Genomic DNA, 142,500 nt, shown 5'->3' with positions numbered 1-142,500 from the left:
GTATATAAATAGTTAAAAAAAAAAAAAAGAAGGTTTTTGAAAGAATTAATTTGTTTATTTCTTGTCTAACTAAGATTTAGGGTGATTTTCTATGAGAATATGCAAAAATATTATAATATAAGTACCTGAATTTCAAATAATTCCACTTATTCATATAGGCAACCAGTTACTTCGAGTCGATTTGATTACTGTTTACATTTGTGCTTGATAAAAAGCAAACTACGGAAGACCAAAAAGCCAAAAAAAAACAACTTATTTTTCAGTGACGAAAATTTCAATGTATTAACGCTGAGGCTGGCCAGTACCAGATGGGTGACCATTTGTATGAGTTTGGTTTTTAATGTGTATGTGTGTGGGGACCAGGCTCTCCAAAATGGGGAGGGGGCAATTTAAAGCAGAATAAAAAAAATTATTTCAGCGCGTTTGGTCCACCGTAGTCGAAAGGTGGCAAACGTTTCCAAATTTGATCGAAAAAATAATGATATTTTTAACACAAAGGGCACAATATTTATCGATTTTTTTTTGTATCGATTCTTCAAAGGATGCCCTGTTTTCGGCTCGCTAAAAAGAAATTGTTAATTTATTTATCAAAGATTTTAAAATGGCTTTTTTCGTATAAATATTAAAAAAAATTTTTTTGTTTTGCTTAACTTAAATTAATTATTTTACTTAACATAGTCACCGAATTTCACACTTCAAAATTCAAAAGCGGGATAATTAAACACAATCGAAGTTTTGATATTCAGACATTAAAATAAGGTATGCAAACAAGTTTTTTTTTTTTTATCTATAATATCGTTTATGAAAAATAAGTGCACTGTTATAAAGTTCATTCTTCTCTTAATAATCGCTGAAAATTTCGTATTGATTGGATAATTACCTGATTTTTGGTAGATTTTTAAAAAGACAGTCCGTCAAAAAGTACTTACCTGCCCCCCCCCCCCCAGTTTTGGCGGTGCCTATACTAATGAATGTTTATTATTAAGCATGTTCCCATTTCTTTATGGGTGTCGGGAGAGATAAATTTTCAAAGAAAGAAATTATCCTCCCACTTCGTCTTTAATATCAGTAATAAAAAATAAAAGTCGATGGAATTAAATATTAAAATAGTTAGAAATACACTTTTATTACGAACACCGACCGATATTTACCATAAACTATTGATAAAACAGAATTAAGTATGTATATTTTTATTAAAAAACAAAAAAAAAAAAAAAAAAAAAAACAGCTATTAATCACAAAGATTCGAAAAACGAAGTGACTAGACATGTCGTATCTGTGATCTATGCGGTGATCAAACCGTTAAAACCACTTTCAGTTATTCCGATACCATGCTCATCCTCCGAAAAAGAGGTGTTATTTTTGAAATATCAGAATGAATGTCGTGACTCAGAGTCTTTCTTTATTGTCCTTCGTCTTTCCCTTTCTTTAGAGGGAACAACTTGTGACCCTTCACCGCTAACAGCGGGGCTTGCCTTTTTCCCTTTCAAAAATAACACCTCTTTTTTGGAGGATGAGCATAGAATTCTCGACGGAGAAGTAAGCCTTCCACTCTCCAACCTCATCGAATGTGATGAAATACCAGACGACAGAGCTAACATTCCTACCTCTGAGACAGCCTTTCATCACCCACATCTAAAACGAATAGCCCATCTCATCCCTTCCTTGAAACCAGACTCCAATAATGCTACTATAAGGACGCAACATCATAAGGGTGCACAAGGTTCGTAAGCAAATCAACGGCCCCCACGATGCACCTTATGCACAGAAATTGGACCTCGGTTGGGTCGTAGTGGGTAACGTCTGTTTAGTAAGGACTCAGAAACCTCCCACAATAAGCACCCTTCACACCTTCATCAGCGAAGGAGGACGACCCACACCTTTCGATCCCTGCCCAAGCACACTTCAAGTTAAGTAAGTCTATAAAGAAGGACACTTGTGTCACAATGTTTTCCAATGGACCAAGGATGACGAAAAGGTAGCCCCTTCCGTCGAGGATACTGCCTTTCTCAACATCATGGAACAGCAAGTCGAAAGGGACAGCAACAATTGGGTTGCTCCATTGCCTTTCAAGACCCCAAGATGTCAATCTCCATAGAACAGGACACTAACTGAAAGACGGCTCACTATGCTGATCTGCAACCTCAGAAAGGAACTTGATTCAGACACCGAAATTCGGCCACCGGTGTTCATGCTTACGACTTCTTTCACAAAAACGCAACTCGGATCCCAGCATTTTAGAGGGTTCTCTACCTGGTTATCTCTAACTAGAGCTATAGCTAACCTCATCCACATTGTCCATACCTTCCATCGAGTGTGAGACACAACAGAAGATAGGTGCACCAAGTGACACCATTGCCAACAAGCACGCACCGTTACAGAGCAGGAAAAGAATGTGGTAATCCGAGCCGTCCAAGAGGACGTTTTTACTGAGGACCTAGCACGAATAAGAAACAATAGATAACATTTCATCCATAGACATAAAAAAAAAAAAAAAAAAAACTTGAATTTGGGCCAAGAAATATCATAAAATGTCAGTGGAAATACATCCAACACCTGACAGAGACATTCTGCATAGCTTCACTCCAAACACGGACAAAATGGACTTCAAACGAATGTAATCTCAAGGAAGGGGACATAGTGCTGTTAAAAGACAATCAGACAGAAATAGGTTCATGGCGATTAGGGCTTGTCACTCGTGTTTTCCCTAGTGCAGATAGGCTCATCAGGAAGGTGGGGGTAAAGGTGTCCAGGAAAGACGACACTAGGAACCTACTGAGACCCATTACAGAAATTGTCCTTCTCATACCCCAACATTTTTTTTTTTTTTTACACAATGATCACCACAATGATCAAGGCCCGCAAGCCACTCAGGGATAAGGGTTATTGCAAATACATTACGTTAGTGTGGAGATTTGATGAAGTGTTTACTTAAGGGGGCAGTTCATTAGGAATTTGTTAACGTTGGACTTGAAGACATCCAATGTAATGTCCAGTGGGAAGCAGGCAGACGGAACAGAGTTCCACAGGCGTGCAGTTCTAAGAAAGAAGCTTTGTTCATGGAATTCGCGTTTTGATTTAGGCACAGATATAGAGTGGGGGAAATTTTTCACAGTGGATTCAGCTAGACGGGTGTTTTTCGTGAAAGATTGGCGAGGGGGGACCAGAGATTGGAGTTCAGACGAGCACCTGCCATGGAAATAACGATAAAACAAGGATAGGCTCGCAACGTCTCTTCTGTGGGAGAGAGGTTGCAGGGTAGAGAAAAGGGCATCCCCCACTAAGCCACGAAGTCTATTTTGTACTCTGTCAAGGCAGGATAGGCTGTTTTTAGCAGCTCCTGCCCAGATATGGCAACAGTATTCCATCCTTGGACGTACTTGGCTTTTATATAGATAGAGAATTGCATCAGTAGTGAGATATCTTCTGGAGCGGTAGAAGGATCCCACCATCTTTCCAGCGACTTTGGCAACAGACTTGATGTACGTGTTCCATTTCAGATCAGGAGTAAAGGTCAAACCCAGAAGCTTGTCAAAACACGGGGTCTCACCCAGACGAGAGCCATCCATCACAATTGATGCCAGATGGGGATCAGAGCGTTGATGATGTAAGGATAGGAGTTTGGTTTTGGATGCATTAAAGGTAACCAGCCACATCTTCCCCCACTGAACTACGCGCTTGAGATCAGAGGAGAGAGAATCAGAGAGAACTTTGTCATTTACAGCCTTTGATGTGTTGCCGTAGATGGTCGTGTCATCAGCATAGATGTCAACGAATGATTTAAGTATGTGTTTAGGGAGGTCATTGATGTAGATCAGGAAGAGAGTTGGGCCCAGGATTGACCCCTGAGGGACTCCAGCATTTATATTGCAGACCTCCGATTTTTGTCCATCTACCACTACTCTTATGAGCCTATCGAAGAGAAATGATTTAATGATTGAGAAAACATTTCCAGTTATACCGTTGCTGGAAATCTTGTGAAGTAGACCCTTATGCCATACCTTGTCGAAGGCCTTTGATATGTCAAGAGCAATTGCCCTGGAAAGGAAGCCTTTGTCAAGAGATAAGAGATTTACTAATCCTGTGGGATATAACCGTCAGCACATCTGCAGTAGATCTTGCAGAGCGGAAACTATATTGTGTGTCACTAAGAAGGTTATTCCTGCTGAGGTGGTTGACTATTTCTCTATTTAATATGGATTCCAGCAACTTACTCATAACACACAGGAGACTTATTGGTCTGTACTGAGAGGAAGATGACTTATCACCTGAATTCTTAAATACAGGGCAAACTGATGAGGTCTTCCAGGGGTCGGAAAGCACTTCTCCTTAAGACAGCGCTTAAATAGTTTCGTAAGTATGGGAGCAAGTTCTGGTTGAAGCTTTTTTAACACTATAATTGGGATGCCATCAGGGCCCGTTGCTTTACTGGAATCTAGGTTCTTGATTAGCTTGGCGACCTCATGCACGGATATTTGTATGTTACCTAGCTTGTTCTGTGTTATAGGAAGAAATATGGGGAGTTGATGGCCTTCGTTGCATAGGGTAGAATTAGCTGCAAAGTTCTTTGCAAATAGTTTTGCCTTGTCTGACGCTGACGAGATGACCTCTGGTCCATTGATAATGGTTGGGATAGAACGCACACTTCGGTTCTGGATCCTATTTGTTATTTGCCAAAATTGGTGGGAACCAAGCCGCTGATCAGCTACCTTGGATTTAACAGACTGGGCATATAGCTCTCTTGCATTTTTTATTACTCTTTTACAGTGGTTGCTGGCAATCCTGAAAGCAGCTTTAGTCTCAGTGCATCTATTACGTTGGTAGCTATGGAAAAAGTGATTTCTGTGCGCGATAGCAGCAGCACATCCTGGGGAGAACCATGGCTGGCTGTTAGGTTTTTGTTGGAATATTTTAGATGGTATGAATTGGTCTATGCATACAATTAACCATTCGGTCAGATCTGATACTATGGAGGATACTTCCTTTTTAAACATGGAGTGCAGAGGTAAATCAGATATGAATGTACGGAAGCTATCCCAGTCAGCACTAGAGTATCGATAAACATTGATCACAGTCGGACCCGTACCACTATGGGCCTTCCTAATCACAGCTTCAGTGACGTGTCGAATGTCAGGTGGGGAGTGTCATGACTCACAGTATTTCTTTTGTTGCCCCTCGTCTTTCCTTTTCTTTGGAGGGGACAACTTGCGACCCTTCACCACTAACACTGGGGCTTGCCTTTTTTGCTTTCCATGGGTTGACCGCCACAAAGGTTTAGCTGCTACCACCTCCATCTTCCTCTCCTTGACATCAGATCTTTGCTTTTTTACCTTCTTCATTTTCAATAAACCTGTTGATTTAACGACAAACTATCTTCAAAGTTTTGATTTTGGAGAAGTGTTTATACTTTCCGTCGTAAGAAAAATGAAAATGGAGCACGTGGTCTTTACGGGACGGAACAATGAACGTGTATAAAAAAGTTCTAATAAAAGTAATAATTAAATACCACAGGTAACGAACTATCATCTTTGATTTTGTTATTATTCCTTTCACTGTGTCATTCTATGCCCTTTTTTTGTTTGTATTTCATACGCACATCTGGTATTAGAATCATGTGAACAGTTTGAAGAGTTATTTTTACACTGATGATACAGCAAGGATGAAACGTATATATAGACGACAATTCAATATTTATTATTAAATGATTATTTGTAGTCCCCTTTCGGTTGGGCTCTTTAATGAGAAATAATATAAGTCGACTAATGTATAATATACACGCAAGTTACCTTCTGTTGAACACTGTTGTGACGACTGACTATGGTTGTCACAGATTGCTTAACACAAATAGGATTTGTTTCTCATCACGCCGTGTTATCGTTGGACTTATTTTCAGTGTTCGGATTTGCGCTAAAGTTGATTCTTGTTCGTGGGTTCGAATGGTGCAGTCGGTTTGAAGATAGACAATGATTTGCAATGATACAAGGATGATTCTGCAAGGATAAAACATATATGTATATAGATAATAATTAAATATTTATTATTAAATATCTAATTATATATATATATATATATATATATATATATATATATATATATATATTTACTTGTATAATGTTTTATTGTGTCTTACACGTATTTCGTTGCATGGTGGAAAACACCAAACAACTCATCAGACACAATTTCTATGTTCCTCGAAAAAAAAAATAAATAAATAAAACAGTGGGAGAGTTTTCCATTGGATTAAAGAGAATAAAAGTTGTTGAAAAGGATTTCCATGTCTTTTTAACAACTTTTATAACAGTTAGAGATTTTCCTCCTTAGACTAAAATCCAAGGAGGGAAAATCCATAACTATTTGTTGGAGTGCGTATTTCTGCACAGGAATTAATATTCCTATTTCCTATTCATATTACCAAGAAAACAAATGACGTTTGTAAGGAAAAGGAATGTGTAAATGAGTAAATGACCATCCATGAATACGTCTATAATGCGCTGACAGACCCACAAATATGTCAGCATAGCTTTATATATATATATATATATATATATATATATATATATATATATATATATATATATATATATATATTATGTCGGACTATATATATATGTGTGTGTGTGTGTGTGTGTGTGTGTGTGTGTGTGTGTGTGACAACATGTTCACATCTATCTATGTTTCTTCTCATATTATCAACATCTATATATTTATGTCGGACTATATATATATATATATATATATATATATATATATATATATATATATATATATATATCCATGTGGCTAGCTATGTCTCTCGCTGTTATGCACACATGGGCCAAAGAGAACACTCCTTTCATTGTATCAACAAAAAAGTATCAATAACTAAAATCCAGATAACATTACGAGTCCAAGAATTTAAATTCAAGAAAGTCAACAGAAAGGTGATGACCCTTAGCAGCAGAAATAGTAAATAGATAGTTTCTTGGTGACCACGTATCATCGATTTTTTTTTTTCATGAGCTGTAGCATCAGCCCCTAGAGCTACTACTACTACTACTACTACTACTACTACTACTACTACTACAAATCCTTTTTTCCTTCAAGTAGAACAAGTGAGATTCACATGTTTAGTTCAAGGAAGTCGAATCAATATTCAGTTCTGTTTAACAAACGCTAAATATAGATAAGATGGTAGAGGTGGGGGTGAATAGAAAGAGAAAGAGAGAGAGAGATAGAGAGGGAGAGAGAGAGAGAGAGAGAGAGAGAGAGAGAGAGAGAGAGAGAGAGAGAGGGAGAGAGGGGATAAAGAGATGGGGAAGAAAAGGAATAATAGTGTGAAGTGAGCGAAGTGGAGATAGATAGAGAGAGAGATAGAGAGAGAGAGAGAGAGAGAGAGAGAGAGAGAGAGAGAGAGAGAGGGGGGATAAAGAGATGGGGAAGAAAAGGAATAATAGTGTGAAGTGAGCGAAGTGGAGATAGATAGATAGATAGATAGATAGATAGATAGATAGATAGATAAATTTAAAAAAAATGCTAATTCGTAAAAAGTGCCGAGAGAGAAAGAGAGAAAGAGAGAGAGAGAGAGAGAGAGAGAGAGAGAGAGAAAAGAAAAGTATATATAATGAAATAGGTATACATGAAAAAGGAAAACAGAAAAAGAAAAAAGAATGTAAAAAGAAAGGAATGAAGAATTAAAGGAAGGAAGAAAGAAGGGATTTATAAAAGAGGAAGAGACTGCATAAAAATAAGATGAATCGAAAGAAAAAAAAGGGCAGCAAAATACATTGTTTATACATTTTTTAAATTGTCGAAAAGACAGACGGGAAAACAGTAAAGAATTAGTGAATGAAAAAGAAAAGGACAAAAAGAAAGAAAACAAAGAAAAGAATGAATAAACTAAATAATGGATAATAGTCAAGTTGATCCACAAGAAATAAAGAGTGTAATTTGTTCTTAAAGATTAGGGAACCTAATTTTAATTATAATGCGGCATTCTAGTTGTGCATTGAAGCGTTGCCATGACAATAGAATACTCAATACTGAACTTGACCTTTTAAAGTCAATGGCATCGTTTTCAAGGTGACTTCTATCTCCTCGTTATATCCAGCAACAAAAATATTTTGATATTTCGTGAATCATTCAGATATTAAAATAAATAAATAAATAAATAAATAATAATAATAATAACAACAACAACAACAACAACAACAACAACGTCTTTTGAAGAGAATGAATATAATTAACAATCTTTCTTTTTTAATATAATTTAGAGTACTGTTCTTATCTTTTTAAATATTTTTCACGTTTCTCTTTCGTGATGGAGTAGATGTGTTTCTATTTACAATGCCTCCCCACGGGACAGAGTTAGACACCAGGGTCATTTTTTAATGTGGAGAAAAGGGACAAAAAACATTGTTTCAGTTGTGAGAGATTTTTTTCTCCACTGAGAGAAAACAAGAAATTGAAGTGCAGCATCTGAAAAACAGATACTACACTTTGATCCCGGCCCGAAGCGTGTAGAAGTGTTAATCAAGGTTTTTTCTTTTTATCGTCTGTAGTTAGAATTAATGGCTTTATTACATCAGAAGATCCACCTGATACTCAACGAGTCCAGATAAGAAAAAAATAAAAATAAAAAATAAGATCAAAATACATGAATATTGGAGAAGTATTCCAACGAAATTTTTGGTAAATATTGTAATTACAGAGATTTTAAAGGAAACGCACGGGGGGGGGCATTTTACTCTGCTTTACATACTCACTTGTAGCCTATTTGCGTTTTAGAATATGTAATATTTAACAGAATGTTTCAGTCAATTTACTTTAACGTAAATAGTAATTTCACTAAGTACATGATCAGTACGGAAAGACCGAAAATGCCGAAACCAAATATTTGACTCGTACTTGATCCCGCCTCGATTATCTACTTAGTCAATGTCTATTTACGCTAAAGTAAACTGCCTTAAAACTTCTTTTAAATGTTAAATATTCAAAAAAATATGTTAACGCAAACAGATCACTAGATCACAGATTAGTAGGTGAAACAAGATAAATTGTTGAGGGGGGGGGGCTAATTTACAAATCATATTTCATTTAAAATAATTTATGTCGATAATAAAAATGATCAATACATATTTTTACATCAATACATACTTTTAACAGGGCTAATTACAAAATTATTTTTTTAAAAAAGTTGTTTTTTTTTTCTGTTTCTACGTATCTCAATAAATCTTCGTGGGTCGGGCTGTTTCGTTTAAGTTTGAAATGTTGGAATTTTTTTTGTACCAATAATAGTGCATCCCCCCTCCTTTTACATTATTATTTTTTATCTGGTTCTTGTATTTGATTTTTGTATTTCGTATCCTTTATGATTCTTAGTTTCGTATATTTTGGGTTTGTACGAAACTTCCTTTAATTTGAAAAATGCTAACTCCTTGATGACGTCACAAGCCCAGCGCGAATTTCGGGCTCTTCTTTTGGTTCCAGCGGCGTAGAGAGTGGATGTAGATTCATTGCCCGGCGCAGACAAGGAATTTTGGAGCCTCCTCCAAAGGAGAAAACCCGGCAAGAATACCCGGGCATGCGACGAGGCATGCTTCTGAAAGCTATCTACGTGGCTACGGTCTGCACGTATTTGGAAGGAGTGTAATTTTTAAAAAAATCTTTATTTTGTGTGGCTATGGTTTGCACGTAAATGGAAGGAGAGAAATTTCTAAAAGGACTTTAAACGAAAAAAAAAAAAAGAAAAAGGCCCGTACCTGACTGGCTCTCAATTTCCTAAAATTTATTACATAAGAGAGTGTGATTAGGGACTACTATTTTGAATCTTATTATTGTATTTGTTCATGGATACGACATCTTCACTATAAGAACCAGTGTTATTTTTTTCATTATATGTTGTTACCTTGGCGTTCTTTGAATTTAATGCCCGCAAAGAGAAAAATTTGCAACTAATTTTATTGTAAAATCTCTTCTTCATTTTGAAACAAGACCTTTATATTTTATTCTTTAACCCCCTCCCCCTTTTTATTTCATGCTGTTATGTTTTTCCAGGCCGTTACTTTCGCATCGAATTTATCTGGAAACAAGATAAATTTCTGGCAGAAATGGCATTTTCATCACTATACGTGCAGTGCAGGATACAATATATTCTAGGTGCACGTAACGTGCACCTAGAATATATTGTATCCTCTAGTGGTAAAAAAAAGAAAAGAAAAAAAACGAACTCTTGGTGAGGAGATTAGACCGAAGGTCATATGGTGTTTTAAAAATTCAGCACGTTAGAGGAAGTGTTCAGGGAATGCGTGTTTGTTGCACCCCTGTAAATGTAACTAGGAGTCGAAAACTTAGCACAGAACAACAAATCATAACCTCGTTTATAAACAACAAGGAAAAGATGAAAATGTTAAAAAAAAAAACATTTTGACGAGTGAAAATAAATAAATAAATAAATAAATAAAAAAAAAACAAAAAAAAAAAAAACAAAGTTGAAAGTTCTTTGGGTGTCGCGTCTTCAATGCTTGCCAGGTCCTCTCTCCTGACCAACCGTGATTTCCAAAAAAGTTCCTTAGGGTACAGACGGAATCAATGCCCTCCATATGCTGATTGGTCAGTGTGTGTCTGAATTGTTCAGCGGGACATTGATTTGGAAGAGAAAATAAATCTTTAATTTTATTTGTGACTGTTACAAGTGAATTCTGACCTACAAAGAATGCCCAACTTACATGATGGGTTGAGCCGGCTCCAATGGTGTTAACTGCATCCTGCATCAAAGCCATCCACCCTCGTCGGTTGGCAGCAGAGTCGATGGCATGATCCAGCCATTCACAGTTCCAGCGATGGACAGCAAAAACACGAGGATTAGACACGATCTCCATATCTGCGTTGATTGTTGAGAGCCAAGTTCCAATCAGTGAGTGCATTGGGTTCCACCAATTGATGGACGAACTCAGCTGGTGCAGCATGCGACTAAACCACTGGAGTCTTCTTTTCAGCAGAGTTTCCTCCAGGCCAAGGATGTTACATCTAGCGCATATTGTCGAGTTAGAGAGAGAGAGGTGAACGCGCAAGATATGGCAAAGGCAGTAGTGATCGAAGACTTCAAGTTTATGAAAATCCTCTCTGTGCAGTGGTCAAGTCTCACATCCATAGAGAAGAATTGTTCTGACCATGGCCTCGTAGATCCGCAACTTCGTGGAACGTCTTATCTTCTGATGAGACTACAGTCATTTTTGAAGACGGACGAAGGCTGTTCTAGCCAGGTTGATATTCACTTGACAGGTGGTTGTAAAATTGACGCCAAAGTATTTGAAGCTTTCAACCTCTTCTACAGCTTCAACATCGAGAATTATAGCCACTTGGTCAGTTGGGAGGAAATTACCAGAGAAAAGTTTTATCCTAGAAGCATTGATTCTCATTCCAACCATTTTGGCCATGTGACTGACCTCGTCGAGTGCATGCTAGACCTCCATGTAGGACCCGCCAAGAATCGCAGCGTCGTAGTCAAAGTCGAGATCACTGATGAAACAGTCGTGGCCTACTCTGACTCCAGCGAAGCCAGCCAAGCTCCAAAGAATACCCAAGCATGTGTATGTAGACATTTCCCAGAACAAGAAGAAGGTCTCAGGCGATTAGCAATAAAATAATTTCTTTTCAATGAAAGAACGTAAAAGCTGGGAGGGTGGACTTGACACGGTTGAACAGCAACATACCCCAGCTCGACAAAAGTCGCAAGTAATATGCAAGTCTGTTTCTATTACGAAGATATTATTAATATCTAAATACTATTTATCAATTATGTTTTAATAACAAATGTAATAATGCACTAATATCAGTGATTAGTATTGGTGGCGATAACAAAGATGATGGCCATTATAATACACATTTACTACTAATGAAAAATAGCTTTGTACAGAAAAAATAGTGCGATCAGATACACTCATTTTCATTCTTTTTCTTTCTTAATAACATGGACCGATGTTAAAGAAAATAAAATGACTATGTAGAATTAAACATTTATATTCTATCACAGAAGAAATATATGTGTGGTGTATACGTGTACACACACACACACACACACACACACACACACACACACACACACACACACACACACACACACACAATACATTAATTTATTAGAAGGTAAACGGTTACATTTGGTTGCATCTGTTTCAGTCAATGAGATTCCATTAGGCAACCCTGAACCATCTGACGCCAAAAAAAAAAAAAAGTAAGCTCTTCAAAAAAGATGGCTGTTTGTAGCGACCAAATGTAACTGTTTACCTTCTAATGAATAAAAAGTATTTTGCTCTTGTTATCGGGCACTATCTAACAATCTTGTTGAGTTCATTAGTTCCTACTTCTGAGTATCTCAAGCCTATATATATATATATATATATATATATATATATGTATATATATATATATATATATATATATATATATATATATATATATATATAAGTGAATTTAGTTTACAAACAAATGGCTACACATAAGCATACATGTTTCAGCGTCCTTGGCCTGACGAAGCGATTCCCTTATTGGGTTTTCGCTGAAACATGTATACTTATGTGTAGCCATTTGTTTGTAAACTAAATTCACTTATTTTGGCTCTATATAAACATTGAGCACTCTTTTGGGTGACACACTTATATATTTTGTTTTAAACAAACAAATAATTACTACCAATACAATATATATATATATGATGAAAATAATGGAAATAGTATTCCGACAAAATAGAGAAAATAAAAAAGGAACAAACGGTGTTATGTGTTCACCAACGTTTCGTCTTTATTTCTTTATTATTCACCCAGAGGAAGTCTCGAAATAAAGACGAAACGTTGGTGAACACATAACACGGTTTGTTCCTTTTTTATTTTCTCTCTCTCTCTCTCTCTCTCTCTCTCTCTCTCTCTCTCTATATATATATATATATATATATATATATATATATATATATATATATATATGAGTGTGTGTGTGTGTGTGTGTGTGTGTGTGTGTGTGAAATTGTGTGTCTGTCTGTGTGTATTTGTGTGTGTACATTTCCAACCAAAGTGCTCTGTCAATTTTCAGTCTACAGACTCGAAATTTAACTTAAAAGGGTATTGAGATTTGGAAAAATCTTTTTAATCGGTTTTCGGCCAGAAATGTTAAAGTTCAACGATTTGACCCTTGACTCCTCTGCCAATTTTTGGTCTAAACACTTGAAATTTTAGATGTAGACTACTTGGACATGGATCATACTTTTTAATTTGATTTGAGCCCAAAACAATAAATGTTAAATGATCAAAATTGGGGTCAAAGTTAAAAAAATTGACCTCTGTGGTCTCTACCAAATTATTCAGCCAGTATTTGGTCTAAACATTTGAAATTTTATATAAAGTGTATTCAGACATAAGGCAAGCTTTTTAATCAGCTTTTGGCCAAAATTTTGATTGGCAACGGGTCAAAATTCATAAAAGATTTGACCTTTGTGGTCTCTAGCAAAATATTCAGCAAATTTTGGGTCTAAATATTTTAAATTTTACATAAAGAGTAATCAGATATGCAGTAAGCTTTTTAGTCACTTTTGGGGTGAAAATTTGGCTGCCAAGAGGTCAAAGTTGAAAGATAAATCTACCAAACTCCTCCACCAATTTTGGGTCTAAACACTTGAAATTTTAGATGTAGATTACCTGGATATGAGTCAAACCTTTTAATATATATTTTTTAATATATATATATATATATATATATATATATATATATATATATATATATATATATATACATATGCACATAAAGTTCCGAGCAAAACCAGGCTAAACTGCTAGTATATATATATACTAGCAGTTCAGCCTGGCTTTGCCCGGGCCCTATGTACTCTTAATAACTTTGTATGCATATGTATATATATATATATAAAGAAGTTTGTACTTATGTACAGGTAACCTACATTTAAAATTTCTAGTGTTTGGACCAAAAATTGGCGGAGAAGTTTATGCTCTTTTATGCTCTTACGACCACCGCCAAACAAATTTTTTTAAATTAAGGCTAGACAATCTAAAGGAGAGGATAACTTTAAAAAATATCGGCAAAAAAGTGACCCCCCACCCCCTGTAGAAAAGTGCCAAGTTGAAGGGGAAGATATTAATGTTTTTAACCAATTTTTTGATATTTGTCGTATGAAAGGTCGAACTTTAAAACGATACTGATCTTGGTAAAATCCGTCGCCTCTATTGAAAGTTTAAGGCAGACATGCAAACAGGCATACATACATTTATATATTGGTAACTAAAAATTTTCGACCCAAACTGATGAAAAAGCTTGCCCTATCTCTGAATACCCTTTATGTAAAACTGTTATTACAAATATGTTCCAAATCAACTTCTATTTTCTCATTGTTTATACGGTCCCAGGCAACGCCGGGTAGCCTCGCTAGTTTTACATAAAGGGTATTCAGAGATAGGGCAACCATGCAGATGGGATAGAGGAATTTTTAATGTCTATGTATCATTAGCTTTTTCGAGCAAACGAATATTTTACCTACCCTAGGACGGGTATTACACGTATCAAATAATTGTACATTATCTAGGATAAGTAATTTATACCATATATATGAAATAATGTTTCCTTTGCGGGGATGGGTAATATACAACACATATTTAAAATAATTTTACCTACCCTCGGACGGGTAATTAAAATACATACATGAAACAATTTCACATACTATCGACAGGTATTGTACAACATGTTAAATAATTTCTCTTACCACCAAGGCTACCATAATTTTAAGAAAACTGAAACAATTTTTAGAAAGTAACTCGGGACCGTATAAACAATGAGAAAATTGAATTTGATTTTGAATATATTTGTAATTCTTAGGAGTATGAAATTTTTAATGTCTATATATCATTTGTTATTTCGAGCAAAAGAATATTTACCTACCTAGGACGGGTATTAGACGTATGATATAATTGTATCTTACCTAGGGTAGATAATTTACAGCATGTATAGGAAATAATTTTACCTTTGCAAGGACGGTGAATATACAACACATATTTAAAATAATTTTACCTACACTAAGACGGGTAATGCAAATAGATATATTAAACAATTTCACAAACTTTTTTTTTTTACCCCAAAACGGACATTACTTTCTCCAACTTAACCCACAAAAGAAAACTCAAGAGCACGTTTAAAATTAACATAATCATGCTTCTTTCTACCCACTACTACAGCCATCACATCATTCCCGTATGAATACATAAAACATTTTAACAAATATAGGTCACTCCCTATAGAAACTCGCCAAGGAAACTTTCATAGAAAACCAACAATATATATGTATTAATCTAATTGTGAGATCATTAACTGTTTAAGCCATATCTGGAATCGACTTCACAAATGAAGTAATTTTGAGATAGAAAATTGTTGAAGCCATTTCCGGTACAAACTTTATATTTTACCACCTTTATTTAATCCAGGGCGATGCTGATTATTCTGCTGATATATATTTTCCCCATATCATTCAATCCCGGGCAACGCCAGGAATTTTGCTAATATATATTTCCATCAATCTCCTTCAATCCCGGGCAACGCCGGGGATATTGCAAATAAATTATCTCACGTATCTCATGCAAGTTTGAGTAATGCCGGATATTCTGCTTTTGTATAAGTGCAGCTATCTATTACAATCCCAGGCGACGCCAAGTATTCGTCTATTCTGTATTTGTACCTATATCATTTAATCCCAGGTGATGCCAGGTATTCTGTTAGTATCTGCACCTGCATTATTAAATCCTATATATTTCCACCTATCTCATTCAATACGGGGCGATGCAGGGTAGTCTGCTAATATATATTTCCACCTATCTCATCCAGACCCAAGCCACGCCAGTTATTTTGCTAATATATATTCTAACCTATTTCATTCGATCCCGGGCAACGCCAGATGTTCTGCTAGTATATATCTCAATCAATCCAATGAAATCCTGGGCGACGCAAGGTATTCTGTTAGTATATATTTCAACCAATCTAATTCAATCCAAGGCAACGCCAGGTATTCTGCTAATATATATTTGCATCTATCTCATTGGATCCCAGGCACCCGTGTATTCTGCTTGCATATATTTGCATGTATCTCATTCAATCCCGGAGGATTCCGGGTAATCTGTAAGTATATATGTGGATGTATGTCATTGAATCCCATAATTCTTGGATATGTTACAAATTTCCACAATCATTTTTCATAATTAAACCCACATATCTTCCCACTCTTACTAAAATAATAACTTTGATACATTTCATATGTAATCATTTTTCATAATTCTTGGATATGTTACTAATTTTTAAAATTATTTTCCCGATTGAATTCACATAATAACCCCTTGTACTAAAGTAATAACTTTGATACATTGTCTGGGCTGTTTATTTTATTACAAACAAACCAATAAAATAAATCACATTTCAGCATTTTTCATATTCTTCGATATGTTACTAATTTCGACAATCATTTTTAATGATTTAACCAACATAATCGCGCCTCTCTTACTAAAATATCAACCTTGAGACATTGTCTGGCTGGTGATTTCATTACAAACACACCAATCAAATAACTCACATTTCAACACTTTTCATAATTCTTGGATATGTTACTAATGTCGACAGTAATTTTTCATAAAATAACCCACATAATCCGCCTCCTCTTACTAAATTAATAACTTTGAGACATTGTCTGGCTGGTTATTTCATTACACACACACCAATCAAATAACTCATATTTCATCATTTTCTTGGATACGTTACTAATTTCAACAATAATTTTTCTTGATTTAACCCAAAGTATAGCCCCGCTCTTACTAAAATAATAACTTTGATACATAATCTGGGATGTCATTACGAACACACCAATCAAATAACACAAATTTCATAATTTTTCGTAATTCTTGGATATTTTACTAATTTCGACAATCATTTTTATGATTTAACCCACATAATACACCCCCTCTTTCTAGAATAATAAAGTTGAGACTTTATCTGGACTGTTTGTTTCATTATAACACACAAATCAAAAAACTTTTATTTCATCACTTTTCATAATTCTTGAATATGTTACTAATTTCGACAATCATTTTTCATTATTTAACCCACAAAATCCCCTTCCACTTACAAAAAAAAATAACTTTCAGACGTTATCTGGCTGGTTATTTCATTCCATATACACCAATCTAATAACTCATATTTCAACGTTTTTATAATTCTTGGATATGTTACTAATTTCGACAATCATTTTTCTTGATTTACCCCAAATAATTTCCTCCCTCTTACAAAAATCATAACTTTGAGACATTGTGTGGCTGGTTGTTTCATTACAAACACACCAATCAAATAACTCACATTTCATCATTTTTCATAATTCTTGGATATGTCACTAATTTCGACAATTATTTTTCCTGATTTAACCCACATAATCCGCCTCCTCTTACTAAACTAATAACTTTGAGACACTGTCTTGGCTGGTTATTTCATTACAAACACACCAATAAAATAAATTACATTACATCATTTTTCATAATTCTTGGATATGTTAATAATTCGACCATCATTTTTCATGATTTAACCCACATAATCCCCTTCCTCTTTCTAAATTAATAACTTTGCTACATCGATCTACATAAAGCATTTTGTATTCCCAAGTAGTCACCCATTTGATAATGACCAGACTCCATGTTGGTTAACTTTGGTGATCTACATAAAGACTTTTGTATTCCCAAGAAGTCACCCATCTGATAATGACCAGATGCCTTATTGCTTAATTCTAGTGATCTGCATAAATAATTTGGTAATCCCAAGTCGTCACCCATCATAGAATGACCAACCTCATTGTTGCTTAACTTTGGTGATCTACATAAAGACATTTGTATTCCCAAGAAGTCACCCATCTGATAATAGCCAGACCACATGTTGCTTAACTTTAGTGATCTGCATAAATCATTTGGTAATCCCAAGTAGTGACCCATCTTAGAATGACCAACCTAATTGTTGCTTAACTTTGGTTATCTACATAAAGCATTTTGTATTCCCAAGTAGCCACCCATTTGTTAATAACAAAGACAATGTTGCTTAACTTTGTTGATTTACATAAAGCATTTTGCATTTTCAAGTAGTTACCCATCTGATTATGACCAGATTCCATGTTGCTTAACTTTGTTGATCTACATAAAGCATTTGATATTCCCAAGTAGTCACCCATCCGATAATGACCAAGACAATGTTGCTTAACTTTGATGAACTACATAAAGCATTTGATGTTTCCAAGTAGACACCAATTCGATCATGACCAGTCTACATTTTGCTTAACTTTGTTGATCTGCATAAAGCATTTGGTATTCCCAAGTTGTCATTCCTATGATAATGACCAGACTCTTTGTTGCTTAACTTTAGTGATACACATAATTATTCTTTATTCCCAAGTAGTCACCCATCTGAAATGACCAAGACAATGTTGCTTAACTTTGGTGATCTACAAAAAGCATTTGGTATTCCCAAGTAGTCACCCATCCGATAATGACAAAGACAATATTGCTGAACTTTGATGAACTACATAAAGCATTTGGTATTTCCAAATAGTCACCCACCTGATAATGACCAAGGCAATGTTGCTTTACTTTGGTTATCTACATAAAGCATTTGGTATTTTCAAGTAGTCACCCATTTGTTAATGACCAAGACAATGTTGCTTAACTTTAGAGATCTATACAAACCATTTAGTATTCCCAAGTAGTCACCCATTTGATAATGACCTAGACAATGTTGCTTAACTTTGGTGATCTACATGAAGCATTTAGTATTCCCAAGTAGTAACCCATCTTCAAAATTGTCAAATTGGACCTGTAGTGCAGAAGCACCTTTAAAATTGTCAAGTCCGATCCATACTGCACAAGACCTTCAAAATCGTCAAATCGGACCTATACTGCACAAGCATCTTCAAAATTGTCGAATCCAGCCTATACAGCAGAAGCACCTTCAAAATTTTTCAAATCAGACCTATATTGCACGAGCACCTTCAAAATTGTGCAAATCCGACCTATATTGCACAAGCACCTTCAAAATTGTCAAACCGGACCTATACTGCACAAGCGCCTTCAAAAATAATAATAGGACGTATACTGCACAATGACCTTGAAAATTGTCACATCGAACCTATACTGCACAAGCACCTTCAAAATTTTGTAAATCGGACCTATACTGCACAAGCACCTTCAAAATTTTGCAAATCCGACATATACTGCACAAGCACCTTTAAAATTGTCAAATCCAACCTATACTACACAAGCACCTTCCCAATTTTTAAAATAGGACCTATACTGCACAAGCACCTTCAAAATTTTGCAAATCCGACCTATACTGCACAAGCACCTTAAAATTTTTCAAATCGGACCTATACTGCAAAAACACCTTCAAAATTGTCAAATCGGACCTATACTGCACAAGCACCTTCAAAATTGTCAAATCGGACCTATACTGCACAATGACCTTCAAAAGTGTAAAATCGGACCTATAATGCACAAGCGGTATCAAAATTTTGCAAATCCGACTTATACGGCACAAGCACCTTTAAAATTGTCAAATCCAACCTATACTGCACAAGCACCTTCCCAATTTTTAAAATCGGACCTATGCTGCACAAGCACCTTCAAAATTTTTCAAATCGGACCTATACTGCACAAGCATCTCACAATTTTTTAAGCCGGAACTATACTGCACACGGACCTTCAAAATTATCAAATAGGACCTACATTGCACAATAACCTTCAGAATTGTCAAATCGGACTTATACTGTACAAGTACCTTCAAAATTTTCCAAATCGGACCTATACTGCACAAGCACCTTCAAAATTGTAAAATCAGACCTATACTGCACAAGCACCTAAAAATTTTTCAAATCGGACATATACTGCACAAGCACCTTAAAAATATACACCAATTTTATCTAATTCTGGGCTACGTCGAGTATTCTGCTAGTACAACTATTTAATACAATTCCGGGCGATGCCGGATATTGGGCTAGTATATATATCAAACAATCTTATCCAATCCCAGGCAACGCTGGGTATTCTGCTAGGAAACATTCAATGTATTTCCACCAACGTCGGGTAACTGCTAGTACATAATACTTTTATATGAATTCAGTAAAACTCTTCCTCCTAAACTGAAGATGACCTCCCTTGCTTTCTGAATAATAATATTTTTATTTAAGAATTTGAAATCAGCAGTTTAGCGATGTGTGATGTCTGGAATAAATACATAATAATACGCATCATTTTTTTACTTAGTCTTTTGGCTAAGATCAAAGTGTTATCGGTTGAAGGTCACAGAGATAATCCAACAGGCATTATTGGGGGTGGTTACGGGGAATAAGCGGTGGGTTAGTCTCAAGGCTAAGATTAGACGCTTCTTGGTCCAGTACAGCCAATACCTCGCACTAGATAAGGCTAAGGCCAAGAAGCGTATAGAGAATAGGCTGACCCAGGCGGTGGAGGGGGGGGGGGTCCTAGAGATAGCGCTAGCAAAACAAGACCTCAACCGCTTGGCTAGCGAGCGGTACGAGGGCCAGATAGTTAGGGCTAGGCTAATGAAAGTCTCGAACGAAGCTGTTAATGTAGACGCTGTTGAGCGTAAGGCTGCTCTAAGGCACGGCTCGGATGGGTACATTCGAAAAGTAAATAACCTGGAAGGGCACGCCCTCGTGTCGACGCGGGAGATTTGCGAGGGGTTTCGAAAGCATCTATCGGAGCGCTTCACCCAACTACCCAGACTCAGGGTTGAAGAGTTTGGCAGCTATTTGGTCGACTCGCCCCGCCTCATGGCAGCTCGAGCGGCTAGCTGTGATGGTCTTGTCGCGGAACATGAGATCATTACTGCGTTGAAGCAGGTCGGTTGCAACAAGCTTGATGGTCTACCCTACGAATTCTACTTGAGGCTGTCGCCCATGTTGGTCCCTATTCTGAAGGATATGTTCAACCATTGGTTTGTTCAGGGCTCCATTCCTGGGCAGGTGAAAAGGGTGTGATTACATTGTTGAGGAAAGGTCAACGGCATGGTGGGGAGGAAGATTTAGACGATTTCAGGCCCTTGACTCTGCTAAACACAGAGTTAAAGATTTTGGCCAAGTTCTTGCGAATCGGTTGCAGGTTGTCATCACTGACTTGATCGAACCAGACCAGAGCTATGCTGTGAAGGGGAGATCGATTCAGGACAATCTTCATCTGATACGCACGATCAGAGAGGGGACAGAAGACAACGCAGAGGCCGTGTTGATCAGTTTGGATCAGTCCAAAGCTTTCAATAGGGTGGACCATGGGTTCCTGGGATCTGTGCTGGAGGCCGCCGGATTTAATCCGGACTTCCACAAGTGGATCTCTGTACTGTATGACAGGCTGACAGTAGCGGTGCAGATCAATGGTAAGCTGTCGGAGTCTTTCGCCGTCTCCCGGTCGGTGCGACAAGGTTGTCCGATGTCGCCTCTCTTGTACGTCCTAGCGTTGGAACCCCTCCTTCGCAAGTTAAGGGACGAGGCGACTACACCAGTCCTGCGCAGGATAGCTCTTCCTGGAGGCACACGAGCCAGGGTTTCCGTGTTCGCCGATGACGTCACCGTGTTTGTGTCTTTCCCCACGGACATTCAAGTGGTCACCGAGGCGCTCGCTCGATATAAAGAAGTTACGGGGGCCGTCTTCAATCGCAGTAAGTTCGTGGGTCTGCGGTTGGGTGCCTGGACCGGAGTAAATTCACTTCCAGGCATCTTCAGTTGGACCGACGGCCCGGTCCAGATCCTTGGTGTGTGGTTCCAACCGGGTCTCCAGCTGAAGAAAAACTGGTCGGAAGTAGAGGCCAAGGTCGAATCCTCTGTTAAGACTTGGGTTCGAAGGAAATTGTCCTTGAAGGGTCGGGTGGAGGCGTGTGCTACATACGTTTTTCCGCTCATCCTTTACCGCCTGTCTGTACTTCCCCTCCCTGCAAAACGATGAATCAGCTTACAGGAGCAGCTCGACACACTCTCGTGGAACGAGGGTAAGCATTATGTTTGCAGAGAGGTCTGCGTTCGAAATCCGAGTGAGGGAGGCTTAGGACTGCCCGATCTCCTGTGTCACAAGCACGCAGAGAGGTTGGCCTTCCTGAGCCGTTCGTTGTACGTAGACGTTCCATAGGTCACTGCGGTTGAAAGCTCGTTTTCCAATCTCAAACCTGCTTCGACCGAGGGGGGAACAAACATTCTACGCCAAATGCCGGTCCGCACTTAGAGCGTTGCCGGGGACCAGTGTCCTCGAACAGTCTAGGAACAGGCTTTATCAGGAGCTAGTGGGGCGTAGCAAAAAGGAACCGCCAGTGAAACAGATGGGGATGTCGCTGGAGGAGGTCCGCTCCCAGTGGAGTTGGGCGCCGGGACGGGATTTTCTTACAAATTCGGAATTTTCCCTTACCTGGCGACTTGTTCGGAACGCACTGCCCCTCTTTGAGGAACTCAACCATTACAATGAAGACACCCGGGTCTACTGCCTGCGCTGCGATGAAGACAAGAAACGGCCAGTCATGCCTTTTTCCGCTGCAGCAGGCTCAAGACCCTCCTAGGGTACATCAACGAGGTAACGGCTTGCATCGATGCCAAGCACTGGCTTGAACCTGACAAATCATATTTTGTGGAAAACATTGATCCGCTGCTGCCTAGGGAGAAAAGAATGGTTTTTCTAGCGATACTAGCAGTAGCGAGGATGGTCATATGGATCACACGCCTCAAGCGAGTCTGCAAAGGGATATCTGTTCGGGATAGGGATCTGATCGTCTACTTTAAACATCTGCTTAAAGTAAAGATCAGATGCGATTGGAAGAGGTTGCCTCGAGTGGCCTTTGACAAGAGGTGGGTGCATGACGCTAGTTTGTGCATCTGACGAGGTGCCAAGTTTGAATTCGTGTTACCACCATAGGCATGGCACGTGCAGTACTGGGTCCTACGGAGCCCATCCCGCTAGGTTAGATAAATAAAAAGTAAAGAGACTCTTGACTGGTTGTACAAATGAGATCCTGTCCCACAATTGTTTGTTTTTTGGCACTAGAGAACCTTCCGAGGCTACCCTACCACTACCCCCCCCTCTACCTTTTTGTTTTTATCACCCCTGGTCAACCCCTACTCGAATGTCGCCACCTAATATATTCCCCTTTTTTGTTTTTAACAATTTATTTATTTTACTCCCTACACCCGATATGAATTCTTCCCAATCCCCATTAGGGATCTCCCCGCTTGTTTTCGGTGCCCCGGAAAACAGTAGACGATCTAACTACTTAGATTAGCTCAGGGAGGGACCTTACTAACAATGCACTAGGCAATTTTATTTTTTGTATATTTCTTCTAGATTTCCCACTCCCCAACATAAACTGTTTTTCTTCCAAATTCAAGAACTTTTTATTTTCCAAAGAATTGAACTTTTTTCACGCACACGCACATTTTATCTAAAAAAAGAAGAAAAAATGCACACACACACACACACACACACACACACACACACACACACACACACATACAGAAATTGCATAGATATCTTTTTTGCAAAAACGCTGGGGTTTTCATTAGTTAGTTTAGAGTCCACAGAGTGAATGATGTATTGTGGTAAATGTTACCAGTCAAGAGTAAAGTCACCAAAGACTCCAATTTTTATTTTAGTTACAAAGACCCTGCAACACTCCCCTCCCCAGATCTTATAGAGCCTTGTGCCTAAATTTGTTTTGTCTTTTGGAGATTTTACACGTCACTCGAAAATAAGGATGGTCTTCGAAATAATAATGTTTTAGTTCAGATATGATTTTTGGAATATGACATCTTGTCTCAATGTAGTAATCGATAAATATAAATTATGCATCTTTTTTATAATAGAACATAATGCTCGGTAGAAAATTAAGCTGTATAAGACGGTTACTTGGTCTTTTGACTAAGATCAAAGTGTAGTATCTGTTCTTCAGCTGCGAAACTTCTGCTCTTGCCCTAATTGTCTGCGAAGGGATCTGCCACCGGCCCATTTGGCTAGGTTCAAGGCGCTTTTTCACCTTTGTTTAACACTTTTGTTGTTGTTAAATGTTTTTTCTTCATTTCTCCCTCACTCTCGAGGGGGGGGATGGTCTAGTCTCACCACTTAATTGCGAAGCAACACTCAGACCTGCCTAGCCCAACTTTCGTCTGTCTTTCTCTGCTCTCCTCCTCACGGGGGATCGAGACTGTACTAATCATCCGCTTTCTCTCTTCCATTGTTACTAAATTCCTTCGTCTCTACCTCTCTCTGGTAGGATGGTCTAGTTCTCCCCCCTTAATTGCGGAGCAGCGCCCTGTCTACCGAGCCCATACTGTCTTCCCTGCTCTCCCCCTCACGGGGGATTGAGCTGCTAATCCCGCCCTTCTCGTAAGCCTCGAGTGATAAGGGGGGGGTCACCAAAACTTTCTCTCTTCCACTGTTAACACCCCCTCCCCCTCTCCCGCTCTCCACGCTATCCCCCCTCCCCCTTCCCTCTTCCTGCCGCACTTGGCGCTACTTTCTCAGCGTCTATTCGGCCATAACCCTAGACGCTGTCTCCACGTCGGTTTGTGCTGCATTTGAAGCCTACCATGCGGGGATCGGCTATGAGGAGAGGAGAGAAAGCAAAAGCGGAGAAGACTCCGAAGCCCGTGGATCCCCAGTCAAAGGAGCAGGTATCCACCGTTCTACCAACTGGAGAAGAGGCGACTGCGAATGGAGAGAAGGTACCACAGCCCGTAGCAACTGGAGCCCCTCGGTCCCCTACATCAATGGAGAAAACATCCACCGCTGTTGCTCCCCAAGAGGGGAGCAGAACACTCAGAAAAAGAGGGAAGGAGCCAGAGAGTGAGGCCAAAGTCACCAGAAAAGACAGCCCTCAACCGGTTACGGCACATGCCCCTCGGGCCCTACCATTGTCACCGCCCAAGAACGCTAGCCCTGCTCCCCAAAGGTCAACTCCACCCAAGGAGAGAAGAACCAAGAAAATGATTCCTCGGAGAGAACCATGGACATCATAAACTCCACCATTGAGTCCATTAAGGTCCTCTTCGGGGAACTCGATAACGATCCCCGGACAGCTCCCCAGGAGGGGAGCCGCCCTAACTCATCAGCTCCTGCCACGACTACCATTGAAGCTGCCTCGTCAGGAACAATGTCCCCAGCCAAGAACAAGAAAGGAGAAGCCCGGGAAACAGAGCCAAGCCCACTGACCAACAAGGAATGGCCATCTCTGACTCCCCAGCGCCAACAGGCTACTCCCAAGCAGCCGCAGTCGCAGAAGCAAGAGAGCAAAGAGGCGACTGCATCCTCTAGTCAAGCAGAGTGGCCATCTTGGGGTCCACAATCCCAGCTGACACCAAACGAATGCAGGGAGCTATTCGAATCGACATACAAGGAGTTTACGGACGGGAACACCATCCAACCCCTTCCGGGCTCCATCGAGGACATGAAGAAAAGAATAGTCTCCCTGATAACCTCCAACATCAGGCCGAAAAGCCTGGCGGGTATCGGAAAAGATACCATGGTGGATGTACTACTGGAACTGAACATCCCAGTTAGGTACATCTGCAGGAAAAACTTTGCCAGATATGATATCCTGCTCCCGACCCAGCAAGAGGCAGAAAGTATCGCCAAGAGGTCGCAACTCTGCTCCAAGAACATTAAGCTCCAGGCGGAGTATATGAGTCAGAGGAAAACAACAGTCTCTGTTCTCAACGTCCCCTGCTTCCTAGAGCCTAAACACCTAGGAGCAGTTTTCAGCCAGTACGGGGACGTGGAGTCGGTGGTTCCGGTTAAGGGGAAGAGAAACATCCTTACCGGAGAGTACAAGCTGGAGATGCGCCTCAACAGGAAAAATTTTTACAAAATTCTGGCGACACTGAAATGCGAGGAGGGGACGCTGTCCATCATAGTGGAGGGCAGGAAGCCGATTTGCTGGCAGTGTCAGCAGCAGGGCCATATGGCGAAGGATTGCCCCAGAAAGGTCCAAGCCAAGGTCCCAGCAAGAACTGCTGCTGACAAGACAGGAGCCACAACCACAACAGCAAGGCCAGCAATGCCAGCAATGCCAGGAACCAGCGACGGATGAACCACAGTCATGAAGAAGGGGAAAACCAGGATGGTCAGTTCCTCCCCCAGCCAACCATCAGCCGAGGTGCCGACAGTAGTGGCGAACAAGACTGTCGAAGCATCACAGACTGCCGTCGCAGTACAGCAAAGCATAGAGAAAGTCGAAGCTTCGAGTGCAGGCAAAAGGAAGCTGCAAGAGTCTGAAGAGGAGACGGTGCCGGAGGAAGAGGCAGCAGTAAGCACCTCTGAACGCAAAGACAGGAGGGAGCAGAAGGCGAAAAAGAAGAAAGCCAGGGGAAGCTCACTCAGTCCTCTGCGCGGGAGCACCTCCATCATCAACAAGGGTGAGGGGCCAGAAGTTAAATTAGCCGATGACCCTCTGCCTCCCACCCCATGCAGGCCGAGACGAGCTCCCCTGCCTCAAACGATAACTGCTCCCCGGTCCGCGACATCCAAGAAGCGGACGGCCAAGCCGAAGAGAAGGAGGAGGAAGCGCCTGGCAAATACGAACACCCCAACACCAAATCCTTGCCCCCCTGTGCATACAGAACGGTCACGCAAACTACCGTTCCTGCCGGGAGACAGGATCTGCAAGCCTGACACGCTGCAACTCTTCCCAGACCTCAAAGGCAACCAGAGGTCGAAGCTGGTGAGGCTGAACCAATGTGAAGTCATCCACGGGAAAAAAGTAGCAGATCCCAGGAACTTTGCTGACGCCCCACGACTGACGACCTTTGTCAGAACAGACAAAGGTAAGATGACCAAGGCCCTGTGGAAGATGGTGAGAGCAGCTAAGGAAGCGTTTCCAGAGGTGCGGCTGGTGGAAGAAGATCATCCCTCCCTGAAGCAGCTGGCAGCAAAGAGTGAAGGTAGGATCCCTCTTTATGTTCACCCTTCTTTTTACAGGGCACTAAAGTTAACCTTTCCCTTGGACGTGGGGAGTGTGGTGAGAGGCAGACAAGTTACGTCCGAACTGCTCATGGGTAGCCTCGGCTAAGCCTGCCACGTCCTAACTCCTGAGGACTTTAGCCCCGTTTGTGACACTGTCTAAGTGTATTAATCTTGTCTTTGAACCTAGCTACATTGAATGTGAAGGGTATGAGATGTCGAAGCAAAGCCTCGCGTGTGCTGAGAGATCTAGTGTCCCTTAAGGTAGATATCGCAGCTATTCAGGAGACCCACTTTGTTTGTGACGGGGATTGTCAGGTGCTAGCAGGAGAATTTAATGTCTACTCAGCATATGGCAATACTCATAGTCGTGAAATCTCCTTGTTAGTAAATCGCACCCTGACAGCGTCGGTGAATGTTATTCACGCGGACGAGGACGGGCGGGCGGTCGTTGTTGATGTTGCCGTTAATTGCAGTGTTTTTCGGATTGTCGCTGTTTATGCTCCCAATTCTGCTGTAGAGAGGGTATCCTTTTTTCGACGGTTGGAGGGCTTCCTAGTGGATCCGGAGCGGGTAGTTTTAATGGGTGATTGGAATGCAATCCTTGATCCCAATATAGATAAGGTCAGTGTGGTGTGACAGCAGTCTGTCTGACCTGATGGCCTCATGCGATCTCGTTGACAGATTCCGTCTGGAGCATCCGGGGCGGGAGATGTGGACGTGGCATTCTGTAGTGCCTTCCCATCCGAGTACTTACTTGGATCAGGTGTTAGTTAGAAGAGGTGACGTAGATTTTCTATCGTGCCCCACATTCCACTTGTTAGGACACTCGGACCATAAACTTGTTATGGCCCATTTGAACTTAAGTGCTAGGCCCAAACTTGCCGGATACTGGAATTTACCAATTTAATCCAGTGAGCTTTAGTGGGGGCGGTTACAGGGAGTAAGTGATGGGTTAGCCTTAAGGCCAAAATTAGACGCTTCTTGGTGCAGTACAGCCAACGCTCCCGTTAAATAAGGCTAAGGCCAAGAAGGATAAGCTAACCCGGGTGATAGAGAGGGGGAGACTCCCTAGAGATAGCAGTAGCAAAACAGGACCTCAGCCGCTTGACTAGCGAGCGGTAGGAAGGTCAGGTACTTAGGGCTAAGTTAATGAAAGTCTCTAACGAAGCTGTGAACGTTGACGCTGTTGAGTGTAAGGCTGCTCTACAGTGCCGTTCGGACGGGTACATTCGGAAAGTACATAACCTGGAAGGACACGCCCTAGTATCAACTCGGGAGATCTGCGAGGGGTTTTGGGAGTATCTATTGGAGCGCTTCATCCAACTACCCAGACTCAGGGTTGAAGAGTTTGGCAGCTATTTGGCTGACTCGCCCCACCTCATGGCGGCTCGAGCGGCTAGCTGTGATGGTTTGATTACAGAACATGAGGTCATTACTGCATTGAAGCAGGTCGGCTACAGCAAGTCCCCGGGGCTCAATGGTTTACCCTATGAGTTCTACTTGAAGCTGTCGCCCATGTTGGTCCCTCTTCTGAAGGATGTGTTCAACCATTGGTTTGCCCAGGGATCTATCCCTGGATCTATCCCTGGACAGGTTTCCAAAGGAGTGATCACATTGCTGAGGAAAGGTCAACGGCATGGTGGGGTGGAAACTTTTGATGATTTTAGGCCCTTGACTCTAATAAACACAGAGTTAAAGATTTTGGCAAAGATTCTAGTGAATTGCTTGCAGGTTGTCATCATTGACTTGGTCGAACCGGATCCGAGCTATGCTGTGAAGGGGAGATCGATTCAAGACAATCTTCATCTGATTCGCTCGATCATAGAGGGAATACAAGACGACATGGAAGCCGTGCTGATCAGTTTGGATCAGTCCAAGGCGTTCGATAGGGTCGACCATCGGTTCCTGGGATCTGTTCTGGAGGCCACCGGATTTAATCCGGACTTCCGCAAGTGGATCTTTGTCCTGTATGACAGGCCGACGGTAGCGGTGCAGATCAACGGTAACCTGTTGGAGTCATTCGCTGTCTCCTGGTCGGTGCATCAGGGTTGTCCGCTGATTCCTCTTTTGTATGTCCTGGTGTTGGAACCCCTCCTTCGCAAGTTAAGGGACGAGACGGCTACACCAGTTCTTGCGCGGAATCGCTTTACCTGGAGGCACACAAGCCAGGGTTTCCGCGTTCGCCAATGACGTCACCATGTTCGTGTCTTGCCTCACGGACGTTCAAGCGGTGGTCGAGGTGCTCGCTCGATACGAAGAAGTCACAGGGGCCATCTTCAACCGCAGCAAGTCTGTCGGCCTGCTGTTGGGGGCCTGGACCGGGGTAAACTCGCTTCCAGGAATCTTCGGCTGGACCGATGGACCGGTCCGTATTCTCGGTGTCTGGTTTGGACCAGGACTTCAGCTGGAGAAAATTTGTCGGAAGTACATGTCAAGGTCAAATCGTCGGTTTAGACTTGGATTAGAAGGAAATTGTTCTTGAAGGGTCGGGCGGAGGCGTGTGCTACATACGTTTTTCCGCTCATCCTTTACCGATTGTCTGTACTTCCTTTCCCTGCAGAACGCCTAACCCACTTACAAAAGCACCTCGACTCACTTCTGTGGGATGAGGGTAAGCACTATGTCTGCAGAGAGGTCTGTGTCCAGAATCCGAGCGAGGGAGGCCTGGGGCAGCTCAGTCTCCTGTGTCACAGAAACACAGAGAGATTGGCTTTCCTGGGTCGTTCGCTAGAGGAGGACGCTCCTTGGGTCCCTGCGGTTGAGAACTTGTTTCCCAATCTCAAACCCAAACCCGACCCTTCGGTAGAAGGTCATCGTAGACCGAGGGGGGAGTGCAAGTTCTTTGCTGAATGCTGGACTGCTTTTAGAGCTTTGCCGGGGACTAGTGTCCTTGATCAGCCTAGAAAGAAGCTTTATCAGGAACTAGTGGTGGGTACCGCGAAGGATCCTCTTTTTAGGTGATTAGGTTGGTCGATGGAGGTTATTCGTTCTCAGTGGAGTTGGGCGCCGAAGGGATTTTCTGACTAACTCGGAATTTTCACTGACCTGGCGACTGGTCCGAAAGGCACTGCCCGTCTCCGACGAATTCTGCCTGTACAAAGAACAAACAAGGGCCTGGTACCTGCGCTGTGGCGAACACAAGCTCGAAACAGTCGAGTATGCGTTTTTCCGCTGCAGCTGAATCCAGGCCCTATTGGAATACGTCAAAGGGGTGACAGCTTGCATCGATGGCGAGTGGCCGCTCGATCTCGACGAAGGTTATTTTGTGTACAACATGGAGCCGCCGTTCCCCAGGGAGGAAAGAATGGTTTTCCTGGCGATCCTAGCAGTAGCGCGCATGGTGATTTGGATCACGCGCCTCAAGTTAGTCCGCGAAGGGATATCTGTTCCAGATCGGGATCTGATCGTTTACTTTAAACATCTGCTTAAAGTAAAGATCAGATGCGATTGGAGAAGGTTGCACAACACTAGTTTGTGCATCCGTTGAGGAGCCAAGTTTGAATACGTGTTCCCTCCTTGAGCATGGCACGGGCGGTGCTGGGTCCTTCGGAACCCATCCCGCTTAGATCTTAGCATAGTCAAATTAGGAACACCCTTAACTGGTAGTAAAATGAGATCCTTTTCCTGATTGTTTATTTTTTGGCACTAGAGAACGTCTGAGTCTGCCCACCGCCTATACGCCACACTTTTGTTTTTTGAACATCCCCGGTCACTCCCCTACTCAGAGGTCACCTTCCAACCCCTCCACCCGTTGCTGTATTTTTGCCCACTTGCCCTAAGGCTTCTCCCCAACCCACAATAGAGATCTCCCGACTTGTTTTCGATTCCCCGGAAAAGTGGGAGGAGGGGTCTAGTCACTTAGAATAATACAGGGGGGTCTTACTAACAACCCAGTAGGTTTTATATTTTATTTTTGAAATGAACTTTTTGACTAGTTTTCCCCACTCCCTGAACTTTTTTACCCGTAATTCAAAAACTTTTTTCTAATGAAATTGAACTTTATCTTCTCACACATGCACATACAAAAAAAAAAAAAAAAAAAAATGCATACACAACATACATACACCTTTATTCTTTTTTCTTTTATAATTGTAAATATGTCAACACTGGGGTTTTATTAGTTAGATTAGGATCCACAGAGTGAATGAGGTATTGTGGTAAATGTTGCCAGTCAAGAGTAAGACTCCAAAGTCTTCATTATTCACTTTTTGTCACTTTAGTCACAAAGACCCTGTACCCTCCCCCTCCCCATTTCTTATAGGGCCTTGTGCCTAATTTTGTTATTGATAATTTTTGTGTATTGCAGTTGCAAAATTGTATGCCCAAATTTTTTAGAATAATAAAATATATAAATAAGATCAAAGTGTAGTATCTGTTCTTAGAATTCAAGCGGTCTCAAGTGTAAGTAAACAAACGCTGATTAACTCATTATTATCCCGCCCACCTTCCTCCCTCTAAATAGAATCAGGTCATAGTGTAACTAATATAAAAAAGAAAATGGCCGTTTTTTTTTTTTGTTTTTTGTGCAAAAACAAACAGGCATAAGTTATTTGGACGAAAATAAGGAGGCGGTCATGCCTGGCATGTGTAGCTTTTTGTGTAATCCCAAATAGTCACCCATCTTAGAATGACCAGACTACATATGGCTCAACGTTAAAAATGGCTTTTTATTGAAATTTAAAAATCGGAGGGTACCCGGGTGTTTTTGGGTGTGTGTGGTCGGTCGGGGGTGAGGGTGTTAATGAAAACCTAAGAATAAGCGAAGTAAAAAAAAAAAAAAAAAAAAAAACAGAAAAACGAGTGTTACGTGAAAAATGGCTTAAATAACCCTGCTTCAATATTTAAATTTAAAAAATCGAAAAAAAAAAAGAAGACATCTCACACCACGATTCGAACCCAAAACTGCTATATAATGACCCAACGCTCTAACCATCTGAGTTAACACGACGTACATGAAATTTAGTCAGTTCTTCAACTATTTAAACTAAATCAGGTCATAACGTCATCTGACGCATGCGTAGACCCGATCTCGTCATGAGAGGACGGTTTTTGTTGCCCCCCCCCCTGTAGAAAATTGTTGATTTCGGGGTGAAAAAATGAACGTTTCTGGTCAATTTTTCGATATTTTTCGAGCGAAGTTTGTCAATTTTTGTTCTGTCTGTCGAAAGATTTCAGCGGACACACAACTACACATACATACATACATTTTCGCTTTTATATATATATATTACAAATATTTAGACCAGAAATTGTCTAATTTGGAAGAGACCGCAGAGGAGGTCAATTTTTTTTAAACTTTGACCCCTATTATGACCCTGAAAATTTATTGTTTTGGGCTCAAATCAAGTTATTAAGTTAGATCCATGTCCAGGGAACCTATATCTAAAATTTCAAGTGCTTAGACCCAAAATTGTCGGAGGAGTTTGGTAGAGTTCTCAAAGGTCAAATCGTTGAACTTGGACCCCTTAATCGCCAAATTTCTGGCCAAAAACCGATCACATCTATTTTCCCAAATCTCAGTACCCTGTATATCAAATTTCGAGTCTGTAGACTAAAAATTGACAGAGTTATTGCGTAGGGAAATGTACACACACACAAACACTTTCACTTATATATATATATATATATATATATATATATATATATATATATATATATATATATATATATATATATATATATAGAGAGAGAGAGAGAGAGAGAGAGAGGGAGGGAGGGAGAGAGAGGGAGAGAGAGAAACGTTTAATCAAGACTAAAACATCTTCAGACATTAGTTTCACTCGGAGATCAACTAATACGCGCGCACGCACATACAGAGCGAGCGAGAGCGAGCGAGCGAGAGAGAGAGAGAGAGAGAGATAGAGAGAGAGAGAGATGGACAGACAGATTTTATGTATCAAGAGATTAGTGCACATACACAAAATATGTTTGTCTTTTATTGTACCTCATTTATCTTTTTCTGTCCGTTTCTTTCTTTTTTCTTTTCTTTTTAATTTCCTATTTTGGCAAATCTTGAATCGAAAACGAAAAATCGTTTTTTTATTATGACAAGAATTATTTTTCATGTATTTCTGTCCATTTTCTTGCTTTTTTTTTTTTTTTTTTTAAATATGATTCATATATTACTTTTTTATTGGTAACATCTTTTATTTGCTTAATCAGGAAGATATTAGAAAATGTGTGATAAGAATTAGGGAGCACAAACTCAAGTTGGGTCTTCGGGCTAAGCTCAATTTGCTCTGTTTCAGAGATTTATCCTCCCATGCATTGCCTTAATTTTCGTTAAGGATTCATTGTCTATCGCCGCGAGGGAATGCAGACGAGACTCTGCAGTTTATTCATGTTTTCATCCAGAGGGTCTCTTTTGGATTTTCGCTTTCATTAAAAAAACAACTTTATTGGGAAATAAGTAAATAGAGACAAAGGAAGAAAAGAGGTAAATGTAAGACATTTAAAGACAAAGAAGAAGAACAACAAGGTAGAGTAAGAGGATGATCGGGGAGGGGGGGGGAAGAAGTGGCTAGCAGAAAGAGGAGGTACAGGAAATTAGAGAGGCAAACGTAAATAGGCAAAAGAGAGGATGCTATATGTAGATTGAATACAAAGAGAAAATTCTAAAAAAAAAAGGAAATAAATAAAAGGAGTGTCGCAAAGCAGTGAAAGAAAAGAAAGAAAAAGAAATGATCGATTGGTTTCCAGGCAAAGACGTGCTCAAAAAATGTACCGTTACTCGAATACTATATTGCTATGCGGTATATTTGACTAAAATCAATATTCCTACATGACATGCCTTTGTCCCTTCTCATACGTGTGTGTATGTGTGTGAAAATGTTTACATGAAAGACTAACTGGTGCTGTACACACACACACACACACACACACACACACACACACACACACACACACACACACACACACACACATGTTTAGTTATGCTACTAAAAATAACAGAATCTTAAAACTTAATCATACCTTTTATCTTTCATTTTTTCTAACGATCAAAGATGCGTTAAAATCAAATACTTATTATTGTGTGTGTTCCATTTGCATCACGAACGTCTTTGATTCTTCGTCGAATCATCTTGATGTAATAAAAGCAAATGAACAAAAAAGCTGGAAAAAAAGAAGAGAATTTTAGGTTTCTGATGAGTAGCTTGTAATTCCTTTTGATTGTAGCATTTTGAACGTTCTGTCATTGCAAAATGAATATTATTAACTGAATTTTGGTGATTGGAATTTATAATCTCTCTCTCTCTCTCTCTCTCTCTCTCTCTCTCTCTTTCTCTTTCTCTCTCTCTCTCTCTCTCTCTCTCTCTATATCTATATATATATATATATATATATATATATATATATATATGATTGGGATTTAATTAACTAACTATATTTATACATATAAACAACCATGGGGTTGTTAATACGGTAATTGAGAAGGTTATGCCTAACAAACCACTCTCTGTCAACTTTCCCTTTGCATACAAAAGCCACACTTAATGGTCTGGAAACCACCCCTTCTCATGTTTGTGATATCATAAAAAACCTAGACACCCTGAAGCCAACCATCGCTGATCTCACCCCTGCTATACTCTTAAAAATGCTCCCCTGAGGTTGCCCCAGTTCTCTCCAAACTCTTCAAAAAATTCTATACCGACTTTTGCTTCTCTGACTGCTGAAAAATTTGTTTTGTGGTATCAGTTTTCAATAATTCTGGTAAAAGAACTAACCTGCTCAATTATCGTCTCAGATACCTCCTTCCTCTTCGCCAAAATCTTTGAGTCCTTAATCAATCAAGCACTAGTCCCTCACTTCATAGATACTAAACTTCTTTTCGACTGACAGTATTGATTTAGGCAAGCTATTTCTACTGCAGATATCTTAAATATAATCTCTCAACGTATATAGCACGCACTGAATAAGACAAGGCAGATAAGGACAGTAGCCCTAGATATATCTAAGGCCTTTGTCAGGATCTGATATGTAGGTCTTCTTATAAAGATTAAATCACAAGAGAAAAATCCAGGTTATCCTCGATGATCGTATGATAAAATTATCTTCGAGATGGGTATATTTGTTAATAGAACCCACACTATCAACCAAATTTCAAACCCTGTCGCATCACCAAAATGTATAACTGTGTCTGTTTTACAAGATATTCTATAAATGTTAATTTTAATGGGATCTGTTCCGACGAACTCGAAGCACTTGCAGCCCCCTCGACGTAAATACCCTCAACTATGCTGACAAGCAGCAAAATCCCACCCTATGCACTGCAGAAACCCCTAAATGCCGGGAAACCTTCTATTCTAATAATTGTTTTCCTTCAAACTGCTAGACTTGGGAATTTCCTCACAGATCCCTGCTTCCCTGACTGTAATGAACTGCAGAAGTCCCAGAGTGTTCAATACCAAATTAGGGCAAGATATATTTTTTTATTTGTTTTACATAAACATTAATATGTCGCTACACATTCATGAGCATGTTTCAGTCAGTCAGTTATAAGTAATTAGATACCTCTTTGGGCGATATTGTTTATACAAAAATTTAGCCTATAATCTTTACGAAGTTACGATTACAGCTGGTCAGATGATTGGAACCTGGCCAGGAAGACATCTCTGATTCCATTTGCAAGCAACAAACCTCACGGCCAATGTTAACCGCGATAAATACAGTTGAAATTAACATTTATATAAGCGTAAATTTTCTAGACGGCTAGAGTTATCTTATGATTCTGACATCATGATCTGCGCATGTGATTAAAAAATAATATCCTTTTTAGAACGAGGGGTGAATAATTTTTTTTTTTTTTTTTTTTTTTATTTATTTATTTATTTTTTTTTTTTTACTAAAAATCAAAGTCGCCAATAGAGTCAGTAGTATAATATTAAATAACACCTTATTTACTGTTTAATTTCAATTTCCTAATTCGGTAATGTAATGGTGCGCATTGATGTTGTTGGGAATGGATAAAGGATCAGGTGAAGGTAGCAATATCTTGCAGCGAATCCTACTTGATGGCAGCGAGAAGAAAACTGAATTTCATCTTGTAGTTCTCTCGATGGATCATTAACGTCGATGACAGCATCAGGTCATATTTAATCTTTTTCTTTAGTAAAAAAGTGAAAGGATGATATACGTTTCGAAGTTAGGTTCTGGAGGTGCGATCAGTAGCGCTTTTTTGCTGTCTCAGACATCATGTCACTAGTCACTTAAAAAGATTTTAGGAGTGAGTTCTGTATTTTCGGCATAACGATATTAAAAGGATGTTGACTCGATAAAACATGGAAAGGGAAACAATCTCCATTCATGTCAGTATCATTTACTTGATTAAATTTAGGGGGTGCTATTCATTTAGTTTAGCTTGCTAACCAATAAGATTTATTATTCTTCCTGCTGACGGGTTAAGTTTCCATTAGCCAAATGGCAGGGCGTCTCTTAGACAAAGTTTTACTAACTTTTACTTTGCGTGAGCCTTTTCTAGTCTCACACAAAAACACACGTTCACATTTCAAGCTATATTACTTGTCATATACATACGCGCACACAAACATACGTGCCCACGTCCACACACGTACATATATTCACGTTCGTGTACATACACTCACATTCACGTGTATACTCACACACGCGCACATGTACACACACATGGACAACGTCACTTCCTCTTTCAAAGGAAATCCACACATGCGCAAAAGACACACCGGAAACACCTATAAAAGGAAGAGACAAGCTGTTCCAACCCTCTTTTCAGACCAGCCTCCTAGCTGGACGGTCTATGGACCGACAGCGTGTCTTTTCGGCATGCGCGCATGCGCGTACCTCACACCACTTCTACCTATGTGGGACAAAAAGCTAACAGACAGTATGTACACTTTATACGCTTTCTCTCTCCATGAACTGGATTGACATTCTCACTCTATCTCCCCTTCGGTTTTGGTCCATCAACACAGACATGTACGCGACTCTCTACTGAGCTTAACCCTCTCTTTCTACAGGCCGGCTTGCCACTTTGCGTTTCTCTATTGCATTCCCCTTTCCTTCCATGCGCGTAGTCATCAACGGCCGAATGAACACGTGTACACCCAAGACTTTCATTTCTCAACAGAAAATAAACGACATGTTTATTTTATTCCAACATTTCGTTTTTTGTTCCTCTACTCCATTTCCTTTTCTTGCCACGTGCAACATGAAATGGTGACCCCTTTATTTAAAATGAAATGAAATGGATGAGTTTGAACAAAACACTCATACACACAGACTCTCTCTCTATATATATATACTACAATAAACTTTCCCTCTCACCAGCCAACAACGAGAGACGCATGCCAAATTATAGACCTTCCTTCTCCCCAGTTAACAGCGAGAGACGCACGCCAAACTAAACACGTGTAGTGCCCTTTTCTTTCATTTGTTTCTTCACGAAATAAATCCTAGTTCGTTTAATTCAATTTAACACGTACTTCGTCTCTTTCTCAATTCAATTCATTTTCCCTATTTTTCACCGCTACTACAAATTGGTGTCACCCGAACGTGAAGATGAACACGCATTTCCTTCTATACCCTACACCAGTCTACTACAGATTGGCGACACCCGAACGTGAGATGAACACACATTTCATTCTAAACCACAAGTCCCGCAACAAACCGGCGACTGATCAATGTGAAACGAACAAGCATGGTGACCCTACCTTTTTGAAATTAATTGTTTTGAGCGAGACGCGCGTTTTATTTGATAAAGAAAAAAAACGAACTTTTCAACAAAGAAAAACAAGTGAACTTCTACTGACAGGAATAACTACTACAAACAACAATGACGAAACCTCTCGTCAGACTCGGCAGAAAACAAACACGGAGCGGTCGACTTCTTACCGAATTAAAAAAAAAAATTCGAGCTCGACAAACATTTTTCACGGTTTCCTGACATTACCCTGCAACAAACGCGAGGAGCAAAATCACATAGGCCTATACACATTCTCTCCCGCACAGTAGACGCAACAACAAAGAAACAATTACAGGGCATCCCTATCAACACATAGGAAGAAGTTGAATCAAGAATACGAGTTGAGATGCATCACGCACGCTGATAAACTCACAACTTGGAAGTTTCGTTGACAGCCGGCAACCACACCTCGTTCAACAAGAACGAATACACAACTAGCGCCCGTCCAAACAATGCACACACTATCGCAGACTCACTTACGAAGATACCGTCAACTGAACACACCACGTCAAAACAAAAATTTTCCTTCCAAACGAACAATTCATTTCACTGTCCAAGCAACTCGTTGCACACGTTAGCACACAAAAAATCAACCAAACAAATATCACCCAAAAAAAAGAGTAAACGCCTTTTCCACGCGTAAGTAAATAATTTTTTTTACGAACACACTCCGTTTTTGACATTCCGTTTTTGATGTTTTGTTTTAAACAACTATACCAAAAAAAAAAAAAAACAGGACGAACAGTCATTGCCGAAAGCATTACTTACAAATATATATATATATATATATATATATATATATATATATATATATATATATATATATATATATACACACTGCATATATATTTTTTACAAGGAATGGGAGTATTGCGCGAGCCTTTTCTAGTCTCACACAAAAACGCATGTTCACATTTCAAGCTATATTACTTGTCATATACATACGCGCACACAAACATACGCACCCACGTCCACACACGTACATATATTCACGTTCGCGTACATACACTCACATTCATTCACGTGTATACTCACACACGCGCACATGTACACACACATGGACAACGCCACTTCCTCTTTCAAAGGAAATCCACACATGTGCAAAAGGCACACCGGAAACACCAACCCTCTTTTCAGACCAGCCTCCTAGCTGGACGGTATACGGACCAACAACGTGCCTTTTCGGCATGCGCGTACCTCACACCACTTGCTACTATGTGGGACAAAAAGCTAACAGACAGTATGTACACTTTATACGCTTTCTCTCTCCATGAACTGGATTGACATTCTCACTCTATCTCCTCTTCGGTTTTGGTCCATCAACACAGACATGTGCGCGACTCTCTACTGAGCTTAACCCTCTCTTTCTACAGGCCGGCTTGCCACTTTGCGTTTCTCTATTGCATTCCCCTTTACTTTCACGCGCGTAGTCGTCAACGGCCGAATGAACACGTGTACACCTAAGTTATTCATTTCTCAACAGAAAATAAACGACATGTTTATTTTATTCCAGCATTTGAATTCTTTGTTTCCTTCATTCAATTCGTTTCATTATTTTTTCTTGTAGCGAGTTAGGGTATTTATATCCTGGTCCGCAACAACTTCTTCTTTTGTTCGTACTAAGTTGTAGAAAGTGAAATAGGAAACAACTTTTTAATGACAATACATAAAAAATGAAATAAAATAATTAATAAAATTGGAAAAAAAACAAACTAATCAAATACCTAAAATAGAAATAAGAAACAACTTTTGAATAACAATACATAAAAAATGAAATAAAATAATTAATAAAATTAAAAAAAAACTAATCAAATACCTAAAATAGAAATAAAAACAACTTTTGAATAACAATACATAAAAATAAAATAAAATAATTAATAAATTAAAAAAAAACTAATCAAACACCTAAAATAGAAATAAGAAAAGTACCCGAAGCACACACGTGTTAAAACTAGGTCACTTATTAATTCGACACATTCACAGAAAAATAAATGTTGTGTAGAAAACAGAAGAAAGGAGCATAAAATAAACTTTAGCCGAACTTTTGTCTGAAGAGAGAGAGAGAGAGAGAGAGAGAGAGAGAGAGAGAGAGAGAGAGAGAGAGAGACCAAGTTAGTCCAGCAGACTGACAGAGGTAGTCGAGCTCCTTGTCGCAATGTAGCAACTTAGCCAGGCATCGGATTCTTATTATCAGCTGGAAAAATAAATGACTTCTATTTGTCATGTCTTCATTTGTCCTTTCAACCAAGGTAATGCGTTGTCTTTTGTTTATATGTGTCATCACGCTGTCCCATCGTATTGTATAAGGAACTTTGTATGTAAAACTCCTGCCAAAGATTGACTGTATCCTCCCTCTTCAATAATGTATTCCCATCGTGTGTAAAGAACAGTTCTTCACCTCTATCGCCTCTATTATAAATGTATACCCCACAATACAACACGGGCATTCACGGAAGACTCTATGTAGCTTAATTGCTATATATAATTTCATAGAGAATCATCGCTCTCAACCTCCATAGCAAATTACAAGTCACAGAGAAGTTAAAGGAATTATTTCGACCCACTACAAAATTGTCTTCGACGTCACGTGTACAAAATGTCGGCTTGGTAGTTTTAAAAAAATAATTGGTTTTCCAAAGATCAGGCGAAAATATAAGTTACCAAAGGAACAAGCGAGTTGCTATTTGTTTGGTACAAGTACTTGTTTCAACAAATAATGAACAGTTCTTTATTTTACTTGGCGCTATGTTGCACATTTGATTTCTTTTGCATGGTAATAACCCCTGGACTCTGGCACTATTTCCCATTTCACAGCCGTAGCCTTTGTTTATGCTACGCGCGAGCATAAACGAAAGCTGTTTAGCCAATGAACATGGGAAAAAATCCCCCCTCTCTCAGGTGACTAGAAAGTGGGTGTTCATTTTAAGTTAAATTTACATGAAAAAGTGATTGCCTACTTTTCGAAAAAGTAATTTCTTTATATCATAAAAACTATTTTTTTGCGACAGAAACGGTTTGCAGATTCGTTTTTAGCACATCGAAATCTTAAACAAATTTTTTGTTATATACGAACGTGAGACGCACGGACTTTATGGAAAATGTTCTCAAAAATCCGGGAGAAAATAGTTTTCAATAAAAACAGCAAATGGATTCGATAGAAAAAAATAGATGCTATTTTAAAAAAAATTTCTGTGTGTTTCTTGGCTAAAAAGATTTTTGTTTGATTTCTTTTGCATTTTGCAATTTAAACAGGTAATTTTAAAGGATTTTCCAAGAGTAGAAAGAAAGTCCCCCCAAAAAAATCGTGGCCACAAAGTGGGTGATCATTTTACGTTAAATTATTATATATATATATATATAATAATATATTACGTTAAAATATTATTATATATATATATGTATATATATATATATATATATATATATATATATATATATAATTTAAAAAATAGAGAATTTGTTTTTTACCCATCTATTAATTAGATAGTTAAATGTTGTAATTCGAAAGTCGTCAACCTGTGGTGCACGTGAAAGGCTCATTCCTACCGGAAATGAAATATGGCAGACAGTCTCGCAGTTACGAAAAATATTTTTATTTTATTTAATATATTTTTATAATTTGCGATCTTAACGATCTTAATTTATTTTAATAACATGCAAGCATTCCTTGACTTTACACATAAATTTTCTGAAAATTTCAATTAAATTGGTAATGTAGAAATATGGTTTTATGGACTTTGAACGAACCAAGAATTACATTTATATATATATATATATATATATATATATATATATATATATATATATATATATATATATATATATATATATATATATATATATATGCAAAATAAATTGAAATTTACGAATATGATTATAATATCATAAATTATTTTATTCCCGGTTAAAAATATTCAGCCAATGAATTTAACCCGGTTTATACAAGAGTGATTAATACAAAGTAGACAAGATGTACTTGTCATTTGGTTTTATTTGTTTCAAATCTTTATGTAAAAGAAATGTATATACATACGTACACACAGGCACACATATTTATATTTAAATAAACATTTTACATGATCGCTAAACTGTTTCGGACAGGTAGTTGGGGCAACCAAAGTTCTGTTCAGGTTATATAAGAAAAAAAGTCTTTAAATAAAGGTTGAAAGAACAATCCAATTTACTTAAATTATTACAAAAATTAAAAATTAGAAAAGCAGAAGATCACATCAAGGAAGATTATAGAATACTAAAAAGGAGAGGAATAAAAGAAACCTATAAAATTTTAAATAAACTGCACCATCCCTTGGTCAGAGATCATCATCATGTCAGGTTTAGTCATGATCCGTCCAGTGGTGTGGGTTGTAGGAGAGTATATATACATAGGCTATGACCATGACGTTTGACCTTAACCTTGAAAATGGTGTGCACCATCCTTGGTTGGGGGGACCATGATCATGCTCGGTTTGGCCTTGATCGGTTCAGTGGTGTAGGCTGTAGGAGAGTTGTACACACGCACATACGAACGCTACTATATATATATATATATATATATATATATATATATATATATATATATATATATATATAATTTTAGCAAAAATATTGAAATTGAGACTTGAGACAGTAGGCTTTTATAGGGATGATGAGCTTATGATGATAATGAGATGATGATGATGGGTCTGAAAAATTTTGACGGCCAAAATGCGAAAAAAAAATGTTTTTAATCAGCCTTTAGGGAATTTAAAAGGATTACACTAAAAGTAGAAATCAATTTAAACATAAAAACAGTGGATTTTCTAGATGTAACTTTTAATTTGAGTGAATGATTGTATGAACCACATAGAAAAGACAATGCAAATCCAATCTACATTAACCTACTTTCCAACCACCCAAAATCAATAATAAAACATATCTCCAAAGTCGGAGTTTATATTAAACCCCGATGCTATAAGAAGAAAACGGATAATCAGTGACTTACTCAGTGGGAAGGATTTCTGGCTGAGCCAAATAAAATATAGTTGCAAGAAGGAATGCATCACATAGGGATCAAGCATATGGCATGAATTCATTAATTTCAAAGTCACTTAAATGCGATTAACATGCATCGAATAATACAGGATTTTCTTTTGTCTCTTTTTTTTGTATATATATAGCGAGGAGTACAAAGCGTCAATCTGTCCATTGGGTAATCCACGTAGGAGATATTAATTGATATTTAGAGATCGTTCATAGGAGACATGAAACTTAATGCGTCTCCGAGCGGAGTCCATCCAACAGGGTTTCTGGCGCAAAACACAATAGGAGTCCGACTACAACGAATGTTCACTGGTCCTCGTTGGGAGTTTCATTTATTGCTTCGGAGTGCAACGAATCCATTCCTCTAAATCTGATCGTGTTAAAGATATTGTTTCATATTTTCCTCCTCCTCTCCTTCCATGGTTTCAGTACTCCTAACTGATGACCCTGTGCCATTCAGTTAGAGGAGCGACTTCTTCATGAATGCATACATGGCCGTTCTATGTTCATTTCAGCCATGTCATCCGGCTAGTGCATATTAGTATCCGTCATAACTGAAAACAATCCAAGAAGTCATCCCATGGTCTCAGTACTCCCAATTGATGACATTGTGTCATTTAATTAGGGAACCGACTTCTTCATGATTGCACACATGGCCGTTCTGCGTTTTCCGGCTGGCACGTATTAGCGTCTCGTCACAAGAAACACGATCGAAGAAGTGACAAAATCTTTTTTTCAAGTCGCCCATGGTTTTCATTGAGGGGGGCGCACGCACACATGCATGCTTCAGTTCTTTGTTTTTTTGGGGTTTTTTTTTTTGTTTTTTCTGGGGGGGGGTTGCTTACGTGACACCAGTGCTTTTTCTTATAGCGGCGAAAAACGACGTTTCTAAGTGTACCTGGTTTAGACCAGCGCCCAACTATGACAATACTCGCATGTAGAGGTAAGTGTTGTCTGTTATGCTGCTTGTCATAACAGTTTTCTCTCTCTCTCTCTCTCTCTCTCTCTCTCTCTCTCTCTCTCTCTCTCTCTCTCCTTGTACTGCTATAAGGCTGTTCTTGTCTGTTCATCGCTAAGAGGTAGCGAACGATTACGATGTGTGTGAAATCTTGATAGGAAGATCGACATGATTGCTATATATATTGCACATGCCTTTCAAGTGTTGCAAATTGAGGATTGTAAAGGCCTGTTCCATATCTTCAAGCACACCACAATTTAGGGATAACGCCTTCGTACATGTATTTAAAAATGCCCACAATGCATCACCACAAATTTCCTGTGAAAAGTTTAACTGTAAACATTCCGATGTCAAATTTGAATTGGATGAATTGAGTAGCTGAGGGCCTAGAGCTAGCAATACAATTTTGTGTACCATAATTTTCATTGTACCATTTCCAATTGTTGCATCACAAAATTTTACTCAGAATTCCGCAATATTCACCAACATGTTACTCTGGTGGTTATGAATAGCATCAGAATGAGTCGGAATCCTTGCAGGTTTTACTATGGTTCTAGCAACTTTTCAATCTGCGAAAAGATCACCATAGGAACGAACATTTGTACTCCTGAATTTAGATCAAGTATGACGTACTTTGTATTTTATCTACAAAAACAACATAATTAGATCTAGATTGTTGAACCTTCTGTTTATTTTTCGAAAAAGCGGCTTCTTGGTGTCCATCTGGAAGAACTGAATTAATTCTAGATATCGGAACATTTTCTTCATTTTCAAATTAAATTCTTCTTTACGACTTAATCTTGGCATGTGCAGTAGTTTTGTATTCTGCTGGGATATTTGGTTATCGTTTCGCCATACCTGACTAGTTTTGGTAGCTGTTGCAACTGATTTTACAGCTAAGTTTAGGGTCAATAAGCCTTATTTCCGTGATATCTGTAGCCCCATCAATATTGGCCCTTTTGAATTTAAAAATTTGCACGAACAAATCTATCCCGGAATCTTATTCCTGGTCGACAGCAATTAATCGTATTGTTGTTACTCTGAGTGGTACTCCATGCAGATTTTTATATACTTCCTTGTGCCGATCTTAGCATTGACATTTTTAACTTGGCGTATGCCTCTAGTAGTTGATGGTAACCACTGAACGATGTGGAAATCTATATATCTATAAAAGTGAACGTGTCTGTGTATCTGTCTGTGTATCTGTCTGTCTGTGTGTCTCTGTGTGTACATTTCTCTATGCAATAACTCTGTCAATCTTAAATCTACAGACTCGAAATTTGATATACAGGGTACTGAGATTTGGGGAAACGAAATAATATATATATATATATATATATATATATATATATATATATATATATATATATATATATATATATATATAAATTATTTTCGTTTTGTATCGCCATGCAGTTTTCGTGTCCTTTTTTGTTGCATATCATGCATGATTTTCCTTTTGCTGGTCACTCTCCTCAAGGATGTCTTCTGCCACAATATCCACACTGTGTTTTTTATCATTATATTCTTACGCTTATCGCTCCGTCCGTTATCATGCTGTGCATCCCTAAAAAAGGAAAGTGGAATATTCCAAATAAACCTTGAATTGAAATATAAAACAAAAATTGGTGTCGCTGTTGAAGCAAAGCTAATAAAAATTTCTTTTCTTGGCCTTTTGGGTAAGATCAAAGTGTAGTATCTGTTCTTCAGGTGCTATATTTTAATTTCTTCTCTCTCAGTGGAAGAGAAATCCTTTACGACTAAGACAATTTTAAAGACATTTTTTCTCCACATTAAAAAAACGATCCTGGTGTCTAAATCTGTCCCGTGGGGAGGCATTGTGGATAGGTACTAATGTAACAAAGGTTTAATATTAAAAAAGTAACTAGAAAAAGTTATTTCTCATTTAATTACAAAATGCCCTGGAAATGTCACTTCTGATTAATTATAAAATGCCCTGGAAAATGTCCGTTCTGATTATTTTTTTTGTTTACTTGCCTCCCCACAAGGGCGGAATTGGACATGAGGTCGGTTAAAAATTTAGGGGTAAACCAGCTCCCCAAAAGGAGCACTTTGGTCAATAACAAAAATAAAAATTGTATCAGTAATGAAGGATTTCTTCTCCATTAACAAAGACCAAAAATGGAATGCTGAAACTGATACTACACTCAGAAATGGTTGCCTAATCCCTAACTGTGTTAATGTTTTTATGTATTACTTTCGAAAAGCTGCTGAAACAGTTTTTGATTTAAACATTACTTTATTTCAAGTATATTTTAAGCAGTGGGTTACGGGATATGAAGTCAGTCCTGGAAATTATTCAAACCGTTTACGATTTAAACATTACTTTATTTTGTGTATATTTTTAACAGTGGGGTGAGGGATATTAAATCAGTCCCGAAAATGGGTGAAACCATTTATGCATTATACATTACTTTATTTAATGTATATTTTTAACATTGGGGTGGGAAATATGAAGTCGGTTCCGGAAATGGTTGCAACCATTTACGTTTTGGACATTACTTTATTTAATGTACATTTTTAACAGTAGGATGAGAGATAAGAAGTCGGTCCCAGAAATGGCTGAAAAAGTTTATGATTTATACATTACTTTATTTCATGTATATTTTCAACAGTGGGGTGGGGATATAAAGTCGGTCCCAGAAATGGCTGAAACAGTTTACTATTTAGACATTACATTATTTCATGTATTTTTAGCAGTGAGTTGGGGATATAAAGTCACTCCCGAAAATGGCTGAAACAGTTTACGATTAAAACATTACATTATTTAATGTATATTTTCAACAGTGGGGTGGCGGACATGAAGTAAGTCCCGGGATTGAATGAGATGTGCAAATATATACTATCAGAAAGCATCAGTATTGAATGACATAGGTGGAAAACTTATAGTAGCAAAATACCCAGCATCGCCCGGGATCGAATGAGGTAGGTGAACGATATATATTAGCAGAATATGTGGCGGCGCCCGAGATTGGATAAGATAGGTGAAACATATATACTATGAGAATACTCAGAATTGATTGATTTCTTTGTAATGAAATAATCAGCCCAGGCAATATATCAAAGTTATTATTTAAGTAAGAGGGAACGACATAGTGGGTTAAAGTTATGAAAATTATTGTCGAAATTAGTAACATATCCAAGAATTATGAAAAATGAGGAAATGTGAGTTACTTGATTGGTGTGTTTGTAATAATATAATAAAGCCAGACAATATATCAAATATATTATATAAGTAGGAGGGAGAGAGATAATGTGGGTTTTTAATTATAAAAATTATTGTCGAAATTAGTAACACATCCAGGATTATGAACAAAGATTTAATGTGAGTTAATCGAGTGTGTGTTTATAATAAAATAATCAGCCCAGGAAATATATCAAGGTAAATATGTTAGTAAGAGAGGGCGATAAGGATGGTTTAAATTATGAAAAATAATTGTCGAAATTAGTAACATATCCAACAATTATGAAAAATGATAATATGTTATTTAATGCATTAGTGTGTTTGCCATGAAATAATAAGACAAGACAATATATCAAAGTTATTATTTTAGTATGTGGGGCCATAATGTGGGTTAAAATGATGAAAAATGATTGTCGACATAAGTAACATATCCAAGAATTATGAAAAATGACGAAACATAAGTTAATTGATTGGTGTGTTTGAAATGAAATAAGCATCCCAAATAATATATCAAAGTTATTATTTTAGTAGTAGGGGGGGTTGATAATGTGGTTAAAAATATTAAAAATAATTGTCAAAATGAGTAACATATCCAAGAATTAAGAAAAATGATGAAGTGTGAGTTAATTGATAGTTGTGATTTTATGAAATAATTAGCCCAGACAATATGTCAAAGTAATTTTTTAGTAAGAGAGGGCGACGAGGATGGTTTAAATTATGAAAAATTATTGTCGAAATTAGTAACATATCCAAGAATTACAGAAAATGACGAAATGTGATTTAATTGATTGGTGTGTTTATAATAAAATAATTAGCCTAGGCAATATATCAAAGTTATTATATAAGTAAAGGGGAAGGAGACAAGGGGAGCTTAAATTATGAAAAAAATATTGTCAAAATTAGTAACATATCCAAGAATTACGAAAAAATGATGAAATATTAGTTAATTGATTGGTGTGTTTGTAAGGAAATAATCAGCCTAGACAATATATCAAAGTTATTATTTAGTAAAGAGGGAAGGGCGAAAATATGAGTTAAAATTATGAAAAATGATTGTCGAAATAAGTAACATAATCAAGGATTATGAAACATGATTAAATGTGATTTCATGCATTAGTGTGTTTGTAATAAGCCCGTAGAATATTTCAACGTTATTATTTTATTAAGGAGGGGGCGATAATGTATCAAAGTTATTATTTTAGTAAGGTTGGGCGACAACGTTGGTTTAAATTATAAAAAAATATTGTCGAAATTAATAATATATCCAAGAATTACGAAAAATGATGAAATGTGAGTTGATTGATGTGTGTTTATGTAATGAAATAATTAGCCTAGGCAATATATCAAAGTTATTATTTTAGTAAGGTGTCCGATATGGTGAGTTTAAATGATGAAAAATTATTGTCAAAATTAGTACCATATCCAAGAACTATTAAAAAAGACTAAATATTAGTTAATTGATAGTTGTGTTTTTATAAAATAATCAGCCGATACAATATATCAAATTTAATATTTTAGTAAAGAGAGGGGCAATAATGTGGGTTGACATTATGAACAATTATTGTCGAACATAGTAACATATTCAATAATTATGAAAAATGATAAAATGTGAGTTAATTGACCGGTGTATTTGTAATGAAATAATCAACCCAGGAAATATATCAAAGTTATTATTTTAGTAAAGGGGCAGTACAGATTTAATAAAAAACTTGAATAATATGATTGTGCCTTCATTAATGCTGAACAGAACGCTCACTGCATCCCCAGCTATAATATATTACATATGAAAAATGCTGCAGGTCCCGCTAGTTATTATTATTATTATTATTATTATTATTATTATTATTATTATTATTATTATTATTAGCCTGAATTGCATGCATACTAGAGTGCGTATAGTTTCATCTACTCTCTCTACTATGCGTAGTACTCTTGCAATAGTGAGATCATTATTTTCCTTAATCAAGGACGATTCCTGCGCTGACTAAATAAATGCCGAATGTGAAGAGATCGACTAAGGGTGTCTTCTACCATTTGGTCGTATTCGCACTGTGTGGCTATTTGTTTGGCTATTTGTTTGGCTATTTGTTGGAGCCGTTTCAAGAACGTGTGTACCGATTTATCTGAATTTTGTTTTCACTAGAGCAATCTGTGTCCACACGAAAATTCGACTTTGAGTTGGCATGTTGTCTAAAGTATTCAATGTACCTTTCTTCTTCATACCGAAAAAAAAATGTGTCATTTATTCACTGTTCTTCACATCGGTCCATAATAAAAGTTATCTGAGCTTGACGTCGTCGTCAACGTCATGTATGGAACATTAAAAATAAAACTTAATCTGCAGAATAAATCTGTCTATTGATTTGGTAAAGTTTGTGTTGAACCAATCTATTGTTCGTGGAGGTATTTGAGATGAAGCTGGCATGCTAAATCTTATTATATACTGACTAACAAAATTGCTGTACCAAATTAACTGACTGATCTAAAAAAAAATTAAATCTGACTGACGAAAACTCTATTTCAAAATTAACCCTAACTGACCTACAAAAATGCTATTTCAAACTTAAGGATGACCAATCAAATGTCTGACAGTGTCTCTTCTTAAAAAATGATTATGGTTTTATAATTATGGTTTTATATATGACCTCTAAAGAAGTATACGAAGGTCACATACAGGCAGGATCTAATTTTATCTTTGGCAAGAAATCGTTCAGTTGGTGAGGTTAATTGACATTTATGGCATAAAGCCAAATGCATTGAGCTTTAAAGACAGTTTTGTTTTTGTTCATGCAAATATTTGTGATGCGAAAGGTTTTGATACAATAGATTGTGTGACTTGGAATTATATTAAAATATTGAAAGCCAGACTGGCAACCTGCATAAATAATTTAAAGGAAGCACATTTTTGCTTTTAATTTGAAAAATAAAGCAATATGTCTGCTTATTTATCTGCTTGTTTGTCTCTTTTCTTTTCTTCAATATTTCTTCATGTTTCCTTATATTTGAATAAAGAAATGTGCACATCTTTAGAAGCATATCTGTATGAATATTTATACAAAATTGAAACCAAAATGATGCAATTTCAAAAAGAATAGAATCATTTATTATTATTGTTTTTCATAAGCTGAGACTTTTAACATATATATATATATATATATATATATATATATATATATTAATTTTATTTATACAAACATTAATGGCTACATATGTGCATACATGTTTCTGTAATCACCCACGTTGGGGTATTACGTCTTCAGGCCAAGAATTACCGTCAAAAGTCTTGGCCTGAAGACGTAATCCCCCAACGTGGGTGATTACAGAAACATGTATGCACATATGTAGCCATTAATGTTTGTATAAATAAAATTAATATACCTGCTCTGTTCACTCATTGAGCACTATTTTGGTAGACACATGTTGTTTCATTGGATGTACTTCTAGGAAACTAAACTCTACTGGCTATATATATATATATATATATATATATATATATATATATATATATATATATATAAACTGCACAGAAGGTCAGAAAAAGATTGTCTTCCTGGCTGACGAGAGCCTAATATTATTTACCATTATATTTACCATTGTATTGGACTTGAAACCGACGGTACCAATGTTTTTCTGACCTTCTATACAGTTTTAAATAAATAAATATTAAGCTCTTATATTGGAAATTTTATTCTTTATAATCGAACACTTTGCTGGAATTCTTTCTCACAAACAGTGAACATCTGAACTACGCCGCCATCTTTGTTCAAAACAATATCTCAGAACTTAAGAGGTTAACTACGCCACGGACTGCATTTGAGAGAAATTCGGGGTCGTTTGGATTCTCTGTTGGAGATTGTATGACTGTGTAGTTTTCGAATCCTTAGATATTCCAGAAATTTTACCTGCCACAATTCGAATTTAGATTCCGATCCATCAAAGAAAAGATGGTGGCTGGGCGCATAACCTGTTAAGTTCTGAGATATTGTGTTGAACAAAAATGGCGGCGTAGTTCAGATCAGTAACCAAGATGGCAGCCAAGAATTAAATGTGGTCCGTGACGTAGTAAACGGCGAACTGATTGAATCCAAAATTCGGCAATTTTTATAATAATTTTGGGACGTTTTCATTGGTTGTTTAGCACAGCCGTTGGTTATAAAAATGATTGTCGAATCCATTCATCTCATACCTCCATTAGAAGTCAAAAACATTTTACATATATGATGATTGCAACGTCTTGTCAGACAAGTGCCACTCCCTCAGACACGTAAAGTCCATGACTTTTTTTTTTTAGTCCTACTGGTGAAGTCACACACTCAAGCAGGCATGACCCTGAAGACTCGGTTCAAAATGTTGAGATCTAGCAACAAGCAAGAGCAAGATAGCCAAAAACAAGTTAAAATGCAGACCAGCTTAATGCTGGTACTGGTCTCCCGCTTTATGGTTTTTTAAATCAGAGATTTGCTTCTCCTAGAAAGTTTGTCTTCACCACGATTTACGGGAGCCCTCTCCACCCCAACACACACATGCATATACACAAATACACACGGTGCTAGTTGGCCATTACCCCGAAAAAGGATTCATTTGCCATTTGGAAGGTCTTGTTTTTAATCCTTCAGGGAGACTACCCTCCACCCTCCTCACCAAACAAGTCTTGTGGGGGAACCAGTTTAGTCGCCAGTGACCCAACCATGAGGCAGGTAGTACTGGGTTACATGGTACCGGTAGCATATGACATGACCTGACATATATATAACTACTTCATTTACTCACATAAAATTAATATACGAACGTATAAATTTATGCGTAAATTTTAAGTATTTACTTCAAAAGTGCTCAATACGTAGGTAGAGCTAGTTAGTAATTTATAAAATATATATGGCGATTAAGCTACACTGAATATTCGGCGTTTCATCCATTCTAGGATTCCTCACGCTTATGCGCGAATTCTGTGATTGTTTATCGTTTTATATGGTCCTCTTCTATTGAGGATTTAGTTAGCCAATCAGCTTTCTAGTATCCACCGTGCCCTTCCTATCAGCCAATGGGCATGCATTTTATCGAACAAAGGATCTGTTTTAAAACTAGGTTAGTTGTTTAAGGCAGACATTTTCTTTTTTTTTTTTTGTTAGTTTATATATAAATATACATATGTGTACATACATATATGCACATATATATACATATATATATACATACATATATGTGTGATCGTTTATGTATATTCATGTTTATTTGATTTATTTATTTGTTTATTTTCTATTGTTTTTGTTAGTTTTAAAACTATTTTGTATCGCTATCCTAGAGTAAATTTTATTTTGTGAACGCAGTTATTTGCTATTTCTCTTTAATAGATTTTGGGGTTCTTTAAAGTACAGGATGGCAAATTCTTCATGAAGGCATAATCTATATGGGTCGTCTAAATGCCTACACGTGGTAGCTTGTCTTATTATTTTCCATTCGACTACCGGCGAATGTCCGCTTTCTTTGAGTTCCCAGTATTTATTCGCTAGTGTTGTTTTTATACAGTGTTTTTAAAACAGATCCTTTCTTCGATAAAATGCATGCCCATTGGCTGATAGGAAGGGCACGGTGGATACTAGAAAGCTGATTGGCTAACTAAATCCTCTATAGAAGAGGACCATATAAAAACGATAAACAACCACAGAATTCGCGCATAAGCTTGAGGAATCCTAGAGTGGATGAAACGCTGAATATTCAGTGTAGCTTAATCGCCATATATATTTTATAAATTACTTACTATATATATATATATATATGTACTAGCAAACCGCCAGGCATTGCCTGGCATTGCTCGCTGTTGCCTGGTGGTAAAATACACTTAAATATGTTATTTTTTTAATGCAGATTTCGTATTTATTATTATATTATATTGGCCCGAATATATAGTAATGATTTTAAAAAGTTTTTAAAAAATGATTCGTGCGCCACCACCGAGAATCGAAACCAAAATGCTTAGCTTATGATTTACTTTTTCCTTTGACGTTAATGTCTGAGCTATGAAGACATGTTTGTTGCAAGGCTAAAAATTAAAACATGAACCAAATATTACGTTACGCATTCGACCTTCACCTGGAAAATTCCATTTCTTTAATTTTCGCCCTTTTGCACCGATTTTCCCCAGCTAAAACCCAAATATTAAATTTCACATGGGGCATACCCTATATATCAAGTTTCATGTGTGTAGACTTAAAGCTGACAAAGGAGTTTTGTAGGCAAAATTTTTTAAACAAAAAAAAATTTTTTTTATGCATACATAAATATATGTAGAAAGAGGTTTATGTTTACTATAATCTTTTTACATAAATATTACGCAACTATAAATGATGTAGAATATCTGCATGAATCTAATTACACGTAATAGTCAACTAAAGATGATCATCCCATAAGAAAACCGAAAAAACTAATAGAGAATAAATTAAAATGAATGTTTGAAATAATATGCAAATTAGCTAGATCTTTTGCAGATAAATGCAATTTCATGACCCATGTATAACAAAGTTGTATTTTCTTTTTAAATAAATAGAAAAAAGGTTTTTAATATAAATATCAATACACACACAAAAAATAAACAAATTCATAGGAGTATATATATATATACAGGGTGTCCCAAAAGAAGCTGATGGTTAAAAAAAAAATTCGTAACTTTCTTAATTTTTTATATTTTTCTTTTATTTATCTAGAGTAACCCTTCCAAGGCCAACGTGAGTTTGTGTCCCTTTTTTTTGTGTGTCCCTCCCGAGGAGCGGATATTTATTGTAGAGTCATATTTTCGGTTGAATGAGTCAATATCAGAAACTCAAAGAGAATTTCGATGAAACTTCAACAGAAGATATTCCCCTACTCCCAATGCAATAAAAGCTATGGTGGCTCGATTTCATGAGTGACCTTTATTTTGGTAGACCCCGTACGGCAAGAAGTGATGAGAGTGTGGCTGAGGATCCATCCAAATCAGTAAGAAGGAGATCGTCAAATTGGGGTCTCTCGATCAATGTGGTTCTAGCAGGACAGTGCAACGGTGCATACGGCATGAGAAACATTAAATCTGCTCCAGGACATATTCGGCAACCAAATAATTTCTCATGTCTGTGAGATAAATTGGCCACCCCACTTGCCAGATCTCACATGTGCAGATTTCTTCCTTTGGGGTTACCTCAAAGAGCGAGTATACGTGAACAAACCAGCCACAATAAATGCCACAATATAGAGGAGGAAATTAAGGCCATAAACCTCAGTGATGTACTGGACAATTCCCTGCAGAGAGCACAAGAATGTGAAAATGAAAATGGTGGACATTTGAGTAACATCGTTTTTCATAAGTAAAATTAGACATTGTGAAAAACATACCCTAGATTAAGTTGTATAAATAAAATTAGAATAAGTAGACTATAATATGTTACTATAATGCAAGAAAATCATAGAAAGGCTCATCTACATCTGAAAATTGGTAAGCATAACTTAAATATTAAGCGGGAATTTAAACTGCATTCTTTATTTTTATTTTTGCATTTTTTTATTCAAAGCTTCTTTAGACTATATATTGGGTTTTTAGATATGTATGGCTAGGTTTCCTTCTTCTTATCTATTTGCCTTTCTGGTACCTAAGGTACTTAAGCTTTTACGCAATTTTATTCTCATAGCATTTATATGCTAGTTGACATGTCGCAGAATGGATCTTGTAATCCTAAACTTACTTATTAATAGTTTTTCTTTTTCTATTTTATTATTTAATTCATCAAAAAAATTTTTTTTCATATATTAGTAAAAATAGTAACCGTATCATTTTACATTTTTGTTATTGGCGAAGTGCTATTATCCACTGGAGAGCCATGTATTAAACAGCTGTCCTGTTTTTTAAATCTCCGAAACAGCTTCATGGTAAGAAGTTGATGATCCCCATTTTCTATTTATAAAATTTTAGTTAAGGTTTTCTCTTTTCATCCTTATGTAGTTAAATTCTGTTTTAAAATTGAATACTTTTGCGAAATCAGCTTATGCAAGTGCTAAGTCTATTTCTATTTAACAATTTTAGTTAAGGCATTTTTAATTTTATTTTTCTTCCTTATATAAATGAATTCTCTTTGGTCATTATAAACATTTTAAAAGTCGGATTATGTAGGTGCTAAGTCTGCGATAGGTTAAAGTTAATTTTTTTTTTCCATCCGGGAATTTAAACTGCATTCTTTATCTTTATTTTTGCATTTTTTATTCAAAGCTTCTTTATGTATGTATGTATGTATGTATGTATGTATGTATGTATGCCTGTATGTATGTATGTATGTATATATGTATGAATGAACCCTTTTTCGGGGTCAACGGCCAACTAGCACCATGTGTGTTTGTGTGTTGGGGTGGAGAGGGCTCCCATAAGCCGTGGTGAAGGCAACCTTTCTAGGAGAAGCAAATCTCTGATTTAAAAAACCATAAAGCGGGAGACCAGTACTCGCATTAAGCTGGTCTGAAGTTTAACTTGTTGCTGGCTATCTTGCTCTTGCTTGTTGCTGGATCTCAACATTTTGAACCGAGAGAGAGACTTAGCTGTCGTACAAAGCTAAGACTCTGTAACATCACTTGTGTATAGAAATAGGCATTTGTCTATAAAAATGGTCCTGTGGCGATGGAAAAGTTATGACGCATGGAGGCTTGAAATGCTGGAAACATGTAATAATTGATCTCAATGACCGTCTGCAGTATCATGCCTGCGTGAGCGTGTGAATTCACCAGTAGGACTAAGAAAAGAAAAAAGTCATTTTTGGGCTCATGGACATTAAGTGTCTGAGGGAGTGGCACTCGTCTGACAAGACGTTTGCAATTATCATCATGTATGCCTGTATGTATGTATGTATGTATGTATGTATGCCTGTATGTATGTATATATGTATGTATGTATGTATGTATATATATGCATGTATATATGTATGTATATATATATATATATATGTATGTATGTATGTATGTATGCCTGCATGTATGTATGTATGTATGTATGTATGTATGTATATATGTATGTATGTATGTATGTATGTATGCCTGTATGTATGTATGTATGTATGTATGTATCTACTTTGGAAATACGATTTAAGAAATAGCACGGATCAGTAAGTGCACTAGCACCTTATTAATTTATATATATATATATATATATATATATATATATATATATATATATGTGTGTGTGTGTGTGTGTGTGTGTGTGTGCATACATACATGCATGTATGTATCCTGATCATTGAGGATATATGACTTTTGGAACGCTCCTTCATGTGTATTTTACATGTATGTGTATGTGTACGTGTGTGTATGCATATGTAAGTACATGCTTATATGTGTGCCTCTATGTATGTATGTTTGCATGTGTGCATACATGCATATGTATGTTTGCATGCATTCTGTGTGTATGCATGTATGTGTGCAGGCATGTGTTTATTTCCATGTGTATGTGGGGTGGAGACGGCTCCTGTAAACCGTAGTGAAGGCAACCCCTCTAGGAGAATCAAAACTCTGATTTAAAAAACCATAAAGCGGGAGACCAGTACCCGCATTAAGCTGGTCTGCAGTTTAACTTGTTGCTGACTATCTTGCTCTTGCTTGGATCTTGCTGGATTTCAACATTTTGAACCCAGAGAGAGATTTAGCTGTCGTACAAAGCTAAATCTCTGTAACATCATCTTTGTATAGATACTCCCTCAGGCATTTGTCTATAAAAAATAGTCCTATAGCAATGGAAAAGTTGTGACGCGTGTAGGCTTGAAATGCTGGAAGGATGTAATAATTGATCTGCCATCATTATATGTATCCGTGTCTGTATGTACGCATATGTGTACGTATGTTTATATATGTACATGTGTATGTATATGTAAATATATCTATGTGTATATGTATGTATATATGTATATATATTTATGTGTGTTTGTATGTATATAAGCATATATATGCTTGTGTATGTATGTATGTATGTATGTATGTATGTACGTGTTAATGGTCAAGGTCTGGTGTGGACGTGTGTTAAAAGCACACAGATGTCTTAGCGTCTTTCTGTGCTTCTCCCAGACAAATCAACCCCACGTGCACGTCGTGACCACTGCTACGCAAACGGGGCTCTGATGAACGTCGAGTGTCCTGTACTGTATAACTGGACCTCAACTGCCTTGTGGGCCAAGGTTATTTAACCAAAGGCTAAGGGTGAGGTAACCCTGACAGAAACCTCCAGAGGAGCTTAGGCCCTGTAAGCTGCGGCATATATGACCCACCAGTGTGTGGAATATGCTCTAGTGCCCAGCAACCTAAGTTCCACTCATGGATCAAATGGCATGGTGGGTGGAGAGGGCTCTGTAAGCCGTAGTGAAGGCAACCTCCCTAGGAGAATGAAAACTCTGATATAAAACCTGCGATGACTGCTGCATCTAATGATGTTGACTTGCTCTTCTTTTTGGATCAATGTGGCAGTTGTTTAGAGAGTGGGATTGTATCTTTATAGCAAAAAAGGCTGGCTGTAGCCTAAAACGGCAAAACATTCAATGAAGTTGGAAAATACGATTATAAACGTAAATGGCAATAAAGGAACTGGAATTTCCAGGGCCTGGCCCGGCAGGTGTTTCAGGGTTCCACAGCCTGGACCCGGTCGTCATCATGCTACTGCGAGGAAATATATGACAATGACCATCGGCTGTTGGAATGTGCGGATGCTGCTTGACTTGCCGTCAGCAATAACGCATCCAGAGCGTAGATCTGCTCTAGTATCTAAGGAACTTCAACGTTATGACATGGACATAGTTGCTCTGTCTGAGACTAGGCTGGCTGATGAGGGACAGTTTTCTGAGTTGGCTGGGGCCTACTCCATTTTCTGGAGTGGTAGAGCGGATGGATGTAAGAGGGAATCAGGTGTCGCTTTTGCTATAAAGGCATCAATTCTTTCTAGCCTGGAAGAACTTCCCTGTGGTGTGAGTGATCGGGTCATGACTATGAGGTTACCTCTGGTAAATGGTTGTTATACAACTTTTTTGAGTGTCTATGCACCCACTATGGATGCGACAGAAGATGAAATGGTTGCTTTCTACCTTGCTTTGTGCAGTGTAGTTAGATGCATTCCCTCTGCTAAGATTTTCATTTTTGGAGATTTTAATGCTAGAGTGGGAAGAGATTTTGAAACCTGGGACGTGCTGGGTAAACACAGAGTGGGCAAGTGTAATAGCAATGGTCTGATGTTGTTGCAGTTTTGTTCAGAGATGGGTTTTAAAATCGGTAACACCGTGTGCCAGCAGAAGGACAAATACAAGACGACCTGGATGCATCCTGGTTCCAAAAAATGGCACTTGATAGACTATGTCTTAGTCAGAAAATGTGGGGTGTGGAGTGCTGGACCGACCATCGGTTGGTCCGTGCAAAGATTAAGTGTGTTGTGAAGCCCAAGATGAGGGGAGCTAGTGTGGATATCCCAAAGCGACTTAATGTTGCCCGTCTAAAGGACAATATTATGAGAGAGAAACTAGTTAAGGAGATGGAAGAGAGTGATTGTGAAAATACTTGGCCTGCTTTTAAGGAATCTGTCTATGAGGTATGTGAGATAGTATTAGGTTATTGTGAGCGTAAACATCAGGATTGATTCAATGAAAATGATACTGAAATTCAGGCTCTTCTTGATTTAAAAGCCAGGGCATTGCACGCTTATCTCGGGGGTGGTTTGACGGATGGTAAGCAAGATCAATTGAAGGACAAGTTTAAGGCAATCAAGCACGAGGTGCAAAGGAGGTTGCGTAACATGCAGGATGAATGGTGGAGGCAGAAAGCTGAGGAAATACAGCTCGCCTCAGATTCGAACAACACCAAGGTCTTATACAGCCTACTGCGTGCGGTCTATGGACCATCCAGATCACTTATCACTCCTCTGCACTCGAAAGATGGTGGGGATCTTCTTCGAGACCCTACCGACATTCTTCATAGATGGAGGGAGCATTTTGATGACCTCGTGAACAGATCTTCTTACATTGATCAGGAGTTTGTTAGGTCGATTCCTACCAATCCGGTCAAGGATATCTTGACAGAGGTTCCTTCTCTCCAGGCGGTTGAAACAGCTATCCATAAGCCGAACAATGGAAAGTCTCCTGACCCGAATCGTTTGCATGCGGAGATCTTTAAATGTTCTGGACCCAAGATGATGCAACACTTAGCAGGATTGTTGCAGACTGCTTGGCGGGATGAGTGTATTCCGCAGGATTGGCGGGATGCATTGATGGTAGTACTATACAAGGGGAAGGGTAGCAGAGATGAATGTGGAAACTATCGAGGCATCTCTTTGCTGTAAGTAGTCGGTAAGATGCTCTGTAGGATCATGCTAGACAGAATGCTGGAGCATATTGCTGCTGATGTTTTGCCTGAGTCGCAGTGTGGTTTCAGAAGATGTCGAGGGACAGTGGATATGATTTTTACAGCCAGGCAACTGCAGGAGAAATGTATAGAAAAGCAAAAGGGACTGCATCAGGTGTTCATCGATTTAACTAAGGCCTTTGATACAGTCAATAGGGATGCTTTGTGGGAGATTTTGAAAAGGCTTGGCTGTCCTGACAAGTTTGTAACCATCTTAAAGCTCTTTCACAATGATATGAAGGCTGTGATCAACGTTGGGGGAAAGCTGGCTGATCCTATCTCAGTAGAAAATGGTGTTAAGCAGAGAGACATTCCAGCACCCACACTCTTTGCATTGTATTTCACCATGGTCTTTCAGATGGCATTTGGGAGGTGTTCTGATGGTGTCTATATTCATTACCGAACTACTGGGGGGTTGTTCAACATTAGGCGTTTCAATCCAAGTACAAAGGTACTCACCAACACGATTCGTAACTTGCTCTATGCGGATGACTGTGATCTGGTGGTTCATACGGTGACTGATATGCAGCATCTTGTGGATGCTTTTGCGGTTGCCTGCAGCGCATTGGGCCTGACCATCAATCTGAAAAAAAACTGTCTTAATGTATCAGCCTACTCCGGGCATGCCATACTATGAGCAATCAGTTTATATCTGTGGGTCAAGAATAGCGGTTGTCTCTAAGTTTGTATACTTGGGTAGCACACTGAGTATGTCTGGTGCCCTGGATGATGAGGTATCGTTACGGATCAGCAGGGCAAGTGATGCCTTCGGAAAGTTGGACGGGCATTTGTGGAGACGTCATGGGACCTTGCTGCCAACTAAGATTAAGGTTTATGCCGCATGCGTTCTCTCTACTCTTCTCTATGGTTGTGAAACTTGGACAACATACAGGGAGCATTTGAGACGTCTCGAGCGGTTTTACCAGATGTGCCTACGGCGAATCTTAGGTGTGGGTTGGCAGATGTATGTCAGTGATGTGGAGATGCTTGATCGAACCCGATGCCTTAACATTGAGGCTCACGTTATTAAGCATAGACTGAGATGGAGTGGACATGTGGTGAGGATGTTAGACAGTCGACTTCCCAAACAACTACTTTATGGCGAGCTTGCCGAGGGAAGACGTCTGGCTCAAAAGCCTAAATTGAGATTGAAGGATTGTTTAAGATCCACCTTAAAAAAATGTGAGATTGATGAAAGAACCTGGGAGAGTCTTGCTTTGGATCGCGGAGGGTGGAGAAGGACCTTGCGGGGAGGTGTGTGCAAGTTTGAGGTGGATTGAACCCAGTATGAGCGGCTGAAGTGCGATATCCGGAAAGGGAGAGTGAAAGGAGCCGTGGATGGGATGGGGAGCCAAATTGGTCTTGAGTGTGAGGTGTGCAGAAGAATATGTCTTAACAGAGCTAGACTGATGAGTCACCAGTCTACTCATCGGCACAGCCACAAAGCAGTCTTGAGTTGCCAGAGTTAACCTGTGTCAACTGCAGGCGGATGTACAAAACGACAGGTGGTTTAAAACGGCATTTGATCCTGCATAGAAAAGAACATCAAGAACGTGCTGCTAGTGGTGCACATGTCTGTACAATGTGTGCTAAGGAATGCCAGAGTTTAGCAGGGCTTAAAAGCCACATTCGTGCAGCCCATCAGTGAATGTTTTCATGTTTCTATATACCTTTTTTTCTTTTCTTTTTCTTTTGTGCTATATCGAGTGATGGCAATGTTCGAAAGCGAATTTGCTGCCATCATGTATGTGTATATATGCATATGTGTATGTTTGTGTATAAATGCATAGATATGTATGTATATGTATATGTAGTTAAATGTATGTGCATGTATATGTGCATATATGTGTACGTATTTGTATGTGTGTATGTATGTATATGTGTGTTTTTATTTGTATATGAGTGTATATATATGCATATGTATTTGTGCATGTATGTATGTGTGTATGTATATGTATTATGTATTGTGTATGCATGTATATATGTATATATGTGTGTATGTTTATGGATATATGTGTATGTATGTGTGTGTATGCGTGTACGTATACATATGTATGTATAGCAATGACCGTCTTCAGTGTCATGTCTGCTTGCGTGTGTAAATTCGCCCGTACCACTAAAAAAAAAAAAAAAAGACATGTTAGAGCTCATGTTAGAGCTGAGGGAGTGGCACTCGTCTGACAAGACGTTGCAATCATCATGTATGTATGTATATAATTCAGTATATACTCTCTCTTCCGATTTTTTCTCTTTCTCCCCAGGCGTCCACTTTATAAATACGTTAGATATTTAAAAAAGAAAAGAAAAACAGAACAAAATAGTGAGTATCGAGAAGTGACCAATGCAAAAAAAAAAAAGAAAAACATGCTTGTTCAGTGTCATTAAACCATACTAATGTTCAGAAGAGCTGGAAAAAAGTGCAAGATTCTATTAGCCTCTTAGGATTTTCTCTAAAAAGATCAGTACGACAGAAATACCTCACACATTTTAAATATATATGTTGCTAATGAACTTATATAAGTGTCAATAATGTTTTAATTTAACTCAAGGTTTACTATCTTTTTTTTGATATTCTCACAAAGCAATATGGTTTGAATTAATGCATATTGTGTTTTTATTGTGGAACGTTTCCGAATAATAGTAAGTATGTAATCGCAACACAGGGAGTCTTTCAAGTTCATTATATATTAGATATATATTAGATTAGAATGATGCTGGATTAAAAAAACTAAAAAAACGAAACCATATTACTACGGTTGCAAATTTCAGAGTCATTTAAAAGAGAGTCACTTGGAAGACATTGAAGCACTCGAACTTAGTGTTCAAGTTTTCTGTTACTCAGACTCCTACACTTTCAACTCGCAAACATGTTCTGACTTTGGATTGTGTTTTGATTTTGATTTAATGGATTGTGAACTGTTTATTTCTTGAGTAATGCATGTAAATGTATTCAAAATTGAAATGTAGGTGATGTGTTAATATGTTTGTAGTTGTTTTAGCTAAATGTTTTATTGCGTTTTGATGTTTACTGAGAGATTGTGGTTTTCCATTAAAACAGGTGTCTTTAGTATGTTGATGGCGCGATGACATGGCACCCAGCAAAGTTTTGTTACTAATTAATGGGAACTTTTTTTTATGTAGTTGAATGATTGGGTTTTGATGATATTTTGTTGGGGTAGTGAAGGTGACTTTTAGCCAACCCCCAGAATTTTGCTGAGGTGGACAATTTTGAGTTCGATGGATCTGTATTTTTTGTTGTTTGAACTTTTGTTCTGGGTGAAATGAGACTTTTGTGAAAGATTGTGTCTCGATAAAGGAATCAATTTTTTATTTGTATGTAAACGACTATGCATTTTTTGCACCATTCTTGTACAATCATTTTTTTGTTTTTGTCATCATGTATTTTCGCAGGATGGAGAAGTCAAGTGTCTGGCTTATGGGTTTATTTAAATAACTATTAATTTTTAAAATAAGAAAATGATGTCAATCAAAAAGAAAAAAGAAAAAAGAAAAGAAATAGAAAGAAAATTTAAGCGAGATAGGAAATAGAAAAAGAAAAAGACACACTATGGGATTTTTCGATGTAGAGGTCAGCAATAGGTTAAGATTTGAATAGAAGGGTTTTTGCAACAATCGTCACAATTTTTTTGTTTTCAGAGTGAGTTGCAATGATTTTGGGGGGATTATTTTCGATATTCCATCAATAACGAGTAGTGTCAATGGGGAGTGAGGGGTTCCTCACATTGGGAATCTGTGTTTTGGCATGCTGTGAGCCAAAAAAAGGGCTAGCTGCAGTTACCAGCCGGAGTATTTGATTGCTTCACACAGCGAATAAGGTAGGCTTATTCCTGTCAGCATGCGCTTCAAGGCGTATTGGAGCTGAAGGATCCCTTAACAGATTAGCAGAGGGGTATGATGGCAGTTGAAGTCTATCACGATGCAATCACTTGAGTGCGATGAGGAGGTGTATAAAAAAAGGACAGGCTGACGTTTTGACCAATTAAGTTTTTTAGCGAAGAGTATCTTGGAAATTAGAGTGCTGACCACCAGATAGGGTAGAAAGGGTTTTTCTGTTTTGCTCCCCAATATTAGTAGTATAATTGAATATTAATAATGAAGAGGTTGTTAAAGTTTTTTTTGTGTGTGTGTCATCCATGGAAGGAGGAGCTTGTCTATAAAGCCAGGGACGATAATTGTCCATGTTGATGAGACAGAGGGCCTCAATTTTTGATGTTTCAGCTGATTGCTGAGGATTTTATCAACCACATATAGTGTCAATGGAAGTAAAGGATACTCCTAAAATTGAGAATTGGGTTTATTTTCGGTGCAGGGATTAGCGCCACATGGCATTAATTGTGGATGTTATTTTATGTTATTTATATGTTATTATTTATTGGATTAAGGTATGACAGCTTTCTTTGCCAATTTAACTTATAAGTGAGACAGTGAAAATGTAATTTAAAAGTGAGACAGTGAAAATGTATCCATTCGGTATACATTTTGAAAAAAAGAAGACAAGGAATGTTATTGGTCAGTAGAAGAGAAATTATCTGTTATTTGTCTATCCATCAGTTTATCTAATTATTGGTGCATCTATCTATTTATCTGTTTAGCTGTATATCTATCTATCTATTTAACTGGAGAATTGAACAAGAGATGTGGAGCTATGTTTTGATAAGGCTATCAAAACATATCAAAACAAGTCAGACTTGGTGAACTGGTTAAGTCTGCAGTGGAAGCTCTGCTGACCAGCTGACCAGTGATTTGTCATTTGTCACATGTTCTGGCTTGCTGGACATATCGCCTGAGTTGGAATTCGGTTGTCAAACAGAGCGGATAGGTTAATGGATCGTTCTCCGCCTCCTTCCCCCCCCCCCGGGAAGGAGATGGCATGTTTCAAAATGGCTAGAGGCCAGAGATACTCACTTTCCATTCTTTCACATATCAACACCTGGGAAGTGAAATAAAATATATTTTGGTCTAACCCTGACAATCAATGAAGAGCTCAAAGTGCTCTATATAACAATATGCCATAAAACAAAACAACCAAACTAAACACTATGAATAAATATGTGAAGATATAAAGAAGTTGAAGCATAAAAACTTTTTTTTTTAATTACTGGATTTGACATTAAATAACTACAGATATATATATATATATATATATATATATATATATATATATATATATATATATATATATATATATATATATATATATATATATAGTTTGGAATGCTGAAGAATCAACAAGGAACATAATATTTTATTACACAAACCCATGACATCATATTATCTTTTGATATCTATATTATATTTTTTTTTACATTTTATGTATTCAATTTTTTGGGTGGGGACCAAGAATGTACACAACATTGATTAGGTGATTGATTAGGTGATGAGTAAGATGACATTAATTGAAATAAACTTCTGCAAATCTTTAACAATTCGGCGTTTCTTGGGTATCAATAATTCTTATGCACTTGTTATGATTTTTCTGCAAATTACTTTTCTAGTTCTCAAGGTTCGGTAGGTTAACTCCCTTCAAACTGCACTCGATACAGTCTTGTCCAATCATTTGCTTCCAAATTTTCGATGGCTGGTCAGCTTTTTTACAATTTAAATAGATTCTCTTGCCAGCAGAACCGATTTGTTGTTAGAATAACATCTATGCTAGCTAATTGTAATGCTTTCAGCAAATCCTTCCACCTAATGTGTCGAGTTTGAGCATAGTCATCTAATCTTGGAACTATCATTTTGTTGCAGTTGAGCAATGGTACTGACACAACTGCTATATAATATGTAGATTACATGATGGAAATTATTATAAGTAATATATATATTGCACTTTCTGCTAATTTTAATTTATAGATTTTTATTGTATTTGGTGAAGAGGTGCACTCTTCTGAGGGTCATTCTGGTTATTATTTTTTGTTCAATTTTAAAAAGATGTCAAAACCAATACAGAATCTTTTTGAGATTCCTGTGAATGTTGAAGTAATATAACTTTTATTTCTGCACCATATTTAACTTTTATAGTTGCTAAAATTTTTATTTTATGAGCCAGATTCGAGATATGTTTCAGATTTATAGAGTAAGAGACAGAATCTAAGTTATCATTCAGGTACCTACTAGATACTACTCATCAGGCGTTTAGTCACAACTACTAACTATTTATTCTACTTTAATTTCATCTGATTTCATTGCAAAATTAATAAACTGTGTTATATTTGTTAAGAAATTCTTCTTGCATAATTAAAAATAATAAGTATTTTTTTTATTTCTGTATCATCATTATGCATAAAAATAAAGAGATTTATTATTTTTGGCAACTAACTTTATATAAATTTGTGGTGTGTGCAGGCATACGCAGGAAAATACGATGGCAGTGCTGAAAAAAGAAAGTTACTTTTTCTCTGAATCCTTACAGGTGAGTTAAGAAATATTAGAGAGAAGTTGACAACATAGAGTGAGGGGGTGGGGAGCAAGATAGCAAAGAACGAGATTGTTGACTTGTTCAGTTAATTATAAATTACAAAATGCATGTGTTCAAACTCAACAGCCAATGCTAACAAAACAAGTGATTAGAAGGTGGTGTCAGAAATTTTGTAGTGGTAATCAACATATCACAGAAATTATTGAACAAAATCAAATGTCAAAATTGCCAGGGAACTGTTTAGGGCACTTGATGTCAGTAGTTCAACAATGTCCGACTATTCCAACTATTTGATGAAAATGCTCGATAAATGACTCTATATGCACAAAGAATAAATATTAGTTTCTGAAATTAGTCGTTATTTCCTGAAAAACCTCATATTATTAATAAATCCACTAATTCTTTATTAATTATAGAAGTTATTCATTATTATTATTATTATTATTATTATTATTATTATTGTAGTAGTAGTAGTAGTAGTAGTAGTAGTAGTAGTAGTAGTCTCAACCTTTGGATGTTTTTAGTTGGATTTTCTTTCTTAAACAGGTTAATTCAAGCTGTATAACACTATCGCCGTTCCCAACGGGTAAGCTTTATGCAAAATTGTAAAAAGAAACTGTCTTGTCAATTAGATTAAGCCATTTATGGTGGCTTTTTTGTTATGTTCCCAAGCTGTTCAATTACAATGGGAATCACCTTGACTGTCATTCAGTTCGATGTGTTGATATATTATTATTGTTTCATAACATTCTTAACTTTATGATGTTTTTTTTATTTTTTATTTTATTTTATCTTTTTTTTTTTTTTTAGGCATTCAAACTATATTGTAAAAGAAGATTGTAAAAGAAATTGTCTTGTCAATCTGATTAAGCCATTTGTGATAGCTTTTTGTTAAGGTCCCAAGCGTTCCAATCACAATGGGAATCACCTTGACTTCTTTACATTTCCAGAGTCTAATTCCCATTTTAAAGCTTGGTATTTATTTATTTTTTCTTGTTCTTTCTCTTGCACTCTGTTATCAAAAGGGCAGGCTACATCAATGATTGAGCAAGTTCTCTTGTTTTTATTTACTAAAATTATGTCAGGGCTGGAGTGTTCAAGGATCGTATTAGTCTGTATGCACATATCCCAAAGAAGTTTGATATTGTCGTTTTCCTGAACCACTTCTTTTTTATGCTCATATCACTTCTCATTGTGATCTAATGCAGTTATTCCAGTGTAGGCCCAAGCAACTTTGTTTTGTCTCCATTTTTATATTGGTGCTGAACTAGCATAGGACATTCTGATACAACATGCGCTAATGTTTCTTCCCTTTCATTACACATTCTGCACATCAGTGATTCTACAGTTTTGTTTGATGGACTTAGTAACTTGTTCCTGGACTGCAATTAATGTGCTCTCAGTAGATCTTTTAAGATCTCCCTTGACCAACCAGCTGAAGTTATCTCTAAATGCAGTATTCTTAAATAATGCACTGTGTAGTTTCTTTCTAAATAATTTTTCCCCTCTCTCTCTCTCTCTCTCTCTCTCTCTCTCTCTCTCTCTCTTGTAATCGCTGGCTGTTCTTCATCCCAGATCTTCATATTTTTCCTCTTCTCACTTCATGTAGAATAATTTCATGTCTTTCAGAAATATATTCAGTTAAGCTTTCTTCTTCTTCTTCTTCTATATTTACAACATCTTCAACACTAAGTAATCCTCAACCGCCTTCCTTTCTAGGTAGATACAATCGATCTACATCCCCTTTCTTAGCAAAGGTCCCATAAATTGTAAGCATTTTACATGTTTTTGTGTCCAAACATTTCAATTCACCCATCTTCCAGTCAAGTATGCCGCAAATATAATAATAATAATAATAATAATAATAATAATAATAATAATAATAATAATAATAATAATAATAATAATAAAATAACAATTAATGAATAATAATAATAATATAATAATAATATAATATATAATATAATATAATATAATAATAATAATAATAATAATAATAATAATAATAATAATTCTGATTTCGTTTATCAACGTCTCTCTGGAAAGGGGTGAGATTCATTTCCAGAGGATTTCCCTCAATCCCGACTCCAAACCAGGAGCTTTAAAGATCAAGGGTTTTTCTAAAGATGTTGATGGTACCTACAATAGCAGAGGCCTGAAGGCCACCTAAAACATCGGGGATTTGTAGTTTTTTCAATTGTCCTTCCAGACGACTTGATACTACTCCTAGTGTACCAACTACGACCGGGATTATTTGTGTTTTAACCCTGTGTATATGCCTTATCTCCAAGGCCAATGGAGCATAATTGCTCCACTTCTCATTCTCCTTCTCTCTCACATTCCTGTCCCAGGGTACTGAGAATCTGCAAGTTTTTTTAGACTTTGTCAATGACGACCAAATCCGGACAATTATGTTCCAATTGTTTGGTCGTTATGACACTTTTGTCCCACCATACCTCTACCTTGTCATCCTCACTTGTTCTCACTTAATCAGGCACCTCCTCAAACCATTTTCCAGCACACTTCACCCCAACCTTCTTACACACCTTCCAATATATCCGGAGTCCCATGCCATCGTGTCTTTTACTGTACTCTCTCTGGGCCAGTCCACTACACCCTGCTGCAAGGTGCGCAATTGACTTTGAGGTCTTACCACAAATCCGGCATTCTGCAGCAATTTCCTCTCTTAGAATCACTTTTTTGAACAATTAATAGTAGAAAAAGTTTTACATTATTCTGTTTTCTATATTCAGGGTTTTATCTTTCTGGAAAAAAAAAAAGTTATTCAGAAATAATGGATTTTAATAAATGTAATTTCGTTTTAAAAAACAACAACAACTTAATTTTTCGGCCATTTTTGGCGGTGCCTAGTTTTAACAAAAGGGATACAATAATATGATGGTGTTTTCACTGCATATGAAAACTGCTGCTGTGGAATTTCCACAGGTCCCACTAGTTATTATTATTATTATTATTATTATTATTATTATTATTATTATAAGTAGTAGTAGTAGTAGTAGTAGTAGTAGTAGTTCGTCAGATGACATTGCTTTTCGTTTGAAACTATCGCGTGGAAAAATTCTTCCTCTGTGGCCAGTGTTATGGGAACACTGGTTTATTACCGTTGGACTGTTAAGGCATTAAAGTTTCAGTGTGGGTAGGTTTTCTCGAATCCTTCTGTCGCCAGTGTTATGGCTCTGAATTAGTCACAATAAAAACAAAACAACGATGTAAGTCAAGACGTGTATTAATAAAAGACAAATAAACGGTTACAAAATAAAAATGCGTTTTGCATTCCACACAATGAACGTTAGGTTAACTCCGGAACTAGAGTCTTTACTGGGATCGTGAGAGTTCTAGTATATATGGACGTGGTTGAGCCCATTAAGAGAGTGGTTCCCTCACAACACCATTAAATTTAAATGAATAAATGAACAAAATGTAAAAATTATTATTTATTAATAACTATTAAATTAAAATGAATAAATGAACATAAAATTATAACATTGCTTTATATAAAATCTTAATAAACTAACATAAAACTGATTGAACAGAGGAATTTACACCGATTAGCACTATAAATAGCGCTAGTTATTATTATTATTATTATTATTAATTGTTATTAATTGTTATTATTATTAATTGTTATTATTATTAATTGTTATTATTATTAATTATTATTAATTGTTATTATTTTTAATTGTTATTATTATTAATTGTTATTATTATTAATTGTTATTATTATTAATTATTATTATTATTATTATTATTATTAATAATTATTATTAATTGTTATTATTATTAATTGTTATTATTATTAATTATTATTAATTGTTATTATTATTAATTGTTATGCCTATTTTAGGACAGCTCTCACTTTTTTATTATCTTCTCAATTTAAACTTAAAAAATAAAACAAATATATTGTTGCACAGATATTACCACTATTTATACAATATCAATGTATTGATAAAATTCTGTTCAATATTTCATCCAATAGGCTCCAAAAATGTTCCTTTAATTCTTTTTATACAATTATTTTTGAATTCATCTAATTTTATTTAAAAATGTTTTTGTTTCTGTTCTTAATCTGAAAACCTTTTCCAAAAATATATTACTCTATAGTTTAATAGATCTAGTTTTGGAAATCCGTCTTTTCAGGTCGAGAAGAAATATATATTCACTACAAATGTTAGAAATGTCATTAATTATTTTACAGTGTCCAGTTAAATCCACTTTCGTTCTTTTCATAAAATAATTAATCCTAATTTTTCCAATTTCTTTATGTAACTTATCCTTTCTTATTTTAATTAGATTTTATTTTTCACTCTTCAAATTGCAATATTGCATCCCCCTGTTTCAGTCCTGAGTGTTGCAGTTCACATGTGAGTGCAATTCTATATATGAAGTCTTATTAAATACTGTTTGGCTCAATTGAAATAATATTTCTAACCATCCGTCTTATAATTCCATTTCACCTTGAAATAATCATTCCTATTTGATAATAACATCATCTTTATAAAATTGGATTTGTGTATATATTTATATAGCTGTATGTAAAGGATTCACCCCTAACCTAATTATCTGATTGTTTTGATTTTTGAATCACAGCTTCTAAGCGTAAGAGGTTGTAATGTTGGCTATATTTAGTTTAATTTAGTGTCAAAACGGGTAAAAAAAAGTGTGGAAGCCCTTTATACAAATTCAGATTTTTGTGAAATTTTAACAACAGATATGAGACAACAATTAATATTGTCAAAATTTCAGTTTCTTTGGAATATTTTTAAAAGTTTTGAGGGGCATCATATGGACGCAATCTCTTATTTGAAAATTCAAATATTTCAGATTTGCATAAAATTAAGAAAGATTCCCTGAATTTCAAATTCTTCTTAAGACCCCTTTTTCTAGAACCAAAATCAAGGATTTAGTACAAAACTGGAATGAGGATTCTAAACATAAGATTCTGTATCATTATATCTTCATAAAAGAAATATAAAAGTGGTGAAAAAAATTTTCTGTTCATGTTATTCGTCATAAGACAGGTATTCTTCTAGTTAATCCATAATATTAAAAGAAATACAAATTTCATATTGATTGACATTCAAAATACAGTTATAATGAGTTTTTATCGTTTTATTTTGTAAAACTTTTTTAATGTTTTCCATGATAATCCTGATAATGACATTATTTTGTTGTATATTGTTGTTGTTTTTTTTGCTTTTTTGCTTTTTTTGCTTTTTATTTTTTTCTGGTTGAAGCAAATTCATTGGCAGGCCGGATTTGGCTGTAGTTTGATGACCTACGATGCAAGTAATACCCCCAAGTTGTAATTATATATTTACAAGATATGTATATCTACATTCTCTACATAAATCCGCTTATAAATTTATTTATTTGTATTCATTGGTGAGTCATTTTAGGACGAGAGGATTGAAAAAAAAATGTCCTCCATCTCCAAAAATAAATGTATAATTTTCCAATGCTTATCCGAATGAAATAAGTAAAATGTCATTTACAGCCAGAATCGAGATTGAAAATTCACCCGAAATTTGAATGCAATTTGCCACATGCAAAGACACTTTCATATGGATGTTTTTCTTCGTTTTCTTCATGCATAAAAAAAAAATTAAAAATGTGACTTTACAAGTTGGGCATAACAAAGGAACAAAAAAAAAAGAATTCTGTTAATGGATTTATCTTCTTACAGATTGTAAATTCTTAGTTATTCAACAACATATAATATGTATAAGCGTTTAGTTCACCGCAAACTGGTTTTTCTTTTCTGATTGTCTTTTTTGCATGTTGTCACCGAGGTGCTGCTGCTTCTTATTCGACCCGTCATTTCAATATAACCAGCCATAATATCCTGATTCAGTTTGGGGGAGGTTGCCAGGATCGGTGTGGTCGGAGGAGTAACCAAATGTTGAGGGATCGGGATTTGAGCCGTTCCGTGAGACCTGTTGACAAGAGGATTTGTCCTTGGCAACGGTCGTCCAATCTTCGTAGTCTCTTCTAGTTCCTTCTTAAGTTGTCTTATCATTATTTGGTATTCGAGTTTGCCCTCCAGGGAGATACTACGGCGTCGATTGAGAGAAATTTCGTCCTGATCAGACTCCCCATCAGTGTTTCTCATGTCGCCATCACTCCAGTGTCCTGAACCAAGGAAATATCTAGCTCCATGCGAATTGACAGCAACTGGAGTGAGGACTGGCGAAAAATCGTCATCTTCCGTGTGAACTGTTGAGTTTCCGAGTGAGTTGTGTCGAGTGATTTGTTTTTGGTTTGTTAACCTGAATGGATCTTGTAAGAGAAAATCAAAAGGTTTGACTTTCCGCTCAACCATAAAGACACCTTCTTTGGTTTCTTTGTCAATCCAAGACATATCTGGTGTCTCAGATGTCGGCCAAGAATTCAAATGCCGTTTCCTTTGGCAAGTGCTTGTCTGAACCTCATTTTGAAAATATGTTGTTTCGCTCACTTGTCGCATACGTCTAGTCCTGGAATAGCTTGTTTCTTTCCAATCTGTCTTCTTCCCAAGTTCAGACCATTTCCGAAAATCCTTAATGATCATGTTTAGGTCATCGGTTCCACTATTGAATTTGCGGTTCTTTTTTTTCTGTTTGGTCTGTGGCGAGATGTTGCTAAGTGAGCCAAGAAACCGATCTTTCATTGAAGTTTTCGAGAATGACTTATCTTTATGCAGTGCCAAAGATTTGGGTCTTTTTGGCAGGGCTGGAGGCGCATTCTTCGTTACTTTTTTCTTCTCTTTCACTAGCTCAGTAAGATCTTCGTAATCATTGACCTCACTCGGGAGTAGATTCTGGAGGGAGTGGCACCTTGAGAAAGAAATACTATTCCTGCGCCGAGGGATGTCCGTCTGTGGAATACACAATTCCTCTGGTTCGATATCCCAGTAAATATGGCTGCCAGAATAATCATCGGATTCTTTGTCCGACTCAGAAGATTTTGATGAAGTTTCCGTGATTGCGTGTGTCTGCAGGGTTGGCTTGCTTGTTTGAGGTATCGCTTTCTGCCTGTCTATAAACATAGATATGGCACTGTCAGCCGAATCACTCCTACCCGGTTGTTGTCGTAAATCAAAGCTACTCATTTCCGATGTGAATGAAAGAACTCCGGAATCCATTGATCCACAGTTGTTTCGCAACAATTGCTTACATCTTTGATCATCTCCTTGGAATGGTTCTGATATCAGGTTCACTGGTTCAATCTGTGAATTAAAATCGCTACTTAGCTTCCTGGCTTCTGGTTTATTTCGAAGAGTAACTTGTTCTTCAAGAGGTGACTCTTCAGATATTTGTTTAACTTCCTCCATCGGTGATGATGCGTTAGATATAGATGTTGGGACATATTTTCCAGTTCGAACAGGTTTTGGAGGAGGTACACACCTCGAAATATTGAGATGTGATGCCTCTAATAAATCATGGTTACTGTGTATTTCTGGTTCAATGGTTGACATCCGTCTGCCTGTGTCGATTGAACAACTTCTCTGAAATTCATGAAGCGATTGTGTTTCAGGGTTATGCGGTTTTGGCAAGCTGTTGTAGCGACTTAATTGTGGTGTGATGTTCTGATTGGAAATGGATCGATCCCGGGACCGTTGCCTCAAAGCAATGAAAATGTTAGTTCGAATAGTGAGCAAAATTTCTTCCGCTCTTGGAGAGACAAACATTATAAAGTTCCCATTAGTCATAAAAGACCTGAAAAAAAAAAAAAAAAGAATTGAAAGTTAGTTAGACGAGTAAAAGATCGTAATTGGACAGTCCAAACTAAGTATAAGTATAGTGGTCACCTATAATTGAGGGCGACCGACAAATTCCTGGATTATATGTCCGAAAGACTCAAGTCTTAGTGTTGAAAAATATAATGAGAAAGCGAAATAGTTTGAATGTTATTGGCTCACATCTCCAATCGAGGGGTGACCACCTCATCGTACCCAACCCCATCTGCATGCCTTTGGGTGAAAATATTTTCGTAAAATTAAAATGGCAGATTGATACTTTTATTTTTGGCCACTATGAAGACCCATCCTCACCATTCACCCTAAAACCATTTAAATAAATAAATATATATATATATATATATATATATATATATATATATATATATATATATATATATATATATATATATAACTACTTCATTTACTCACACAAATTTAATATACGAAAGTATAGATTTATGCGTAAACTTTAAGTATTTACTTCAAAAGTGCTCAATACGTAGGTAGAGCTAGTTAGTAATTTATAAAATATATATGGCGATTAAGCTACACTGAATATCTGCGTTTCATCCACTGTAGGATTCGTCAGGCTTATGTGCGAATTTTGTGGTTGCTTCTTGTTTTTATATATGTTGAGGATTTACGAGAGAATCACCACTTATCAAGGCCCGAAGGCCACTTGAGGATAAAGGTTTATGAGACAACAACAACAGTATAGTGATCGTTAGAGTTGGAAATTGGGTAGAATTTGATTATTTAAGGGGACGGTACAACAAGAACTTGTTTACATTGAACTTGAAAGTGACTATGTTGTAGTCAACTGAAAAGCAGGCCAACAGATCAGAGTGAGAAGTTCTATCATTTTTTGTGAGTGAGATTATGATCGACTCCAGCTGCAATCCTCATAATGGACAAAAATGGCACAGCCACTTGTGAGACAATTGAAGATGTCTGTGACCCAAAAAGGAAGATAAATTAACTCCTTTTTGAATAATTTTAATACATGCGTATTAAGGATTGCCCTAATTATTTCCATTTTGTTAGACCATTTGATTGCAATATATATATATATATATATATATATATATATATATATATATATATATATATATATTGGATTCCTCATAAAATTTGAATTGAAAAAAGTTCATTAATCTTGATATAGATCTTTCTTTTTAATTACATCCCAAGACAGATAGACAGACAGAGACACCATAAATATAGTATATATTTTATACAGCTTTGTACGATGTTGATGGGTTGTAAGCTGGCTGTTTTCGATTTAACAAGATTTTTAGACAATGTGGAGAAGGCAGAAATACTGGTGATGCACATGTTCCAATAGCAACCCACACTTTTTAAAAAGAGAAACTGTAATCCAAATAAATAAAATAAATAAATAACAGAGTTCAGAGATTAAGGAACAAGTCGTTGGAAAATATCAATATTTTATGTGTAAACTTACATCGCAAGATAGCAATGAAAATCGAAAAAATGTAAAATTTTTGTCTGGCTTTTTAAAGCAAACAAATTTATAAAAGGCAAATTCAAAAAAGTCAGCCTCCAAATTGTCCAAACTGGTAAATATTCATCATTATTAGTGAATCACTAAGAGTCCTTGCACAAATCATTACGCTGATAAAAATAGAAGGTATTCTCAGAAGTTGAGTGACAACAAGCCTTTCTAAATTTCCAGTACTTTTTACTTCTTTCGAACATTGCAACTCACTTACGTTCTCGCACCACCCGTTTACCATTGAAGTCTCGCTGATAACAGCTGATGGTTTTCTCTGAAATTTGAGGGACAATAAAATTCCATAAGATTTCAAGATTCCAATGGAGACCTCGGTTATGCTTTGCTTCTTCGGTTTGTACAATCTTTTTCTGATGTACTAACCGACTTTGGTTCCACCACAATTTTTTTTTGTAGGGTAGGATGGGGAGGAGGAGTAGGTGTCTAATTTGGGAATTTTGTATACATATATAATCTGCCAGCCTCAACTATTTTGGGTTCATCCCACCATTTTTTCCTATCCTTCTGGCTGCACTTACACATCACCATTCAACTTCGATCTACCTGCATTAGTCAGTATCACCTGAGTGCGTGAGTTGATTTCAGTACTCAAGGAGTTTTTGTCTATTGAAATAATCATACCAACATGTTTATTTAAAACATAACTTTTTTCATGGCGTAGTTATTGTAAATCATTCATTTCACCTGTGTTTACCAATGTGGAGACAAAGTACGAAAATAAAAATCACATTCATTTCAAGTTTACTCCACCTTTACTGACCTTCCAATTTCGACCCTTAAATTGCTTTAATAGTTTTAAGTTGTTTACCTTTGTATTGAGATAAAAATATTTTTCTTTGTGTAGAGTGATCTCCCTTGCATTTTGTTGTGGATTATTGATTGGAAAACAAATATTGGAGTTATGTGAAGAGTAAACTAACATATAGGATTTAAGTCTCATATTTTGAAATTCATAAAAGAAACATCCCCTCATAAATATATATTCATAACTTTCAAAACAGGTTTTTGTGATAACAGGGAAAATATAAGAAATCTAGTTTTGGATCACTGAATCCTTTCTGCTCAGAAATAAATTGGTAATACAAAATATGTTGCCAACGACAGACCTTTAAACTAGAACACAAAGAAAATTGCACAGAAAGTAGCTAGGAAGTTATTATGATGTCTACAACTCAACCACCATACACATTTGTGAAGCACCGAAATCTCTCACATGAAATAGCCACAAAGTACATCATGACTGCATGAAAAAAAAATAATTCTCCCTCCTTGGCCGGACAAAAATAGCCTATTTTTCTGTATCACTACATTGAACTGAGTATATCATTACTATAAGCGCCTACACAATCTACTGACAATCACATACACACACCAATGCCATGTGTTTAACACACATATACAAATAATGGCATACACACATAAATTATTCCCCTTTTTGCACATATGTACAATACTATTTTTTACACACTCCTGAAAATCTCTTCAAAGTGATCAACTATTCTGCCAAAAATTATATATATATATATATATATATATATATATATATATATATATATATATATATATATATATATATATAGTAAAGCTTAACGTCTGTGGTCCTTGATATGACCTTAAACTATATCCGATGGTGAGGTCCCAGCTTGTAGGCTTTGGGGAGTGTGGAGCCACCTTTTAATTGCCATTGCTCCTAGGTCCACTCTGACCCGGAGTGGTAGTACCTGTTAGGGTTCCAACTATGGGTTAAATAGAAACCGACTTGAAAAAAAAAGGTTTTCTATCAAAAAACTTTTCTTCAAAATAACTGTATTCGGCATTAAATAACCTGAAAAGGGTTGATATGCCGTAAAACAAAAACAACCAAACCAAACCATCAACGTCTGTGTGTTTATCTGTATACAAATAGGCTCCAACATGGTTTACTATTATACTAAACTGACACATATAATGATAGAAGAGGTATCAAGTATCTGAAATTAGTATGATAAAGTAGAGGCCAAAGTGGGGGAAGGTCAGTTATAAGGAGGAACTCTATGCATGCTCACACCCTTTCACGTAGAGCTACCAAATTTGGCAGGATAACCCACCATGAGGAAGGGGAAGTTTTGAAGGAGCTAAAAAAACAGATTTAGTCGAGTCATATAAAAGTCAAAGAAATGTTACTGGAGCAATTGAGGGAAAGGAGTGGCGCCTACTCTTACACCTCGATGTAGTAGCCAATGAAAATGAAGCCTTCAGGTCACCTTAAACTACAGTCATCCATTTATTTCTTTTTATGCATAAATATTATTATTCACTTTTCTTTGAAAAACCATGTTGTTTACGATATATATATATGTTTACGATATATATATATATATATATATATATATATATATATATATATATATATATATATATATATATATATATATTTTGGTGATGTATTTTTTTCAATTTTATTTTTCCATCTAAAACTAGGGTGAAAAATCCCCCACATCTTCGAACTGTCCCCTCAACCCGAATTCACATACACTTTCTAATGACTGGAAACTCCACTGAACACGGGAGGGAAGGGTGTCTCTATCATTGACATGAAATTAACCACCATCTCAGTCACACAGCATTAAAGCTTTTCTACTTAATACTTACTCGCCAGGTTCAATGATTAAAATATGGTTGTGTTTCGCTTCTGGGGTGATTGGTCTCAGGTAGAACGTCTTTAGAGATGAAAGTGGCCATTGAGCCCCTTGCCCATTGGCCTTTGCAATGTTGATGTTGTCGGAGGTAACAGTCATCGAATAGTCTCCAGTAAGACCCAAATAATTCGAGTAATCATTTGCACGAACCCATACATGGTATAAACCTACAAGAAAGAACACATGTGTAAGTCATGAATATCTATATGTAATAATTGGGTAATTATGTCAAATGATTTTAGAGGTTGCAAAAACCACGTGACACAATTGCACCAGTTTGGTTAATAAAGCATCATTGTTTTACTACTACTACTACTACTACTACTACTACTACTACTACTAATAATAATAATAATAATAAGAAGAAGAAGAAGAAGAAGAAGAAGAAGAAGAAGAAGAAGAAGAAGAATTTTTTCTTGAGTACAACTACACATTGGTCTTTATTATAGAGTGGTGGATGGGGATTTAATCTGTTCACAGGGGTGGAATATAAAATGATACACAAAAATAAAATGTGTGACTTACAGCTTAAATTTATCGATCGAGCAGAAGTTTCTTTTTTTTTTTTAAGAAATATTATTTTATTTACTGTATACATTTTGCTTGTATGTAACTTGTATATTATTAGTTTTATCATTTGATACTAGCGGGACGTGTAAAGTCTTGGCCAGTTGTAAAATATGCTCGAATATATTTTAATTCATGCAGATTTTTTATTTATCATTACAGAGTAATTCTTTCTTAAATATTATATAGTATTGATTTAAAAAGATTTTTAAAAAAAATGACTTAGATGCTCTCAAAACCGAAACATTTAGCGCCCTAGCTGTCGTATTGACAGATAGATAAGGAAGATTTAAAATGAAGTCACTTCAAGCTATTAATGAATTTGTGTGCGTGTAAAAGTAATAGAAATATGTATTATTATTCATCAGACTACTGTTCTCATCTTAAGTGTGATTTTTACAACGTTTCGGTTGATATAACCTCCGACCTTCTTCAGGTGTATCTTGTTGAACTCAGGAATTTGGACGGAATTTCGAGCGGAACCCTTTGTTTACTTCACGGGTTAGTATGCTCTTGTTCCGTCAACCACGACGGTCCTAAGTAATTTGCAAATGTATTTTTCGGAACCTTCAACCTTCAGGAGAATATCACTTTTCAAATTGATTTTCTTCCAGTACTCTAACCACTGTGCCACGGGTCCTTGTGGACAATTCTAGTACGAATTTTAGGAGCCTTAAACTTATTTTCATTTCTAGTTGTAAATTTACTATTTATTACTAATTATTACTATATATTAATGTATATCTATCTCTATACTCATTAATTATATATATTAATGTATTTACTTATTATTTGTATAAATTATATATTAGTAATTGTCTCTATTTTTGAGATGAGGTGTTTTCATTGATTGAGATTGTCGGACTGACTTCCTAATCTTGGTTGTTATTGTCACAACGTTTCGGCCGTTTTGCCCTCCGGCCTTCGTCAGGTGTTTTGTATCGAACTGGGGAACCGTTTGTTAGGAGTCTCGAACCCAACCCTTTATTATTATTACGGGGGTACCGTGTTCGGACTCCAGCTAGGCTTTGGGACATAGTTGCTGATTCTCTGTTTTGAATGTTACTTTTTCACTGCCTTCGTTCAGGATTGAACTCAGTACCTTTGGGTAACTGTAAACTTTGATACAACGTCTAGGACCACTCGGCCATATATCCTAGTGACAGCTCCGACTCTTCCTTCTACATCACCACCACCACCACCATCATCATCATCATGATGCAAACTTTAACGAGACAACAGAAGCAGCAGTTACTCAGTGAATCACCAGAGGACATTTCAGCCAAGATAAGCACCATCATCATCATTTTACGCTAACGACCGATCCTTTCCTATCAATTCACATAATCATGAACCTATTCCTAGCACACAACTTGTGTATGGCAACTGATTCCAGTAAAGAAATAAGTATCCTATTCTACAACAATGCAACACTTTGTTTGCAGAAACGAAATTTCCAAATGAGAGGTAATTCCAATTTTCAGCCTCTATGAGATATTACGACTGAAGCTTACAGAATCGTGCAACTTAGTCATGAATATGAAAAAAAGATAAAGAAATTCAGATAGAATCAATAATCACACACACACACACACACACACACACACACACACACACACACACACACACACACACACACACACACACACATTGATGCATTTGTCACGCACACTCACATTCTTTTTAAAATAACTGAAATACAATAAGTAAAACAGTGAGGTAGTCTACCTGTACATAAAACAACAATATTCTACGCAAGTTAATGCTGAACGTTTTCACCATTTTTCTGTGATAAACACAGGTTGTTGCACAATTTAATTCCTTGAAATAATAACATGCAATGATTTGATTTATTCATTCATTTATTGCGAGAGTATGTAAAAGGATATATTATGTTAAAATATTGCCTCCCTCTTTTTCTGAAATGGATTATCTTTTGTCTATTTGTATTAATGGCTTATATCCCCTTTTTGCTTTCTGAAAAAGTCGCATTTCATTAAACAGTTCTAATATTGACTAATCACTGGAAATTTAATTTGGCATAAAAATTGCGAAGTCCTTATTTTCACTCGTTTTTTGCAAGAAATCGTCTTATGAGAAGACATTGATAGAGAGGCGTCCATTGCCGGACGTTAAAAAATGAACTATTGAGATAGGTTGCTCTTTTTAATTTAAATTGCAGACATTGCAAGACAATTATAATTTATTTCTTTGAAATAAACACTATCCTCATATTCTGTAAACGTGTTTGTCTTTTATTATTGTGACGGTCATCACACATTTTACTTCGTTTATTTTTATTTTCTTGTTAGCGGCTTTCGTGGTGCCTTCAAATAAAGCTTTTGAAGAGTTTTACATTCAATAATTTTATAAATATCATTTAAAACAAAATTACAATATATATATATATATATATATATATATATATATATAATATATATATAATATATACATAATATATATAATATATATATATAATATATATATATATATATATATATATATATATATAGAGAGAGAGAGAGAGAGAGAGAAAGGAGGAGGAAGAGGAGGGGGAGAACTTGCTAGATGTTTAGCTAGCAAGTTAGTTAAACAGAACGATAACGAGTTAGTTTGATAGATATATAGGTATGCTGATTTAAGCCAAATGAATTAAAATAGTGAAACTAAAATTACCAATATGTGATAGATAGATAGATAGATAGATAGATATAGATATAGATAGATAGACAAAGAAAGAAAGAGAGAGAGAGAGAGAGAAGATGCATGCAATGGTCAAAGATCAAGGACTAGTTTTTTATCGAGCTTTAATCGTATTGAAGATCAAGGCTGGATGTATAAAAGTATAATTTTCTCTTTTTTTTTTTTTCTTGTTGATAGCAACATTTGCATAACGTTTGTTAAGCAAAGACAAGTTTTATTTATCGTTTATAAACCGAGTTTGAGTCTGAATTATTTTTGAACAGCTACAGTATTTTGAAAGAAATCACGTTTAATTTATTCATATCTTTTGCTTAACGCCGGGATACATTTTAAACGCGTACTATTCATTGTTTCTTTTACATCTTCGTAAATGCAGCTTAAATTTTATTGTCTTTTGATCACACTTTCTATTTTGAAGAAAATTGTCCATTTCTGTCTTCCATTTTGAATTTAATAACTTCAGTGAAATGAAAGTAATTATATATAAATAAATTGAAATGACGTTTTCAAGTGATAAAGCAGCCACACGAGGATTTAGAGCATCACAGGAATTGATATATTTCAGTTCATGAAGGATTCCAAATTATTTTTTATGGAAATCGTTCCAGACAAGGCATGAAGTCACTTGATGTAATGTGTTTAAAAAATACAACTTCAGGATCTAAGAATAACTAACGATAAGTGTGAGGTAAATAGGTTCCGGCACAGAAAAAAGGAATTCGTTCTTCTTTTGTCAGAAACATCGCTATTGTAATATGAAGACTAATGTGTACATATTCCAAAAAGCTTCGCTACATGCTCCAGAAAAAAATTCCACCACTTATTATTGAATATTTGAATGGATATACCTAAAAATTGCCTCATGGGATTGGCTCATTCGTAAATATATAACACTTTCTATATCCTCATCAAATTACTCCTGCAGGATCTAAAAGCTCAAAAGTGCTCACCTATGGCCATGAATGGCGTTAAACATTATTATAGATCCCAAACCATCTTACTCGGATTTGTTCTCAGATGCCAGATTTGTTCAAAGTAATTTGGAAAAAAATGTTGGTTGTAGATTTAGCTTATGCTTCCCTTAACAAAGAACTTGTTAGTGATTATGACAAGAATAAAATTGATTAGTATAATTTGAGTTCAAAGACAACTCATATTTGTTGGATTTGTGTGAAGGTGAGATCGATTCCTTACCTTTCACCTACAAAGTGTTTCTGAAACTGCTTGATAGAACAAATTATTATCACATTCATACGACTGTGCATTTTTAATACACAATAACAGACCAAACGATGAACGAAAAATATAATTTATATAAATAATTTGAATAAATAACTGCTACGAAAGTCAATTTGGTTCGGTATTTAATGGATGCTAATTAATTTACAAAGTTGAATAATTAGTAGATTATTCATTTTTCACGGAAAAAAAGATAACTTAGATAGTGCTGAAATGGAAATAATAACATCGTGTAATTTACACGCTTCTAATTATTTATTGATTCATCCAGAGTGCAATCATTTTTAGAAATAAAACAGGAAAAATGTTATCTCGTCAGTGACAAGTCGATGTCTCTTCAGTGAATTGCATATAAATCGATTTCGTTCTCCTTAAGATAAATTTTGATAAACCTGGTCTCTGTACAAGGACGTGTGTTCGTCAGGAATTTAGGGTTAAAGTTTCTTTGTGGTCCAAAGTTACATGGCAGCAGAGGTTCATATCATACAATACTTATCAAAAGAAAGATGAACCATCTTAAACCAACAAAGCATACTTCATATGTTATCACCTTTTAATAAATGAGATCGTCCGATCACCAAAGATAAATTCCAAAAAGTACGTCCTTCTCTACACTGGTAATATCCGTGCAGTATAGCAGAGACCAATGTCTTGTGAAGAAGGTCTCTTGTAATAGGGGAGTAATAGTTCAACATGTCAAATTGATACAATGTTCCTTATCCTCGATTTTGTTTATTCAGTTTATTGTGCTGATGGTATTTATGCAGATTTTCTTTGATGGCTTTACTTTCCTTGCTAGGATAGTTTTATTGATTTTAATGGGTTGATGGATAGGGATATGTATGTACTTATATTGTTTATTATACAAACATTATTGGTTACATTCAATTCAAGGATAACACTTCATCAGACCAAAAAAAGAATCGATTCTTTTTTTAGTCTAATGAAGTGTTATCCTTGAATTGGGATTCCACTGAAACATGTATGCACATATGTAACTAATACAAACTGCTAATCTTCGTCGGTGCAATAGTTGCCACAAGACAGAGCATATAGCACACCTAAGGTTTTACATCAAAGTTCTCTTTCTCCCAGATGCATGTCTAACGAAGATTGGGGGTACATCTTTCCCGGTGAATTAAACATACTCCCAGATATTAACCTGGAAATTTCTATGGCTGGGCGTATATATGCCTCTCTGTGTGTGTGTGTGTGTTTATATATATATATATATATATATATATATATATATATATATATATATATATATATATATATATATATACTAGCAAAAGTACCCGTCGTTGACTAGGTTCAAAAACAGCCAGCAGAAAATGGACTCTGATTTATGAAAGTATGATAGGTTATTAAAAGGAAGGGTTGTAAATTTGGGTTGAATTTGGGGGTATCAAAACCAAAGCAAAATATGATGAAAGTAAAAATAAAATAGATAAACCCCATAATTTATTATACCATACCTGTTCACACTGAAACACTTATCACAATATTCTGTGGATCTATATTAAAAAAACCTTGTTAAACTTTGTGACATATTTCCATTATATGGAGGTCAGGTGCGAACTAACACCCCATAATTTTCTATACCGTATTTCTTCAAAATGAAACATAATTATCAAAGTATACTTACGCAGATAGATATGAAAAGTCTTTATTAAATTAAGTTTGTGCCTATTTCCATTCCATGGAGGCCAGGCGCGAAGGCAGACCCCACAAATTTATTACACCATCCCTTTTTAAGTTAAAACATACTTATCAAAGTATCCTTATCTACATCTATATCAAAAACACTTGTAAACGTTTTTTTTTTAATTTTAAAATTTTTTTATTTCCATACTTTTTGGACCAGGCGCGAACGCAGACCCCACAATTTTAATGAACTATCGTTCTGCCAAATCAAACATACCCATTCCTGTGTCTCGATACATCTTCTATCATTATATGTAATCAGTTTTTTTTAAATAGTCAACCATATAGTAGCCTATTCGTGACCACACACACACACACACACACACACACATTCAGCTTTATATTATATATATATATATATATATATATATATATATATATATATCAATATTGTACAAAACTCTTTCAAATACCCACACAGATATAGTTCTATTTTCAATAAAAACTCAATAAGAATTTCTTATTCAACTATGCCTAATTTAGCACAAAGAATCTTAATATCTAATAACAAATAATTAGATCAGCCCCCCAAAATCCCTTTCCCAATTAAACCCAAACTAACTGCAATTTTAATAACAAACATCTTTGCCCACTCAATAATGATTGCATCCATAGAGATGTTATATATTCATACACAATTACTGAGCTCCCACGCAATCCTCCCAAAACAGACACTAATATTTTGTCATCAAGTTATCCCTCTACCCACCCTCCATCTGATATAGTTACTAATCCAATAAACCATTCAAGCAGCCCCTCTATTTGCAATCATACAACTAGCAATAATAATAATAATAATAATAATAATAATAATAATAATAATGATAATAATATTTCTCCTAACGGCCATCCTAATACTAACAACACTCATTATCCCCTCCAAAACAGCCCTCCTATAGTCATTGTCCCGCCCTTTGTTCAATACAATGAACAACATTCAGACCATTTCCCCAGTACAAATCAGCAAATTAATATTAATTTCAGACCTCGAGCTGTTAATAAATGTAATATGTATGTACATACATATATCGGCGCTACTTCAACATTAATTAAGAAGAGAATGTTAAACCACACTTCTTTTTTAACAACCAAAATTCTAATAATAACCAAGGAACTTTTCTAACCACTTTGATTAAAAAACTTAATTCTAACAATACCCCCTTCTCAATTAAATGGACTATCCTAAAAAAGGTTAAGTCTTATACTCCAGGCTATAAGTCATGTCGCCTCTGCACAACCGAAGCTATAACTATAATTACTTCCCCTCAAAGTAGTCATATAATAAACTCTAAAAACGAACTGATACTGCAAACATAAATCCAAATTTAAATATGGTAAATTTGAAATTACATAGCTATTAATTTAACCTTTCAGATATATATTTTTTCTATAATATTATCGTTTTTTCTACATACTTTCTTAGCATTTTATTACTCTGTAATTTTCATTGCAATTCTTTATTTCTTCTTTTTTGGCCGGTTTTACATCTGCAATCTCCGTTTTAGTGTTTAAATATTCCTATCAATCAAATATATCCATCTGCCTACACATTTGTATTCTGTATGTATGTTTACTAATATTTTACTATGTGCATTTACTTACATACTTATGTACCTTATTTCGGAATTTGTAGATACCGGCCATCCTCTCCTCTTAATTTTTTTTAACTCTTTATTTATTTATTTACTCATCTATTTACTTATATGTATGTATATATATGTATGTGTATATGTGGGTGTGTTGTATATATATATATATATATATATATATATATATATATATATATATATATATATATATATATATATATATATATACAACACACCCAACGCAGGTGTCTATGCATGCAGGCGCACATATGTGCATATATTTGCACGCCAGGGCGGGGATGTATGTGTACATGTGGCCGTTTCTTTAAGTATATATGTGTGTACGTACGCATGTGTGTACCCGCGACCGCTAGCTAACCCTCTCCAAACAATTAAAAACGAAATAAAAACTAAATAAGTAAACCGAATCATAGCCCCCCCCCCGCCTCCAAACATAAGCGAGCACCCAACAGGTCAAAACATACTTACCAAGAAATCATCTCACCAACAAGACGCAAAAAACTTTAACATTAAGACTCGAATTTTAAAGTATCCCCCTCCTCCTACCCCCACATATTCCTCTTCCCCTCCATGTATCCCTATGCCCTCAGCCACACCAGAAATGAATTTCCCAGACCCTCTCCCACAAGTTCCTTAAACTCAAAAACTAAAACATTACCGACATACCAAGCGCCCCCTCCCACCTTCCCCCTTGTTCCCTTCCTCTCTTTCTTCCGCCCTCCTCACACCCCCCTGACCTCAGTCACTCTTTCACTCTTTCATCCCATAATAAACGAACATTTCTGTAAAAGTCTGAGGAAGCTACAGACGGCCAAAAAACGGCCGGGTAGCTGAAACAATAATGTAACTTAACAGAAAGATACGGTAATAAAAAAATAAAACGTATATATATATATATATATATATATATATATATATATATATATATATATGTACATGTATGTATATGTGTAAGCATGTATGTATGTATGTATGTATGTATGTTGTTTGGTGAGGAGGGTGGCTAGTCTCCCTGAAGAATTAAAAACAAGACCTTCCAAAGGGCGAATGAACCCTTTTTCGGGTCAATGGCCAACTAGCACTGTGTGTGTTTGTGTGTGTTGGGGTGGAGAGGGCTCCCGTAAGCCATGGTGAAGGCAACCTTTCTAGGAGAAGCAAATCTCTGATTAAAAAACCATAAAACGGGAGACCAGTACCCGCATTAAGCTGGTCTGCAGTTTAACTTGTTGCTGGCTATCTTGTTCTTGCTTGATGCTGGATTTCAACATTTTGAAGCGAGGGAGAAACAGCTGTCGTACAAAGCTAAGACTCTGTAACATGATCTGTGTACAGATACTCCCTCAGGCATTTGTCTATTAAAATGGTCCTGTGGCGATGGAAATCATTTTTGGGCTCATGGACCTTAAGTGTCTGAGAGAGTGGCACTTGTCTGACAAGACGTTGCAATCATCATGTATGTATGTACATGTGTATGTATCTCACTTATCATTAATTCACTTGCTTCCTTTAATAACTCCTGCTGATAATTCAATTCTTAAGTAATAACTTGTATATTTCAGTTGACCCCTTTTCTGCTTTAAATTTTTGGCGATATTTCAACGTCACCTTGTCTGGGTCATTTTGACATTAGCCTTTGTATTCTAATATTAACTCAATCTCTATTCATTTTTTTCTTTTCTTCTTCTTCTTCTTCTTCTTCTTCTTCTTCTTCCAACCTTGACAATCAATTTAAATTCTTTTTCTACGTACATCTTTTCCTTGCCTCCATTTGTGAATTATTCCACGGATTTCCGCCTTTTGGATTACTTTGGACCATCTTCCAATTACGTGATTCCATTGGATTTTACTTGTGGAAATGGAAACTTAACCAACTTTTTTGGATTTTGATTTTTGGATTTTACCATTATTCACCAGACCATCCATTCACGTGAAATCACCTTTTTCGTCACCATATTCCCTCTCCTTCACTATATGTTACTAAATAAGATCTATGACTTACTTGTAGTTTCATCAAATACTTTTGCAAGTAAAATTCGATCCCGCATTTTGCTAAATCCTACCCTCTGATGAGAAGGAAAGTATTTCTTCGAAACTCTGCGGATTAAGGAGGATCCACTTATTTTGTGCTTCCTTTTTAAAATTAAATATGTTTTTAACTCTTTTTCAAAGTGTTTTTTAACATGAGTGTGTGTGTATTTATGTGTGTGTGTGTGTGTGTGTGTGTGTGTGTGTGTGTGTGTGTGTGTGTGTGTGTGTGTGTGTGTGTGTGTGCGAGTGAATATATGTGTGCATATAGGTGTGTAGGTTTGGCTTATGGCTATGTGTGTGCAAGCAGGTATTTAGGTTTGTGCAGGTTCTAATTGATTTATAAATTAATTTATTTCAGTGTATTTTTATTTATGTATATTTTATTTCTGATTCTGTTTAATCATTTACTTATCGAAGTATGGATATGGGGATACACACACATATATTTCTATATCTATGCATTATCTAGTTAAAATGAAGAGTATAGTTTGGGGCAAATACAAATAAATTCATTTAACTAACTCAGTTAACAAATCAGGATAAGGTAAATAATGGATTTTAGCTTCATTAATTTAAAAAATAGATCGATCAATGAATATGATATTCAAACTAGTTCCATTATAATAAAAACTATTTTTTACTTTTTTTTCTATTTGCTTAGGTTTGGTAGCACTAAATAATGTGGATTTAAATTACTCTTTTGCCGGTTAGTTGAGTAGGCCCTGTCTGCTGGAAGAAGGGTGGGGGCGCAAGTAAATTAAATGAACCCTAGATGTATGCAGTAGACCCAGACGATCGACTGGGTTAATGTCTAGCAAAGAATCTAAAGGGAAAAAAGAGTTGTGTGTGTGTGTGTGTGTGTGTGTGTGTGTGTGTGTGTGTGTGTGTGTGTGTGTGTGTGTGTGTGTGTGTGTGATGGCATTCTGCGAAAATTTTATTTTACTTTCTGACTGCGAGATACACTTTGAGTCCTGACAAGACATGAAAATGTTGAAACGTTGACCGATCCTTACAATATTTATATAATTTGATTTATTTAAAAAAAAAAAAAATGCTAAGTACAAGGTTTATAAATAAACATTAAAACAGTTTACATTAATTCATTTATGTTTTTATGTCTAAGCGCATATCGCCAGGAATGGACAAAAAAATCTTTGTTTCATATTTTAATTAGATTCTGGTGTGAACCATTCGAAAAGTTGATCGTGTCATTTTGAAATGTTTTCTTTCTTTTCTTTTTTTTCTTTATTTAATTACGACCGGAATTTGATTTCTGAAATGCGTGTAAATCTTGCAGATTAAAACGATTTGACATTCTGAAATTATTATACTGTGAATGAATTTATGAAACAATATAAATTTATATTTAAACTCTAATCCTTTGGGATAATTGAGCTTTTTACATAAAAGATTGATATCCTAGTTCTTATCTCTATATAAGCCATCATAGAAATAGAAATTTGAATTATCAAGCATAATTTTACTGCTAATCTATCTCATATCTGTGTGTGTGTGTGTGTGTGTGTGTGTGTGTGTGTGTGTGTGTGTGTGTGTGTGTGTGTGTGTGTGTGTGTGTGACTATAAAACAAGTCTATGCTGGTCTGTGCGTTTTTTTATTTATTTTTTTATTGCTTGAGGATTACTTGAAATCAAAAACAGTAAAAGTTCAACAGTATTTATAACATGACGACTTCAAGAATTTAGATCAAGATTATGTAACCCAACGATGGAATTTCTTGCTGCTTACCTTCAGAGTCCGGTGCATTTAATTTAAATATTTCACGCAGGAAACAGGCCCATAGTTGTGTCTCTGTGAGGGTTGCAGCTGAAAAGTAGAGTACGGGGTTCTTACCCTCGCATATCTCAAAGGCATTCGGGTGCGTCTTGGATCTGCTTACCATGTTGATGCTCGTCACATGTTCCAGGAAGATAGAGCTGATCTTATTCTCTGAGGAACTGGCCTGTTCTGCGTTGGTATAAAGGTCGAGCTTGGCTAACATTTTAGCCACAGACAGATCGTTGACCTTGTGTAACACCACCCATCGGTTGCACCAAACCTAAAAAATAAATGAATAATAAAATTAAAATAAAGATAACTTTTTCCATTTATAAATTTGTGTAACGATTTACATTTCCTATCGAAAAACTTTTTTGTTTTTAAACAATAAAAGAAATTGGTTTATTTTCTGAATCTTTTCATGAACATTGTAAAAATCTGTATGGATTATTTGGACTAATATTCTCAGCTGAAGAAAACTCTTCATATTTCTATTCATTTCTCTTGTAGCAGTCCTTCGGTTTTAAACATCTCTTTTCTGTTTGCTAATTTGACTCCGAATTGCAAACTAATATCCATTTAATCTCACACTGTGTGCAGTCTGAAATCTATGATCAAAAATATTCCGCCTTGAAATATTCAGGTATTAATTGTGACCATTGAGCATCAACTAGACTAGATGAGTCTGAGATGCAGTAGTAAATGAGGAATGCTATTTGTGTTAGTAAATGTGGAATTATGTTTGTGTAAGTAAATGAGGAATGATATTTGTGGTAGCAAATGAGGAATGATATTTGTGGTAGTAAATGAGCAATGATATATGTGTAAGTAAGGAATGATATTTGTGTTAGTAAATGAGGAATGCTATTTGCCGTAGTAAACAAGGAATGATATTTGTGTTATTAAATGAAGACTGATATTCGTGGTAGTAAATGAGGAATGCTATTGTTGGTAGTAAATGAGGAATGAAATTTGTGGTAGTAAATGAGAAATGATATTTGTGGTAGTAAATGAGGATTGATATTTGTGGTAGTAAATGAGGAATGATGTTTGTGGTAGTAAATGAGAAATGATATTTGTGGTAGTAAATGAGAAATGATATTTGTGGTAGTAAATGAGAAATGATATTTGTGGCAGTAAATGAGGAATGATCTTTGTGTTAGTACATGAGGAATGCTATTTGTGGTAGTAAATGAGGAATGATATTTTTGGTAGTAAATGAGGAATGATATTTGTGGTAGTAAATGAGAAATGATATTTGTGGTAGTAAATGAGAAATTATATTTGTGGTAGTAAATGAGAAATGATATTTGTGGTAGTAAATGAGAAATGATATTTGTGGTAGTAAATGAGAAATGATATTTGTGGTAGTAAATGAGAAATGATATTTGTGGTAGTAAATGAGAAATGATATTTGTGGTAGTAAATGAGGAATGATATTTGTGGTAGTAAATGAGGAATGATATTTGTGGTAGTAAATGAGAAATGATATTTGTGGTAGTAAATGAGAAATGATATTTGTGGTAGTAAATGAGAAATGATATTTGTGGTAGTAAATGAGGAATGATATTTGTGGTAGTAAATGGGAAATGATATTTGTGGTAGTAAATGAGAAATGATATTTGTGATAGTAAATGAGAAATGATATTTGTGGTAGTAAATGAGAAATGCTATTTGTGGCAGTAAATGAGGAATTATATTTTTGGTAGTAAATGAGGAATGATATTTGTGGCAGTAAATGAGGAATGATATTTTTGGTAGTAAATGAGGAATATTTGTTGTAGAAAATAAGGAATGATATTTGTTGTGGTAAATGAGGAATGCTATTTGTGGTAGGACATGAGGAATGCTATTTGTGGTAGTAAATGAGGAATGATGTTTGTGTTAGAAAATGAGGAATGATATTTGTGGTAGCAAATGAGGAATGATATTTGTGGTAGTAAATGAGCAATGCTATTTGTGGTAGTAAATGAGGAATGATGTTTGTGTTAGTAAATGAGGAATAGTATTTGTGGTAGTAAATGAGGAATGATATTTGTGGTAGTAAATGAGGAATGCTATTGTTGGTAGTAAATGAGGAATGAAATTTGTGGTAGTAAATGAGAAATGATATTTGTGGTAGTAAATGAGGAATGATATTTGTGGTAGTAAATGAGGAATGATGTTTGTGGGAGTAAATGAGAAATGATATTTGTGGTAGTAAATGAGAAATGATATTTGTGGTAGTAAATGAGAAATGATATTTGTGGTAGTAAATGAGAAATGATATTTGTGGTAGTAAATGAGAAATAATATTTGTGGCAGTAAATGAGGAATGATATTTTTGGTAGTAAATGAGGAATGATATTTTTGGTAGTAAATGAGGAATGATATTCGTGGCAGTAAATGAGGAATGATATTTTTGGTAGTAAATGAGGAATATTTGTTGTAGAAAATAAGGAATGATAATTGTTGTGGTAAATGAGGAATGCTATTTGTGATAGGACATGAGGAATGCTATTTGTGGTAGTAAATGAGGAATGATGTTTGTGTTAGAAAATGAGGAATGATATTTGTGGTAGCAAATGAGGAATGATATTTGTGGTAGTAAATGAGCAATGCTATTTATGGTAGTAAATGAGGAATGATATTTGTGGTAGTAAATGAGAAATGATATTTCTGGTAGTAAATGAGAAATGATATTTGTGGCAGTAAATGAGGAATGATCTTTGTGTTAGTACATGAAGAATGCTATTTGTGGTAGTAAATGAGGAATGATATTTGTGGTAGTAAATGAGGAATGATATTTGTGGTAGTAAATGAGAAATGATATTTGTGGTAGTAAATGAGAAATGATATTTGTGGTAGTAAATGAGGAATGATATTTGTGGTAGTAAATGAGAAATGATATTTGTGGTAGTAAATGAGAAATGATATTTGTGGTAGTAAATGAGAAATGATATTTGTGGTAGTAAATGAGAAATGATATTTGTGGTAGTAAATGAGAAATGCTATTTGTGGCAGTAAATGAGGAATGATATTTGTGTTAGTAAATGAGGAATGATATTTTTGGTAGTAAATGAGGAATGATATTCGTGGCAGTAAATGAGGAATGATATTTTTGGTAGTAAATGAGGAATATTTGTTGTAGAAAATAAGGAATGATATTTGTTGTGGTAAATGAGGAATGCTATTTGTGGTAGGACATGAGGAATGCTATTTGTGGTAGTAAATGAGGAATGATGTTTGTGTTTGAAAATGAGGAATGATATTTGCGGTGGAAGATGAGGAAAGATATTGGTGGTATTAAATGAGGAATGATATTTATGGTAGTAAATAAGGAATGCTTTTTGTGGTAGTAAATAAGGAATGATATTTATGGTAGTAAATGAGGAATGATATTTGTCGTAGTAAATGAGGAATGATATTTGTGGTAATAAATTAGGAATGATATTTGTCGTATTAAATGAGGAATGATATTTATGGTAGTAAATGAGGAATGATATTTGTGGTAGTAAATGAGGAATGCTATTTGTGGTAGTAAATGAGGAATGATATTTGTGGTAGTAAATGAGGAATGATATTTGTGATAGTAAATGAGGAATGCTATTTGTGGTAGTAAATGAGGAATGATATTTGTGGTAGTAAATGAGAAATGCTATTTGTGGTAGTAAATGAGGAATGATGTTTGTGTTAGTAAATGAGGAATGATATTTGTGGTAGTAAATGAGGAATGATATTTGTGGTAGTAAATGAGGAATGATATTTGTGGTAGCAAATAAGGAATGCTATTATGGGTAGTAAATGAGGAATGATGTTTGTGTTTGTAAATGACGAATGCGATTTATGGTAGTAAATGAGGAATGATATTTGTGATAGTACATGAGTAATGATATTTGTATTAGTAAATGAGGAATGATATTTGTGGTAGCAAATGAGGAATGATATTTGTGGTAGCAAATGAGGAATGATATTTGTGGTAGCAAATGAGGAATGATATTTGTGGTAGCAAATGAGGAATGATATTTGTGGTAGCAAATGAGGAATGATATTTGTGGTAGCAAATGAGGAATGATATTTGTGGTAGCAAATGAGGAATGCTATTTGTGGTAGCAAATGAGGAATGATATTTGTGGTAGCAAATGAGGAATGATATTTGTGGTAGCAAATGAGAAATGATATTTGTGGTAGTAAATGAGAAATGATATTTGTGGTAGTAAATGAGAAATGATATTTGTGGTAGTAAATGAGAAATGATATTTGTGGTAGTAAATGAGAAATGATATTTGTGGCAGTAAATGAGGAATGATGTTTGTGTTAGTACATGAGGAATGCTATTTGTGGTAGAAAATGAGGAATGATATTTTTGGTAGTAAATGAGGAATGATATTTGTGGTAGTAAATGAGAAATGATATTTGTGGTAGTAAATGAGAAATGATATTTGTGGTAGTAAATGAGGAATGATATTTGTGGTAGTAAATGAGGAATGATATTTGTGGTAGTAAATGAGAAATGATATTTGTGGTAGCAAATGAGAAATGATATTTGTGGTAGTAAATGAGATATGATATTTGTGGTAGTAAATGAGAAATGATATTTGTGGTAGTAAATGAGGAATGATATTTGTGGTAGTAAATGAGAAATGATATGTGTGGTAGTAAATGAGAAATGATATTTGTGGTAGTAAATGAGGAATGATATTTGTGGTAGTAAATGAGGAATGATATTTGTGGTAGTAAATGAGAAATGATATTTGTGGTAGTAAATGAGAAATGATATTTGTGGTAGTAAATGAGAAATGATATTTGTGGTAGTAAATGAGGAATGATATTTGTGGAAGTAAATGAGAAATGATATTTGTGGTAGTAAATGAGAAATGATATTTGTGGTAGTAAATGAGAAATGATATTTGTGGCAGTAAATGAGGAATGATATTTTTGGTAGTAAATGAGGAATGATATTTTTGGTAGTAAATGAGGAATGATATTCGTGGCAGTAAATGAGGAATGATATTTTTGGTAGTAAATGAGGAATATTTGTTGTAGAAAATAAGGAATGATATTTGTTGTGGTAAATGAGGAATGCTATTTGTGGTAGTACATGAGGAATGCTATTTGTGGTAGTAAATGAGGAATGATGTTTGTGTTAGAAAAAGTAGGAATATTTGTGGTAGCAAATGAGGAATGATATTTATGGTAGTAAATGAGGAATGATATATGTGTAAGTAAGGAATGATATTTGTGTTAGTAAATGAGGAATGGTATTTGCCGTAGTAAACAAGGAATGATATTTGTGTTATTAAATGAAGACTGATATTCGTGGTAGTAAATGAGGAATGCTATTGTTGGTAGTAAATGAGGAATGAAATTTGTGGTAGTAAATGAGAAATGATATTTGTGGTAGTAAATGAGGAATGATATTTGTGGTAGTAAATGAGGAATGATGTTTGTGGTAGTAAATGAGAAATGATATTTGTGGTAGTAAATGAGAAATGATATTTGTGGTAGTAAATGAGAAATGATATTTGTGGTAATAAATGAGAAATGATATTAGTGGCAGTAAATGAGGAATGATCTTTGTGTTAGTACATGAGGAATGCTATTTGTGGTAGTAAATGAGGAATGATATTTTTGGTAGTAAATGAGGAATGATATTTGTGGTAGTAAATGAGAAATGATATTTGTGGTAGTAAATGAGAAATGATATTTGTGGTAGTAAATGAGGAATGATATTTGTGGTAGTAAATTAGGAATGATATTTGTGGTAGTAAATGAGAAATGATATTTGTGGTAGTAAATGAGAAATGATATTTGTGGTAGTAAATGAGGAATGATATTTTTGGTAGTAAATGAGGAATGATATTTGTGGTAGTAAATGAGAAATGATATTTGTGGTAGTAAATGAGAAATGATATTTGTGGTAGTAAATGAGGAATGATATTTGTGGTAGTAAATGAGGAATGATATTTGTGGTAGTAAATGAGAAATGATATTTGTGGTAGTAAATGAGAAATGATATTTGTGGTAGTAAATGTGAAATGATATTTGTGGTAGTAAATGAGGAATGATATTTGTGGTAGTAAATGAGAAATGATATTTGTGGTAGTAAATGAGAAATGATATTTGTGGTAGTAAATGAGAAATGATATTTGTGGTAGTAAATGAGAAATGATATTTGTGGTAGTAAATGAGGAATGATATTTGTGGTAGTAAATGAGAAATGATATTTTTGGTAGTAAATGAGGAATGATATTTTTAGTAGTAAATGAGGAATGATATTCGTGGCAGTAAATGAGGAATGATATGTTTGGTAGTAAATGAGGAATATTTGTTGTAGAAAATGAGGAATGATATTTGTTATGGTAAATGAGGAATGCTATTTGTGGTAGTAATTGAGGAATGCTATTTGTGGTAGTAAATGAGGAATGATGTTTGTGTTAGAAAATGAGGAATGATATTTGCGGTGGAAGATGAGGAATGATATTGGTGGTATTAAATGAGGAATGATATTTATGGTAGTAAATAAGGAATGCTTTTTGTGGTAGTAAATAAGGAATGATATTTATGGTAGTAAATGAGGAATGATATTTGTCGTAGTAAATGAGGAATGATATTTGTGGTAGTAAATGAGAAATGATATTTGTGGTAATAAATGAGAAATGATATTAGTGGCAGTAAATGAGGAATGATCTTTGTGTTAGTACATGAGGAATGCTATTTGTGGTAGTAAATGAGGAATGATATTTTTGGTAGTAAATGAGGAATGATATTTGTGGTAGTAAATGAGAAATGATATTTGTGGTAGTAAATGAGAAATGATATTTGTGGTAGTAAATGAGGAATGATATTTGTGGTAGTAAATTAGGAATGATATTTGTGGTAGTAAATGAGAAATGATATTTGTGGTAGTAAATGAGAAATGATATTTGTGGTAGTAAATGAGGAATGATATTTTTGGTAGTAAATGAGGAATGATATTTGTGGTAGTAAATGAGAAATGATATTTGTGGTAGTAAATGAGAAATGATATTTGTGGTAGTAAATGAGGAATGATATTTGTGGTAGTAAATGAGGAATGATATTTGTGGTAGTAAATGAGAAATGATATTTGTGGTAGTAAATGAGAAATGATATTTGTGGTAGTAAATGAGAAATGATATTTGTGGTAGTAAATGAGGAATGATATTTGTGGTAGTAAATGAGAAATGATATTTGTGGTAGTAAATGAGAAATGATATTTGTGGTAGTAAATGAGAAATGATATTTGTGGTAGTAAATGAGAAATGATATTTGTGGTAGTAAATGAGGAATGATATTTGTGGTAGTAAATGAGAAATGATATTTTTGGTAGTAAATGAGGAATGATATTTTTAGTAGTAAATGAGGAATGATATTCGTGGCAGTAAATGAGGAATGATATGTTTGGTAGTAAATGAGGAATATTTGTTGTAGAAAATGAGGAATGATATTTGTTATGGTAAATGAGGAATGCTATTTGTGGTAGTAATTGAGGAATGCTATTTGTGGTAGTAAATGAGGAATGATGTTTGTGTTAGAAAATGAGGAATGATATTTGCGGTGGAAGATGAGGAATGATATTGGTGGTATTAAATGAGGAATGATATTTATGGTAGTAAATAAGGAATGCTTTTTGTGGTAGTAAATAAGGAATGATATTTATGGTAGTAAATGAGGAATGATATTTGTCGTAGTAAATGAGGAATGATATTTGTGGTAGTAAATGAGGAATGATATTTGTCGTAGTAAATGAGGAATGATATTTGTGTTAGTAAATGAGGAATGATATTTGTGGTAGTAAATGAGGAATGATATTTGTGGTAGTAAATGAGGAATGATATTTGTGGTAGTAAATGAGGAATGATATTTGTGGTAGCAAATAAGGAATGCTATTATGGGTAGTAAATGAGGAATGATGCTTGTGTTTGTAAATGAGGAATGATATTTGTGGTAGTAAATGAGAAATGATGTTTGTGGTAGTAAATGAGAAATGATGTTTGTGTTAGTAAATGAGGAATGATATTTGTGGTAGTAAATGAGGAATGATATTTGTGGTAGTAAATGAGGAATGATATTTGTGGTAGTAAATGAGGAATGATGTTTGTTGTAGTTGATGAGGAATGATATTTGTGGTAGCAAATAAGGAATGCTATTTTGGGTAGTAAATGAGGAATGATGTTTGTGTTTGTATATGACGAATGCGATTTATGGTAGTAAATGAGGAATGATATTTGTGATAGTACATGAGTAATGATATTTGTATTAGTAAATGAGGAATGATATTTGTGGTAGTAAATGAGGAAAGCTAATTGTGAAAGCAAATGAGGAATGCTCTTTGTAGTAGTAAATGAGGAATATTGTTTGTGTTAGTAAATGAGGAATTCTATTTGTGGTAGTGAATAAGGAATGACTATTATAGTAGTAACTGAGGAATGATATATGTCTTAGTAAATAAGGTACGATGTTTGTGGTAGTAAATGAGGAATGATATTTGTGGTAGTGAATGAGGAATGAAATTTTTGGTAGTAAATGAGGATTGATATATGTTTTAGTAAACAAGGAATGATATTTGTGTTAGTAAATAAGGAATAATATTTGTGGTTGTAAATGAGGAATGATATGTGTGGTATTAAATGATGAATGCTATTTGTGGTATTAAATGAGGAATGATCTTTAGGGTAGTAAATGAGGAATGATATTTGTGGTAGTGAATGATGAATAATATTTGTGGTAATTAAGGAGGAATGATATTTGTGGTAGTAAATGAGGAATGATATTTGTGTCAGTGAATGAGGAATGATATTTTTGTTAGTGAATGAGTAATGATATTTGTTGTAGTAAATGAGGAATGATATTTGTGGTGGAAAATGAGGAATGCTATTTGTGTTAGTAAATGAGGAATGCTATTTGTGGTATTAAATGAGGAATGATCTTTAGGGTAGTAAATGAGGAATTATATTTGTGGTAGTAAATGAGGAATGATATTTGTGGTAGAAAATGAGGAATTCTATTTGTGGTAGTAAATGAGGAATGATATTTGTGGTATTAAATGAGGAATGCAATTTCTGGTAGTAAATGAAGAATGCTATTTGTGGTAGTAAATGAGGAATGCTTTTTTGGTAGTAAATGAGGAATGAAATTTGTGGTAGTAAATGAGGAATGATATTTGTGGTAGAAAATGAGGAATGCTATTTGTGGTAGTAAATGAGGAATGCTATTTGCAGTAGTAAATGAGGAATGCAATTTCTGGTAGTAAATGAAGAATGCTATTTGTGGTAGTAAATGAGGAATATTTGTGGTAGAAAATGAGGAATGCTTTTTTGGTAGTAAATGAGGAATGAAATTTGCGGTAGTAAATGAGGAATGATATTTTTGGTATTAAATGAGGAATGATCTTTAGGGTAGTAAATGAGGAATGATATTTGTGGTAGAAAATGAGGAATTCTATTTGTGGTAGTAAATGAGGAATGATATTTGTGGTATTAAATGAGGAATGCAATTTCTGGTAGTAAATGAAGAATGCTATTTGTGGTAGTAAATGAGGAATGCTTTTTTGGTAGTAAATTAGGAATGTAATTTGTGGTAATAAATGAGGAATGATATTTGTGGTAGAAAATGAGGAATGCTATTTGTGGTAGTAAATGAGGAATGCTATTTGCAGTAGTAAATGAGGAATGCAATTTCTGGTAGTAAATAAGAATGATATTTGTGGTAGTAAATGAGGAATGATATTTGTGGTAGAAAATGAGGAATGCTTTTTTGGTAGTAAATGAGGAATGAAATTTGTGGTAGTAAATGAGGAATGATATTTGTGGTAGAAAATGAGGAATGCTATTTGTGGTAGTAAATGAGGAATGCTATTTGCAGTAGTAAATGAGGAATGCAATTTCTGGTAGTAAATGAAGAATGCTATTTGTGGTAGTAAATGAGGAATGATATTTGTGGTAGAAAATGAGGAATGCTTTTTTGGTAGTAAATGAGGAATGAAATTTGTGGTAGTAAATGAGGAATGATATTTGTGGTAGTAAATGAGGAATGCTATTTGTGGTAGTAAATGAGGAATGCTATTTGCAGTAGTAAATGAGGAATGCTATTTGTGGTAGTAAATGAGGAATGCTATTTGTGATAGTAAATGAGGAATGATATTTGTGGTAGTAAATGAGGAATGATGTTTGTGTTCGTAAATTAGAAGTGATATTTGTGTTCGTAAATGAGGAATGATATTTGTGGTAGTAAATGAGGAATGATATTTATGGCAGTAAATAAGGAATGATATTTATTGTAGTAAATGAGGAATGATATTTGTGGTAGTAAATGAGGAATGATATTTGTGGCAGTAAATGAGGAATGATGTTTGTCTTAGTAAATGAGGAATGATATTTTTGGTAGTAAATGAGGAATGCTCTTTGTGGTAGTAAATGAGGAATGATATTTGTGTTTGTAAATGAGGAATGCTATTTGTGGTATTAAATGAGGAATGATATTCGTGGTAGTAAATTAGGAATGATATTTGCGTTAGTAAATGAGGAATGATATTGGTGGTAGTAAATGAGGAATGATATTTGTGTTAGTGAATGAGGAATGATATTTGTGTTAGTGAATGAGGAATGATATATGTGTTAGCAAATGAGGAATGCTCTTTGTGGTAGTAAATGAGGAATGATATTTGTGGTGGTAAAGAAGGAATGATATTTGTGGTAGTAAATGAGGAATGTTATTTGTGGTAGTAAATGAGGAATGATATTTGTGTTAGTAAATGAGGAATGATATTTGTGGTGGTAAAGAAGGAATGATATGTGTGGTAGTAAATGAGAAATGTTATTTGTGGTAGTAAATGAGGAATGATATTTGTGGTGGAAAATGAGGAATGCTATTTGTGGTAGTAAATGAGGAATTATATTTTTGGTAGTAAATGAGGAATCATATTTGTGTAAGTAAATAAGGAATGATATTCGTGGTATTAAATGAGGAATGATATTTGTGGTAGAAAATGAGGAAGTATATTTGTGTTTGTGAATGAGGGATGCTATTTGTGGTAGTAAATGAGGAATGCTATTTGTGGTAGTAAATGAGGAATGATATTTGTGGTAGTAAATGAGGAATGATATTTGTGTTAGTGAATGAGGAATGATATTTGTGGTAGTAAATGAGGAATGATATTTGTGGTAGTAAATGAGGAATGCTATTTGTGGTAGTAAATGAGGAATGATATTTGTGGTAGTAAATGAGGAATGATGTTTGTGGTAGTAAATGAGGAATGCTATTTGTTGCAACAAATGAGGAATGCTATTAGTGGTAGTAAATGAGGAATGATATTTGTATTAGTGAATGAGGAATGATATTTGCGGTAGTGTTTTTTTTTTTACATAGACGTCACCACTTTTCTAGGCCGATAGGCCACTCAAGAATAAGGGTTAAAGAGTGTAGAGTAGTCAAAAGGACAATATAGTAATCGATAATAATGGAAGTTCGGTAAATTTGTTAACTTAAGTGGAACGGCTCATCAGAAACTTGTTCACGTTGGACTTGAAGACAACCATATTATAGAAAGCTGGAAAGCAGGAAAACGGAAGACAATTTCACAGGAGTGCAGTTCTAAGAAAGAAGCTTTGATCATGGAATCTATGTTTAGGTTTAGGTACAGATAAAGAGTGGGGAAAATTATTGATAATGTTTTCAGCTAGTCTAGTGTTTCTTGTGACAGTTTGGCGAGGGGGACCATAGATTGAAGCTCAGTTAAACACTTTCCATGAAAATAACGATAAAGCAGAGACAAACTCGCAACATCTCTTCTGTGAGATAGAGGTTGCAGCGAAGAGAAAAGGACATCTCCCACCAGGCTACGAAGTCTATTTTGAACCCTATCAAGGCAGGACAAGTCTTTTCTAGCAGCTCCTTCCCATATGTGGCAACAGTATTCCATCCTTGGACGTATCTGGCTCTTATATAGATAGAGAATTGCATCAGCAGTGAGATATCTACTGGATCGATAGAAGGATCCCACCATTTTTCAGCGGCCTTGGCAATAGATTTGATGTACGTATTCCATTTAAGATCAGGAGTAAAGGTCAAGCCCCAGAAGCCTGTCAAAACTTGAGGCCTCCCCAAGACGAGAGCCATTCATTTTAATTGATGCCAGATGAGGATCAGAACGTTGATGATGTAAAGATAGAAGCTTGGTTTTAGATGCATTAAGAGTAACCAGCCACTCCTTTCCCCATTGTACAACGTGATCAAGATCAGAGGAGAGAGAATCGGAGAGAACTTGGTCGTTTACTGTCTTAGATGTGGTACCATAGATGGTAGTGTCATCAGCAAAAATGTCTACGAATGATGTAAGGATGTGATTTGGAAGATCATTAATGTAGATCAGGAAAAGAGTTGGGCCCAGGATGGAACCCTGAGGGACTCCAGCATTTATACTGTGAGCTTCTGATTTTTGCCCCTCAACTACTACTCTTATGAACCATCAGAGAGAAATGATTTAATAATTGAGAAGACATTTCCAGCAATACCATAGCTGGAGATCTTGTGAAGTAAACCTTTATGCCATACCCTATCAAAGGCCTTTGATATGTCAAGAGCAATTGCCCTAGAAAGGTTGCCTCTGTCAAGAGATTCGCTAATCCTATGAGATATAACTGTAAGCACATCTGCTGTAGATCTAGCAGAACGGAAACCATATTGAGTGTCACTAAGAAGGTTATTTTTGCTGAGATGGTTGATTACTTCTGTATTTAACACAGATTCCAGCAACTTACTCGTGACGCACAGGAGACTTATTGGCCTGTACTGAGAGGGGGATGAACGATCACCTGAATTCTTAAATACAGGGCATACTGATGAGATTTTCCAGGGTGGTGGGAAGCAATTCTCCTTAAGACAACGTTTAAACAGTTTTGTAAGTATGGGTGCTAGTTCTGATTGAAGTTTTTTGAGTACTATAATTGGAATATCGTCAGGGCCGGTTGCTTTATTGGAATCAAGGTTTTTGATTAGCTTGGCAACATCACATACAGATATTTGTATATCACATAGTGTGTTTTCTGATACAGGAGGAAATATTGGGGGTTGGCGGCCTTGGTCGCAAAGGGTAGAATTGGCTGCAAAGTTCTTGGCAAAGAGTTTGGCTTTGTCTGATGCTGACGAGATTAACTCAGGTCCATTGATGATAGTTGGGATGGAGCACATGCTTCTGTTCAAGATTCTGTTTGCAATTTGCCGAAACTGGTGGGAACCAAGCCGCTGCTCAGCTACTTTGGACTTAACGGACTGAGCATACAACTCTCTTGCGTTCTTTATTACTTTCTTACAATGGTTGCTGGCAGTCCTGAAAGCGGCTTTAGTTTCCATACATCTATTATGTTGGAAACAGTGGAAAAAGTGATTTCTGTGCGCAGCAGCACATTCTGGAGAAAACCATGGCTGGCTGTTAGGTTTTTGCTGGAACGTTTTCGAGGGTATGAAATTGTCTATACCTACAATTAACCATTCTGTCAGGTCTGATACTATAGACGACACATGGAACGCAGAGGAAGATCCGATATAAATGTACGGAAACTATCCCAGTCAGCCATAGGGTATCGATATACTGTACAATGGAGAGGTACGTCTGAGGACTTATTACATTTCATTTTTATCTTAATTGATACAACTGAGTGGTCGTAAGATCCAAGAGGGGACAGAACGGAAACTGAACATAGTTCAGGGCAAGTTGTGAGAAAAAGGTCTAGGAGACTTGCATACTGGCCGTCATTGTCGGGCACACGGGTGGGTTCGTGAACAATCTGAGTGAGGTCATAAGCAATGGAGAAATCATGACAGAATCTCCTCTCATCATCTGTCTTTTTTGAGTGGGTCAACCATTCCACATTGTGAACATTGAAGTCTCCACATGAAGGATATGCTGATAGAACTTGGTCAATTTTCTCAGATATGCTTTTAAAGATAGTAACTCCGCTGTTATTGAGGCGATAAAGAGTAAATATATATGCCGTAGTGTGAGCTAGGAATGCTATTTGTGGTAGGAAATGAGGAATGATGTTTGTGTTAGTAAATGAGGAATGCTATTTGTGGTAGTAAATGAGGAATGCTATTTGTGGTAGTGATTGAGGAATGACATTTATGGTAGTAACTGAGGAATGATATATGTAAATAAGGAATGATGTTTGTGTTTGTAAATGAGGAATGCTATTTGTGGTAGTAAATGAGGAATGCTATTTGTGTTTGTAAATGAGGAATGACATCCATGGTAGTAAATGAGGAATCCTACTTGAGGTAGTAAATGAGGAATGATATCTGTGGTAGTAAATGAGGAATGATATTTGTGGTAGTAAATGAGGAATGATATTTGTGGTAGTAAACGAGGAATGATATTTGTGGTAGTAAATGAGGAATGGTATTTGTGGTAGTAAATGAGGAATGATATTTGTGGTAGTAAACGAGGAATGATATTTGTGGTAGTAAATGAGGAATGGTATTTGTGGTGGTAAATGAGGAATATTTGTGGTAGAAAATAAGGAATGCTATTTGAGGTAGCAAATGAGGAATGCTATTAGTGGTAGTAAATGAGGAATATTTATGGTAGTAAATGAAGAATGATATATGTGGTAGTAAATGAGGAATGATATTTGTGATAGTAAATGAGGAATGATATTTGTGATAGTAAATGATGAATGCTATTTGTGGTAGTAAATTAGGAATAATATTTGTGTTAGTGAATGAGGACTGATATTTGTGTTAGTAAATGGGGAATGATATTTGTGATAGTAAATGAGGAATGATATTTGTGGTAGTGAATGAGGAATGATATTTGTGGCAGTAAATGAGGAATGATATTTGTGGTAGTAAATGAGGAATGCTATTTGTGGTAGTAAATGAGGTGGTAACAAATGAGGAATGCTATTTTTGGTAGTAAATGAGGAATGCTATTTGTGTTAGTAAATGAGGAATGCTATTTGTGGTAGTGAATGAGGAATGATATTTTTGGTAGTAAATGAGGAATGATATATGATTTAGTAAATGAGGAATGATATTTGTGTTAGTAAATGAGGAATAATATTTGTGTTAGTAAATAAGGAATGATATTTGTGGTATTAAATGAGGAATGATATTTGTGGTATTAAATGAGGAATGATATTTATTGTAGTAAATGGGGAATGATATGAGTGGTAGTGAATGATTAATGATATTTGTGGTAGTTAAGGAGGAATGATATTTGTGGTGTTAAATGAGGAATGATATTTGCGGTGGAAGATGAGGAATGATATTGGTGGTATTAAATGAGGAATGATATTTCTGGTAGTAAATGAGGAATGATATTTGTGTTCGTAAATGAGGAATGATATTTGTGTCAGTAAATGAGGAATATTTGTGGTGTTAAATGAGGAATGATATTTATGGTATTAAATGAGGAATGATATTTTTGGTAGTAAATGAGGATTGATATTTGTGGTAGTAAATGAGGAATGATATTTGGTGTAGTAAATGAGGAATGATATTTGTGGAAGTAAATGAGGAATGATATTTGTGTTAGTAAATGAGGAATATTATTTGTGGAAGTAAATGAGGAATGATATTTGTGTTAGTAAATGAGGAATATTATTTGTGGAATAAATGAGGAATGATATTTGTGGTGGAAAATGAGGAATGATTTTTTTGTTAGTAAATGAGGAATGATATTTGTGGTGGTAAATGAGGAATGATATTTTTGGTAGTAAATGAGGAATGATATTTGTGGTAGTAAATGAGGAATGATATTTTGGTTAGTGAATGAGGAATGATATTTGTGGTAGTAAATGAGGAATGATATTTGTGTTAGTGAATGAGGAATGCCATTTGTGGTAGTAAATGAGGAATGATATTTGTGGTAGTGAATGATTAATAATATTTGTGTTAGTAAATGAGGAATGCTATTTGTGGTAGTAAATTAGGAATGATATTTGTGTTAGTGAATGAGGAATGCTATTTGTGGTAGTAAATAAGGAATGATATTTGTGGTAGTAAATGAGGAATGCTATTTGTGGTAGTAAATAAGGAATGATATTTGTGTTAGTGAATGAGGAATGATATTTGTGTTTGTAAATGGGGAATGATATTTGTGATAGTAAATGAGGAATGATATTTGTGGTAGTAAATAAGGAATGATATCTGTGGTAGTAAAGAGTATGAGTCGAACTGAATCTATCAGTTTGGATAATACTTGCTGTCATGGAGATTATTACAATTTCCGAAAGTTAGTGAGATGTGTTTCCAGATGATGCTGTGGTGGCATTCACATTCCTTCCTGGATTATAAGGCTTTGTTCGGCTATTTGAAATACCAATTGTATTCCGTTGCCAGGGGCACATTTAGTTCCTGACATAAGAATTTTATCGACGATGACGAGTGCATGCAAGACATCGAAATATCGAGAACATGAGTTGGAAACTTGTTTCTGATATTTTGTTTGAACACAGGAAGACAAGTTCCAAGCATGAATGTTTCTCAATGAAAATCATTAATTTACAGTCAATAAGAATTCATTATAAATAGCTACTGCTAGAAATTGAAGGCAGGAATCAAGTATGGGAATTTCTGGATTCTATTAAAGTAGGCCTGTCTGATTATTCGTTGATGCCCAACACAAATGAAGGAATTGGATAAGTTATCAGATTATATGCCTTTAAGATTTAAGATGATATGAAATATTATGAGACAAGGAACTATTTTGAATTATATATGAACACATATAACAACTTGTAAAACATTTCCTGGTGCTTGCAACATGACTTGTCACATTTCTGCACCTTGTAAGTTAGTGACATACTTCTTATAAAAGTATCAGAATCAAGCCGTCAAATTTGCAAATTCTAACCTAAAGTTGTCCAAAACACAACCACCTCAAGTTACAAGGAAAAATTTAAAAAAAAAAAAAAAAAAGGGATTAATGACGATGACAATGACGATGACGACACCACAGGGAAGAATTGGTGCTGGTGTGTTTGTGAGTTACAAATGAATTGAATAAGTTCGGGTAATTTCTACCATTATCTACCAGCAGAGCATTACCACTGTCGACCAAAGGAAAGGGTCTGTCAGGTATGTGTGTGAAGTGTGGTGATATATTGAAGCGAAACATAGCCAATGAGGGTTGATGATATGCGTTGCATGAAGAGAAATTATAAGAACAATACAATGGATGTGTAATGGGACTGTTCAATACAGGATGAGATCAGAAGAAAGTGGAGATGTGTGGAGATTAGAGGATTTGTTGGTTTTGTTTAAAGCATAGTTCAGAAGTGTTAGGTTAGTAAATGTAGAATAGTTGAGATAGCAGGATCAGTTGGAGGAAGTGATAAGAAAAAATGATAAATACCTGGCCAGAGATATCTTAGTTTGTTGTTCAACACATGGCATCATTTGAAACTGACGTTAAAATGATGATGATGATGATGATGATGATGATGATGATGATGATGATGATGATGATGGTTGTTGTTGTTGTTGTTGTTGTTGTTTTTGTTGTTGTTGTTGTTGTTGTTGTTGTTCTTCTTCTTCTTCTTCTTCTTCTTCTTCTTCTTCTTCTTCTTCTTCTTCACCATTCATTCATTCCGTTTGGATCATTCGTTTCTCTTACATCTTTCTATTAAGAATTCTTTCTAGAAGTACATCAGGTATTTACAAGAGGGACCACATAAAGGTTGCCAACATTCCTAAGAGAAAATGTTTCTGTAGAACGAACTGGATTCAAGCATGGCACATCCAGGTTGTCAGTCCATGTTGTCAATCACATAGCCACTGTCACCTTCTAATGATGATGATGATGATGATGACGACGACGACGATGGTGGCAAAAACTTTCTCGCCATTTTACACAGAGTTCTTTAAATATGTCTAAGTCTAACTTATAGTAATCATGCTCTGCAATATATTCCTACACAGAGACAGGAACAAAAGTCGCAAATGTGTTGAGATTATCAATATGACAAGCTTGTATTGAATGATGTCGAATGATGTCGATACAACAAACAGGTATAATACCAAATGAGTGAATAAAACTGGACAATAATTTTTTAATTTTTCAATCTTGTCTCGTTGGTTGGTTGGTTAGTTTTCTTTTATGGCATATCAACCCTTTTCGGGTTATGCGGAATCAAAAGATTTTGAAGAAAAATTTTTTTAATAGAATATATTTGTTGTTTTCAAGTCGGTTTCTATTTAACCCATAGTTGGGACCCTAACAGGTACTACCACTCCGGGTCAGAGTAGACCTGGGAGCAATGGTAATTAAAGGGTGGCTCCACACTCCCCAAAGCCCACAAGCTGGGGCCTCACCACTGGATATAGTTTAAGGTCATATCCAGGACCCCCACTGAGGGACTTTTACCCTCTGCAGGGGAGGGGGGGGGGGCAGTAGGCGTATTCTAATGCCCCACCGACAGGGCCCCAATCTTGTCTAGATTTTCACAACTGATTTAGGATATTTTTTTCACTGTTGAATCAGGAAATGATATCCGTTTCTCTCAATCAGGTCACGTTTTTGTGCTAAGTTGATATGACAAAAAAATATCAAATCTTGTGACAAAAGCAGTTACATTTTTGTGGCATTATCAGCTGATTCTTGTAAACATATAACATTCGAAATATGTGTTTAAGAGGAAAATATGTTTTGCCAACAAGATATATTGATTATCTGATAGAAATATCGATCACTGTAAACTGAATGGATCACTGTAAACTGAATGGATCACTGTAAACTGAATGGTGGGTGTTGATAAACATAAGTACATGTAAATTGCCCGTTGCTTCACCATTGTTCAAACTTAAACCTCCATTTCTTCGAACTCCTGGAATGCTCGGTGGCAGTGCGGTCTCTCTTCATATTCCAACAGTAGTCAGCCATCATTATTGCGTCCCAGCAACCCTGATACCTTCATCTCTTTCAGATCCTGATGGAATCTTTCCCCTGCTCATCACTCATTGAACCCAACCTCACAGAAAACCAGTCCATATGTGAAAGTAGGTAGTGCATCTTCGCACTCATGTTGCAGTCCAGGTTTCTGAAAACAGTCAGCATGTTGTTGACAAGTTCTGCATAGTTTCTGGCCTTATTGTTGCCAAGAAAGTTCTTCATTGCCAGTACAAATGCATTCCACGCTTTCAGTTCCACTTTGTTTATTTAGTTTTCGAACTCTGGATCTCTGATAAGCTGCTGAATCTGATGACTATCAAAGATGCCAGCTTTCAACTTCTCCATGATCAATCCTGGAAAAACCTGGCACAAGTAAGTGAAGCAGTCACCAGCTTTATCCAGATTTATTGATGAACTGCTTGATTAAGCCGAGCTTGATGTGCAGCAGTGGAAAGAGTATTCTGTATCTGTCCACCAGATGGTCGTTTATGACATTCCTCTCTTTGCAAGGCACCAATTCCTCCGGTACAGGCCAGTCCTTCTTTGTATAATGCTGAGCAATTTTTGGAAGATTTTGAGGTTTTATGACTTAAAACTGGTCCCTTCTCGACGTAATCACCCAGAAATATCAGACCTAAATACTTTTTGTCATTAAAATAATCATCTCCAATCAAAACAATCATTCAAAATGGCATTTTACCGCCACCAACTTCGTTTGAAATGCTCCACACATGCATACATGTGAATAAAAGTGTAAAAATGACATAGCTCCAAATCTTGACCTGATTAAGCAAAACCAATGTGATTTTTGAATTCAGCACATCAGATCTGTCCTACATCAGCTGAAAAAAAATGCAGACAACAAAGTTGTTGTTGACTAATGTAATACTTTGCCCACGGATCAAAAGCTGAGTGATACATCCAAGCAGCATTTACTTCAGAAATTTGTACAATTTGAAATGAAAAGAGTAAAACCGAGGAGTTTTCAAAGACTGAATATGACCTTAAACTATATCCAGTGGTGAGGCCCCAGCTTGCGGGTTTTGGGGAGTGTGGAGCCACCCTTTAATTACCATTGCTCCCAGGTCTACTCTGACCCGGAGTGGTAGTAGCTGTTAGGGCCCCAACTATGGGTTAAATAGAAACCGACTTGAAAACAACAAATATATTCTATTAAAAACTTCTTCTTCAAAATCTTTGGTTGATATGCCATAAAACAAAAACAACCAACCAACCAACTTTAAAAGAACAAGATCATGTCCTGGTGGCACAACAAAAGAGTGGCTACCAAGAATATCAAGAAAGATAAGTTTCAGAAAAATGTTAAGTGAAGGGAAGTCTTTAGAAGTCCATACTTAGCTAAGAAGTAAATATCCAATCAATTGAATCCAGAAAAGGAAATAAACAGAGGTGTTAAAAATAAGAAGCCACTTTTTCCTCATTACACCACATGCTTCAGATAAGTAGAGAGAGGACCAGCAAGATCTTGATCATCAACACTTTTCAAAATGCTGGCAAAGACAGTTGTGTCATTTACATGATATCAGAAGATATATTGTAAATTTCTTTAATATAGCAAACGATTTAATAATAGTAATGTATTGCAAACCTTTCTATTATTATTAATTGTTTATGCTTCTTTCGCGGTCTCCTTTTTTAAACGTCTTCTCAATTCAGCCCTAAATACCTCCGCACAGAACACTATTATTAATGCAATATGTGGATTAAATTTTGTTAAATATTTCATCTGATAGCTCCCAGAAATGCCCTCTTAAGTACTTTGTAATATGGGAAAATCATGTTGATATACTGGTTCTTGTTAAATCCCAAAGTTAAGCAACGTTGAACCTGGTCAATACCAGATTGGTGACTATTTGGGAACACCAGGTGCTGCATGTAGGAGAATGTCGACACTTCTCTGCAAGAACTGTAAAAACCTAACATCGTAATCTCTACTGACTGGGATGTATCAGCAACTGTGAACTGCTTGGAAGTGTAATTTCTATTATACCTCCAAGCAGTTCACAGCCGTTCAATTGAGGAAGTGCAATTTCTATTACACTTCCTCAATTGAACCTACCTGGGGTGTATACCGCTGCACACACACTGCTTAATACTTTCTTTTTTAATATTATTTCTTAATTTAATTCGATCGAGTATATAGCAGGTTCATTTCACGTTTCTAGGTCTACTAATAAAATACGAGTTAGTGGGTGCAGATAGATTGACTCACAGACAATCAAACGGATGTATGTTGCTAGTATAGATACCTAATTTAACTGGTTGTTACTTTATTTATTGCAATCAAACATTTTGATTTCTGATTAGCATAGACAATAAGTGCAGATACGCACATGCATGCGCAGAGAAAGAGGGAGAAATAAAGGAGTAGAAGGGGTGAAAAGAAAAGAGGGGTAAACAAGCAGAGAAGGAGAGATGAAGAGCAAACACATAATGTTTCCTAACTACATAATAGAAACGTGAAAAAAATGGTTCACAAATAAGGAAGATAAACAAAAAACCATTGAAAATGATAACGAAAAGATAATAAATAATTATATTAACTAATTAAGACAAAACTCAAACATTTGAGTGCGTTTAGAGTTTCATAGTACAATCAGCATTAAATAAGTTATCATAGAATTAGATCTATTTTCGTATATCAAATGTCCTGATTCATTAAACCTAAGTGAGACATATTTAACAGATTGGGTCCTATTTCACTAAAATAATATAAAATATATATTACACTCAAATAAGACCATCTTCAATTAAACAAGTCATGTTGCAATTAAATGAGAATTCAAAAATACATTTACATTCAAATAAAACCAACTGCATAATTCAAATCGTTTCCATATCAAATAAGATCCATAACTTTCAGATAAAAACCTTTATAATTGTATTCACATTAGACCGGTCTCATTCAACAAGGGTCCGTTGTATTCAAATAAGATCATTTATGCACACATTAGACCCTTCTTACCTAACAAGATTCCTTTGCGTTCAAATAATCAAATAAGATCCATTGCTTTCAGATTAAACATTTTGCACAGGAAAAACACCATTCGTCATTAGACAAGGCAGATTGTATTAAAAAATACTCATTTTATATAAAACCAATTGTATTCAAATCAGACACTTTACACTCAAATAAGACCCTGTACATTGCACCTAAAAAGTTCTGCACTTAAACGAGATGCATTCGAATACAATGTCATTGCACCTAAATAAGACTTACTACAAACAAATAAGACCAACTGCATTCAAATGGGTTCAGTTGTTATGAGACCATCCTTACAAGCATTACCTTCTTCCTTGGAGGTGAATAATATTGTGAATACTCGTTGGTCATGATACCATTCTGTTTTTCTAGATGAATAATGCAGTATCTGTTCTATTGTCATGATAACATCTTCCCAGGTATTATGCACTTCTTATCATCATCTTTTAACTGTAGTCGAGATGATGGAGTTCACACACTCATGCCAGATATCCCAGTCCTGCATGACTGCTTCCATGTCCTGCCTCTCAACATTGGCATACCTTGCAATGATATCTGAGTATGTGAGCATTCTGCTTCTGGAGTGCATAGTCGGGTTCCACAGATGTAGAGAAGGAATAACTTCATTTACTGCTCTAAAAGAATGGCCTGCAAACTGAACACATCTTGCTTTGACAATAGATGATGCAAATGGAAGTTCGCCATATATTTGTTGCTTGGTCGGATGGGCGTTCCATGAGATTTTGGTCTCTCATGAGAAATATATGTACTTTTCAGGTAGGCTTTCACCAACACCGAAAACGAACAAACAAACAACAAGTTTGATATTTTGGAAAGTGTTCATTTTTCTGAACAATAGAGGAGTATGGGCTGTACACTGTGATCTCTACTGAAGAGTTGTAGAAGAGACTTTGCAATAAATTGGCTAATTAGTTCAATGTCATTGGCAAAATCAGTATCGATCAGATGGATAGCTGGATGATGCAAGCTTTGTCGAGATTATATCTGATACACCTTTGTGTGGATCATGTCCACAAACATGTGCAGGATGTAGTCCACAACAAAAATGAAGAAAAGCGCAAGTGTGTATACCTGCTTAGATCGAAAATGGCTCAGTCTTGCCATCAGGTGTTAATATGGTTGAAGTTGTTTCAGTGTAAAGAACATTGATAGCAGCAATTATCTTTGTCGGTGTAGCATATAATCCTAGAATTTCAGACATCTTATCTTTATCAACCGAGTCAAGCACTTTTGAAAAAGCAACAGACACAAAAGCAAGATCTACGTTGAGGGTTTGTGACTTCTCTAGGAGTCTGCGAATGTATAATATTTGGCTAAGGGAGGGGGTAGTGTAGTATCTTTTCTGTTGTTGAGAAAATCTTCACAGAAATTACCTCTTTCTTTTTGTTTTTTTTTGGGGGGGGGAATATATCTTCTGTTGTCATGAGATTATCCTCCCAGACATTACTTCCTCCTTAGAGGTGGGGGGGGAGCAATGCAATATATATTCGTTTATCAAATATACTAACTAATAGTCAAATATTTTTGCTAATACTACAAGGAGTGTTCCAAAAGTAATGCCTCCTGTGTTTTTATTCCGCCTGAATGGATCAGAGGGGATTGCAAATTGCATTGTTATGATGACTGAACTTATGCATTCATGATCTGAAAATTTCATCTCTCTCTTACAGATATTGACGGTGTGAGACTCTAAGAAAGCAACCCCTCTCATGGACATATGTCAGAAGCCAAAATGCATCATTGAATTCCTGGCAAAAAGTGCATTGAGAATGGTGGTGACTATGTAGAAAAATAAATTCTGGAGCACAAGAGGTCGCTTGTTTTAATGGTACCACTCTTGTTTTCGTAGCCCTTTAATTTTGTGAATTAAAAATAAATAGGTTTTACTTTTGGAACCATCCTTGTATTGAAAACTATTGAAAAATCTCAGATACAATAATTAGAAGAAGGCCGAATTAAATGAAGGTCAAAAAGCATATTGGACGTCTCATTCAGCATACTATTCAGCCTTCCTCGGGTGTATTTAGGTGTAGACGAAATTTTTGAAAGATATCAACACTGATGAGGATAATAATCTGAAGAAAAACAAATGTAAATATTGATCACTCATTGTCGGAAAAGGTTCAGGTGAAAAATACCATTGCCTTTTGAGTTTTAGTTAATTCTATCAGAAATCCATGGAAATCCCATGATTATTTTTGGAAAAATCCAAATATTGTGAAATGTGAAAATTCTAAATGATAATTATATTTTATACTAAAAATATAAGAAAAATATTCAATTTTAGCTTTAACTTCTATATAACGTATAATGAGATTTTCTTCTCTTTATTTGGTCAGAATAGTTTTCTAGCCAAAACTATATATATAAATATATATTTCGTTATAAGATAGGAGAAATAGTGGTTGGTTTTTTAAATTCAATTTTGAAAATTTTCCAATCAATGCCTTTACGTGACAGAAAACATTTATTTTTACTATTAGTTAATTAGTTTTTGTTTTATTTGTTATTTTATTAAAACTACAATAGTGTAAAAAGAAATGAAATTTTATGAAATAACCAGAATGCATTTTGCTTTATTCTTAAACAAGTCAGTCATTTTAATCTTTGAGTAATAGTTTACAAAAATAATTAATTATTTTATGACTCTTGGAAATTTGAAAGGAATTGGGAAATATTTGGATTTAACTTTTCAAATTCTGTTTCAAAAAAAAAAAAAAGAAAAAAAAAAGGAAATCAATGACTTCCGGGCAACGCCAGGTAGAAACAGTTAAATTTGAATAAAGTTATTGGCATAAATTTTGTCCCTAATATTCACAAAAATACAAATTGCATTTAGTAGTCCAATAAACATCTGCTATAAGTATTACATGCAAATGATATAAATAACTGTCTACCATGGATTCGACCATATTTTACTAATTTCCAAATGGACGATTTTTGTATCACATTGTTACGGTTTTTACTCATTTTTTCTTTTGTAAATTTTAGTTAATAAATTTCTTAGCAAAACTGTTCTAATTAAATTAACTTGGAATGTAAAAAAATCACTTACCGTCTGCTTCTTGTTTACATATACAAATAAACCTCTACTAATACTAATACTGGACTGAGTTTTAATTACCGAAGCTTTGAATTAATGTTAGTCTAGCGTCACTGAAGAGCTGTGATACAGTGAGAGTCTGTATGTGGATAACTATATAAGCCTCCCTTTTGGGTAGAGCACTTTTGTAAAATTATATCGCATGCTACTTAGCATAATGTGAAGTATTTTGTTTGTAAACAGACAAATGGAGAACTTTAACAGAAGCGCTCAGTGCTTATATACAGACATTGGATATACGATGTACAAGCACCGAGATTTGGAGGTAGAACTTCCGACTATCAACTAGATGGTTGTAGGTTCGAATCCTAGCTTGGGATAGGTGCTAGTCTAGTTGCACTGAAGAGCTGTGATACAGCAAAACAGGCAATCTGTGGATGACTATTATACTTTTGTTTTATGAAACGACAAAAGCTAATTTTTTAATGAATTTTGTTTCGTTATATTTCAATATATTTTGATTTTTTTATGGACTTAACCGATAATTTAGCTTAATGACCCTAGGAAGAACTTAAATTTTATTACTTATGAGTTTATGGGAAGCATTTGTTAATATTGGATTTAACGACGACTTTGTCGTTATCCACAGGGAAACAATTTAGTGGTAATGTGTTCCATGGATGAAAAATTATGGGAAAGAAACTCACATGAAGGTTTTTTTTTCACTTGTGTTAGATTTTCAAGTTCTTGCTGTGAATATCTTACAGGGAGGAATCAGAGATTAGAGCTCAGTTTAGCATCTTTCCTGAAAATAAAAGAGAAGGCAGCAACGTCTCTTCTGCAAGAAAGGAGTTATAGAGAACAGAAGACATTATCTCCCAGATTCCAAAGTCGATTTTGTAGATTGTCTAACCAAAAATGTCTCAGTCGTTTTCAGTACATCGTTTTGTTTAATCTAACAAAGTATAATCAAGTGTAAAACGTGTGATTCCCCTTTCTTTGAAGTAATATCGATTATACATCACATTGTCGGATTGGAATTGATTTAATATCTAAGCGGCAATCGCTTTGTTCTGTTCATTTAACCAAAAAATAATAACTTTATGGAAAGGCAAGCATTTAAAATGACTCTTATTTTACTTTTATTTATGACTGTGCACAGAGGTGGCTTCTATTTTCTTCGCAATGTTCTGAGGAAATAATGTTTTCTCATAGAAAAGACGTTGCAAAACAAACACCCTCTCTAAAAAGTCAAACGTGTATGTTTTTTATTTCTATATTTTTTTTCTGTGTTTGTGCAAATTTGTGATGATTTAGACCATCGCATTTCAGGTGAAAACATTGCTTACGTGTTATGTAAAAATTAATATAAATTCCACAAATTACAAAAAAATGATCCCATAAAAAAAGTAAGTAAAAATAAAAGTTACTGAGTTTATGGATTTATAAAGTTTTATTGTATATTTTAATGTTGAAGAGTTCTCAAGACGCATGGGAGTTAACTGCAATCGATCATTTTGACTAAATAATTGTAATTCCGCCATTTTTTAACACAAATTGTCAGAATGTACTTGTGGATGATTTTTGTTAAACATACATCTAGCAAATCTTTTAATAGTTAATTTTTCGTAATTTTTTGCATTTATATTATTTTCGACATGACACGTAAGTAGTACTAATGTTTTCACCTGAAATGCGATAGTTTAAAACATCGCTAATCTGCACAAGCACCGTTATTTTTTGTTTTGTTTTTTCAAAATTAAAAAGTTGTTAGAACGTACCTTTGATCGCTTGCTGCGATTCTTCGGGGGTAATTTTATATCCAGATAGCCGGCATGTTCCTCGCCTCTCATGGTTCTGGTTTACTTTTTAAGATAGCACAAAGTATTGACGCAACTCACAAAATCTTCGTAGGAATTTGAAAAAAAAAATCCAATATTTAGTAAGGAACTGGACTGAACGCTCCACTCACCGGAGGCAAAATTGTTACTCATTCGAAATTTGCAGTCATTTTTGTTGAGCTGTTCGGTTTATTCGTCATACAAAAACCGACTAACATGAAAAATTATATTTTTTCAGAACGAAGTTAATAAGCCCAAAGTTCAGTTCTGCTTTGTCGGTGTGAACCTGTACAAATCTGTGCATGCGTGCTCTGTGTGCTTCTCAGTTTTACTGAATACTTATCTAGACTGATTGAATTAGCATCTACATTCGAGAGCCTATCTCCTCTTTTTTTACTTTATTTTTCTCTGTTTTCTTATCTCTGTGAGTTCTTTATCAATATCTGCAAAGTGACTGGGTATACAGTGATGTGTGGTGTGGTGTGGTGTGGTGTGGTGTGGTGGTGGTGGTGTGTGTCTGTGTGTGTGTGTGTGTGTGGTACGCTTTGGTACGGTTTTCATTTCATTTGTATTTTCTGTTTTACGATAAATCAACCCTTTTGCGGTCATTTGGTAATGATGTGGTTATTAGCCCTGGTTGTAGACTTGACATATCAGATTCCTCTTCTGTAATTCATTTTCATTAATATTCCTGCGATATATATATATATATATTGTTGGAATTTTTTTTGTACCAATAATGGTGCATCCCCCCCTGTTTAAATTTATTATTTTTTTATCTGGTTCTTATATATGATTTTTAGTTTCGTATATTTTGGATTTGTACGAAACCCCCTTTAATTTGAGAAAAAGGAAATGTTAGCTCTTTGATGACGTCACGAGCCCAGCGCGAGATTCTTTCTCTTTTGAAATTCTGCTGACGTGGAGAGTGAACGTGGTTCATTGCCCGGCGCTGAAAATGGAATTTTGATGAGCCTCCTTCAAAGAAGAAAACCCGGCAAGAAATTAATACCCGGCTGTGACGAGACAGACTTCTGAAAATTAACTACGTGACTACGGTTTTGCGCATATTTTAGAGGGAGTGAAATTGTTTTAAAGAAAATACCTTTTTACGTGACAAGGAATTTTGGAATCCCCTATCTGGACAAACGACGAGGTCTTGCTCCTGAAATTCATCTGTGTGTCTATGGTTTGTACGCAAACATGGAGGAAGAGAAAATTCTAAAAGGACTAAAGAAAAAGAGAAAGGCGCGTGCCTGACTGGCTTTCAATTTATGAGTACGCTCCTAAAATTAATTTCATATGCGATGTGATTAGGAGATACTATTTTGTATATAATTATTGTATTCGTTAATGGATACACACAACTTCTTTATAAGAACCAGTGTTGTTGTTTTTTTTTTTTCATAATATGTTACCTTGGGGTTTCATAAGTTTAATGCCCGCAAAGGGAAAAATTTGCAACTTATTACCGTAAATAAAATTTCTTCTTTGTTTCAAATCAAGACCTTTATATTTCATTCTTCACCCCTCCCCCTCTTTTATTCCACGCTGTTATTTTTTTTTCAGCTTAGTTAATTTAGCGTCAAATTTATCTGGAAGCAAGATAAATTCCGACATTTTGCAAATTTTTCTTGGTGTAAAAGTAGTTTGGGAAATTTCTGCTTTTGTTTGAGGGCATTTAAGCAAATTTATTATTCCCTTTTTCGGAACGCTTTGAAAGTAAAGTATATTCCCTTTTCATCGAGATACGTTAATTCTCTTTCAGTAAATGCATTTTGTAAACTTTGTCTATATTAAATACATTTAGCAATTTTTCGTCCCTTATTTGGGACACTTTGAAAATTAAGTGTACCTTTTTCTAATGGAGATACGCTTTAATTCCTTTTCTTTCAAGTTAGGATTGAATTTAACCTCTTGAAATTTCTGTCAGGTAGTGTCAGGTAGCGAAGTTAATCGCTACCTGACACTATCAACGTCACTTAGATTCGTTCGAATACTGTGAATTTCTTCTGTTATTTAAAGGCATTTTCCAAATTTATTTTCCCCTATTTAGAAGAATTTTGTAAGTTTACTGCTTTTAGTTGAAGGCATTTTACAAACTTGTGTTCCCTTATTTCAGAATACTCTTCAAATTAAGTGGCCAGTTATCTCAAATAATTTAGCGAACTAAGTTACTATACGCCTTGTATGATACGACGCGTATGCCCTCCTTCTATTTCGAGACGTGTTTCTGTTACTTCCTCGTCCACAACACGTCTTATTGATGCTTTCCCTTCCCACTTGTAACTTAGCGTGTCTCTCAACGTCCTCATAAAACATTCGACGACTGCTATGTGCTGAATTTAGAAAACGTGTAATGTAATTTAGTGTTTCCAACGTTCGACTTTCGCTTAACAAAAATTCCCGAATTTAGCATTATGTACGTCTAGTGTCTTCATTCATATCTGACTAATATTTTACGCACAACCTTTCATAAATATTTTTCTTAATAAAAAGATTAAGCATTACGCATACTTTCCATTTTCTACCTTTAGAATTGAAGTTTTAACTTTCGTAACCCTCCTTCGAAATATAATTTACATTTTACTTGCTTTAGTTGAATTTCCACGGGTATTGCGATTTACGTTGGGAGAAACTATAGCATTTTCTGTCCCTAGTCAGCGAATAAGAAATCCTACTAGACTGAGGTAACTTTATTTTCGTCCTAATTCAGCGTGTTCGATATTTTTCGGAAGCTGGATTTTCCCCACTTTAAGAAATGACTTTTATCTAACTATACCCTCATGGGGAGACTAGTAAATAGAGACGCTGTGTCTGAAACCAGTGTTAGTTATATGTTGGTATTTTCCTTCCCTCAATATATATATATATATATATATATATATATATATATATTTAATTATTTTTTTACTATAAAAGAAATAAGTATATACCCCATTATTTTGATTTAATGAACACGTGTGTTCTCTCACATGTGTTAAATGTTTCAGGGTTGTGAATTAACCAGACGATATTATTAGAAATATTATATTATTCGTTGAAGATATTTATTATAATTTTCTATAGCAAGTTTATACTCATTTGCTTTGCGGACTGTGTTATTCTGAGAATTTGTTAAAAGACGAGTTCTGACCCGGAGTGGTAGTACCTGTTAGGGTCCCAACTATGGGTTAAATAGAAACCGACGTTAAAACAACAAATATATTCTATTAAAAAAAATTTTCTTCAAAATCTTTGGATTCGGCATTAAATAACCTGAAAAGGATTGATATGCCGTAAAACAAAAACAATCAACCAACCAACCAACCAACCAACCAACCAACCAACAGTTTCAGTTTTAAAAAAAAGCAATTAAGGAAATGCGTAAATTAGTATGAATTAATAAAATTACGAAAAATGTTCCATTAATTGAAAGTAAAAACAGAAATTTTAGAGGTTAGGGATTCTCACCATATATGAACTGTTCAGAGTGATCAAAATCCGTGGTAGCAGTCCTAGCTGTTTTCGTTTGTTGTTCAAGTCTTCCTCTTCTTTTCACCTCTTTCGCCAATAGTATTAAAGTAAATTCCAGTTTTATGTCGTCTTTTTTAACGTGTAAAATAAGACAATTATGACTTTTTTCACTTCATTTCACTTCTTTGAGTATTAAGATGTTAAGAACGGCGTTTGCAATAGACATCCCAAACTCCCCATGTTAAGAACGACTTTCGGAATACATGCCACCAACCTTCCCATCTTAAGAACAGTGTTCGGAATAGATACCCCCAACATCCCTATATAAAGAATGGTTTTCAGAGTAAACAAACGCTTTTTGTTTTGGGGAGGGTTGGAAAAATAATTCCCACAAATTTAACTATGATAATCGTTGTCAGCATATCTACCCACAGATGCAAAAAAAATGGAGGGAGTGGCAGTGTCGGTAGGAAATAAGTAGATTTGTTTATCACGCATATGTACAAACCTGGCAGCCAATGACTTACAATGCATAATACAGATCTTTATATCTCTATAAGTACTTGTTTCCGCAAAATTTGAATGAGATTTTCTTAATCAGCATAGTCGAAAACCTATCATAATCGCCATTCTAAATTATGGAGGTGGACCAAATGTACAAATTTACCCCTCACACATAAAAAAGTTAACGTATGTGCAATGTCGATAATCCAGTAGATGATACTGCCGAAACATTTATTTTTAATTCGGCAATGATGATTACACAGGTTTAAATAAAGTATATTTAAATAAAGTACATGAAAAAAGTAACTATGTCTGAAATATATAATTAATTACTGAGACAAATGTACAAAGTGAGCGAGAGAGAGAGAGAGAGAGAGAGGAAATTATGTTTGTTGTTTTTTCTTTGGCAGCGCCATGAAGAAATGTAAAAAGCGAGTGAGAAAGAGAGAGCAAGAGAGAGAGTTGAGAAGAATATATACAGAGAGAGGGAGGGAAAGAGACAAAGAGAGAGAGAGAGAGAGAGAGAGAGAGGGGGGGGGGAATGCAAACTCATGCCGTTAAATGTAAGAAAATGAACGCAGCAATTTACTCAGAGGGCAAAAGTAGGTATCATTGCGACGTTATATTTGCGTTCGTTTAGTATACGAATGCCATTCATTCAAAATATAGGAATGATCAGAGGTCAGCCAATCAAATTAAGTGTATTTAGTCTGAGTAAATTTTGTTATTTCTGAAACGGAAAAGGGAAATATTATATTATGTTTAGGAGTTTATGATCCAGTTACAAAGGGTAAAACCCCATATCTGCCGAAAGTGGAGCATTCCTCCCGATGATAGCTGGGGCGGTGGGAGGATTTGATATTTAGAGCGAAAAATAGGAACTACTTCCTCTAAAGATGGTTGCAATTGTGATGATGTTGCTCCTATGATGAAATGAAGGATTTTATATTATAACGACTAAATGTGTCTAAAATGGTGTTCTAAAGTTACATAAGATAGTGGCTAATAGTCTAGACATAATAATTTTTTTATGTGGCATCTTTTGTTGCAAACCTACGGTATTTTGGTTCAGAGGGCAATTTTTGCAATCAAAATATTATATATGGAAATGGAGATTATTATTATTATAAACAATTTCAGCTTTAGTTTCGATCCTTTCTAGAGTTTTCTTATTTTTTATGTAACTGCCATAATCGTTTTTTACTCAAAGATTTTCTGATCCGTTCTGATAATTTCTTGATGTCTTAGCAAATTTATGATGGATTTGAACGGATCAGTACGTGTTTGCATAAAAAGCAGTAATTGCAGTTTCATCAGCCAGTTCTTGCTAGAAACAAGAAAATCCTTAAGAAACTACAAAAGTTCAAACTAAAGTATGTATAAATAGAAATTATTTATACTATTTAATGAAATATGCTTAAAGAAGGAATGCTGCCCATATCAGGTGTAACAGTAAAATTGTCAATCATAAAATACGATCCTTTGGATTTTTGCAATGCCAACGGGGTTACACAAGCATATTTTGCAAGATCAGAGGGTTCTCTTCTGTGAGCACTGATTTTTTTCTATCCCACTTTCCGACCCTAGTGTCACAGTTCGTGTGATGGGAGAGAACTAAATGCCTTAGTTTATTGTTAATCGCCTGAGACGCCCCGGCAGAAATTTTGACAGCGCTGCATGGGCATCTTTTGTGGAGTCTGGGGCTCTTCCTCTGGAGTGCTCACCACAGTTCTTGCTGTAGAAGAAAAGTAAATACCTCAACTCAACTCGAGAGTTAGGAGACCTCCTATCCTGATTTGATTCTCATCAAGTCGGCGGACCCAGTCCCCATGAGAATAAGAGGTAACAGCAGTACTCTCTCAAACAGCCTTTTTCAGAGTTACTCAACATACTGTAATGTATACATAATGTAAATCACAAACTACAAGTAATGTATTAGATAATGTAATATATAATGTAAATCACAAACTACAAGTAATGTATTAGATAATGTAATATATAATGTAAATCACAAACTACAAGTAATGTATTAGATAATGTATACATAATGTAAATCACAAACTACAAGTAATATATTAGATAATGTATACATAATGTAAATCACAAACTACAAGTAATATATTAGATAATGTATTACATAATGTAAATCACAAACTACAAGTAATATATTAGATAATGTATACATAATGTAAATCACAAACTACAAGTAATATATTAGATAATGTATACATAATGTAAATCACAAACTACAAGTAATATATTAGATAATGTATACATAATGTAAATCACAAACTACAAGTAATATATTAGATAATGTATACATAATGTAAATCACAAACTACAAGTAATATATTAGATAATGTATACATAATGTAAATCACAAACTACAAGTAATATATTAGATAATGTATACATAATGTAAATCACAAACTACAAGTAATATATTAGATAATGTATACATAATGTAAATCACAAACTACAAGTAATATATTAGATAATGTATTACATAATGTAAATCACAAACTACAAGTAATATATTAGATAATGTATACATAATGTAAATCACAAACTACAAGTAATATATTAGATAATGTAATATATAATGTAAATCACAAACTACAAGTAATATATTAGATAATGTATACATAATGTAAATCACAAACTACAAGTAATATATTAGATAATGTATACATAATGTAAATCACAAACTACAAGTAATGTATTAGATAATGTATTACATAATGTAAATCACAAACATTATGTATTACATAATATATTGCATAATGTAAATCACAAAATACATGTGTGGCATACACATTCTACTCTCTACTACTGCCTGTATCCTGGAACTCTACCTCACAGCCTTCTGCTCTTGTTCCTGAACCTGCTTCTATTCCGGCTCACGTCCAGCGACTCCAGCTCATTCCTGCCACCTCCAGCGCTTCCAGTTCACCCCTGCAGATTCCAGCGACTTCTGCTTACTCCTACAGACTCCAGCGCCTCCAGCTTTCTCTCTGCATCCCTCAGCTTACTCCTGCAGGTCTAGTGCTTCCAGACACAAGCTCCTGCGAACTTTGACGTCTGGCTACCAGCTTTGGTTTCCATCGATGTCCAACTACCAGTTTCCAGTGCTCATTGACGTCAAGCTACCAGTTTCCAGGGTCCACTGACAACTAGCTAACAGTTTCTGACGTCCAACTACTTGATCTTGTGCCAACTGACGTCCAACTACTTGCTCCAATAACCATTGATGTTCAGGTACCCGTTCCAGTGTTCACTGATGTTCAGCTACCTGTTCCAGTGCACATTGACAGCTACCAGTTTTCAGTACCCACTGATGTCCAGCTACTAGTTCCCAACATCATATCCTGCCTATACGAATCGAATCAATCTTTAGCACATCATTTCTACATCAGAGAGACAAGGATCACAACCCACGAGACACCTGTTCTCGCTCTGGCTGATCCTGATATCTGCTGCCATACATTTTATCTTTTTCTAGATAAAAATAAAACACAGTATCCTATCATCTTTATCTGATCATCCGTATTTGTCATATCTATTTGGCATTGCTGTTACCTCTTTGACTTGTGTCTACTTTATTAGTTGTATGGTCAATCGGCACCTTTGCACTTTTCGGCCCTCCGCAACATCATGGAAGAAGTCATCCAGAAGGCTTTTGGTCAATTCCAAAAAAAAGCGGAAGTTATTGCAAGAAATGGAGCAAGCCTAAAATGTTTTGTTCTTACTATGATGTTTGTAGCATACATTATGGAATGATTAATCTTTGATTTAATTCTTATTAGAAATTTTTAACAGTTGTTTGATATTTTTTATGTTATATTAATAAATTTACTGACAATTTTGGTGTAAATAATATTCTTAATTATCTATCCCGTTAGACTAATGATAGTTTTGATCATTTTCTTGCTCGAAATAGAGAACAAGAGCACTGCAAAACACTGACGAAATTTCTTCAATAAGTTGTTGAGTACAAAGGCTTAAACTATATGTTTAGAAAGCAACTTTTTTGCTGTTGCACCCAATATATATATATATATATATATATATATATATATATATATATATATATATATATATATATATATATGGGGAAATATGTTTTTCAATTATATTTAACCTTTTATTTATACCAATCCTTTAATTTATGAAGCTCGATATAACTACAGAGCATATAACAAATAAATGACAAAAATCTATATTCCAAATTTAAAAATGTTGACCATCTTACTGTTTATTCCTTTAAGTACGTTGACATGCACAATTTTTGGCAGCACCTGCTTCATAGCGCAGAATCATTCATGTAATTATTGTATCAATTCTTGAATTTATTCTCTCTTAACTCATCAGAAGAAAAGACATATGGGTATGATTACTAAATCCGAAAATTGGCAGAAAAGTTACAATTATTTTTCATTTTCTCACGCACACACACACAAACACCCCCCACACCTATATATATATATATATATATATATATATATATATATATATATATATATATATATATATATAACTACTTCATTTACTCACATAAACCTAATATATGAAAGTATAGATTTATGCGTAAACTTTAAGTATTTACTTCAAAAGTGCTCAATAAGCCTGACGAATCCTATAGTGGATGAAACGCAGAATATTCAGTGTAGCTTAATCGCCATATATATTTTATAAATTACTATATATATATATATATATATATATATATATATATATATATAGTAAGTTATAAAATGTATATGGCGATTAAGCTACACTGAATATTCCGTGTTTCATCCACTCTAGGATTCTTCAGGCTTATGCACATAAGCCTGAAGAATCCTAAAGTGGATGAAACACGGAATATTCAGTGTAGCTTAATCGGCATATACATTTTATAACTTACTAACTAGCTCTACCTACGTATTGAGCACTTTTGAAGTAAATACTTAAAGTTTACGCATAAATCTATACTTTCGTATATTAATTTTATGCGAGTAAATTAAGTAGTTATATATATATATATATATATATATATATATATATATATATATTATTTGTAAAATGTAATTATTCACTGACACGTGTTTCGTTGTTTACGACTCATCAGAGTGGCTGTATCTAGCGAGATTCGAAATCGGGACCCAACGGTAATGAGCCTAAACCCTTACCCCTGGACCATCTTGCCGACTGTCTGGATATATCGCGATTTACTTAGATGTTGTTTTGTTTTGGTTTTAGCGATATGTTTTGAATGAATTCAATCATTTACGAAAGTGCATTTTTACCTAAATGCAAGTTGGGAATAATTTTCCCTTTTAACCAATTTACCAGACTTTAAACAATGAAACGGACTTATCAATTACATGAGACAAAGATGAATTCAAATGCAGAGTGGAACGATAAAATTGTCACCCCAAAAAGACGACATGATTCCATTTCCGTTTGATGAAAAGTGGGGTTTCTTTCTTTATTGCAAACCATGAGGCTTCTATCATGTCTGAAAGTTGGACAATGTCCAACGCGCGAGATCAGAGATATGCTGCTGTACAACTCATGCTCTCTACCGATCCAATTTATGACGACAGGACCATTGCCAGCACCCTCAAATGCAAATCTGGATGGTTCAACGCTTAAGGGCACAGCTCAATAAATTTCTAGCCACGGTTATGGTCTTTGGTGTGGTTTCAAGTGAGGGCCATATCATGCTACCTCATATCTTCGAAGTCAGCTTTAAAGTTAACACCAAAGTGTACCTGGGTGTGCTCTCTGACAAACAGTATGGATTCAAGCAATGTTAGTCTACTGCAGATATTTTAATAGTCATTTCTGAACGCATTTACCATGTACTGGATAAGTCGGGCAAAGCCAGGGTTGTAGCCCTTGATATATCCAAGGCCTTTGACAAAGTCTGGCATAAACGGTTGTGAATGAAAATTAAATCGTACGGTATAACTGGATGTATACTAAATATAATTAAATCCTCCTTAGACAATAGAAGCATACAGGTTGTCATTGACGGACGTACATCCAAGCAGCATAACATTAATGTGGGAGTGCCTTAGGGGTCGATCCTTGGACCATTATTATTCCTGATATTTATAAACGACCTCCCTGATAATATTGTGTCCGAGATGGGTATATTTGCTGATGATACAAAGCTCTATAATATACATGAGGGAAGAACAGATGTACATAAATCTAAGACAATGGCAGAATTGTTAGAAAATGACCTCCAGACTATGATGGAATGGGGCCGTAAATGGATGGTAAATGGATAGTAAAACTAAGCTGCTCTCCTTTAACAATTACAAGATGCCTCTCCAACCCCCTATATCCATGACAAATAGCACTCTACCTGAGAATTCTACCTTCAAACTCCTCGGCCTAACATTTGCGGAATATGAACTGGAACATTTGCGGGCAATATGAACTGGAACAAATACATAGAGGACATTGTAAAGGCTGCTGCAAAGAAGGTGGGTTCCCTCTATCTAGCTAGAAGACTGCTAACGCCTGAGAGTATCCTGTACCTTTACAAGGCCACCATTTGCCCATGCATAGAGTATTGTTGCCACATCTGGGCGGGTGCATCTACCCTCTTAGATAAAGTACAAAAAAGAGTTGTCAATCTAATCGGTACCACTTTATTAACTAAGCTCCAGCCCCTGTCTCATCGCCACAATGTTGCATCACTGTGCCTGTTTTACAAATATTTTAATGGAATGTGTTCTGATGAACTTGTTTCACTTGTACCCCCTCGACGTACATATCACCGAGAAACCCACTTAGCAATAAGATCTCACCCCTTCACTGTTGTTGTCCCTAAATGCCAGAAAGCTTTCTATTCTAATAGTTTTTTCCCCCTCAAACAGCTAAACTTTGGAATTCCTTTCCTGCTGTCTGCTTCCTTGGCTGTACTGATATGCAGAATGTTAAACGTAACATAAACAAATATCTTGTGAATCTTTCCTAGACATGACCCCAAATAGTAGCCCCTTACGTCCAAGTGGCGATATGCTTTGTAAAGGGTGAACATGAGTAAAAAAAAAAAAAATTAAGTTTATTTTGCCTGGTAATCCATTACAAATTTAGGAAGAATGATGTTCTTTAATATGGAATTAAAATCCATTATATATTTTTATTATTATTAAAGCAGGCTCAGAAATGCTTTGATGGAGACGGCTATATATAAATCATTATGTCTGGATAAAAGAGAATGATTTTAAGAAATCATTGCTACTCGTGTAAATATAAATCTCTTCGTAAGGTATTTATCTGTTGACATGGATCACCTCAGCATGCGTAGTTCCTGGTAAATCATTTTTACATTTTGCGACTGAGTTAGGAGAACAGATGTTTCTCACTAAGCTGATTTGATTTTCCCCGCGAAATTGCCTATTCACTGTATCCATACGCGAAAAGACAAAATTTAGTTCCCGTAGAATTCACATGACTTTGGGACGAAGCACGCAGTGAAAATTCCGCCAATTTGTTTGCGTGGGCGAAACAGCGTTCCTTTAGATCTAGCGTCTAATTTAAAACTTGGAATAATTCCAATTGCTTTGAACGTATATAGCAAATCTGTTTGTGAAATAACGATTCGCTATACTCCTATTCCATATCCTAACTGTCTTTTTCTTATAAGTAAGGCATTTAAAATATCTATGTTCTTAATAAGTAGCAGTGATGCTAAAAATGTTAGGTGTTTCTCTTATTTTGTTCAACTCTGTATATATATATATATATATATATATATATATATATATATATATATATATATATATATATATGAAATAAAATGGAGGTGGAAGGACCTGGATACTCAACGTTTCGCCCGATTTATGCGGGCTTCTTCAAGAGGGATGGTCGTTGACGAGAGAGTCGGAGGATTGGGGCTATATATAATGATGGGGGAGAGCAACGTGTTTCCTTATGTAAATTAGATATCATATATACATATATATATATATACATTTTATGAGAGGAAAAATAAGTGTAGTCGATTACGTCTAAAAGTTAAAATATCGTAGAGATTAAAAAAAAAATTTTTTTTAATCTAATTTACATAAGGAAAACACGTTGCTTTCCCCCATCATTATATATAGCCCCAATCCTCCGACTCTCTCGTCAATGACCATCCCTCTTGAAGAAGCCCGCATAAATCGGGCGAAACGTTGAGTATCCAGGTCCTTCCACCTCCATTTTATTTCATATCGTCGGATTTAATCCAGCTCAACAATCATATATATATATATATATATATATATATATATATATATATATATATATATATATATATATATATATATATATATATATATATATATATAACTATGACTTTTGTTTCCCTTTATTTTATATTAAACTTTATCATTTTCTCTCTCTCTCTCTCTCTCTCTCTCTCTCTCTCTCTCTCTCTCTCTCTCTCTCTCTCTCCTTTTTCTTCCTAGATCTTTTTTATTTATAGTTATGTCCCGGGAGTAGAGAGAAAACCACATCTTATTTTTCTTTTATTAATATTATTTTTTTCCTTGTACACACTTTTTTGTGAATTATTCCATGGATTTCTGCCTTTGGATTATTATGGACCATCTTCTTCAAATTACGGGATGTCTTTGGATTTTACTTGTACAAATGGAAATTCTTTTAACTTTCTTGAAGTTTTACATTTGGATTTTACCGTGACTGGATTTTTATCTTCCACCAGAATATCCATTCATGTGTAAAATCCAAAAATCCCGTAATTGGAAGAATATGGCCCATAATAATCCAAAGGCAGAAATCCATAGAAAAATTCACAAAAATGTGTACAAGGAAAAAAGGAAAAAGTTCCAATAATATTAATAAAAGAAAAATAAGATATGCTTTTCCTTCTACTGCCGAGATATAAATATAAATAAGAAATATATATATATATATATATATATATATATATATATATATATATATATATATATATATATAAATATATATATATAGATATATAAATATATATATATATATATATATATATATATATATATATATATTCTATATATATCAAGATAAAATCAAACTATTAGAGATAAAAAAAAACATTAAAAACAAACATTTAAATTAAGGCTAGACAATTTAAAGGAAAGGATAACTTTAAAAAATATCGGCGAAAAAAGCGACCCCCCCCTGTAGAAAAGTGCCTAGTTGAAGGTAAAGATATTAATGTTTTTAGCCAATCAAGTTATTAAGTTAGATCCATGTCCAAGGAACCTATATCTAAAATTTCAAGTGTTTATACCCAAAATTGTCGGAGGAGTTTGGTAGAGTTCTCAAAGGTCAAATCGTTGAACTTAGATCCCTTAATAGCACAATTTCTGGCCGAAAACCTATCACATAGATTTTCCTAAATTTCAGTACCCATTATATCATTTTCGAGTCTGTAGACAAAAAATTGACAGGGATAGGGAAATGTCCTCAGACACACACACAGACAGACACACACACACATAGACACGGTCACTTTTATAGATATACTAGCATGGGTGACTGCGTTGCCTGGGTGTTTGGAGGTGTATGCTGAGCAAAAAAAAAAAAAAGTTTAATTTTTTAAAATTTGATCTCCATTATGACCCCTTAACATTTATTGTTTTGGGATCAAGTCAATTTATTAAGTTAGATCCATGTCCAAGGAACCTATATCTAAAATTTCAAGTGTTTAGACCCAAAATTGGCGGAGGAGTTTGGTAGAGTCCTCAAAGGTCAAATTGTTGAACTTTGACCTCTTAACAGCGAAATATCTGGCCGAAAAACGATCACAAAGATTTTCCCAAATCTCAGTACCCTGTATATCTAGTCTGTAAACTAAATATTGACAGAGTTATTGCGTAGGGAAATGTACACAGGCACACAGATAGACAGACAGACACCTTCATTTTTATAGATATACTAGCATTTTAGCCCGGCGTTGCCCGGGTGTTTGAATGTGTATGTTGAGCAAAAAAAAAAAAAAGTGGTAGTAGGAAGGCAGGCTCGAACCCGTACCGCAAAGGAGGAAACGAACGGGAAAAAACCTGACGTCTATGGTGTTACGACCACCGCCAAACCGGAAGTGACATTTTTTAAAATTAAGGCTAGACAATCGAAAAGAGAGGATGGCTTTCAAAAATATCGGCGAAAAAAGCGACCCCCCCCCCCTGTAGAAAAGCTCCCAGTTGAAGGTAGAAAATATTAATGTTTTTTAGCCAATTTTTCGATATTTATGGTCTGACAGGTCGAACTTCAAAACGATACTGATCTTGAGAAAATACGTCGCCTCTGTCGAAAGTGTTGGGCAGACATGCAAACATGCATACATATATTTATATATTGGTAACTAAAAATTTTCGACTCAAACCGATGAAAAAGCTTGCCCTATCTCTGAATATCCTTTATGTAAAATTTCAAATGTTTAGACCAGAAATTGTCTAAGTAATTTGGTGAGGACCGCAAAGGTAAAAATTTTTTTAACTTTGACCTTTATTATGACCCCTTAACATTTATTGTTATGGGCTCAAATCAAGTTATTAAGTTAGATCTATGTCCAAGGAACCTATATCTAAAATTTCAAGTGCGTAAACCCAAAATTGTCGGAGGAGTTTGGTAGAGTTCTCAAAGGTTAAATTGTTGGGCTTTGACCCCTTAATCGCCAAATTTCTGGCCAACAGCCAATCACATCGATCTTCCCAAATCTCAGTACCCTGTATATCAAATTTCGAGTCTGTAGACTAAAAATTGACAGAGTTATTGCGTAGGGAAATGTACACAGACACACATACACAGACACGTTCACTTTATATATATATATATATATATATATATATATATATATATATATATATATATATATATAGATTGCAAAGTCCATAGTTTCGGTTACAAACAGGCACATAATCTTCATCACGGAGGTGACGGTGGCTAAATTGTTAACGAAACTGGCAATCAGAGTGTGTCAAGTTCGAAACCAGTTCGATCCGTAGAAACACTTGGGGATATTGGTGTTATCCCATAAGTACTCAATATCTTTCTAGAAAGAATTCTAACTAGAAAGATATCTGGAAAGCAAATGCCAACATTAATCATCTGATTCATGTGAAATGAATAAATAATACTTACGACAACAACGACAACAACAACAACAACAACAATTATCTCCATTATATTATAATTAAAACTCAATATACACATGAAATTTTTTTCTGAATTTTTTAAATGGGGATTAGTTATTCGTATTATTTTTATTCTTTAGACTATTGATACCGACTTGAATATTATTTTCACAATGTTTCAGTCGATGTAACTTACGTCCTTCTTCAGGTGTATCTTGTCGAACTCTGGAATGTTTGTCGAACTCGGGAATCTGCACATAATTTCGAACTTTTCCACCATTGACGCCCTTAATCTGATTTAGAAACTTATTCTAAAAACAGCAAAACAAAAAACAAAAACAAAAACAAAAACAAAAAACGTTTGATTTTGTTTTGACCTTCCAGATAGATGATAATACCCTTTAAAATGGCGAGAGTAGTTCGAAATACTATTAATTATTGTGAAAGTTTCAATGAAATCCCATTTCATTCTTCTCTCTAGTAAAGTAATTTTTCCGACCTCTCCATTGTAGTCTTTTACGCTTTTTATTAGTTTTTGTACGCCTCCCAATTTATATATTATACTCAATTATTTATTTAGATACTAAAGCTGATTACCTAGGGACTGCCAAAAGTCAGCATAGAATTACCCCACCCTATATGTAACACGGTGTAACTTTATTATAAATTAATATTATCAATATAACGTTTGTACCATTTAAAAGAAGAAGAGCAAAATAAACCAGTAATAATTTTTTTTAATTTTTTTCATCGAACGAAAATAATGAAATTGCGAGACGAAAATCGTGTTTACATAATTGGCGCTTTAAAATAACGTTCCCATGTAGTAGACATTCCGAACGTGAAACCATACCCGTATTTAATAAATCTAGCAAAAATCAATCAATGGTCAGATTTTCGTGAAATTTTCGATACTTATCCATTTTAGAATGAAATTACATATAAAACGCAGTTTTCGTACGAGGGGAAATACTTTTTTAGTGCGTACCCCCCCTCTATTTATGTTTTCGAAATTCGAACAAAATATATTTAAATCTATCGAAATTTCTATTTATTATGAAACATAAGAGTTCAAATAAGTAAAAAATATTTATTTTTTAAAAATTTAAATACACATATTGAATAAAAATTTACCTTGAAGTTGCAATTAAAAAATTGATATAACCTTAATATTATTATGTTTTTTTAAATAGCGTTTTTTTTTTTCGAATTAATATATACTAGTTGAATTGCCAAGAAAAAGAAACTTCGTAAACATTAATTAATTTTTAAAAGATTAAAACGATTAAAATTCCATTATTTCAAAATTGTGTTTAAATTTTTTTTCATGGCAAATTTTAATATAAACATGACTCTTGTCAGCTATTTTATCGCCAGATTAAAACCAATTTGAAAATATTATTGCACAAATATCAGCATTTTGTAGACCCCCCCCCCATCATATTTTGTTTGTCTCTTTTTACCGAACAAAATATGGAAGCCCGTAGGTAACCAAAAGAACATTCAGTAAAACCGTATTTCATATTTAATATACAAATGTTTATAATATTATTAATCATTAAACTGTGTAAATCTTAAAACCTAACAAAATTATAAAAAGATTAATTATTAATTGCAGTTTGAAGAATGTAAACAAAGGTTTTAAAAAATCATTAAGTCGCTTCTGCTTTTCCATAGCTCGTATAGTTAACACAAATCTGACGTCACGGAAAAATGCGGTCCAATTTTCACAATCGTTTGGAAGTCCCTACTGATTACCTGAATGCGATTAAAGTGCATATATATTCTTTCAAACAATGTTTAGCTCTCTTGAAATAATATATTTAACCATTCATCCAACCATTTCGTTTGACCTCGATACAATATTTCCTTGTAACTGTGAGCGCTATTTTACCCCTCACTCCACCCCTTTAGGTGGACTCCGTGCAAGTTCTGTTTTAATCTTTTTAACAATGTCCTTAAAATGTCACCCAGTACACTTAAAAAGAATCAATTTTTTGCGAAATAATTCCGTCCTCGTTCTTTATCACGTTACATGGAGTTCGCGACGAACTTAGATAAAACGCTGACCTCATTTCACACGCAAGAAGAAAACGAGCAGACAACATGGCGGACTTTGTACAAAATGGTGATGAATACATTAAAAATCGTCATCGTTATTTATCCTCCACCCCTTCTTAACAAGGAAATAATGTAATATACTTCAGCCTTTTCGCTGGTTTAGTTTGGTCATTTGTTGTTTCGTACAAGGTCATACGTATAACAGGCCTGGTAGTCATGCAACAGAGTAACATAAATATCTGTTTACATCATCTGTGAAACAAGGCAAACACTTGTAGAAGACTAGGATATAAATAGCCTAAACTCGCTCCAAGAAAAAATAATGAAACGAATTGAATGAAGGAAACAAAGAACTCAAATGCTGGAATAAAATAAACATGTCGTTTATTTTCTGTTGAGAAATGAAAGTCTTGGGTGTACACGTGTTCATTCAGCCGTTGACGACTACGCGCGTGGAAGGAAAGGGGAATGCAATAGAGAAACGCGAAGTGGCAAGCCGGCCTGTAGAAAGAGAGGGTTAAGCTCAGTAGAGCGTCGTGCACATGTCTGTTGATGGACCAAGGCCGAAGGGGAGATAGAGTGAGAAAGTCAATCCAGGTTATGGAGATAGAAAGCGTATAAAGTGTACGTACGGTCTGTTAGCCTTTTGTCCCACATAGTAGCAAGTGGCGTGAGGTACGCGCGTGCGCGCGCCTGCCGAAAAGGCACGCTGTCGGTCCATAGACCGTACAGCTCGAAAGCTGGTCCTAAAAACGAAGAAGCCGCTTATTGTTCTTTTTTTTATACTTGTTTCCAGTGGTCTTTTGCGCATGTGTGTATTTCCTTTGAAAGGGGAAGCGACGTTGTCCATGCATGCGTGTATGTGCGTACGTTAGCGTGTGTGTGTGTGTGTGTGTGTGTGTGTGTGTGTGTGTGTGTGTGTGTGTACACGTGAATGTGAGTGTATGTACGCAAACGTGAATATATGTACGTGTGTGGATATGGGCGCATATGTTTGTATGCGCGTATGTATATGACAATAATATAGCTTGAAATGTGTTTTTGTGTGAGACTAGAAAAGGCTCGCGCACACTTGTAGTAACGAAAATGTTCCTTTCTTCTTTTTTCTTTTCTTTGTTTTTTTTTTTTTGTCTTAATTCCTCCCATCGATCGTTCGTTTCCTTCGTTTCTTTTGCTTTATTTCCTCTCCCTATTCACCCATTACATTCTTTTGCTCTCCGTAAACTGTTATATTTTTCTGTTTCTTTCCTTCTTCCTTTCTTTCTTTACTTTTTCATATCCATCCTTCTTTAGTTTTTACTTTTCTTTTTTTTCTTCCGATCATTCTTTTATTCTTTCTTTCCTTCTTTATTTTTATTTCTCTTTATTTTGATTCCTCCTACCATCAATTACTTCATTCCCCGAAGGGTCATGACAGATAAAAACATACTACACTATCAACCTCCCAAAGGAGGAGAAAATCGTCAATGTTAAAAATAATAAGCACAACAGCTATTTAAAGAACGTATGCTCACATTAAAAATAAACCATGATTATTCTTTAAGAAAAAACGTTATTTCCGTTGTGTTAGTTTCCTTTTCTTTGTATCCTTCTTATTTCTGTTACCTCACAAACGTGAAAAACACATAAAAACATACAAAGAATAGTTATATTTAAAAAGAAAATTAATTACGTCAGTTACGCTGTAACCCCACGCGTGGCTCCCTCGTCAGATCGCCGACTCCCAACGTCGTGTACTGTGGATTGTTCGTTCATGGCCGGATCGTCATTTTCCCGTTGGCGACTGTCGATGAGAACACACGCGGTTCACAAAAATAGAAATATGGACAAAGAAAGGAAAAACACAAACGCCAATGTTTACATATAAATTGACTGTTGGACTTGTGTGTGTGTGTGTGTGTGTGTGTGTGTGTGTGTGTGTGTGTGTGTGTGTGTGTGTGTGTGTGTGTGTGTGTGTTCTCCCCGTTCTATTGATGTTACATTCGTCTATCTCTGTTTCACAGTCAACTCTAAAATTGTCCACGTCTCTGTTTCACAGTCAACTCTATAACTGTTCAACTGTAGTCGTTATCAACTCCCATGCGACGTCCAGCGCATCTAGATGCCAACTGTCACTGTCCAACTTCCATCCGCCATTGAGCGCATCTAGATCTCAACTGCCTGTCTCCTCTGTCTTCGTCTCTCAGGTCGCCCACCCCACCCTGGCTATCGGAAGCTGCCCTTCCCTGTTTTATCAGTAGGTTTCTATTGTTATTGTTTGCTATTTCCTATCTATTGTTGATTGTAGGATAGTTCCAATTTCTTTGTTTATTCTAAGCTATTTTCTATCTATTGTTGATTGTAGGATATTTCCGATTTCTTTGTTTATTCTAAGCTATTTCCTCTTCTTTTGTCTATTCCCCCCCCCTCTCAGCACTTAGTGGCTCAAGTCCACCCCAGGGCTACTTTATAGTATCACAACACGAACAACAATAGAAGTACTGTTAAAAACAAAAACAAATATACTTTCGGCCAACGCCGGGTCGAGGCAGCTAATATATATATATATATATATATATATATATATATATATATATATATATATATATATATACTAGCATACTAGCATTTCAGCCCGGCATTGCCCGGGTGTTTGGAGGTGTGGGTTGAACAAAAACTGTTACGATCAACGTCAAACCAGAATTGACGTAGGTTTAAATTAAGGCTAGATAATCGAAAGAGGGGATGGCTTTTGAAAATATCAGCGAATAAAGCGACCCCTCCCTGTAAAAAAGTGCCCAGTTGAGAGTGAAGAAATTAATGTTTTTAGCCAATTTTTGGTATTTGTCGTCTGAAGGGTCGAGCTTTAAAACGATACTGATCTTGTGAAAATCCGTCGCCTCGTTCGAGTTTTAGGCAGACATGCAAACATACATACATACATACATACATACATACATACATACATACATACATTTATATATTGGTAGCTCAAATTTTCGACCCAAACCGATTAAAAAGCTTGTCATATCTCTAAATACCCTCTATGTAAAATTTCAAATGTTTAGACTAGAAATTGTCTGAGTAATTTAGGAGAGACCGCAGAGTTATATTTTGTCCCCTATTATGACCCCATAAAATTTATTGTGTCGGGCGCAAATCAAGTTTTTAAGTTAGATCCATGTCCAAGTAACCTATATCTAAAATTTCAATTGTTTAGACCCAAAATTGTCAGAGGAGTTCGGTTGAGTTCTCAAACCTCAAATCGTTGAACTTTGACCCTTAACAACCAACTTTCTGGCCGAAAATGGATTACAAAGATTTTCCCAAATCTCAATACCCTGTATATCAAATTTCAAGCCTGTACACTGAAAATGTACACAGTTATTGCGTAAGGAAATGTACACAGACAGACAGACAGACAGACACACACACACACACACACACACGCACATACATTTTAACTTTTATGGATATACTAGAATTTCAAATTATTATTTCATTATATTATTTGATCAAACCAACCTGTCTCTCACTTTCTCCCTCCCTCTTCCCCCCTCCCCCCTCTCTCTCTATATATATTAGTGATGAGACCATTCTAAAAGTTTTCCGATCCGATACAATTACCGGTTCTGTTCCGATACAAGTACCGAATCCGATTCTGATTCTTTTCAAAATTTATTAATGTTTAATTGAAAATTCAATGTTTTTTTTTTAATTTTCAAATTATTGTATCCCCCCTCCCTGTATAATGCCGCATATATTTTGCAAAAAGTAAGAATACGCTTGGGGGGAGGGTATATTACAAGAGTAGATCTTTCCAAATATTTTTCTCTTATGTTTTCTTTGTAATTGATTGAAAATTGCGTGACAAGATTTGTTTTTTTCTTTTAAAACAAATCTCATTTGCATTTGGTCGTCATTAATGCCATTGGAAATTTTCATAAACGATTAAAAAGAATCGATGATTGGTATGCAAAGTAAGAAAAGGGTTAAAGGAACAGAATAATTAACAAAGTCCGTCAAGAATGAGTTTCTACATAGCAATGTTACTAGTTAGAAAACCATTGTTAACATAGTGACGGGTCTCTTAGAACTATTCTCTGCCTTCTCTCTATAAAGAAATGTTTACGCTTTTTTCTTGCAATTATAAAAATTTGGTCGGTACTGTAAAAAAGAAATTTTTTTGATAAATAAATAAATAAATAAAAAGAAGAAGATAATAATAATAATAATAATAATAATAATAATAATAATAATAATAATAATAATAATAATAATAGCAGCAGCAGCAAATAGATTAACACCTTCAACTAAATTACTCCCCCAAAATGAGATTCTACTTTTTTAGATTATTACGTGACGAAAAAAAAACAAAAACAATTTATAATTTCGAGTAGGGAAGTAGTTCTGTACATAAATTTAACGTAAAATGATCATCATTTCCGACCTATTCTAACTTTTAATCTTGTCTAATCGCTCAAAAATTGAAACAAAATACTGGTAGAACATTTTTGTTCGGTTGTTGACATTTCTATTATGTGTTTCTACCAGCGTTTGTTTAATTTTCGATTTTTAACGGTTATCAACCTCCTCTTCCTCCGTCGGCGACCCAAACCGAAAAGAGCGACTTCCGCTAGTGTCCAGTTAAAAACAGGGAAAAGGGGAAGCGATAACTCTTCCTGTCTCCCCCTTCCTCTCTGCTTCACAATCTGTTCTAAAAATAGACTTGACGAAATCTCCAGCCGGTAAAGTCTCTGCAAGTTTTAAAGGGGTGGCGGTACATTAGTAGACTCTTGCTCAGCTTCAAAACGACTACTGCACTAGCCTATCTTGTGGGAATCATCTTTTATTTTACCTCGGTGACGAAATATAAAGAACAAGAACGATATATCTCGTCAGCCTAAAATTAAGTATTTAAATTTTGATTTAAATACATAGTTCAATTTAAAGATCATGTCACAATATATATATATATATATATATATATATATATATATATATATATAATATTATATATATATATTATATATAGTATTTTATTGATATATTATATATATTACATATATATTATATATTATATATATTATATGTATATATTATATATTATATATATTATGTATATTTATATATATTATATATATATTACATATATATTAAATATATATTATACATATTATATATTTTATATATAATATATGTATATATTATGCATACACTATTTGTTGCTATCAACTCATTCTTTGAAGTATTGTTTTTTTTAAACGATATATTTACTTCAAACGTGCTCAATACGTAGGTAGAACTAGTTAGTAATTTATAAAATATATATGGCGATTAAGCTATAGTGAATATTCCGCGTTTCATCCACTCTAGGATTCTTCAGGTTTATGCGCGAATTTTTGTGGTTGTTTGTGGTCTTTATATACGCACCTTCTATTGAAATTTTTGTTAGCCAATCAGCTTTCTAGTATCCACCGCGCCCTTCCTATCAGCCAATGAACATGCACTTATAGGACAAAGGCCGATTTGAACTCTGCTTGACCTGATTCTTTGTATTATATATTATATATATATTATATATATATATTATATAATATATATATATATATATATATATTATACACAATTTGTTGCTATCAATCCATTCTTTGAACTCTTTGTTTTTGTTAAAACAAAATATATATATATATATGTATATATATATATATGTATATATATATATATATATATATATATATATATATATATATATATATATATATATATATATATATATATATATATATATTAAATATTATATAGTATACAGTAAAACTACTTTAATTTGAACTTCCTCTAAAGTTGGACTTCATCTCATTTGAACTTCCTCTCATTTGGACTTCTTCTAAACCTGGATTTTCTCTAAACTTGAACTGTCTCGTCATTGAAATTGTATTAGCATATTTGATGCGGAGTTGCAGTAAAACTGTTTCCATGGTTTAGTCACATATTGCGCAGAAATGTTAATATTGGTACTGTGTAATTAATGTAGATTAGCTATTGATAATTAATTTACACTAACTGTAAATTTTTTTTTCAGATTGCTATATTTAAAATAGTGTAAAACAACCCATCACAATGGCTTGCAACTCTAAAAGGAAACAATTGACACCGACTTTACTCGAAAAACGTCAAATTATAGAAAAATTAGATGCTAGAGTTGAAAATAGCGTTATATTGAGAGATTACTTCTTCCAATCTTAATTGGAAGAAGTACACTGTTTTACATCAAAAAGAAAAAGGAGGAAATATTGAAGGCTGCTCCTTTCTCTCCAAATAAAAGACATGTCAAAAGAAGGACTTTTCACAGACCAAAGCAAGTTGAATTCGATCGAATATTGCATGAGTGGTTTGTAGCAAAACGGAGTGAAGATGCAGCAATATCTGGGCCCATGCTAATTGCTAAAGCAAAATCTCTTAAGGAAGAGTTGAATATCGCAGAAGATATGAAATTCAGTGAAGGCTGCAACTCATAAACTTAAGCTTCTTGTAATCGGCATTTACAATGCTGATGAAAGTGGCGTAAATTGGAAGTGCTTACCTACAAAAATATTAGCCCGTCTGAGGAGCAGAAAATAAAAGGATTCAAATTAAATAAAGAAAGACTAACAGTGAGGTATGTGTTAATGCTTCTGGAACTCATAAACTTAAGCTTCTTGTCATCGGCAAATCAAAGTGTTCTAGAGCATTGAAAGGAGTTTCACCTTTGCCAGTATCCTATTATTCTTCACAAAATGGATCCATGAATCAACAGTTGTTTAAAAAATGTTTTTTGCAAGAATTTGTGCCAGTTGAATTATGGAATAGGTAAACCTGATTCAAAGTGCTTGCTTCTGTTGGACAATTGTAAAGCACATCCTCCTGAGTCAGAACGAGTGTCATCTTGCGGGAATATTTTTGTGTGCTACTTACCACCTAATGTGACTTCTCTCATCCAACCTATGGATCAAGGGATTATTTGGAACTTATACATTATATATATATATTACATAATATATTATATTGTGGTTAAAAGTAAAGAACCTTACCTCATGCATCGTGCGGTCAGTGTGGAAAGTGCAGTGAGAAGAGAACAGTTGGATTTTGGAGTTGGATTTTGGAGTTGGAGTTGAGTTCAAATTTAACGGCAAGCTATTTCGGCGCAGTGACAAAAATGGGTGACCGAGTAAGATTGAGCAGCGATATCCTGAGGCCATTTACTGGAGAAGGTGATGTAGTTGCGTGGCTTAACAAGCTGAAGTTGGTGGCAAGGCTGCAGAAGATCGAGGATGTAGCCACGTTAATACCTATGTATTTGGAAGGAAGTGCTCTAGCGGTCTATCTAGAAATGGGAGAGACGGATCAGGCCATTGCTGAGAGCATCGAGAACCGGTTTAAGACCGCATTTTCCGAGAGCGCGTTTGAGGCTTACAACAAGCTCAAAAGAGTCACCTGGACTGGGGAGTATGGACGTGTACATGGCAGAGATAAGGCGACTAACAGGGTTGGCTGGATATGGGAGGCGCAGCCTTGAGAAGACTGTAAAGCTGGCGCTTGTAACTGGTTTCCCTGATCGCATCTCCATGGAACTGCAACGACTTACTGATATTGAAACCATGGAGGTGGAGGAGATTCTAAGGCATGCTAGAGTTTTGGTGAAACAGTCCAGTGAGCTGGGGGCAGTCGCGGCTGCTGTGGTAAGCAGAAAGGAGCAATCAGTGATGAAGCAAGGCCGTGGATTTACCGGTTATTGCCTTCGATTTCAAGGACCACACCTGATGAGAGACTGTAGGGAGCCATGGCCAGACATTATCTGTTTTCGGTGTGGCCAAGTAGGGCACATTAGCAGGAATTGCCCTTCGCTTCCGGGAAACGAGTAAAGGGGTGCTATTGCGTCAGTAGTCATCCTTTTTATACTGAACAGGCGTATGAGAGTTTGTTGCCACAGTTAGTGATCACAATCAATGGAAAGAGGGCTAGAGCTCTTGTTGAAACTGGATGTACAACAACACTCATTACTACAAGCGTCGCCAACTCTTGGAATGGAACAAGCAACGTTAGAGCGGTGGATGGCAGAGAAGTGGAATGCTGTGGAGAGGCCGATGCGGAGATTGTAGTAAGGAATATGCCATTGCGGCTAAGAGTGATCATGCTGGATAGACTGATTGCAGGAATTGATGTGGTGCTGGGCCTGGACGCGATAGACCGACTGGGAGGAGCTACTATTGCTAAAGGCCAGGTGAAGTTTGGCAATCAGAGTGCACCGGGAATAACAGGAAGTGTAACCAGGGGTGATACCAACCAACCGTCGAAACCCCGACCATGTCTGATTGAGGATGATGACTTTCGAGCCTGCTTCGATAGCGAAAAATGGATGGTAGAATGGCGATGGACTGCGGAGCCACATGTATTGACGAATCGGGTCAGCTGCTACAAAAGCACACTGAAAGGAGCTGCGGAGCCGCAGTTTGAAAAAGAAGTTGAGAGATGGATAGATGAAGGAATATTAATGTTGTGGTCAGGGAAAGTTGAAGGAATTTTGCCACTCATGGCTGTGGTCCAACCTATTAAGAGGAAAGTTAGGCCAGTGTTGGATTTCCGTAAGCTGAACAAGTTTGTCGCTTGTCACACAAAGGACGGAATCGACGTGTGTGAAGAAATCGTAAGGAAATGGAGGAGGATGAAGCAGGCAACTAAAATTGTGGACCTGAAGTCAGCCTACCTCCAACTTTATGTGGATGAGAAATTGTGGAAGTATCAATTCGTAGAGTACAAAGGTCAAGTTTATTGTCTGACCAGATTAGGATTTGGTCTGAACTCTGCACCAAAGATAATGACGGTAGTTCTTAAGACAGTGTTGGCCAAAGATGATGTAGTGAAGAGAGGCACCTGCTCTTACATTGACGATGTGGACGAAACAGAGGTGACTGCGGAAAGGGTGAGAGAGCATATCAAAGCATATGGACTGACGACAAAACCGGCTGAGTCACTGGAAAACGGAATGGCTTTGGGATTTCGACTACAGAACAATAAGGCAGGAAAATTGATGTTTGGGCGAGGAAATGAGATCCCTGAAGCCAAGGTTGACCTAGTCAAGAGAGAGCTTTTCTCTATATGTGGAAAGCTGGTTGGCCACTACCCAATAGCTGGATGGCTGCGAACTGCGTGTAGTTATATTAAAAGGCAGACTTGGACAGACAGTTGGGAAGATGCAGTTGATCAAAAAGTGCTTCTCATGATACAAGAAGTCATTGCAGAAGTGAAA

The 142,500-nt window shown here is 35.6% G+C and overlaps 1 protein-coding gene and 1 pseudogene across 1 annotated transcript; one reads left to right on the top strand and one right to left on the bottom strand.

Moving 5' to 3' along the window:
- The first annotated feature begins 45,346 nt into the window (after positions 1-45,346).
- Positions 45,347-45,443, top strand: LOC145243400 (U2 spliceosomal RNA; annotated as a pseudogene).
- Positions 45,444-68,957: 23,514 nt separating this feature from the next.
- LOC145295333 (uncharacterized) lies at positions 68,958-116,465 on the bottom strand. The gene is made up of 4 exons (XM_080141458.1): positions 116,032-116,465; positions 89,264-89,573; positions 77,616-77,829; positions 68,958-73,427 (listed from the first exon to the last, which is right to left on the bottom strand). Exons 1-4 carry the CDS (start codon positions 116,101-116,103, stop codon positions 71,468-71,470), a joined length of 2,556 nt encoding a protein of 851 aa, XP_079997584.1. The 5' UTR covers positions 116,104-116,465; the 3' UTR covers positions 68,958-71,467.
- Positions 116,466-142,500: the final 26,035 nt, after the last annotated feature.

This window comes from Euprymna scolopes, chromosome 2, assembly GCF_053919585.1.
Source record: "Euprymna scolopes isolate OS-2025 chromosome 2, ASM5391958v1, whole genome shotgun sequence".
Classification (NCBI taxonomy): domain Eukaryota; kingdom Metazoa; phylum Mollusca; class Cephalopoda; order Sepiida; family Sepiolidae; genus Euprymna; species Euprymna scolopes.
Note: the sequence above shows the minus strand (reverse complement) of the source record. Positions and strands in the feature narration are given on the sequence as shown.

Excerpts from the sequence above, each read along its gene's own strand:
- LOC145295333 (XM_080141458.1), bottom strand. The coding sequence starts at position 116,103 with ATGAGAGGCGAGGAACATGCCGGCTATCTGGATATAAAATTACCCCCG. Across the intron at positions 89,574-116,031 it reads ATCGCAGCAAGCGATCAAAG|GTTTGGTGCAACCGATGGGT; the intron begins GTACGTTCTAAC and ends TTTATTTTTTAG. Across the intron at positions 77,830-89,263 it reads AAATGCACCGGACTCTGAAG|GTTTATACCATGTATGGGTT; the intron begins GTAAGCAGCAAG and ends TCTTTCTTGTAG.